The sequence below is a fragment of the Pelobates fuscus genome, chromosome 3 (genome assembly GCF_036172605.1).
Source record: "Pelobates fuscus isolate aPelFus1 chromosome 3, aPelFus1.pri, whole genome shotgun sequence".
NCBI classification, from domain to species: domain Eukaryota; kingdom Metazoa; phylum Chordata; class Amphibia; order Anura; family Pelobatidae; genus Pelobates; species Pelobates fuscus.
The window spans coordinates 192,604,051-192,748,229 of NC_086319.1; positions in this window are offsets into that span (position 1 = coordinate 192,604,051).

Below are 144,179 nucleotides of genomic sequence, written 5' to 3' on the forward strand. Positions count from 1 at the left end.
CAACTCAGTCGGAGTGACGAGAAGATATTGGGACATTTAGAGTAACAACAGATATCAACAAGTAGGTGTTTTGACGGCCATAATAAAGCCTGACCACCTGCCTACGTGTCATAGCCAGAGTGTCTTGAAGGGATCTCTGTGAAGGAAAGTGAGGATCAGAAGAACAACATCCTTGCAGCCCTCACAAACGGGAAGCTGAGGTGCCGTCGCACGGTCGAAGAAAAATTAGGAATTATGAAATGATGTGTTATATTGTGTGTTTAAGTATTTGTGTGATTTTTCAGGAGGGTAAGAGTACAGACATACCGAATTGCGATAGTTGCATTAAGACTACTAAAACAGGTAACCAAATATCCCAAACTCGTATTTGGCACTCACAATATGAATGTAAGGGATCTGTATCTAAATGTAGATATTTGGATATTGATTACAGTGTGTTCAAGCCAGTATCAGGAGAGTCTAAATGTTTTGATCCCCAATTCCAACCCCGTACAATTTGGTATAATAGGACTGTGATAAATACCATAAATTCTACGGGTGTTCTGCTATTTGATGCATGTAAGGCGATTTCTGGTAGTAGAAAACATTGGAATGTATGTGGTAATCTTAAATGGGAACAAACTTATGGGTTTAATGATAAATACTTATGTCCCAGTAAAAGATCTACTGATCCTGATTGCCCAAATAGATATTATAATTTTTGTCCCTATTGGTCTTGTGTAGGGTGGGCAACCTGGGGAAAAACAGTGGATCAAGATATGATTATCCAAAGGTTGCCTACCACACCATATTGTAAATCTATGGAATGTAATCCGGTCCATATGACCATCTCTAATCCCCCGCATTTTATTGACAAATTTGGAAATATATCTGGGTTCCAAATACATGGTACAGGAGTAGATCCAGGAACAATAATATATGTAGGTCTTGAAACTGAGACAGTAGCAACTCAAACTCATCAGGTTTTCCATTCCTTTTATGAGGAGATGAGTGTAGAGGATAAAATTCCCCATAATGTTAAGAACCTATTTATTGATTTGGCCCTTACGGGTAGTCTTAATGTAACTAATTGCTTTGTATGTGGAGGTACTAACATGGGAGACCAGTGGCCATGGGAGGCAAGGTAAATATGGTACCCTGGCTCTGAGACATATGAACAACGGATACCTTTTCAGTCTGATCATCAAGTAAGTACTAGAAGTAAATCGGAATGGCGGTTAAAAACCTCCACTATAGGTCATGTTTGTGTAGCCAGGAAAGGGACAATGTATAACACGTCTGTAGGTGAGCTAACTTGTTTGGGACAAAAGCCTATAATGATAATACTAAAGATACTACTTGGTGGTGAGCTTCAAATGTCTCGGAGCCTACTAATCCGTTTGCCAATTACACTCATTTAAAGGAGGTATGGTTTGACTTATCTGCTGCATCTAGTTGGAAAGCTCCAGCAAATCTATATTGGATATGTGATAAGAAAGCATATTCGGAGTTACCACAAGATTGGGAAGGGACATGTGTATTAGGTATGCTCAAACCATCCTTCTTCTTGTTGCCAATTGAGACAGGAGAGACCTTGGGAGTTAAGGTTTACGATGTAAATCATAAAAAGAAGAGAGCATCCTTGAATATAGGTAGTTGGGAAGATGATGAGTGGCCCCCTCAGCGCATTATTAATTATTATGGACCTGCTACTTGGGCAGAAGATAGCACTTATGGATATAGAACTCCGATATATATGCTCAACCGCATTATTAGACTACAGGCGGTGGTTGAGATTATTACTAATGAGACAGCTCAAGCACTTAATTTTCTAGCTAAGCAAAATACCAGGATGAGATCAGCCATCTATCAAAATAGATTAGCTTTAGATTATCTATTAGCAGTGGAAGGAGGTGTATGCGGAAAGTTTAACCTTAGCAACTGTTGTTTGCATATAGATAATGAAGGTCAGGCAGTGGCTGAACTTACTAGTCACATGGTTAAACTTGCGCATGTACCGACTCAGGTCTGGAATGGGTATAATCCTAATAGTTGGTTTGGAAGTTGGTATGAGCAGCTTGGAGGAATTAAGGCGTTAGTAGGAGGAGTAGTGTTTATCATATTCTTATCTCTTTTTCTGCCCTGTCGAATTCCATTAGTGGTGAGATCCTTACGTAGTATTATAGAGAGTACTATAGAAAGAAAGACAGCGGCTCATGTAATGGCTGTCTATAGATATGATCCCCTAGCTCAAAAAGAACATATTCAGGATGAGGAATGTTGAAGGAGTTTTTTCTAAGATGCTTGCAAGGTCTACTCTGGTTCAATGGCTACTTGAGAGGCATTGGTAACCTGTGATTGGTGATGCATCTGGAATAATTTGTATCAGAGGCATCAAAGGGGGGAATGTGGTGGAATTTCAGTGAATGTAAATTTAGTCCACTTGGCATATGTGTATGTTGTGTCAGTTAGTTAGCTAGCTACACGTAGCTAGGATACTGTCATCAATGTACTGAGCACGTGCAGGAATGCACTTTGTCTTGGAAGAGCCATGTGGTCTGACCAGATGTACAAGTCTATATTCTGCTCATTGATTGGTTAAAGGTGTATGTGGGTGTAGCTATTAATGGGAGGAGTTATAGTGCTATATAAGTAATGTACACAATGTGTTGGTCTCTCAGATATTTTTGGAACAGGAGTTCATCTGAGGCCCGATCGGTATGTTAATAAAGACTTCTTACTTCCTGAAGACCTGCATCCATTTTTCTGTGTTTGGCTTCTGTTAGTTTACTCGGTAACATAATCACTGTAAAAAGTGAAATAAACAGTAGTTCAAGCATACAGGTGACAGAAACAAAGATAGACACATGACCTAAATAAGCACTGGCAACATTCATAAAGTGAATAAAGATTTATCTTTTTAGATAATGTGCACAGAATTTACACTGATTTCATGCCAGATGTGCACATGCTACCTCATGCCAAAAGCCACCACAATATTGTCTGCCTAGAGGTTGGGTGTTTCAGTGATACTTTCTTTTATGAAGACACACAGCTTAATTTAGTGGTTCCTTTGTCTATAGCTTGTCCCTGCAGGCTTTTCAATGTAAAGTCAGTGCTTACATTTCTACCTAGTAACACCTCTAGGTGCAGTCACTCATTTTGCCACTCAAAGTGCTTCCTATTTCAGTGCTGCACAGTGTGCAGCACCTACATTCAGTACCTCCATTAATTCAATGCATCTTTATGAGGAGATGCTGATTGGCGCAGTGCTGCATTTTGCTGTGCATATTCCTATGGGAAAGCATCGAATTGGCTGAGATCATTGTGACGGACACCCCTGGAGTAGTCGGGGTATTTACCGCCTAGATGTCCTTTTCCCCAATCTGGAAGGGCGGTGTGGAGTACCAATACGACATCCTAGTAGTTTGCTATGATGAGCAAGTTCTTCAGAGCTCTGAAAAGAGCTAGTGATTAAAGCAGGTATAGCATTTTCCTACAACACAAGACGAGGCTGCAAGTTGATGGTAAGAAGGACTGAAGGTTTATTGAACAGCTTTGGTTTATATACAGTTTTTCCCCAGGTGGACCTTGTGGAGCACAGGACACAAAATTAACAAACCAATAAAAACAGAGACTTACATGCAGTCACTCCCATACAGTGTACACAAACCCTCCCCTCTGTTTAGGAGATAATTTAATTAATTACTGTATCAACTCAATTATTTCCAAACAAAAAATACATTACCCATTTTCTAAAAACCATCCCAAAAACATATGGAAACCTCACAAATATTACATCCCCTGATAGCCCTCATCTGGGTGAACAAAATATCCAAAATTCACCCAGATCAGAGCAGGGGTTCAGAAATGTTATGGAAGCCTCTTTTGACCAACCGAACGCATGTTTTCGTGCCCAAAATAGTTCCAAAGAATTGAGCTGTGCGGTTGGTCTATTCCCACAGTTAAAATAGAGGCTCATTAAAACAGAACAGTTTGTGCGCCAAGGTAGTGGTGAAGGGCGTTTGGTAGATTATTTCTACCGAACGACGCTCTGTTCGTGGGGATTAAGCCGAACACACTGGAAGGTGGAAGTCCCAGCGATGTTCGTGCCTTTGAGTGTCAGATTTTGGTTTCAAGCGTTCAACGGCAAAACACCGCTGGCCGTGTTCAGCTAAACAAAATGGCCGCCACCACGTGTTCGTGTATATGAACGCCAACCACCCAGCCGTTCGGCAATTAAGCTGCGGTTAACCAAAGCTTCTAGGAGATTAACAAGCAGCACACTCCACATGCAGGGTGGTCAGTCGTTCAGCATTTTGTTCGGCTACTTGAATAGCATTATCCTGTTTGTGATAGAGTCTTAATTCGCCGAACCAATCAATGAATAAACAAGGGCATTTGATACAGTTCCACACAGAAGATTAGTGTTCAAACTCAAGGAAATCGGTCTAGATGAAAATGCTTGTTCTTGGGTAGAACATTGGCTTAAAAACAGAGTACAAAGAGTTGTCGCTAATAGTAAATTTTCAAGCTGGACAGAGGTGGCAAGTGGTGTCCCTCAGGGGTCTGTTCTGGGACCCCTTCTATTTAACATGTTTATAAATGATCTTGAAGACAGCATTGAAAGTCATGTTTCAGTGTTTGCAGATGACACAAAACTTTGTAAAATAATACAATGTGAACAAGATATTACTTTTCTGCAGAGGGATTTAGATAGACTGGAGGACTAGGCACTCAAATGGCAGATGAAATTTAATGTTGAAAAATGCAAAGTTATGCACTTCAGCGTAAAGAATACACAAGCAACGTATACCCTTAATGGAAACGAATTAGGGATAACAACACACAAAAAGGACTTGGGAATTGTTATAGACAACAAACTATGCAACAATGTGCAATGTCAATCAGCAGTGGCCAAGGCCAGTAGGGTATTGTCATGCATGAAAAAGGGCATTCATTCTCGGGACGAGAATATAATTTTGCCTCTTTATAAATCACTGGTAAGACCACACATTGAATATGCTGTGCAATTTTGGGCACCTGTTCTAAAGAAGGATATTATGGCACTAGAAAAAGTGCAGAGGCGGGCTACAAAATTAATAAAAGGAATGGAACATATCAGCTATGAAGAAAGGTTAACAAATTTAAACCTATTTAGTTTAGAAAAACGTCACCTGAGAGGGGATATGATAACATTATACAAATATATTCAAGGCCAATACAAACCATTGTGTGGAAATCTATTCACAAACCGGACTTTACATAGGACACGAGGTCATGCGTTTAGACTAGAAGAAAGAAGATTTTGTCTAAGGCAAAGGAAAGGTTTTTTTACTGTAAGAACAATCAGGATGTGGAATTCTCTGCCTGAAGAAGTGGTTTTATCAGAGTCCATGCAGATGTTCAAAAAGCTACTAGATGCATACTTGCAAAAACAGAATATTCAAGGATATAATCTTTCAATGTAGGGTAATATCTGCTTGATCCAAGGATAAATCTGACTGCCATTCTGGGGTCAAGAAGGATTTTTTTTCCTAGCTTGTTGCAAAATTGGAAGTGCTTCACACTGGGTTTTTCTTTTGGCCTTCTTTTGGATCAACTATGTAACTATGTAAGGGAGAATACAAAATCCAGCAATTAAGGAGAAACCCGAAATCCAGAGACAGAGGGTTCTGTCACACGTGCCCCAAAACCAAATAAGTCACAGGGGTTATAGTTCCAAGGTAAAAGATGGTCAATTAGTTCTCTCCATAATCCAGGGGGAAGTGTCCTCGGTTACAACAAAACAAGAAAAGGGGCAGCAAGGGGAAACACCACAACCACTGAGAATACACAGCTCCTTAGAACACAGTTAAAAAATGTTGGTAAGAAAGAATGTTATGCTAGGTTCTCCGTATTACCAAAATAAAACATAGTCTACTTAAATGTTAATATGGATTCTGTCTCTGTGGCATTGTTTAATCACAAAAAAAATTTTTTGAATATGTTTTAAATGTCTTATTTTCTTACAGGTTTGCTAGAAATAACAATGAGGGCAACAGAGAAACTCTCAAAATAAATATTAATTTTTAGGGCTGGAATCTAAAAAGCTACAATTTCAGCAGGATTATTTTCATTCCATTACCCAGAAACTCTTACTTCCTTATGACATGAAAAGCAGCAGGAAGAAAGCTTAGAATCTTTGCAGATGCTACCAGTCTTACAGCGTAAATAGATCAATGCACAGTTTCACATGATGATTACAAATGAAGTCAACTATTGCCTTTCGACGGATTTCAGATTAGATAGTGTTTTGCTAACTAATAATTTCCTGCATGGTCTAAGAACTTGGATGTAAATGCTTTGGAGAAAATTACTAATGTAAAAATGAGGCTAGGAAGAAAAATGTGTGTAGTCCCATTGGGATTCCCAGAGCAATTACATTTTAAATCTCAGTGCTGCTGTGTACTCCATCTCCATTATAGCACTGGCATGTGCAAGACTACCCTCATGTGGTATAGTCCACAGTTTTTTTCATAGCAGTGCCAATATCAAGAACCCAATATACGCAGTTTAGGTCCAGTCTTCAGTCAAGTTAGAGCAAAATACAGACATAGTCCAAAAGAAGCATAGTGTGTATAAGCAGACTTTAATCAAATTAAAAGATGAGACTACATCAAGTTAATTTCAAGAGATATTAGTCTGTTACATACAATAGTGCAACTAGTGAGGTCAGTCTGGTATTATTGTTATATTATGCATTACACCCAGCCCTTGCCTTAAACCAAGCATTTGGAAGTAGATCTGCTTTGGAATCCATTAAAGTAGCGTTTGATATATTCATATCGAATATATGCATGGGTCCAATTGAATTCATGGTCCTTGAAAACTACCCTATGTGGTTTCCAAAGCTTCCCAAAGAATTAAAATGCTTCAGAGTTATCCCTTGCCAGGACCAGACTGGGAAGTAAAAGCAGCCATGGAAAAAAATTCTCTATTGTCCAATTATGCGTCACACTAGCCTAGTCACGTGTGCTGATATAGATGTGGAAAAGATAAGGTCAAATTGAATACCATTACTCAAATGTGAAAGAAAGCACGTATATTAAATAAACAAAAGAGTGGATTTATTTTAAGCAGATTGCATTTGCAAATAATCAGTGTTTCAGTCCAACTATTTTGACATATTAAGAAAAGTTTGGTAATAGGACTGAAATGGTGAATGTATGCTTTTGCACAACTCTAAAATATGAAGTTATTGTGTTTATTTTGATTTCCACTTTGAATATGTTATTGTGCTGGATTGTGCAACTAGAAACAGGACTGGGCCAATACATGCTCACTACATATATGTTTTTATATATATTACACAAGATCCAGCGCACTCACTTATCCACTAAATAGCGACTTTAATATTGGCTGTTAATGTAGGACCAAACGTGGGGACTGGCTCCCATTGTTCGCATACACTTTATCAGGAACGTCAGGAACTAGTTATGTATACCAGACCTTAGGATGGCCGGACTAACACTACACACACAAAGAATAGTCAATAGCGACGAGGTCAGGGGTACCAGAAATCAGGATAAACGATAATGCAATAGCCGAGGCCAAAAGGAACAAAGAAGTGGGAACAGTCAAATTGTCAGGGTGGCGGTCCGGTGCCCGGGACCCAGACACTATCCGGGTGGCGGTGCAGGACCGGGACCCAGTATGCCTGATGTTCAGAGTAGGAGTCACAGTGCGGAGGTGGATTAGCAGGGTCTGGTGCAGGGTAACCGCACGCCCCCTGGTGTTGAGCACCAGTGTTTGTGTAGCCACATACCAGAACCCTGAATCAGCTTAAGCGGATACCAGGAACTAGGAGCTTTGAAATTAAGTAGACCTCCCAGGAGCTGAATATGGAGGCTCTGCAGCAGGTTTGTATCCAGTACTAGAAACAAGGCAAGACTAGAGATAGGCACCAAACATGAAAACAAGACAGAACTAATAGAACCCAGAACCAAAGAAAGATAGTAAGCTAAACCCAGAACATATACACAAGACATGAGGTAAACATGAACATAACATGGGCATGACTGGACAGGACTGTACATGGACTGGGTATACAAACTAAAACAAGACAAGATAACAAAGGCAAAACAAGAGGAGAACTAACTAAGTACTACATATGAAAATCATGGGGATTTAGTCACACTATATGATCATACATTGCATAAGCCTGCCAACAACGCCAATGTACCCCTTATCTGGCAGGTCCTACACTGCCTAATGTATGCTAAAACAACCAAAGAAGACATATATAGCACTTACCTGCAAGAAAGGGCAGAAGCCTTGAGGAGCTGCCTGCAGGACACTGAAACAAAAAGGAATGATGGAAAACAAACGGGTGTGGCAACATAAAACAAACATTTAAATGAATCCAAGAGATTGGGAAATCCAGGGACGGACTATAGGAATGAACCCAGAAATCCCAGCATAAAGAAAACCAGACATAGAATAGAAAATCAAAAACCAAGAAAAAACAAACAAGAATTGTAACAAGAGTACTGGATAGCAGAAGCCATTGCCAGACATCTCCACAGAACAGAGCAGGACGTGACACAAATGAAGCCAAAGTCGGAATACAAGAATACCAATATGAGATACGCGCTCTTGGGTTTATCAAGAACCACAACAGGGCAATGAGTCTCTCCCTGGTTTCTCTTTAAATACCGTGATCAATTAGGTAGGTAACCATGCTCCCAAAATGTTCTAGTTCCAACACTTTGGCAGGCCGTGGCGTTCTTAGCTGCATGACATTGACGCTCATTAGCCGCGTCATAAAAGGTAACAGGGTTATTGCGGCTGGAGTGAGAATCGCTGGGGACAAGCTGAGAGTTGGTAGGAGTGCCCCCAATACCCTACAATGTGACGCCAGCCTGTGACGTGCCCCTGACTGATACTCAAGGTAACCTGACACACTTGTACCATTCGTTTATTACCATTCGTTTAGCTTCGTATAATTATCTCTGTGATATCTCTATATGCTTGTGCCCATACAGCCTGTTCATTGACTTACTCTGCTCATTTGTTTGATTTAAGCTGTACGTTCGTGTACTTTCTAATTCATATGTCGGTTGAATCACATGCTCATTTGTTTAATTCTTAGACTACTTAGACACTGACACTTTATCTTTCGTTTTCAGTTGTTCGTTTGGTCATTCTCGTAAATTCATGGTTCCCATGTTTGTTTAATTCACGAGGCTTGGTACAATTTAACTGTTCGGTTTAGCATTTGCTAAATGTCACTTAATTCTTGCAATCACGTCTGTTCAGTTTCCCGACACGTATTAAAGGATTTTATTCCTTAGACCACAAATTTTGCCCTCACTATTTCCATTTGCCCGTTTTTTAAATATTTGTTCACTTATTAGCAATATGCATTATTTTAAATCCAACGCATGGTTCAATTCACAGTTACATTTGTATAGTTTTACATGCGCCATTTAAATGTAGTCTATTAAAACTTTGTTTGCAGTTGTCTGGGATGCTGTTCAAGAGATACTATTACTAAGTAGTCACACACGGTTGTTAATAATTACGCCTGCGCGATAGGTTAAACAGTATTTCAGTATACTTATTTATATATGAAATATATATTTCCTCAACTCGGTACTCATTTTGTTCTCCTACCATACCATGTATTTTAGGTGCCTATATCAATTGTTAGCAATTTTGCTAGTGAAACCTAGGACAGAGGTGTTCTTCCAGCAATCATGTTACAAGTATTTTCATTTCCTTACGTTCATATGTTTCGTTAAACCGGAACATTAAGGCCTTGCATTGCCTTTTACGTTTACACATTGTGCTCAATTAAGGAGATTGGGTCATTGCATCAGACACACGTTAGGGCCTCAATACGGTACATTCTTGCAAAGATCTTCTGTTGTACTACCTGTTTTCCCACTTTGACAATTACTACTTTAGACAAACTAAGATACAGAGAGTTACTCCAACACCTATCAGGTAATTCTTAATTTCTCTAAAACTCTTTGTTAAAAATATATGCCTTCTTTACTCACACGTATCTCCATTTATTTATAGGAACACATTACCTCTCTGGTAATAGTGCACTCTCATCAGCTCTGTTTAAGCTATATTCCAGTTCTCACTTGTCATAGGTTAATTGCTTGATCTTTTTTTCAGATAGGTATAATTTCCAGCTTCATTCTCCTTCATCTCTATTTTTCAGCCTATTTAGGTAAGTATGGTTACATTTACACTGCTTCTTATAAGACCAGAAATTGTTGCAAGGGTTAGGATCTGGCCACTCTGGCATATCCATGGCGTCAAATGGAGGGCTAATTATTACTTCACCACCAGACTCATTTTCGGCTCAAGGAGCAGCCTGTAACTGTTCGACATCTTTGAAGAGACTCTATGCTGGCTGCTCCTGAATATGATCAAAAGCCCCATGGTCATACACTAATTGGACCATTTCTTACTGGTCGAGGCAGGTTCCCTCACACTTCGTAGCATCCTTAGCACCACAGCACTGCTTTCATCACTAGGTGTTCCATTTACCCTGACAAAACAATAGGCCCCACACAGTTGTTATTCCTTGGTATCTCACTAGACTTGGTGTCTATGCAGACACACATCCCATATGTGAAATGGATGTGCATTAGACAAGAACTGGACTAGTTCCTTCAAAAAGGTTCTGGTACACGGAGGGATCTCGTCTTGACTGGGATATTTCACAATGTGTATCATTCGACAGGGGAGATCCTTTATCTCCAGGTTACTCTGCCTTCTGCCCAGCATGCCTGACGATGGCACCATAGTCATAAATACCCCAGCCACAGCCAATTTATGCATGTGGAGGCACTTCCTGGGAGAGTGGAATGGCATCCTCATGTTCATTCCCCCACTGTCCGACCACTCTCCTGTAATTTGGACTGACACGGGGCTCGCTGCAATTTTTGGTAACCACTGGTTTATGGATGTTTGGCCTCTAGAAACACTTACCTTACTGGCCTTTAGGGAAACTTCAGCCATTTTGAGATCTACTCCATTGTAGCAGCTGCTCATTCTTGGGGTCACCCATGGACCGGTAAGGCAGTCAAGTGTTTCTCAGATAATTTGGCGGCTTGCGCGATTATCAATAAAGAGCGCTCTTCCTCCTTGACCGTTATGTGGATTGGTATGGAAATTTATGTGGCTGGCCACCACAGTAAAAATTTTCTTGGTGTGTGAACACATTCCGGGCATTCATAACACAGAAGCTGACACTTTGTTCCTGTGTAATTTTCAGGCATTCTACAAGGTGCAACCCTTTGCCAACGAGCTCCCATCCAGAATACTGAAATATCTGGAGCTAATCATGAACGAACGTAATTATTGACCCACGTATGGTCATTCTCACGCAACGCCAACACTAAGTCAGCCAACACTAAGACAGCATACGATAGGGCATTGATTGTCTTCCGCAGATTTGGTGTGGAGTTTCACATTTTGGATAATTATTCAAATAAGCACATAACACTATTAAATTACATCTTACAGGTATACAGCACCATGTCCTCACTACCTTTCCCAATTGTCCACCTTTTCTTGTTACTTACCCCATCAAAACCATTCTTAAAGGCATCAAGAAAATAGATTTGCCTCCCACTACCAATAGAATACCTATAAATGGACCCATATTCAGGAACATATCAGACCTATTGGACACAAACCCCTTTAACATCTAGACTAATGCTATCATCAAAGTATCCATTTGCATAGCCTTTTACGGCTTCCTTGGACCCCGAGAGTTCACTGTGGTCCATCAATCCGATATCAGCACATGTCTAAAGTTATCATACATGGTCAAACATGGCAACCATTACGTTATGTCTTTACATACAGCTAAGACTAACCACACTAACTATCCTACTACAATCCCTCTCTTTCCAACAGATAACCTCTGGTGTCCCGTTAAAATACTCAACTCATTTCAATCCACGCACAACAGTCTGTCAAGGCTTACCTTAGTTGGGAGTCTGTAATGCAGATATGTACTCCCCCTTACAATCAAACACAGGCCAAGGTGGTCAGGTAAGAACTCACCTGGCCTGTGAGTCTGTGCACGGGGCGGTGCTGGATAATGCCAAAGTCGCAGTACAGGTACGGATAAAGCACGAGAATCGACGTGGGTAAGCCAAAGGGTGCCAGAAATCAGGATTAACGAGAAGAAAGCTGAGGTCAGAGGATGCCAGAAGTCAGGATATATGTAGTAACAAGCCAAGGTCAGGAATCAACAGGAGCACACTGGAACACAAACAGCAATACGGAACCAGAGTCAATGAACTGACACTGCCCTCAGGGAGAGGCAGTGTCTTATACCTGGCTAATGAGGCCATCAGCTTCAGGTGTGCTTGAGAATGTTGGAGCAGCCACAGATTAACGTCCAGCCTGGATACAAGGCAAGGTAGACTTCTGGCTATTTCTTGAGCTGTATGGTGGCTCAGAGGCAAAATAGCAGCCCCAGGACTGCAAAATACCCTGGTTCAAATCCCCTGCTGGGCACGCTTGGGGCGACCTCGTCTGGCAGTCTGGATATCACGGCAAGAACCGTGATAGCTCTCCCTTGCTACTTCTTCATGGGCACCCACTTACCACTTCCAAGTTCATATTTCACGTTAGAACATTGCTGCTAAGATTGGGACATAACCCTGCCTCGTTTTCTGGTCACTCCTTCAGAATTGAGGCAGCCTCCAGTATGGACCATATCATGGTCCATATCATTAAAAGAATGGACAGATGGAAATCATCTGTCTACAGTACATATATCCTACAGCCTGAGAAAGAACTCAGGAAAGCTTTTAAATGTTTAGCATTATGAGTATGCAATAAAGTGTGTTATCCTGCAATATCTTTTTGCCCTCTTTATTACAGCCTACCCGTACGTTGTTTTCGGCACACCCGTACGTTGGTTTCGGCACACCACTACCAACTTTCCCTCTTTCCTCTATTTCCATATACGATTCTGACCACAAGTAAAAGGCCATAGGCCTGAATTTGTGGAAGGATTTTTCCCTATATAAACCCTAATCCCCTGCTTACCTATGCCGTTTCCTGTTTGAGTGACCACATACACCACTAATATCTTACTATTTGAGTGACCTGTTTGAGTGACCCCATACACCACTAATATCTTACTATTATTATTACATTACCTCGGGTGGGCCCTCTTTATTACAAACCTACCCCTACGTTGGTTCTGGCACACCACTACCAACTTTCCCACTTTCCTCTATTTCATATACAATTTAAGTTCTAACCACAAATATATATATTTGGGAGTGTAGCGGAGAGCTGATATATATATTTGGGAGTGTAGCGGAGAGCTGATATCCCACAGCTATTCTCCACTAAAGATCCCAGGGAGGCTCAGGAACAAGGCAATAGTAAATCCACAGGCAGAGTTTCCAGCAGGCAAAATAACACAGCAGTATCCCCACAGCAATCCCAATAACTGGACGACACACAGTTTCAGGAACAGAACTGCTGGCTGGCACATCCAGCCTGCCTTTTATTACAAATGTACACATACAGGCCACACCCAGGGGGAGGCATAAAACAACCAATAGTATCATGGGTGCAACCCACAGATTCCCTCCCCTTAGCCTGAGAGATAATCCACTTATTATACAGTTTCAAACATAACTTTTACACAATATCTATAACTTCTACAATATTCGTTCTACAAACATAAAACATGCATTTTCGTAATCAGCAGACTTCAATTAGTAATACTCTCAAAAATCGTCCCAATCCCTCCAGTAGATCAATAGTTAGTTGGAGGTCCCTTTATAACCGACCGCAAGCACATTTTCCTGCCCAAAACAGTTCCATAGATTTGAGCTGTGCGGTCGGTCAATTTCTGGCATAAAAACGGCTAAGTCCCGTTCGAAGTGTGGCCGGTACTTCGACGTTAGTCGAAGTGTCGAAGTGGAGTCGATGGTACGGGTCGGCGGTGTTCGAAGTTAAAATGGCCGCCGCCACGTGGTCCTTTGTTCGATGCCGTGCACTTCGACGACTTTGACAGCTTCGACGATTACTTTGGCACTTCGACGGTATCCGAAGTGCCCATTTAAAGTAGCAACACTGCCCTGAGGTAATCCATGGCCAGGAACAGTATTTGTCTATAGGGCCAAGGTAGGGTAGGTGAGGGCAATCAACAATACAGGAAGGGGCAGCCACAACAGGGAGTCTAGCCAACTCCTTAGTTTTGCACCCCTCCCTGTCACTGGAGCCCCATCCCAGGTCACAGGTGCCTCATCCCAGGGCCCTATTTAGCCTTGCACTGCAGAGAGCCCTAGATGGAATTGTTTCCGCAAATAAGTGGGTTAATCTCATAAAAGCAGACATTAGGCTGTTAGAGTAGGACCTGCCAAAGATGGGGTGCATTGATGTTGTGTCAGGCTTATGCAATGTATGATCATATAATGTAACTAAACCCCCATTATTTCTGCCTAGATTAGGTGTTTTTTTTTAAAAAAGAACTTATTAAATCTGTCAGCATCGAAGTTGCTTTTTAGTGGATAAGTGAGTGTGCTGGATCTTGTGTATTGTATAAATTGGCCCTCAGCAGCACCCCATTTATACATGTTCAGGTGAGTGCACCCCCCTGGTTTCATATATATAAATTAAACTGTTCAACATCTTTGCAGAAACTATATATATATATATATATGTGTGTGTGTTTGTGTGTTTGTGTGTGTGTGTGTGTGTGTGTGTGTGTCAGAATATCATCAATTACATCATGGGTTAAACTTGAAGATGCATGCTTCACCACACCGATCTATACTATCCCCTGGCATAAATCTGGCCAAACACTACTCCGAACACACAGCAATCTGACCATTACCCCAACACTCAGGCTATGGTCGCATTTACAAACCTCCAAGCGGTATCTCCATACCCCTCCCCAATGTATCCGGTCACACATAACCCTTTATTCCCCCCAGGGGCAGACGGAAAACTGTTTAGGCGATTTCGCGAACCATCATCATACCTAACACTAGAGATGGTCGCAAAAGGAGACGAGGTCACACCACTTAAGGAAATGATCCCTGAAAAGGAGATCACAGCGATCCATACCTTCTGCCACACCCAACTCACACACTTCCTGAAAAAAGGCCCCTTAGCACAGGGCAAAGTCAGAGACCAAACATCCTTCGAAAGTATATGCCAGAAACACATGATCCAAAAGAAACTAATTTCTAAGATGTACGAGTTCCTCCTTTCCACTCAACCCAAAGACAGGCCTACGTTTACCACAACCTGGGAAACTGAACTAAACACTTCCTTCACACCAGACACCTGGAAAAAAATCTTCACCATAATACATAGATCCACATGGAAGACTGAGGCGGAAGAGATTAATTATAAGCGCATAGCAAGATGGTACTACACCCCGGCTAGGCTCCACGCCATTTTCCCCCAAGCATCCACATGCTGCTGGAGATGCCACCAACCCAACAGCATGGCAACCCACATCTGGTGGACATGTCTAGAGGTAAAAAAATTCTGGACAAGCGTATCAGGCCTAATACAAACAATCATTGAAGAAACTATCGTACTCACCCCTAACACCTTTTTATTTCTCCTCCCGCCCCGCAACCTGACCAAAAAGAAGGTGCAACTACTAACACACCTAATCACAGCTGCCAACTAACTAATTCCGCTGTTCTGGAAAAAACCCAACACAACAACTATTAGGGACTGGATACAGAAAGTGGAAACCACGAGAAGTATGGAAGAAATTTGCTACTCCTTTTCTGATAAATACACCACATACACGGACACATGGGCCAGGTGGTGCGAGTACATGCAAAACACGGGAGCTCAAACAAGAGACAACCAGACCGCGCAGTGATAGGTCAAGACCATGGGGGTCACTGGGAACCACTAAACGGCGAATCCAATATACATGATACAATTGACAACACTGACGCTGACTCGAAAAGCTCCATGCGAATACCGCTTTTCGAATGTAGAAACACAACGTTGACAAAGATCAGTTAAACACTCTAGATACGATAGCAAAACGGGATAGCATTGCACATCCCACCCTGTCTGTCAATTGTAGACAATGCGAAAGCTAGTATGTACAAGAGATATTTCATGCACAAAGTCTGTAGTTGTTCTGGTGACTATACTGTCCCTTTAACCCCTTAAGGACACATGATAAGTGTGACATGTCATTATTCCCTTTTATTCCAGAAGTTTGGTCCTTAATGGGATAAAGGGACACTATAGCCACCAGAACAACTACATCTTATTGTATTTGTTCTGGTGAGTATAATTTATCCCTTTAGGCAGTAAACACTGTAGTTTCAGAGAAAATGCAATGTTTACATTATATTGTTAGTACCCAGTCATTTTTCATCCACAAGTAAGAAAGCAAACTGGCTTACAGTACATGGCACGTACTAGTGTGGATGGTGCGTAGCCTGTAGATACATGGCAAAGGAATCCAAAATATTAACCGACTCAACTGATAAAGAAGTTTGTACAATCAAACAGTTTTTTAACCCCTTCAGGACCGGCCTGTTTTTGCGATGTTTGTACGTTAAGGACCAGAGCAGTTTTAACACTTTTGTGGTGTTTGTGTTTAGCTGTAATTTTCCGCTCTCTCATTTACGGTTCCCATACAAGTTATATATTGTTTTTTTCACGACAAGATGGGCTTTCTTTACATACCAGTATTTATATTATGTCATATATTGTATTTAAAAAAAATAATGAAATATGGTGAAAAATAAAAAAAAAACATGTTTTTGGACTTTTACTTGAAAAATCTTTTACTTATCTACAAAAGCTAATGAAAAAAACTGCTAAATAGATTCAAAATTTTGTCCCGAGTTTAAAAACACCCAGTGTTTACATGCTTTATTGCTTTTTTTTGCAAGTTATAGGCCTATAAATACAAGTAGGAAATTGCTGTTTCAATATATATATATTTTAAATGTATCAATAGTGACATTGTTACACCGTTATCTGTCATAAATCCCCGAAACACACCTAACATGTACATATTTTTTAAAGTAGACAACCCAGGGTATTTAAAATGGGGTATGTCCAGTCTTTTTTAGTAGCCACCTAGTCACAAACACTGGCCAAAGTTAGCATTTATATTTGTTTTTGTGTGTTAAAAATGCAAAAACCGCTAACTTTGGCTGGTGTTTGTGACTAAGTGGCTACTAAAAAAGGCTGCACATACCCCATTTGCAATACCTTGGGTTGTCTTCTTTTGTAAATGGTATGCCATCATGGGGCTAATTCTCATTCCTTGGCTACCATACGCTGTCAAAGGCAACCTAACCAATCTGACAAATTTCAATAAAAAAAAAAAAGTAAAATCAAGCCTTATATTTGACCCTGTAACTTTCACAAACACTATAAAACCTCTACATGTGGGGTACTGTTATACTCAGGAGACTTCGCTGAACACAAATATTAGTGTATCAGAACAGTAAAATATATCACAGCAATAATATCCTCAGTGAAAGAGCTGTTTGTGTGTGAAAAATGCAAAAAACTTCACTTTCACTGACAATATCATCGCTGTGATATGTTTTACTGTTTTGAAACACTAATATTTGTGTTCAGCGAAGTCTCCCGAGTAAAACAGTACCCCCATGTACAGGATTTAGGGTGTCATAGAAAGTTACAGGGTTAAGCACAGTGCTAGCAAATTAAATTATCTGGACTTTTGGCCTGGGTTGGCAGGCAGGTCCCTCAAATTGCAATCATTAAAATTACTTAATTAGGTAAAAATATTACATAAATATGCACGTAGAATTTTAATATATATACATATTTATATATTTGACGTCTACGTGTATATTTATGAAATTATTAATGTAATTTTGTATGTGGACATATGTATATTTCGTATTATTTTTATTTATTTAGTTATACATAGATATATATATCATTACATTCTAAGTGTATTTTGATATAAATATATATATATCAATATCAAAATACTGTTAGAATAAAATTGAATATATATATATATAATTTTTTTTTAATTATTAAAAATTATTTTTATTTTTTGTTATTTATTTTTATTAACATATTATTTGTATTTTATAATAATATATATATACCATATATATAGCAATTATATATATTGTATATATTCGTGTGTAATTTAAATATAAGTGTATTTTTATATTAATATACGTATATATAAATATAAAAATACACTTAGTGTGACATTATATATATGATACATATACATATATTATATATATAGATATAATACATGTATATATATAATATATATATATACACATATTATAATTTTTTTTACACTGATTGTTTTTTTTTTTACTTTATTTTATGATTTTACACTTGCAGGGAGACTGCCTGTCAGCACAGACAGTCCCCCTGCAGGCAGATACACAGACCCCTATTGCGGTCATGTGATCGAGTGATCACATGGCCGTGGGGTCCTGATCTGCCGAGGGGGGACTGCCCGGGCAGACAGGCAGTCCCCCTGGACCGGGAGGAGCACTGATCGCCGCCGTGGGACCGACGGCGATCAGGTAAGTAGCCCAAAACCGTTATGACGGTTCAGGACCGTCAGCGGTCCAAACGCACGTTTTACCGCTGACGGTCCTGAACCGTCAGCGGTCCTGAAGGGGTTAACTGTAATACTACAGGGGTTGTGTATCTTTTGACATGTGAGTGCGGCCTCAAATATGTAGGCAAAACCATACGACCTCTGAAGAGAAGGATCATCATATAACGAGCGCATGTTTGCAGCGAATGAATCCCATGAATCCAATATTGGGCTATTGGAATGCAAAAGTTGGTGTGCCCAGGTCTGAATTTGACCGGATAGCAAAGCGATGGCAGTACGAACCTTCACAAAGTCATTAGGATAGGTATGTGGCTTCAGAGTGAAGAGTAATTTGCAGGCTGTAATGAATGAACGTAGTTCAGTCTTTTTTCCTGTAAATTTGTCAGGCATAGGAACGTTTGGTTTAAAAGACATAGGCGTCATATGGGCACCAGAAGGGGACAAGTCCGGCAGAGGTACAGACTGAGCTCTTCTTTGTTCACGCTGTAGCAGTACGGTATTGCTGGCTTGCAAATCCAAAACGGCTTGGGCTAGGGCCGACATTTGTTGGGTTAATGCGGTAATGGCCTCAGCTGTTCCTGCGGGTTCCATATTTAAACGGCTTGGTTTTTATGTCACACCCACCTGGGGATTCGTGGAGCTGATGGAACCCAATTGCAGCGGAACAGCATTCCCTTACTATCACAACCCTTAGGAGCACCTGGAAGTGGAGACAGGGTCCCAAAGGGTCTGTGGTGGCATGGAGGCCTTTAATGAATAGAAGAATTCCAGGAAGCAGTAGCAGGAAAAGTAAATGAAAATCGCAGTCAGGCAGCAGGCAGAAGAAGTTGATCAATCTGGAGTTAGGTCAGGAAGCAGACAGGAGCAATCATCCAGGGAATCAAGGATCAGGAACCAGGAACTTAAGCTGGAAATTAGGGCAATAGGCAGGTATGAAGCTATAAGCAAAATAACCCAGCACTGACCGGAAGGTGTGCTGAGTTTAAATAGGTGGCTGGAATCACACGACCTCCCACCTCCCACCAGTAGGTGGAGCACACAGGGGTTATATAAAGAGGTCAGGGACTCAGCACCATCTTGTTTTACACCATGGTCACTGACCTGTTCCTCCCCTATGGATCTGCAGCTCTCCTCCTTCTCCCTGTGCAGAACGCCGGATCCGCATGGCGGCTGCCATCTTGCCGCGACGGCGTGCTCACCACGGACCTCGGCGGTGAGAGGGATAGAAGAAGCCACCACAGACCCGGAAGGGGAGCCTTCAGGAGCGGTGAGAATAGCGATTCTGCCGCGAGGGCGGCGCAGGCGCCCAGGGGCAGGTGAGTACCCGGCCATGCCGTGACACAAATAAGAAATACTAGATAATCTTATGCAGATACATATATATATATATATATATATATATATATATACAATATTATATATATATAAAAATATTGAGATATAACAATAATAAAGAGTCCCAGCAGAAAAAGTATTTTTTGGGAGATAAGAATCTTTTGAAAGTAATGTTTTTTAGAGGTCAGTCTGTTATCCTCCTTAGAGTTAAAGTAGACAAAACTTTAGTGCAGATGAGGAATAATTTTTTTGGTATCTCATATGAAATAAAATAAAAAAGAAACCACCAACAGTGTAATCCAGTATATTCAATGTTTTAGGTAAAATGAAGATAAAATACACTCACAAGGAGAGAGCTTCTATTCAGCTCTTAGATAAGGTCCTGAGCAGTACAGTACAATCCCCACGCAAGGATAAATCTGGAGCTGTCCTCTTTTGATGTTCACAATGTAAACGGCATATGAAAGGAATAAAACGAGATATAGTGCTCACTGTTTCAAACAATAGTAAAAATATATAAAATCACAATTTCAAGAGCACCTTTTGCTCAATTATATCAGGTTGGGTGGTATGATCCCCACCAAGGATATATGAAGGTAGATGTGTAGGTTATATAAAAAATAAATAAATTGCAGGATAAAAAAAAATACATAAAAAAATAAACATAAAATTGTGTTATACTGTGATGCGATTTTTTTTTAACCCTTTAGGGTTAACTTTTAATTTTTTTTAACCCTCAGGGGTTTAATTTATTTCATTAATTAATTTAAATATTTTCTAATTATATATTTTGCTAGTTGGTGTGGGTGGGAGTTATGGGAAATTGAGGGATTTACTGTAAGTGGCGCTTACTGCTAGTTAGGGGTTAACAGTAAAAAAAAATTATAAAAATGTTAAATGTGTAAAAAAAGGTTTTAAGAAAGTTTTAAACATTTAATATGCAAAAAAAGTTTCAAAATGAGTTTTAAAAAGTTGAAAAAGTTGAAAAAAGTAGAAAAATACATTTAAAAAAACTCATTACCACTACACCTGGAACAAACTAGAGAAAAAAATGATCCCACGCTAAGGTTCAAAATATGCCTTTTGAATTACCCCGGGGTGTATTATTTAATAAATAGTATGTGGGGAAGTTTGGATAACCAACCAGCTAAACTACTCCAAAATGTAACATGGACACAGTGTAAGGCTTCAAAGTTAGAAAAAAACTGAATGGCTGCGTCTCAAACGTGCCCCTTCAACATCCACATATACCTGGCAAAGGTACATACGGAGGTATTGCTGTACTCAGACGACAGAGCTGAGCAACATATGAAGTATTATACAGTTTTAGCATGCATAAGGTTTGCAAAATATACTGTGCAAACTCACTTTGTGTGTCAAAAAGGCAGAAAAAATGCTTATTACAATTACACTTGGTACAAGCTAGCGGAAAAATTATCCCACGTCAAGGTTCAAAATATGCCTTTTGAAATACCCTGGGATGTCTTCTTTAATAAATGATATGCCTTTATGAGGTAGTTGGGTTATTTAGCCTGCTGAAAAACGGGACATGGTCACAGTGTAAAAATTCAAAGTTTGAAAAAAACTGTAATGACTGTGTCTCAAATGTGCCCCTTCAATGTAACTTATACCTGGCAGAGGTACATATGGGGGTATTGCTGTACTCAGACGACATGGCTGAGAAACATATGAAGTATTATACAGTTGTAGCACACATAAGGTTTGCAAAAAAATATTGTGCCGAAAAAAATACTTATTACCACTGCACTTGGTACAAGCTAGCGGAAAAATGATCCCACGCTAAGGTTCAAAATATGCCTTTTGAAATACCCTGGGATGTCTTCTTTAAGAAATGGTATGCTTTATGGCGTAGCTGGAATATGTAGCCTGCTCAAGTGCTCCAAAGTGGGACACAGACGCATCAAAACCCTCCATGAAAATTCACACTTAAAGGGAAACTCCAGTGCCAGGAAAACGATCCGTTTTCCTGGCACTGGAGGGTCCCTCTCCCTCCCACCCCCCAATCCCCAGTTGCTGAAGGGGTGAAAACCCCTTCAGTGACTTACCAGAGGCAGCGACATGTCCCACGTCGCTGCTTCCTCCTCCCCCGCCGCTCCTCCTTCTGCATACGTCGGCCGGTGGGCGAGACTGATCTCGCCTGCCGGCCGAGGAGACCTAATGCGCATGCGCATTAGCACACCCCATAGGAAAGCATTGAAAATGAATTTCAATGCTTCCCTATGGGGAATAGAGCGACGCTGGAGGTCCTCACACAGTGTGAGGACGTCCAGCGACGCTCTAGCACAGAAAACCTGTGCTAGAAACCAGGAAGTTCCCTCTAGTGGCTGTCTAATAGACAGCCACTAGGGGAGGACTTAACCCTGCAAGGTAATTATTGCAGTTTAAAAAAAACTGCAATAATTACACTTGCAGGGTTAAGGGTAGTGGGAGTTGGCACCCAGACCACTCCAATGAGCAGAAGTGGTCTGGGTGCCTGGAGTGTCCCTTTAAAAACGTAAACTTGTCACGTCTCTTTTATAACACGTCTCTTTTGTCTAGGTAATACATTGGGCATTTGAATAAAGTGAAAGAAAAGTTACTTTTTCATATATAAACTACGGTAACCCTAAAATGAAGACACCTAAGGTATAAATATGTGCACCTTTTAAATGTTAACACAGAGAGAGGAGAGATTTGGAGACAGACGCTCCATCTTGTAAGAGAGGCTGACATGATGACATGTTCAGGAGGTTATGTTAATCTATTAAGATATTGCAAGCATATAGTTTAATCTTATAAATAGTGATGTCGCGAACACGAAATTTTCGGTTCGCGAACGGCGAGCGGGAACTTCCGCAAACGTTCGCGAACCGGTGAACCGGGCGAACCGCCATTGACTTCAATGGGCAGGTGAATTTTAAAACCCACAGGGACTCTTTCTGGCCACACAAGTGATGGAAAAGTTGTTTCAAGGGGACCATAAAAATAATGAGGGGGGGGGATACTGTCCTCCCCCCCTGCCCCCACCCCTGCGCGGTGGGTGGGGGCCATAAAAATAATGAGGGGGGTCCTACTGTCCTCCCCCAGGCCCCCAACCCTGCGCGGTGGGTGGGGGCCATAAAAATAATGAGGGGGGGGAACCTACTGTCCTCCCTTACTGGTCCCACCCCTGAGCGGTGGGTGGGGGCCCTAAATAAAAATTCCCCCCCCCATCAAAGGTGACTTGTTTTTTTTTGTTGTTTTTTTTTATTGCGTCGGTTCTTATGGCTCTTTATTTGGCCTTTTTGGGGCTGAAAAAAGAAGATTTTAGAAAAAAGAAGACGTCAAATGGTAAGCTGAATTTTTTCTTTACAGGTTAGTTATTTTATTCCCCCTTCACAATTTTTTAGGGTGAGGGGGGTAGGTAGGCGGTGACTTTTTTGGGGGTGGGGGGGTGGGTGACTAGGGGCTTGGGGACCTCTAGTCACCTTTGATTGGGGGGGGGATTTTTATTTAGGGCCTTCACCCACCACTAAGGGTTAGGGGCTGGGGGGGACAGTAGGTCCCCCTCTCATTATTTTTATGGCCCCCACCCACCGCGCAGGGGTGGGGGCGGGGGGAGGACAGTAGGTCCTCCCCCAATTGTGATTTAAGGCCCCCACCCACCGTGCAGGGGTGGGGGCTGGGGGGTAGGACAGCAGGTCCCCCCTCATTATTTTTACGGCCCCCACCCACCGTGCAGGGGTGGGGGGAGGACAGTAGGTCCCCCCTCATTATTTTTATTGCCCCCACCCACTGCGCAGGGGTGGGGGCGGGGGAGGACAGTAGGTCCCCCCCCCGAGTGTGTATCAGGGTCCCTGAGGACAGGTGTCAATCCATATCTGCCAAGTGACCCTATGTAGGGGGAACAGTCCCTATTCTGCTCTGTGTCAGTGTGTATCAGGGATCCTTAGGATAGGTGTCAATCCATATCTGCCAAGTGACCCTATGTAGGGGGAACAGTCCCTATTCTGCTCTGTGTCAGTGTGTATCAGGGATCCTTAGGATAGGTGTCAATCCATATCTGCCAAGTGACCCTATGTAGGAGGAACAGTCCCTATTCTGCTTTGTGTCAGTGTGTATCAGGGATCCTTAAGATAGGTGTCAATCCATAACTGCCAAGTGACCCTATGTAGGGGGAACAGTCCCTATTCTGCTCTGTGTCAGTGTGTATCAGGGATCCTTAGGATAGGTGTCAATCCATATCTGCCAAGTGACCCTATGTAGGAGGAACAGTCCCTATTCTGCTCTGTGTCAGTGTGTATAAGGGATCCTTAAGATAGGTGTCAATCCATATCTGCCAAGTGACCCTATGTAGGGGGAACAGTCCCTATTCTGCTCTGTGTCAGTGTGTATCAGGGATCCTTAAGATAGGTGTCAATCCATATCTGCCAAGTGACCCTATGTAGGGGGAACAGTCCCTATTCTGCTCTGTGCCAGTGTGTATCTGGGATCCTTAGGATAGGTGTCAATCCATATCTGCCAAGTGACCCTATGTAGGAGGAACAGTCTGCAGTAATACAGAGTGTCTGGAGGGAGTATCTACAGTAACAAAGGGTGTCTGGAGGGAGTATCTGCAGTAACACGGTGCCTGGAGGGAGTATCTGCAGTAACACAGGGTGTCTGGAGGGAGTATCTGAGTAACACAGAGTGTCTGGAGGGAGTATCTGCAGTAACACAGAGTGTCTGGAGGGAGTATCTGCAGTAACACAGAGTGTCTGGAGGGAGTATGTGCAGTAACACAGAGTGTCTGGAGGGAGTATGTGCAGTAACACAGAGTGTCTGGAGGGAGTATGTGCAGTAACACAGAGTGTCTGGGGGGGAGTATCTGCAGTAATACAGAGTGGCTGTTGGGAGTATCTGCTTGTAACATTTATATGCACTAAAAAAAAAATAATAATAATACATTGAAAAAAAAAAAAAATGGTTTCAGCTTCCGAATGAATCTAAAATGGATGCTGTCCAGTAGGTGGGAGAGTCTGCTAGGGAGGGTGTGCTGCTGATTGGCTGGAATGTGTCTGCTGACTGTGAGGTACAGGGTCAAAGTTTACTCAATGATAAAGAATAGGGAGCGGACCGAACATCGCATGTGTTCGCCCGCGGTGGCAGACGTGAACATGCTATGTTCGCCAGGATCTATTCGCCAGCGAACCGTTCGGGACATCACTACTTATAAACTCTGCTATAAATTATTGTAATGGATTTTATATGTCTATATTTATATTGTTATTTAATATTTTAAAGACAAAACTTCCAAGACAATCCTTATTTTATATTGTATTCTCAATTATTTATATATTTTAAATAGAGGACCTCTTACTAACTATATCAAATTATGGCTCAGATATCTGTATTGTAAGCCCTACTAAGTTCTATGCTTTAAGACGTTATAGTGGTAAATAAGGGAACCAGCTATGGTTAAATAAGTATAAACGGCAATAGGTCAGTATATTTTAGAAAGCTGAAAATACTATACGGTTCATTTCATAGGTCATAATACAATCATGCACATTGTGTGGAACCTAAAACTATATTTATAAACAACATTTCATTTGATGTGCTAAATTACTTAGCAAAACATTGGCAAGCTCATGAGTTGCATCTAATTTTATCTTTTTCAGTTATGCTAAATATATTTCTCTTGTTTCTAAACTGTTACCTTTCAATTTTCTAAAGCAATGGGGGTGAGTGTTAATGATGAATAATGACAAAATTAGCATCACACGTTGACATTGTTCACAGACTTAAAACCACTTTGCAATGGTTAACAACCAAAGTATGGTACAGGTATTCCTATGAACATAATAGGCCTATAATTTGGCAGAAAAGTAAACACGTAAACGTTGCCAACTCTATTGGGAATTTGCGTGTGTCTCTATTTCCTAGACTCAAAAGATTAATTAAATTAAATGCATTTCCAGTTTCTAGAGCTACTGAAGAAGGTGTACATACAAAGTATACATTAATAGGTAGAGCTGTTTAGGAGCACCTAGTTTCTACTAGTGGGACTTTTATGATAATTTATTTTACTTATTTGAGAAACTCTTTATTTAGCAAAAAGCCCAATGCTAATGGAATGTAAATAAATGCTACAATTAAATTGTTAGTACTCATCTGCATATTAAAAATGTAGCTATAAAGTGTGAGACTTATACATAAAGATAAACTATAGACAAAAAGTAAATAAGAAACGTCCTAAGGGAGGCCTGCTTTTTTTTTTTTATAAGGGTCCATCCTTCTGGAACAGCCATCTGTTAACTTTGCTCAGTGTTTAGAAGCGTCTATTCTTGGTGCCTAATTCTGTATAAATTATTTATTATGTGATTATATATTGCATTTTCATGTTCTCAGTCGGCTGTGTGATGTAGGCTTCTATCTTCTTCTGAGCTTCTAAAACCAGATAGAAGCTCATATCATACACAGTCACCGAGGAAGCTTGGACACAAGCGAAACACGTTTTGGCAATTTGAAGGAACTATACCAACTGGGACTGAGTAATATAAATTTTATGTCAGGACAGGAGGCTTCATATTGCTTTACCTTCTTTACTGAAAACCTCCAGCAGCAAAGAAACAGTTAACAGAACTTTTCAAAACAACCAATCAGAACAAAACAGGCATCAGTATAAAACCACTGGGACAGACCCTCCCACTTCCTAAGATAACAAATGACACTGATTTTCAGACCACAAATAAAGATCAGGCCCTGCCAAATCTTCAAAATCCTCATATAGAGAAATTAATTTTTAGATCTGTGCCTGTTAGTATCGTTAATAAACATCTTAATAATTTAAAAATGAAAAACCAGTGTGGACCAGATCAAATCTCAGCAATGTTGCTGAAGCTCAGTGCATCAGCAATTGCTAAACCTGTCACTTCCTTTATCAATGAATCCATGTTGACAGGATACATACCCAAACTTTGGAAGACTGCAAAAGTAGTATCTATCCATAAACGTGGTGACAATTCTTTGTTATTTAACTATCGCCCGATATCATTGCTCCCAGTATTGTCAAAAATCTTGGAAAAATGCGTCCATATGCAACTATGTGAATATTATCAACAATTAAATTATCTGATATAGATATAGATAGAAAGAAATAGACAGATAGATAGAAATAGTTATAGATAGAAATAGATATAGATAGATAAAAATAAATAGATAGAAATGAACAGATGGAAATAGATAGATAGATAGATAGATAGATAGATAGATAGATAGATAGATAGATAGAAATATATATATAGATAGATAGAAATAGATAGATAGATAGATAGACATTGATAGATAGACATTGGTAGATAGACATAGATAGATAAATAGATAGATGGATAGATAGATAGATAGAAAGAAATAGATAGATAGATAGAGAGAGAGAGAGAGAGAGAGAAAGAAATAGATAGATAGATAGATAGATAGAAAGAAATAGATATACATAGATAGATAGATAGAAAGAAATAGATAGATATAGATAGAAGAATAGAAAGAAAGAAAGAAAGAAATAGATAGATATAGATAGAAATAAATAGACAGATAGAAATAGATATAGATAGATAGAAATAAATAGATATATAGAAAGAGATAGATAGATATAAATAGATATATAGAAAGAGATAGATAGATATAAATAAATAAATAGATAGATATAGATAGAAAGAAATAGAAGAAACAGCATTGTGCAAATCTTATGATGTTAAAATATATTTAGAAATTATTTATTTTTAATAAAATATAAAAGGGGGAGTATCTTTAAGAGAGTCCCAAGGTAGCAGGCGTTGTATACCTATAGAAATACCAACATGGCCGCCACCAGCTGACTTGGGGATTATATAAAAGATTTATAGAATAAAAAAATTAAACTAGACATAGCATCCAGGACTTATGGGGACAGGGAAGGAGAGAAACCCTGTCTCATCCCGAAACAAGGGTTTTAGAAGGGATGGGGATGCCATCAACTGAGTGCCCATAGTACACTCTCATGAGTGTACAAATATGGCATTGCAGCCTGCATCAAGTGATTGGCGTGGGCCGAGTCATCATGGCAACCCTAAATACAAACTGTCATAGAGAGCAGGGAAGAACAGGGGAGGGGAGGGAAGTTAGAATGTAACACTAATAAAGCGAAGAGAAGTGGAGGTAGCAGTTAGATTTGGATTATTAATAACCGGGGAATTGCTGTGAAAATGAAGCCCAAATCTAATGGGCTATACCAAATATGCACACTAACACACAAACATAAAGTGAGGAACACAAAATCAGCAATTAGTGAAATAAAAAAATATTTATTAAAATTGTAATACCCAGAAATTGTATGTCAATAAGTACTGCAGTTAAATACCAACAGATAGAGCTGGGATACAAATCTAAGTGGAATATGAACCACTGAGAGCAGTATTATTTAAATACTAAATTAGCTACGCTATCAAAGATATCAGGTGTGTAAGAACACTTTTTGCAAGTCCAGAACTCCTATTGTCCAAGAATTAGTATGTAAAAAACACGTATTTAAAAGTCCTGAATTACTTTATTAATGAGAAGCTATGTACAGCCATTATTATAATAGCGATCTATTATTGCAGCATCAAAAGATTACAATGAAGTAGCCTAAATTGTTGGCAGTTTTTTATCTGTAGGTAGCCAAAAATTTACTGACAGAAATAGCCGTAGTGTTGAGACACTAAACTCAACAATGTGAGAAAATGTGTGCGGCTAAGCCTGATAGTAATATCGAACTGGATTTTCAAACAAAATTATTTGCAATAAGATAGCCTAGATAGCTGATAGTATCTCAAATCTATAGCTACCTAAATCATTGCTGTTATAAACATCCATAGTATTTGTGTACCGGCTGTACAATATTCATTTTACACAATCTGATACTTTAAAATCGATAGGATACTTATGTAGCTAAAGCACCTGATCGTGCCAGATTGAAGTAGCAGCTGGGTTGCAACAAAGTTACAACTTCCCAAATAGGGTGGTTTGTTGCTAGCCCAGTGTTTGTAACCGTGTGAAATTCACCTTCGGTTTAATGTATACAATAATAACAGTTTGTAAATACAAAAAGATTCTAGCTGGTACACATTATTTACAAATTTGACCCTTCGCAGATCTCCTTATTTCAGTAATCAGTATATTGTTAGGGAACCTCTCAACCAAATATAATTGATAATGGTAGAGATATTATAGCCAGCTAAAAATAGCTGGATATGGAGAGAGGGAGGGAAAAGGAGATAATTGATCTGGAGTATATATCTAAACTCTCCCTACTGTGCCTTTGCGGGCACCCCTTAAACAAAAAAAGCTTTCCCTGGTTGAAATAAAGAAAGCAACCCTCCCCATTTAGAATTAAACAAAATGTAAAAATAAGTTCCAGGTGAATATAGAAATAGAGTAGTCTATACGAAAAATAGATAAGATAAGAAATGGATAGACTCGGCAGATCTGAGAGTCAAGCGAAATTAGACTAGCAGTATGGAAATGCTTGCTGCTACATCATCTAGGTAAGTTCATAATTGTTTTGATAAAGTACTAGGTATCCTAGTTGCCCTGACGCACGTTTCGCTTCCTAAGCTCATCAGAGGGGAACCGCAGATAAAATTTACCCGGTTTAAATAGGTGGTGGTAGAAGTTGATTGGTAGCTGTGAAATTTGAATTAGCCAATGGGCTGTTAGTTCAGCCCACCGCTGTGACGTAATCCAATATTCAAATTTCGATCGGGTTATTAACCCATTGTATCCCGATTTATTATTTTTCAATTTAATGTATGGGGAATTGTTGTTTAGAGCGACATTAGAAAGAGGGGAGTAATGTGATCATATTTAAATGATGTTATGTTAACAATTATTATGTCCCATGAAATTAAAAACCTAGTTGATTCAAAACAATAACCTTAGCGTTTGGTTAATAATACACATGTGGCGTGGTCTGTTCCACCACAGGGAAATAAGAGGAACCCAGGGGCTTGAAGTCCTGAAGGGAGTTGGGCTTTATATGTATATATATTTAAAAAAAAAAAAATAGTAAAAAGGAATAAACATTAGAAATATATGTAAGTGAAATATGGTGGAACACAAGAATAAAAGTGAGTATAGGTATATCAAAATAAAATAAAACATTATTATAACTATCTACGATGAATGACAGTTTGGGAAGTTCAAGTTGTTACTTATACAAAGAGCAAGCACCAGAAATCTCTTTCTTTTTATATAATGTCATATGTTTATTATAAAATGAAGAGACAGAAAAAAATTAAATACCTATAGAGCCTTGTGTTCTCTCTCTCTCTCTCTCTCTCTCTCTCTCTCTCTCTTTCTATATATATATATATAAAGAAAGAGAGAGAGAGAGAGAGGGGGGGCTTGCAGGGGTAGGGGTTAATAGTGGGTACGTAGTGAGGGTGTCTGACAGGGACTGGAAGGGGAAAGGTTAACTGTGGGCAGTGAGGTTAGCGGACAGGGACTGGCAGGGGATAGGTTAACAGTGGGTATTGAGGTTGGCTGACAGGAAATGGGTTAACAGTGAGTAGCGAGGTTGGCTGACAGGGGCAGGCAGGGGAGGGGTTAACAGTAGAGATGTCGTGAACATAAAATTTTCCGTTCGCGAACAGCGAAGGCGAATTTCTGCAAACGGGCAAACCGGGCGAACCGCCATAGACTTCAATAGGCAGGCAAATTTTTTTTTTTATAATTGAGATTTATTGAGTTTTATATAGGTCAAGATTAGTGTACAGAATAAAGAGAGGGGGAGGGGTTTATACGAGATAACATGCATACATAAGCATAGTCTTGCATCTTCCAATATTACATTTACAGTTCAGATACACTGTCAAAAAACATTTCGGTGTATGCCCGTTTTGTGTCTAGGCCTGCTATGACTTTACGTAAGGTCTTAACCCTAGTTAACTAGTCTGCCCATCGTTGAATAGGTCTATTGCTCCCACCCTTTACTGCTAGCCTTCTCCCGTATCTAATGCAGAACCCTGCACTTACGTACAGGTCAACTTTCCTATTGCCCTAACGTGGGCATAGATGTTTATTGAGGTGGGCTGCTAGGTCCCAAAAAAAACTTGAGGCCTGTAGACCTGCATTCCAGCCTTGCTTCCGTATCCATTCGCCTCTTTCTAGACCATATGAGCTACTGGGGGTAAGCCGTATTTATGTAAGCTAGTCATACTTATTTTATACATTCAAATATCCATGCCTGCATGTCAAGCCATGGTTCAATTACGTCTACATTGTATTACATCTCGTAGCGGAAAGGAAAACAAACAATATCCTCGAGGAGAGAAAAGGAATAAAAACTAAAAAGTAAAGAACATGGAAAAATGGCACAGTCACATACTAGCTTTTCCTAGTGAATACTCGGCAACCTAGTCTGTCGAAGGAGTTCTAAGCCCTGCAACTTTTACCTCTATAGCATAATTAAATTCCGCCATTAGTTGTTCCTATATCTCCTTTTTTTTTTTTTTTTGAGGCCCTTGCCCCTTTCCCTCGTTCACGGTGGGAATTTGACTTGCCAACTTTCCCATATCTGTGCAACTTTTTGTTCCTGTGTCGGGGAAGTTATAGATAGTCGCTCATATGTAAAACTAAGTCTTATTTTGTCAATCAGCATCTGTCTAGTCGGGCATATTCCCGTCTTCCAATTTAAGGTTAGTAAGGCTCTAGCTGCCATTGCTATCTGGGACAGCAGTGCCCTATTGTGAAAGGAAAGTTGTGCGGGGAATTCCAACCATAGGAAGGCCCTGTGTGTCAATGGTGTTTCAAGCCCTAATTCCTTAATCAATGTATGTACTGTTTCCCACATCGGTTTAATATGACTGCACTGCCACCATATGTGAAACATGGTGCCCTTGCCTACTCCGCACCTCCAACACGTTTCAGGTGCAGTTTTGAAGATGTGTCTAAGCCTATCTGGGGTAAGGTACCACCTGTAAATTAATTTTCTATGGGCCTCGAAATGAGAGTAGCAATTGGACATCCCCTTAAGAGCATTTAACCTCTTGATCCATTCGTCTAGCGGGGTTATTTCTCCTGTCTCCCTCTCCCATTGTAGGACAAACGAGGGATGATGTCTGTCATTGTTGGCAAAGTATGTTTTGTAGCATGCTGAGAGGAGTTTGGGTTTCAAGGGTCTGTTCCAACTAGTCGCAATTAAAAGATTTGCCCCTAAGTCTGTCTGAGTGTCCTCTTGTCTTTTAAAATCTACATGGTCTATAATGGCACTTTTAATTTGCAGATATAGGAATGTGAAATTAGGGGGTAAGCCATATAGCTTCTGCATTTCTGGGAATGGCACTATCGTACTCCCGGATAAGAATTGAGATGTCTTAGTGATTTTGTGGGTCTCCCAATGCTTCAAGGATAGCCAGGGAGAGACCGCAGCCAACGCCTCCAAAGGGCATAATCTGTGGAACTTGGAGGCACCATTTTGAGACCTTAGTAAATCATCCCATGCTGCCATCGAAGCAGTTGTCGTCTTGAACAGTGTTTGTTTGTTACACCTCAGCGATGGAGGGGTCCACATGCATGACAGCAATCTTTCTCCTGCTAGCTGCTGTCTTTCCATGTCAACCCACCCTATTGTTCCCCTTGGAGCATGTAAATTAATAGCTTGAGTTAGCAATGCTGCTTTGTGGTAAGCCCATACTTGTGGGACGCCCATCCCCCCCTTCTCGACTGGTTTCTGTATACATCTCCCCGCTATTCGGGCTCTTTTTTTTTGCCCAAATAAATTCTGTAAAAACTCGCTGCATTTTGTGGCAATAGCTTTTGGGGACTGGGATGGGAAGCATCCGAAACACATAGAGTAGCTTTGCTAATGACATCATCTTGATGACATTTATTCGCCCTGCCCAAGACAGCTTCACATCTCTCCAGGTATCTAGTTCTTGTTTTATCGAGTTAAATATTCTTGTGTAATTTTGGTTGAACAGTGTTTGGGCATTTTTAGTGATCCTAACCCCTAAATGTGTCACATAATCCTCCCTCCAATCTAATTTAAAACGCTGCTGGAGGCACTCCGTCCTCTGTGTGGGAACATTAATAGGGAGCGCTTGAGATTTACTGGTGTTGAGCTTGTAATATGAAATAGTTCCAGATTTCCAAAAGAGATCCAGCAGGGCTGGCAGTGAGCTTTCGGGTTCCATAAGTGTCAATATGACATCGTCGGCGAATAAGGAGAGTTTATGTTGGTGGTCGCCTATCACTACTCCATTAATGTTAGCATCCTCCCTTATGCGTTGAGCTAAAGGTTCGAGGCATAGGATGAAGATCAAGGGAGACAGAGGTCAGCCCTGTCGGGTGCCATTGGTTATGGCAGGCGAATTTTAAAACCCACAGGGACTCTTTCTGGCCACAATAGTGATGGAAAAGTAGTTTCAAGGGGACTAACACCTGGACTGTGGCATGCCGGAGGGGGGTCCATGGCAAAACCCCCATGGAAAATTACATAGTTGATGCAGAGTCTGGTTTTAATCCATAAATCCTAAGGGCATAAATCACCTAACATTACTAAATTGTTTGGAATAACGTGCGTTAAAACATCAGGTATGGTGTTGTATCGATCAGGTAGTGTAAGGCTTACGCCCGCTTCACAGTGGCAGACCAAACTCCCTGTTAACGCACCGCAAACAACCGCAAACAGTCCATTTGCACAACCGCAAATTCCCCATTTGTACAAGGTTGGATACCAAGCTAGCCATGTCCCGTTCCTTGTCCTCACTGATGTCATTGAAGGTCTCTTCTTCCACCCAGCCACGTACAACACCAAGGGTCCCCGAAAGGTGACAACAAGCCCCCTGGGACGCCTGCTGTGTTTAGTCTTCCACCTCCTCAAAGCCACCTTCCTCCTCTGACTCCTCTTCTTCAGACTCCTCTCTCTGCATTGCCTCTCTCTATTATAAGGTGTGTTAAGTAGTACTATTCCTATCAGTTAAATCCCTGTTACGTCCCCTATCAGGGGACGTGTATATGGCATCGATTTTAGGAACCGGGAGATGGAAAAAGATGCTTGGTCGGCCCTCCTACTTCAAATTTGGGGCACTGCATGTGCAATCTAATGTGCCACCAGATAGGAGTGGTGTGTTAAGTAGTACTATTCTTATCAGTTGAATCCCTGTTACGTCCCCTATCAGGGGACGAGTATATGGCATTGATTTTAGGAACCAGAAGATAGAAAAAGATGCTTGGTTGGTCCTCCTACTTCAAATTTGGGGCACTGCGCGTGTAATCTAATGTGCCACCAGATAGGAGTGGTGTGCTAAGTAGTACTATTCTTATCAGTTTAATCCCTGTTACATCCCCCTCATCACACCTTTTTTTCGTCGAATGTATCGCCCACTGTCAGTCCCTCATTCATCTTAATAAAGGTGAGGTAATCTAGACCTTTTTGACCTAGGCGAATTCTCCTCTCAGTGACAATACCTCCTGCTGCACTGGCCCTTTCTGACAGGACACTTGAAGTGGGGCAGGCCAGAAGTTCTATCGCAAATTGGGATAGCTCAAGCCACAGGTCAGGCCTGCACACCCAGTGTAACGGACAGTTTCGCTCAAAAGGATAAAACACAGTTTAGGCGATATCCCCCTTTTCCATAGACCAGCAGCTACAGCACTCACCAATCTCCCAAACTGCAAACTGTACGAATTCTGGAAACTCCCGAACTGGAAACACACGAACCCTGGAATCAGCCGAACAGGAAAAGTATACAATCCGCTTACACTCCTGGCAGTCAGCATACAATCCAATTCCCCCAAAAACTAGACGACACATCGGTTTGAGGGTCAAGCAGAATCTGAGGTCTGGAACACCCAGCCTGCTTTTTATTACAGTTGTGCACATACAGGACACACCCAGGGGGAGGCATAAAACAACCAATCAAGTAACAGTACAACCCACACATCCCCTCCCCTCAGATAAGCAATTAACATAATTATTGCATACAGTAAAAATACAGTTTCCACACATACTCTGTAACTTTAAAACCATACATCACATTCACATAAAAATACATATCCACAATCAATCCATTCAGGGGAACAACATATTGGCATGAATCAGACCAGGGGTTCAAAAGTTAGTAAAAGTATATTTTGTTCCCCCTGGCTGGCAGTATTTTAATCTGGCTCAAACAGGAAATGTAAAACATCCCCACAATGCATCCTGGCTTCCTCCCTTCTGCCCTGGAGATAATTGGAGAAGTAATCCAATTATCTCCCAGGTCAAAGACAAAACTCCATTACACATGTGGGGACCTAAATACAGGATTATGTGTTAAAATATATAAAGTTACTTTTTATACATTAAACACAGACATGTAACATATCCCCAGATAGATCAGGTCTGCGTGCACATTATTAGGTGAATGGCACGCAGACCACACAAATACAGTTTAATTGCCATGGAGCCAAAGTCTTTCCCATAGTCTTTCATTATATGAATAGGCTCCATGGCATAGCTATCTGGGGGTATCACTGCTCACACAGGGCAAGTACCAAATGGCCCCACTGTGTTTAAAGGGCCAGAATGAGTGACATGCACTCTGTTAGGGCCGAATACGTTTTGTAAAAGGGCCAAATCTCTCAGGGCCATAGTCCAAAGGCAAGAGGCGGGCAAGCAGCCCCCTCCAAGGACACGTGGCGAGGTCGGTTTCGCCACAATCATTTTGTCTCTTTATAATTCACTGGTAAGACCACATTTTGAATATGCTCTGCAATTTTGCAGGTTTGTTCTTCCCCCCAGCCACGTACAACACCACGGGTACCAGAAAGGTGACAACGTGCACCCTGGGATGCCTGTTGTGGTTGGTCTTCCTCCTCCTCCTCAATCCATATTCCTCCTCTGACTCCTCTTCTTCACAATCCTCTTCCAGTGTTGCCGCAGGTCCAGCAAGCGATGCTGATAAGGCTGTTTCTGGTGGTGATGGTGACCACAACTCTTCCTCTTCATGCTCATCTACGGCCTGATCCAGCACTCTTCGCAGGGCACGCTCCAGGAAGAAAACAAATGGTATGATGTCGCTGATGGTGCCTTCGGTGTGACTGACTAGGTTTGTCACCTCCTCAAAAGGATGCATGAGCCTACAGTCATTGCACATGAGCGTCCAGTAACGTGGCAAACAAATTCCCAGCTCCACAGAGGCTGTCCTAGCACCCCGGTCATACAAATACTCGTTAATGGCTTTTTCTTGTCGGAGCAGGCGGTCGAACATTCGGAGTGTTGAATTCCAACGTATCGGGCTGTCGCAAATCAAGCGCCTCACTGGCATGTTGTTTCGCCGCTGGATATCGGAAAGGTGCGCCATGGCTGTGTAGGAATGCCTGAAACGGCCACACACCTTCCTGGCCTGCTTAAGGACGTCCTGTAAGCCTGGGTACTTTTGCACAAAGCGTTGTGCGATCAGATTACACACATGTGCCATGCACGGCACATGTGTCAACTTGCTCAAATTCAATGCCGCCAACAAATTTCTTCCGTTGTCACAAACCACTTTGCCGATCTCCAGTTGGTGCGGAGTCAGCCACTGATCCACCTGTGCATTCAGGGCGGACAGGAGTGCTGGTCCGGTGTGAATCTCTGCTTTCAGGCAAGTCAAACCCAAGACGGCGTGACACTGCCGTATCCGGGATGTGGAATAGTACCTGGGGAGCTGGGGGGGTGCCGTTGATGTGGAGCAGAAGAGGACTCAGCTGAGAAGGTTATGGAAGAGGATGGAGTAGGAGGAGTAGAGGAGGTGGCAGCAGGCCTGCCTGCAAGTCGTGGCAGTGTCACCAACCCCTCTGCAAAACCACACATTCCATGCTTGGCAGCCGTCAGCAGGTTTACCCAATGCGCAGTGTAGGTGATATACCTGCCCTGACCATGCTTTGCAGACCAGGTATCAGTGGTCAGATGGACCCTTGCCCCAACACTGTGTGCCATACATGCCATTACTTCCTTTTGCACAATCGAGTACAGGTTGGGGATTGCCTTTTGTGCAAAGATATTTCGGCCGGGTACCTTCCACTGCGGTGTCCCAATAGCTACACATTTTTGAAACGCCTCAGGCTGTATGGTAAAAGCTGGTGGGCTAAAAGTTCAGACAAGCCAGCTGTCAGATGCCGGGAAAGAGGGTGACTTTGTGACATTGGCTTCTCATGCTCAAATATGTCCTTGACAGACACCTGACTGTGGGCAGATGAGCAGGAACTGCTCAAGGCGAGAGACGGAGTGGCGGAGAGGGGGCAAGGAGGACAGCAGTGGTTGACGTGGCTGAAGATGCTGGACCAGGAGGAGGATGGCGGCTTTGAGTTTGTGTGCTGCTTGTACTCATTTGTTGATCCCATAGGTATTTGTGATGTGCGATCATGTGCCTTCGCAAAGCAGTTGTACCTAGGTGGGTGTTGGACTTCCCACGACTCAGTTTCCTTTGGCACAGGTTTCAAATGGCATCGCTGTTGTCAGAGGCAGACACACAAAAAAAATGCCACACTGCTGAGCTCTGCAATGACGGCATTCTGGTGGTGGCAACAGCATGCGTTGATTGGGGTGCTGTCTGGCTGACCCCGGGTTCCGATGCATGCTGTCTGACTGTGCCACTAGCTCCTTGCGACGGCCTCCCCCTGCTTCCAACTTGTTTCCTCCTCCTCTCAGTCTCCCCATCTGAACTTTCCCCCTGTTCTTCTTCTCTTCTAGTGGGCACCCACGTGACATCCACGGACGCATCGTCATCATCAACCACTTCACTTGTATCTGACAACTCAGCAAAGGAAGCAGAAGTGGGTACAACATCATCATCATCACACCGTACGTCCATGCGTGTAATGCTGCCTGACTGAGACATATCCCTGTTATCTACATCCTCTGGCAATAATGGTTGCGCATCACTCATTTCTTCCAACTGATGTGTAAATAACTCCTCTGACAGATCAAGTGAAGCGGCTGTGGTGGTGGTGGCAGGCGGGCGAGTGGTAACTTGAGAGGTGCCCGAAGCTAAGCTGGAGGAGGATGGTGCGTCAAGGTTCCGAGCGGAAGCTGTAGAAGATTGGGTGTCCTGTGTTAGCCAGTCTACTATGTCCTCAGAACTTTTCGAGTTCAGGGTACGTGGCCTCTGAACACTGGGCATTATTCTAGGGCCAAAGGGAATCACAGCACAACGACCACGACGGCCCCTGCGGGGTGGCCTGCCTCTGCCTGTCATTTTTTTTTTCGATTAGTGGTACTATGCGTGCAAGCTACTGTGACAACAGATATGAGTGGCACTGTGCACTGGCAGAAGTTGGCAGAGTAGACGCTGTAGGCTTGACACACACGCTTGCAGACAACTATCTGCTATTCAATCTATTACAGTCAATTTTTTTTTTTTTTTTTAAATGTGCACTACTGTTACACCAGATATGAGTTGCACTGGTGTGACAATGTGCCCTGGCAGGCCCTGAATCACACACATGTGAAGGAAACTGACTGCTATTATTTCACAGTAAAATTTCTATTTTTTTTTAAATGTACACTACTGTTACACCAGATATGAGTTGCACTGGTATGACACTGTGCCCTGGCGGGCCCTGAAACGCACACGTGTGAAGGAAACTGACTGCTATTATATTACAGTCAAAAAAAAATTATTATTTTTTTTTTTAAATGACACCTATTGTGACAACAGATATGAGTGGTGACACTGGGAAAGTGGGCTCAGTATACGCTGTGAGCCTGACACACACGCTGGCAGGCAGGCAACTGCAATTAGATTACATAGGAAAAAAAAAAAAGCAGACTGATGTTCTAGCTCTAAAAAGGGTTTTTGGGGTGCTGTCCTTACAGCAGAGATCAGATGAGTCCTTCAGGACTGTAGTGGACACTGAATACACTGGCCTAGCTATCGATTTCCCTATTAAATCAGCAGCAGCTACACTGTCCCTCCTCTCACTAAGAATGCAGCTTCCGAATTCATCTAAAATGGATGCTGTCCAGGAGGTGGGAGGGTCTGGGAGGGAGGGTCTGCTGCTGATTGGCTGGAATGTGTCTGCTGACTGTGAGGTACAGGGTCAAAGTTTACTCAATGATGATGAAGAGGGGGCGGACCAAACATTGCATATGTTCGCCACCGTGGCGAACGCGAACAAGCTATGTTTGCCAGGAACTATTCGCCAGTGAACTATTCGGGACATCTCTAGTTAACAGTGAGGTTTGGCTGACAGGAACCGTCAAGGTAGAGGTTATCAGTGGGTTTTGAGCTTGGGTGACAGGGGCTGGCAGTGGAGGGGTTAGCAGTGCGTAGTGATGTTGGCTGACAGGAACTGACATGGGGGGGTTAACAGTGGGCAGTGAGACAGGAACTGGCAGTTGGAGGGGTTAACAGTGAGGTTGGCTGACAGGGACCAGCAAGGGAGGGTGGTTAGTGAGGTTGGGTGACAGTGACTGACACTGAAGTTGGTAACAGTAGATAGCGAGGTTGGCTGATAGGGACTGGCAGAGAAGGGGTTAGCACCAGGTAGAGAGGTTGGCTGACAGGGATGGGGTTAACAGTGGGTAGAGAGGTTGGCTGACTGGGTCTGGAGAAGAATGTATGCCTTGTATTACAAGGAGGGAGGGAGAAGAGCACATATGGGCACTAGCCTTGACTCACAGCACAGGCTGCAATCCAAAGTACACTCTGTGCTGTGAGCATTCCTTACACTAGATAAGACATGCCTCTATTTTCATTGGCGGCAAAAGGTATGTTTCTTTCAGAGACTGGGAAGCAGGCTGGATTACATCAGCAAAACATTTTACAGCACTGCAGGAAACTAAACAGAATTGAAAGAAAAAAAACTAACCACAGGTATTAAGGCGTATTAGCTTTAGTTTAGGCTTAACTTGTTTAGCTGCCTGAAGTGCCCCTTTAATGTTGTTACTTGCAAAGGGTGCACTGACACTGGAAGCAGCTCATATGTCAATCTGAGGAGTGGCCAGTAGAGGTATTCCTAGACCTTTTTACTGCAAAAGCCCTGAAGTGAATTATTATACTCACCAGAACAAATACAATAAGCTGTAGTTGTTCTGGTGACTATAGTGTCCCTTTAAGTACAGTGGAATATTTAGAATGGAACGATGATTATTTGTTTGTTACATGTGATCTTTCCTCTTTGCATCCCATTATCAAGTAGGGTTAAGGTCTTAAGGCAGTTATATGGCATCCTATAGGGTATTAAAATATACATATGTACAGGGGCGGACTGACCGGTCGGGCACTTCGGACATGGTCCGAGGGCCCGGCCGGGAGGGGGCCCGCCATCAGGGGGCCCGGCCACCCCTTTAAATGCTGCAGCCGCCTGAGCGCTCTCTTAAGAGTCTCAGGCAGCTGCAGCTTCTCACCTCCCCTCCCCGTAGCTATGCGGTCCACGGTGCCCGGCCGGACTGACAGGAAGGTGCACACTGAGCACCTTCCTATCACTCCGGCCGGGCACCGTGGACCGCACAGCAGCTCGGCCATGCTACGGGGAGGGGAGGTGAGAAGAAGGAGGGAGGTGAGAAGAAAGAGGGAGGGGGGGTGAGAAGAAAGAGGGTTGGGGGGGTGAGAAGAAAGAGGGTGGGGGGATGAGAAGAAAGAGGGAGGGGGGATGAGAAGAAAGAGGGAGGGGGGAATGAGACGAAAGAGGGAGGGGGGATGAGAAGAAAGAGGGAGGGGGGGTGAGAAGAAAGAGGGAGGGGGGATGAGAAGAAAGAGGTAGGGGGGATGAGAAGAAAGAGGGAGGGGGGATGAGAAGAAAGAGGTAGGGGGGATGAGAAGAAAGAGGGAGGGGGGATGAGAAGAAAGAGGGAGGGGGGATGAGAAGAAAGAGGGGGGATGAGAAGAAAGAGGGAGGGGGGATGAGAAGAAAGAGGGAGGGGGGTGAGAAGAAAGAGGGAGGGGGATGAGAAGAAAGAGGGAGGGGGTGAGAAGAAAGAGGGAGGGGGATGAGAAGAAAGAGGGAGGGGGGTGAGAAGAAAGAGGGAGGGGGGATGAGAAGAAAGAGGGAGGGGATGAGAAGAAAGAGGGAGGGGGATGAGAAGAAAGAGGGAGGGGTGATGAGAAGAAAGAGGGAGGGGTGATGAGAAGAAATAGAGAGGGGGGATGAGAAGAAAGAGGGATGAGAAGAAAGAGGGGTGAGAAGAAAGAGGGAGGGGATGAGAAGAAAGAGGGAGGGGGTGAGAAGAAAGAGGGAGGGAGGAGTGGGGTGAGAAGAAAGAGGGAGGGGGGGTGAGAAGAGGGGGGAGGGAAGAGTAATAAGAGAGGGGAGGGGGGTAAGAAGAGGGGGTAAGAAGAGGGGGAGGGGGGTAAGAAGAGGGGGGTGGGGGTAAGAAGAGAGGGTGGGGGTAAGAAGAGTAAGGGGGAGTAAGAAGAGGGAGAGGGGGGAGTAAGAAGAGGGGGGAGTAAGAAGAGGGGGGAGGGGGTAAGAAGAGGGGGAGGGGGAGTAAGAAGAGGGGGAGGGGGAGTAAGAAGAGGGGGAGGGGGTAAGAAGAGGGGGAGGGGGTAAGAAGAGGGGGGATGGGGTAAGAAGAGGGGGGATGGGGTAAGAAGAGGGGGGAGGGGGTAAGAAGAGGGGGGAGGGGGTAAGAAGAGGGGGGAGGGGGTAAGAAGAGGGGGGGAGTAAAAAGAGGAAGGGGGGAGTAAGAAGAGGGGGAGGGGGTAAGAAGAGGGGGAGGGGAGTAAGAAGAGGGGGGAGGGGGGAGTAAGAAGAGAGGGGAGGGGGTAAGAAGAGGGGGGAGGGGAGTAAGAAGAGGGGGGGAGTAAGAAGAGGGAGGAGTAAGAAGAGGTGGGAGTAAGAAGAAGGGGAGGGGGGAGTAAGAAGAGGGGGGGAGTAAGAAGAGGGGGAGAGTAAGAATGGGGGTAAGAAGAGAGTGAGGAGGGAGTAAGAAGAGGGGGGAGTAAGAAGAGGGGGAGAGTAAGAAGAGGGGGAGAGTAAGAAGAGGGGGGTAAGAAGAGAGTAAGGGGGGAGTAAGAGGAGGGCAATTGCCCCCTCCCCTGTCCGCAGGCACCGTGCGGGCAGCCTGCAGGGGAGGGAGGAAGAGAGGACCCGGGAGCTCAGTCTTCAGCTCCTCTGGGTCCTTCTTGCGCGAGCACAGATCGTTGCCGTGGTTACCACGGCAACGTTACGGCTCTTACGAGAGTAAACTCTAGCCCTGGAGCTACGGGCTAGAGTTCACTCTCAACACTGTGACCACCAGGGATTCCTGGTGGTCGCAGTGGTGAGAGTGAACTCTAGCCCCATAAACACACTGCCCCCACACGCCATACACATTCACACACTGCCCCCCATACACACACCATACACATTTACACACATTGCTTCACACACACACACACATACACTGCCCACCCATACACACACAGCCCCCCATACTAACATTGCCACACACATACACAGCCCCCTCATACACACATTGCCCCACACACCCTACACATTCACACACTACACCCCCTCACACACACTGAACCTTTCACACACACTGCACCCCTTACACATTGCACCACTGCTCCTATACCCTACTACAGCCTCATATTCCAGCAGACCCCAGGTAAGTTGTCAAACTGTTCTTAAATGGTTTGACTACTTACTCTGAAAGGGGGGCCCGGCCCTCCTGGCACCATAACGACTACACAGAGCAGTAGTGGTTATTGTGCATGGATTATTTCTTTAAATAATCTACAAGTGCCCCAGTAGCCAGCAAGCCAGCCAGCCCACAGGCCGGCCAGCCAGCCCATAGGCCGGCCAGCCAGCCCACAGGCCACCAGTTAGGCTTACAGCCAGCAAGCCCACAGCCTGCCAACTGCAGCCAGCAAGCCACAGCCTGCCAACCAGCAAGCCACAGCCTGCCAGCCACAGCCAGCAAGCCAACAGCCTGCCAGCCGCAGCCAGCAAGCCCACAGCCTGCCGGCAGTAGCCAGCAAGCCCACAGCCTGCCAGCAAGCCCACAGCCTGCCAGCCGCAGCCAGTAAGCCCACAGCCTTCCAGCAAGCCCACAGACTGCCAGCCAGCAACAGTAATTAAGGTAAGAGGAGCCAACTTGGCCTAGGTATCAGCGAGCTATGTTGTGTTGCTATATTGTGAATAGGAACCAGAGTGTTGGAGAGACCCCCCTCCAGGCCCCATTAGACTCCATTGTAGTCTCTAATGGGACCTGGAGGAAATTATTTCTAACACACCCTCTAAAGGACACTGAGATAGCCTCTGCTAGAATGCTCCCCCCCTCCGTGGCCCATTAGCCCTCAATTGTAATCTCTACTGGGGCCTGGAGGCGACTGTTTCCAGCAGGGACACTGAGATGGCCTCTGTTAGAAAGACCCCCTTCCAAGCCTATTAGATTCCATTGTAGTCTCTAATAGGGCCTGGAGGGGATTCTTTCTAACACACTCTCTAAAGGACACTGAGATAGCCTCTGCTAGAAAGACCCCCTTCCATGGCCCATTAGCCCTCAATTGTAGTCTCTACTGGGGCCTCGAAGGGATTATTGCACTTTTGTTCCTTGTGTCTAAAGATTGTGTAGGGTGTGGCTGGAGGCGGTGCATGGAGGCGGGACATGGGTGGCGCTGGCTGCGGAGTATGGGTGGGGCCTGTAAGGGGGCCCTTGATTTATTTTGCCCGGGGGCCCTGAGGGTTCTCAGTCCGCCCCTGCATATGTAGTGGATTAAGATTGGTTCCAGGATTTATTTATAAATTACCAGGACAATTTTGTGCCTAGTTATGCCAGTTTTTTATGTCCTCTCAGAACTCTAGCAGGTGTGGAGTGGACACGAGTGGGTTGCAATCCTCATCCTATAATAAAAGATTTGTAGATTGCTTTTTTTTAAATCTAGTGTGGCATATCCCCCTTTTAAATTCTCTTAATAACAACTATTTTAATGTTAAATTGACTTATAAGTACAGTAAGGTTTCCATAGACATTTTAGACTTGGAATTTCATGTACAGAACTGTAAGCTTAAATCTTGGACTTTTAAAAAAAATAAAAAATAAACTGTCAATGCTGGTCGCTATATTTTATCTTCTAATTGCCATTATTTGCCTTCTTTAAGGTTAGTTTAACCAAATACATATACATTATACAGAGGATAAGGATTTTGAAAATCAGGCAGCCTAATTAAATTTTAAATTAGACGATTGATGCATTTCTAGTATACAGAGACATATATAGGGTTAGAAGTGGAACAAGATCTATGCTGCTAAAACCCAAAAATATGGGAATAAAAAAATATGACGGCCAATATTTTTTTATATTTTTTATTTTAGTGTCTTGTAGAGAATTGTTCGAAAAGTATTTTTGATATGATTAACCAATTTTAAGATTTTTTTTTTCCCTGAAAAACCTAATATTGGTTTCAGGGATGCATCATATGGGACCGAATAAACTACCGAATTTAGCATTCACCGAACTGAATGCGGAATTCAGTAGACCGAATTTGGTGCATTAATGACGTCAGAGGTCAATTTAGGAAGGTCAAGTACCTTCCATGAATAGTTTTCAATATTTGCTGGCTCTTGTCTATATGTTTATCCTGTCTTCTGTACACTTTTGACCTTGGCTCATTTATCCTGACTTCTGTACTCGATTTAAACACAGAGTCTGTACTCCATTTAAATACTGACTCTGTTTGTTCAGTAACCCAGCCATTCTAAGGACTGGTATATGGATTATCTTTTGAGTGATTCTGTCTGTGTGTTCAGGTTCCATAGAATCCTGACAAAAAGACTACAGACACTGCAACCATTTCAATGACAAGAAGTAACAGTGCCTACAGTGTTATTTTATGCTGTCCTTGTAATTGACAGTATATTGAGAAAAAACAAAAGACCATTAAAGATATGACTGCAGAACATATCAGGAAAAATAATAGGAAATTTGACAAACATTCATTATCAGATAATTTGTTTAAGTATCATGGAGGAGACACTACATTTTTAAACTTTAAAGGCATCCAGATTGTGAAGACAAATTGGAGAAGAAGTGATTTAGCTGTTGAGTTATCCCTCTAGCAGATGTTTTGAATATATTGTTTGAAAACATAATACTCAGAGATTTAAATGTTAAGATGGAATTATGTCATTTTTTATGAATATATTTTAATGGTATATTTAAGTTCCTTATACAAGGACCATTCTCTCATTTAAATGTTTTTCTCTCAATTTTTTTTTTTTTAATTCTTTATTTTTGAGTGCAGAGTAGATTACAGGCATAAGCAGTGACTTGTACAGTACAATGTATCACATTAAACAATTGGCTTGGGTAGTCAAGAGATGCTGCACTTTTTTTTATAATAACAAGGTATTAACATGAGTGAGACGAGATGCGCCATGATAGTGATAGACGAGGTTTAAAACAGTCGAGCGTTATTCTAGGCTTGGGTATCTAACCTGTAAGCCTTGAAGCTGGGCCTAGGTGCGAGAAGCTGCTTACTAGGCAGAGGAATTAGCTCTTTGACGTTTAACTAGTCAGTAATATGTCTTTAACAATGTATGAGAAGTTTAGTGAGTATATGATACACAAGCTTAAACAAAACGGTTTTATAACAAAGATGACACACCAGCTTAGTTAAAAAGTTAGGCCTTCTTTCAATTTTTTTATAGTATTTAGTATATGTTTTATTTTTTGATATTATGATCAATCTTAATATTCACATCTCTTGCTTTCTTATCTGCTATTATTTTGGGTTGATATGTATATTTTCGCTGTAAATACAAAAATTCAATACATTTCTTTTTGTGGGTTATAAATGAATAAATTATATCTTTTTAACATATTGCTGATGATATCCCCTAACCCTTTGAACTCCTTGGATAACCAGTGAAGGAATAGAATTAGTGTATGTCTAGTGCTCAAAAACCCAAAGGACTCCCTGAGGTCTCTTAATACTATCTTGCTTCAGTTTGGGGAAGTGTCATACTATAAGTTGAATGTATCTAAGACTCAGGCCCTCCCCTTCCATTCGATTAAACTTGACACAGACAAATTAAGATCATATCCATTTTATTGGAGGAGGGAATACTTAGAATTAATCTATGCAAAAATGTGCCTATATTACATATTCACAACTTAAAGAGAGCATGGCCGGGCCTACAAAAAAAGATGGAGAGATGGGGTGGGATGGAGCTATCATGGTTAGGGAGAATCACCTCCATATAAATGTCAATCCGTCCAAAAATCTTATACTATTTTAGAACTATCCCTTTATCCATCCCAGTGTCCTTCTTCAATAAAGTACACTCTATAATGCTAAAATGTATTTGTAATAACAAACCTAGTAGAATTAGGCTTACATCCCTGCAGCACCATAAACTTCATGGAGGTATTGGAGTTCCAAATATCCGAAAGCATTATTTTGCCACTAACGCTGCAGTGGCTGTAAGCTTTAACAGCCAAATAAATAGGTGGATGGATAGAGATAGAGGAATCCAGCATTCTCCCATCCCAACTCAGGGAACGTCCCTGGTTTAGCCCTGCAAGAAGACCTAGAATCACTAAATTGTTCCTGACAACTAAAACTACACTTAAAGCCTGGGATATAGTGTTTAAGGACAATTGCCACTCAGTAAAATTGTATAGAGCTATGCCGATTGAATCTTTAAGATATTACAAGCCATCTTTGGACTTAGAATTACTAAACGGACACCACCTGTATAATATAGATAACTTTTTCCATGGAAACTCTATCTTGTCATATGAAAGGTTACAATTTAAGCATGAATTACCAAATGAATGTAAGGACGAATGTGGGTTGGTGATTGAGAAGCTGAAAGAATTGAACAACATACCAGACACTGATAAGAACTATAAATCATTAGTAATATCGCCATTAGAAAAACTGTGTTTACATGACCTGAACAGGAAGGGCACAATAGCATCTATATGTTATTTACTACACAATGACAAACCAACAGTTAAATTGAAGCACATGCTGTCTTGGGAGACGGAGCTGGGTACCCAATATGAGTTGGAGGAGTGGTTTAGTTTTTTTTCAGCATTAAAGGGATTATCTTTTTGTTCTAACCATCATGAAAACCATTTCAAAATACTGTATAGATGGTATCTAGCTCCGTCCAGGTTGCACAATATTAACAATATGTACAGTGATCGATGTTGGAGAGACTGCGGAGGTCTGGGCAATATGGCCCACATATGGTGGTATTGCCCAAGACTAACTAAATATATGAGAAAATGACACATGACTTGATCATTAAGGTAGACAGTAAAATAGATAGCTTCACATCCGAATTAGCTTAATTCAAAAAATTCCCTGAATCCTTCAACAGAATTATTAGAATAATAATAGGCCACATTCTGATAGCTGCTTCTACATGCTTGCCTAGATACTGGAAAACTAAACACACACCCTCAATTAAAGAAGTACTACAGCTGACACTAGAAAATAAATTGTGACGAGACCAATCTCGACACATTGCATTGGAAGAGCCTGGTTGCCCGCCTACTGCCTTTGGATTATGGACCGGCAGTTAAACAGTTAATTTTACTGTACAGAAAGGTTTATTCATGCCTTTCTGCACAGCCGTTCGGTAGATTGTATCTACCGAACAAACAGCCCTTTCTTAGCCTCCCCAGAGCCGCGGGGAGCCGGCAGGCACTGTTAATTGGCCACCCAGAAGCTGGCGTGTGCAGTCAATTGACCACCCAGTAGCTGCGGTTAACCGCAGCTTAATTGACTGTTACTGGGTGGCCGCGGTTACACTTAGGTAACGGTGTTATGGAGCTGCCCGGACGGCCAGCGGTGCTCAGCCCAGGATCAGTGCACTAAAAGCGAACACTTTTACGCGCAGGCACCGCTGAGCCTCCAGCCCCCTGGTTCTTATTCGTGCAGATTTAACCGAATACATGTTAATTCGGTAGTTTGTATATGTGAATGTTAACCCAGATAGCACAGCCATGGAGCCAATTCGTGTAATTAAAGACTTTGGCTCCATGGCAATTGAACTGTGTGAATAGTGTCTGAGTGCTATTCGATAGTTTTGTGCGCTCAGATCCCAGCTATCTGGGGATATGTGACATGTCTGTGTTTTATGTATAACATGTAACTTTGTGTATTTTATGGTGTTTTACTGTCTTTGTGTCCCCACGTGTATAATGGCGATTTGCCTCCGTCCTGGGAGATAATTGAATTACTTCTCAATTATCTCCAGGATAGAGGGAAGAGATCATGATGCATTGTGGGGATGTTTTACTGCTGTATGTCTGTAATTGGTACTTGTCTGTCCGTTGTTACAGTATTCCATCTGGTCACCTAGGGGAGTTTCCACCAGGTGGGAGACCTGCATAAATACAGGGGCAGGTAGCCCTCAATAAACAGACCACTGCTTGACCCTCAACACGGAGCCTTGTCTCATTCTTGGGGGGATTTACTGTATGCTGATAGAGACTGATTGCCGGGAGTGTAAGCCGCTTGGGAGCTTTTCCTGTTCGTCTGCTAGCAGCTATTCGTGAGGTTCCAGTTCGGGAGTTTGGAGTGCTACCTTATTCCCTTGTATGCAGTTCGGGAGTTTGGTGCATTCACTTGTATTCAATTCAGGAGTTTTGGTGATTCTACAGTAGCTGTGCCTGTCTTTGAAAAGGGGATTATCGCCTAAACTTATTTTAACCCCTTGTCTGCTGAAACGGTCCATTACAATTGGTGGCAAGCAGCAGGATCGTTCCTACAGCCAGAAGGACAGCTACAGAACACCATTTCTTTGGATTTACAAATTGAGGGCAACGCATGTCTGAGTACAGTGACCCTGACAGCACCAGGATGGAACCAGCAGTGGAGTATGATGAGGGTGACATGGATGACCGAGATGCAGTCCGCAAAGGCATTTGGTACCAGGCACTGGGTATTGTGGAATACCAGTGGGACGGGAGATTCCCCAAGGAAGACCAGCGGTTGCAGAAGCGAGTAGCCCTGCAGATGCCCTTCCTGGGAGAGCAGCCCCTGGAGGAAAAGGGTGAGGAAATTGGAACACCTAGTATGGCAGGAGATGTAGCTAGAAGATGCCTACCAGGCGCTCTGGTGGTATGGGGCACAATACCTGCCCTGGACAGCCAAGCATGACAAGCCAGAGGGAGAGGAGTTTGATGGTCCTGGCTTGTTATGGCAGTCGTTTTCTGAGCCCGAGTTTGGGAGCCCTACACAGTGATCGGTTCAGCCCGGTTCAGTGATCTCTGAGTGGAGGGAGAGCAGGTATGACTGGGACGACACTCAGGAGATAGAGCAAGACCTGGTCCACCTAGTGACCCGAGAGATGGAGCTGGAACAGGGCTACCAAAATCTGTTCCACTCCAGTGAGAAGGCTCAGCAAGGAAGCGGAGACCCAGATCCAGACCCATTCAGCTGGGCAGATATTGAGGAGATGTACTGGGAAGAACCCCAGGTGGCCGGTGGAGATGGGACCGAGATCTCTCCACCGGTCCTTCAGGGAATTGGGAGCCCAGTCTCCATTCCCCAGCGGCAGTTTGATATGCCGGGAATTGGGAGCACAGTCTCCATTCCCCAGCGGCAGGCTGAATTACAGGGGGCAGAGGTAGTTGATCCTGCCCCCCAGCAGCAGAGTGATATGCCGGGAAGGCAGTGTGAAGTGCAGGGAGAGGAGAGCAGCATCCTCCCTCGCCAGCGGCAGGCTGAGTTACAGGGGGCAGAGCTAGTTGTTCCTGCCCCCCAGCAGCAGAGTGAGATGCCGGGAAGGCAGTGTGAAGTGCAGGGAGAGGAGAGCAGCGTCCTCCCTCCCAAGCGGCAGGCTGAGTTACAGGGGGCAGAGGTAGTTGATCATGCCCCCAAGCAGCAGAGTGAGATGCCGGGAAGGCAGTGTGAAGTCCAGGGAGAGGAGAGCAGTGTCCTCCCTCCCCAGCGGCAGCGTGATTTTTTGGGAATTGGGAGCCCAGTCTCCATTCCCCAGCGGCAGTGTGATGTGCCGGGAATTGGGAGCCCAGTCTCCATTCCCCAGCGGCAGTGTTATTTGTTGGGAATTGGGAGCCCAGTCTCCAGTCCCCATCGGCAGAGTGTCCAGCAGGGAATAGAGAGCCCAGTCTCCTTTCCCCAGCAGCAGGACTCTGTGTTGGGAGGAGAGACAGTCGGTCTCCCTCCGCAAAGACTGGAAGTATGTCTGGGAGAGTAGCTTGTTACCACCTCTCCCCAGTGGCGGATCATTAATGGGCAGGGAATAGAGAGCCCAGTCTCCATTCCCCAGCGTCAGAGTGTTCTATCGGGAGAGGATCTTGTTATCCCCTCTCCCCAGCGGCAGATTATTAATGTACAGGGAATAGAGAGCTCAGTCTCCTTTCCCCAGCGGCAGAGTGTTCTATGGGGAGAGGAGCTGGTTACCCCCTTAATGTACCAGGGGGAGACTGTAGATATTTTATTTAGTTTTGTAAAATGCTTCCAAAATTAAACAGAATAACAAAATAAATAACAAAATAACAATAGCAACCAACTCAAACATAATACCAAATGAAACATAAATACCCAAAAATTAAACATAAATACTGAAATAAACTCTGGAAGGGGCACTATTAGGGGAGTAAACCCATACCAAAATTAAATAACTGGGAAATAACAGGGAGAGGGATTAACATAAAGGGGGGGGGACTAAATCATAAGGGGAGAAATTTAAAAGGCGGGGGGCTCCATTACATCATGGAGCACTGGGGAGGGGAGGAGAAAGGCTGAAATTTCTCTAAGGGGTTCTACATAACAAGGGGGTCTACATAACAAGGGGACAAGGGGGGGACAGGACCCAATTGACCTCAAGTCCACAGCCAGCTAAACATAACCACATACCAAAACATAATAATAATAATAGACATAATAATAAACCTAGTAAAACCCACCACCCACTTGGAGTCCATTTCTTTGTCCATCACCATAACCCACCACCCACATGGAGTCCATTTCTCAGTTCAAAACAGTTCAAAACCACACAACCCACCACCCACCTGAAAACAAGTCCATAACCCACCACCCAAAAGGAGTTCATTTTTCTGTTCAAACCACATAAACCCACCACCCACATGAAAATTCTTGTCCATAAACCCATCACCCATAACCCACCACCCACATGAAATCAAGTCCATAAACCCACCACCCGCAAGGAGTCAATTTCTCAGTTCAAAACACACAAAACCCACCACCCGCATGAAAATTCTTGTCCATAAACCCACCACCCACATGAAAACCATTTTGTTCAAACCCACCACCCTCAAGGAGTCCATCCCTCCGTCCATAAGACACCCTTAGTGTTTTACCCCCCACCCAAAAGCAGAATGTTCAATTGTCCATATTACAAAATCACACACAAAACCCACCCTATCCCAAACAGTACCAAAAAACGTGCAAAACCATTACCATAACCTAACTACCCTACACTACCCTACCTATACGCAGAGGAAGGTACTCATCTGCTAAAGTGTGGTAGCCTTCCATGAAAAGGAAAAACAGTTCAAAATCTAAGGGGGAAAGGTGCAAACAGATTTGGAATTCCCTTTACCAAGACAAGGGCGCCCATGGAGCGGTTCAAGGCGGGTGGACCTTGAGATTTCGCCACAAACGCTGCCAAATGGACGAATCCATAGAGGCCCTTTCGGTGGTATAGATCCCATGAACCGCCCTCAGAATGTCTGCTACCACCACCTGACAGGAAAGGTCTTTACGTTGAAGGGAAACCCGACACCGTGCCATCCAAGTGAAATACTTAACCACTGAACTGACTACATAAAGAGTGCCCAAATCAAAAGCCCTCCTCCGTGAGTTGGACGTCCCGTACGCCCACTCCGCGTAAGTCCAGCGGGATAAGCAGGGGATGCCCAAGGCGGCTGAGACCTCTTTGTAGACCTGTACGTTAAAGGGGCACTCGAGGAGGAAGTGGTCCATGGACTCCACCTCCCCGGAACATTCCACCCGCGATCCGTTATGTTCCTGTACTTCAAGTTCCCTCGAACGTAAAGTCTACCGTGGAAGGAGAGAAACGCCACGTCTCCGTATTTCTCCGGAAGGCGCCTGGAGTTGATGTTTTTCAACCCTGAGGCGAGAGTACTTGGCAGGCAGTCCTTCAAAGCAAGCTGAATGCCAAAGTGGGTGGCCAGGACCCTCCCGTCGAGAAGCTTCTTGGGAGTGTCCCGAACCTCCTCCACCGTGACGTTCCACCTGCGCAGAATTCCCACTCCCTCGATGACCGAAGTCGGAAGATAGCTAGAATGCCGAACTCTCATGCTCTTCACCCTCCCACCCTGAAACCAGTCTACCAGGAAAGGTGTGACCCACTCCCTGAATATACATACCCAGCCAGGCTGCTCATCCTTCAGGAGAGCCCCAAAGTTCCTTTTCAGGAAGTTGTTAGTTAAAAAGACGATGGGGTTGACCATGGCCAGACCCCCGTCTTTTCTGGCCAGGTAAGTGACCTCTCTTTTGATGAGGTTCAGCCTGTTCCCCCACAACATGCGGAAGAACAGCGCAAACATCCGAGCATGGAGGGACCTGGGCAAAAGGAAGATGTTACTGACGTAGCCGAATATGGTCAGAACATAGGTTTTGATCAAGTTCACCCGTTCTCTGAACGTCAGTTTCCACCTGTGGCTCTCCTCCACCTTGCTGGAAGCTATGGCAAGCCGTTCGGTCCAGTTCCTGAGAGCCAGATCCCCTGGTCCGAACACCACCACCAAGATCTTAATTTCAGGCTGGGCCCTCGGGAAACCGTCTGGAAGAGGGAACTGGTCCCCCTCCTTCCCGCACCAGAAAACTACGCTCTTGTCCCTGTTGACACGAGAGGCTGAAGCGGCAGAATACGCTAGGATTAAATCATCCACCTCCGTGGCCTCCCGAGTATCGGAGACCACTATGGAGATGTCATCAGCGTAGGCAACAACCCATAAAGGCCTCTCCGGAGCCCTGGCCACTCCCTGTAACGTGCTCGCCTCGATCCTTCGGATGAAGGGATCGACTGCAAACACGTACAAGAGTGGGCTGAGAGGACAGCCTTGCCGGACCCCGGATCGGATCCTAAACGTCCTGCCCCTCCACCCGTTCACAAGAGCGAAGCTTTCGGCCCCTCTGTACAAGGTGATTATCCAATTGATGAATTTTCCCGGCAAGCCATACTTCCGCAAGACTGACCACAGATAACGGTGATCTACCCGATCAAAAGCTTTGGACTGATCAAGTGCCAGAAGGTATATCCCCCATTTCTCCGGCCCTGTACTTCTCGAGGGCTTCCCTGACTTCGAAAACAGCATCAAAGACAGTTCTGCCCCCGATTGAACAGTACTGGGAGGTGGATAGGACACGCCTCGCTAGGCCCTGTACTCGTTTCATCAAAATCTTTGCCAGGACCTTCCTGTCGACATTTAACAGGGATATGGGGCGCCAGTTCCCCACATCCGCTGTGTCGAGCACGTTCGGCTTGGACAGCAAGATCAGGGCAGAAGTCCTCATCGAGGGTGGCAATAATCCTTGAGCCAAGCTCTCATTAAACACCTCGGTCAGATGAGGAGCCAAGAGGTCGCAGAACTGTTGGTAAAACTCAGCCGTCAGACCATCAGGACCTGGCGACTTACACTTGTTCTGCTGTTGGATACTCTCTTTGACCTCTTCTATGGTGATCTCGCTGACCAACTCGTCAAAAGAGAGGTCGCTATGCTCAGGGAGCGTGAGCTCGCTTAAGAAGTCATCCACCCTTCTCCCGTGGGAGGTTCCCGCCTCGCTACATTGGGGGCTGACCTTTCCGAGGAGCTCAATATAGTAGTCACGGACCACCTTCAGAATCCCGCGAGGAGACTCCTCGAGGGTCCCGTCGGTGCCCCGTAGACTAGGGATGGACTTGGTACCTTCCTTCCGCTTGCAGATAAGATAAGGATCGGGCGAGCGGTACGGCCCATGATCCCTCTCTTTTACAAGGGAGGCGTAGCTGTCATACTGATAACTCCTCATCAGGTCTTTAACCGCCGCAATGTCCTCAGGGTCACCTCCCTGCGAGATCAGGATGTCTAACCTCCCATGCAGGCCCAGATACATCTTGTACCTGGAGGACTGCATGTTTCGGGCGAGATTGCAAAACAGCCATTGAGTTCTGGCCTTCACCATCTCCCACCACTCAGACTTCGTTTGGCCTAAGTCGGCCAATGTCATCTGATCGTGAAAGAATTCCATGAAGGCTTGCTGAACTCTCTGTTCCACCAGGAGGTCTGAATTTAGCCGCCAGATCCCCCTACCCTTAGGTGGGGTACTATGGACGTTCAACTCGCAAGACAAAATGTGATGATCGGAGAACTCCACCGGTGTAAGCACGGGTGCCGCCACCAGGAAATTCTCCTTAAAGAAAAACCTATCTATCCTACTCTGACAGCTACCTCTGTGATAAGTGTACCCACCCGTGGGATTAGGAGTGTGATGAAGGTACACATCGACCAATCCAGCCTGACTAACCATCTTATTTAAAAAATAGGAGTCATACCCCAGCCTCTGAGTGGCGTCTCTCCTGTCTTGAGGCCTAGTTATGGTGTTAAAGTCACCGCCAAACAGGATTTGCTGGGATGTATAAAGGTAAGGCTCTATCTCAATAAACAGGCGCTTCCTCTCCCACTTAGATTGGGGGCCATAGATGTTAATTATCCTGAAAGGTTGCCTGCCCAGTGAGACATCTAAAACCACACACCTTCCTTTTTGCAACTCAATAACCCTGTTGATGCTAACATCAACGTCCTTAAATAGGATGGCGATTCCCCCATATCTCTCTGTGGCTAGAGAGAAGTAGGAGGGCCCCCATCTCCAGTCCCGCTTTGCAGCGTGCAGGGCCGCGAGGGTTTCCAGCCGGGTCTCCTGTACCAAGATGACATTGTACGGAGCCCGGCTGAGGTGGTCGTAAACCAAAAAGCGGGCCCTGCTGGACTTAATGCTGTTTACATTCACCGTAGCCACAGAGAGTACAGGAAAAGTCGCCATAAGGGCATTAAGTATAAGGAGACTTTCCCTTCCTTCTGCGATACCCCTCCTCCTCCGTGTCAGAACCGAGGAACCTCTTCACTGAGACTCCGGGATATAGTGGCCCGTCGTCTCTCAGAAGCACCTCCTGTCCCACCTCAACCTCTGTCACCACCTCGGGGAGGTTCGCCATCTCCTCCTCAAACTCACAGTCGGCCCAGCTGGAGGACAGTGCCTCGTACCTGTTAGATACGGGCACCGGGGCCTCCTGCAAGCCCGAAGAGGAGGATGACGCCCTTGCCACACCACCCTTATAAGTGGCGTCTCCCCCTTTCAGGGGTTTCGCCGCAGGGGGTATGGCGGTCTTCCGGGGTGAGGGCAGCGTCGAGGTCTTGGAGGGGGGGGGTTTCTTACCTTTCACCGTGCTCCACTCAAGGGACTGTGCATCTAAGGAACGTGCATCTGGGGACTTCTCAGTGGGGGTAACCTTCACCGTGGAGAGTTTAGGAGGGGGGGCCTAGGGGGAGGGGGCCTAGGGGGAGCCATAATGGCTGTGGAGGTAGTGCTTTCTCTACGTATACTTTTCGTGAGCGGACGTGAACTTGCTGCCTTCCCAGGGTCCTGAGATGGTGCAGAGACCGAGGGGAGGATGGGCTGTTGCTGGGGCAGGGAAACCCCTGTGCCAAAGATGGGCACCGTAGTTGAACTCGCTACCTGAACCCCTAACCCAGCAGAGTCCATCTCCACCGGCTCCTGACTCCAGATGGACTCGATATTGTGCTGGGCTTTGGGGCCCATCTCTGAACATAGATGACACCGGATCTCCCTGCAGCTGTCCCGGAGGTGCCCCACAGCGCCGCACATAGTGCATTTGAGGACCGTACAGGCATTGCTGTAATGCCTGTACGATCCACACTTGTGGCATACCCTGGGCTGACCAGGGTAAAAACAGGATACCCGGTCAGCCCCGATAAAAAAACTATTAGGCATATGCTGTGTGACACCTCGAATCTTTCGCAGCAACACTGAAACAGTCCATCCGCCTGTCCAAATCCCATCCTCATCTAAAATCTTAACTGGTGAGGATTTAACATCCCCAAACCTCTTAGTCCAAACAAGGATGTCTGCTATGGGGATGGATTCATTTCTCACCAGGAAGGTGACCTTCTTAAGACCCTGGCGAGAAATGGCCACAGCGGTGAATCCTGCCCACTTTGTACCTTGTGCAGACCTGGCCGCTTCCCACCCAGCCCAGAAGCGATCCAGGAGCTGCAACGTCATAAAGGAGACGTCGAACTCCCGGGTGCCCGAGGCATGGATGAGCGCGTACAGGTCCACGGGCGCAAATCCCATATCCTTTAGCCGGGTCACCAGCCACCGCCTGTCAGGCACCTGGGTCTCACCCCAACAGACGAGCAGTACTACGTTCCTCCTGTTCCCAAAGGAAACCTGAGGACGCGTAGCAAGCCCGTCCGCAGATAGGCGAGGTGGCCCAGATGCCCAAGCATTGGGCGCACCGGGACCCGCCGTCTGGGAATGATTCGGGAGGACTCCCCTCACTGAACCAGAGGCCACGGTCACACCAGAACCCTGGGTGACAACCTGGGAGTGCCTAAGGGGAAACCGTGTACCTGCTTGTGCGTCTAAACTATTTATAACCGCGGCACCCTTTGTTAGGGTGCCTGTGCCCGTGCTCGTGCCCGCCACCTGAACCAGGGGCAGGGGCAACATAACCTGAGGCGGGGGCAACATAACCAGGGGCAGGGGAAACAATACCAGGGGCAATAGTACTGGGGGCGGGGGCAACATAACCGGGGGCGGGGGCAACATAACCAGGGGCAGGGGCAACAACACCAGGGGCAGGGGCAACAACACCAGGGGCAGGGGCAACAACACCAGGGGCAGGGGCAACAACACCAGGGGCAGGGGCAACAACACCAGGGGCAGGGGCAACAACACCAGGGGCAGGGGCAACATCACCAGGGGCAGGGGCAACATCATTAATACAAACAGGCTGGCTGTGGACCTTTTTACTAAGGTCAATGGGTCCCATCATTACATTTACAGTTACATCCATACTCCCATCATCCTCAGCCATCCCCAAACCACCAGTGGAGTCAAACACAATGTTAGTCATACTTTTCTTACCTCCACTGGCGGTTTCCTCAGTATGGACTGCTGGCTGAGGATGATGGGAGTTTCCTGTAGTCCTGTCTTCCATAGTGCCAGCGGCACCCGCGGCACCGGTACCCGCGGCAACAGGGGCACCAGGGGGACTGGTTACACATGCAGACATAAGGGGAACACATAGGGAAGCAGGGGGAACAGACTGGAAGACAAACTTGGACACATCCAGGGAAACAGACTGGGAGACAAACAGGGGAGGAGACTTGCTGGCAGGGGAGAGCAGTGGAGCTTGCTCCAAGGGAGCAGAGGGAAAAGGAGGGCCACTACTCAGAAATGTTTGGTGCTGCACAGCCCCAGCAGCAACCTTCATGGAAGGTCCAACAGTGCCGCTATTCCCCCCACAGGGACGCCCCGCTTCAGGAGCAACCACCATGGAGGGTCCAGCGACACTGTCTTTCCCCCCAACAGGCCGCATAGCGCCGGGAACTGCGGCAGCACCTTTCATGGAGCAGCCATCTACACCCTGCTCCAGACTGTTCCATCCAGTGCCATCCTGCCCAGCAGCCGCCTGAGGACAGGAGGCAGAGGTACCAGCCACCCCAGGGGATGCAACCACACGGAGAGGAAGGTCAGAGGGAAGGCATGTAAGGGAGGGAGTGGGAAGGGAGTAAGGGAAGGGCCCCTCCATGGGATCACCGGTACACGCCATAGTACCGGCGGGGATGGTCTCCCTGTCACCATGGAGGGCGGTGGGGGGCCCAGATACTTCCACAGAGGCAGGTTGTGCAGGTTTCTGGGGCATACAGGTGTTACCACCTGTAGGGTTAGTATCCATGGCCCCAGGCTTCTGCAAGGCCTGAACATCATCATTGTACATATACTCAGTATTTGAGCACTCACCCTCCTCTGTGGAATCTCCAGACCCCCTGACAGAGGTCTCAGGCTGACGCCGGGCGATGTTTTTCTTATTCTTCTTTTTCTTCTTTTTGTCCTTTATGGAGCCCTCCCCAAGTTCGTTTCCAAACTTGAGGAGAGACTCCTTAATCAGCCCTCGACCTCTGTCCTGCACTTTCAGCTGCCACTCTTCACCTTTCTCTCCGTCCCACTCCTCTTCACTGTCCTTCTCTCTGGCCCTCCTCTCCGTCTCAGCAGCGCCCCCTGGAGTAGCAAGGGCAGAGGTACATGGCTCCCCAGGTGAGTGATGGGAGTTGGAATCCAAGTCCTTGCTGGACTCCTCACCTGGGGACATGTCCCTCCTGCCCTCTATAGCCCTCTGCCTCCTGGACCTCGCAGCGTCCTTGGCTCTCTGTTGCAGGATGGCCTGGATGTCTGCTATTTTCTTTTCAGTCTGGAGCAGGGTGTAGGATAGATGCTGCTCCACTAATTTTTTCTCAGCTATAGCGGCCCTCAAAGGACCTCTTTTGTAATTAGAGGTCCTGTTTGATATTTCCCTCTGCTCCCTTAGCTCTGCCTGGACCCCAGCTAGGCCCGAGTCTGCCTCGGCATGCTGGGCCTTCAGGGACACAAGCAGACCCGGAGCCTGTCAGAAGGTAGCCCCGAAAAGACCCTAGCCTCAACCCCCTCACCCTTTGCAGCCTCAGCATAGGTGAGGGAGGCCTGAGGGGCCTTGCTGGTACTAGCCACCTCAGGGGGGGGGTCTCAGGGACTACATCCTCCTCGGTACCCTCTCCCACCTCCAGGGACGGGGGGGGCTGCTCTAGGAAGTGGAGGCCACTGCTGGCAAGTTCACGGCACTCAGCCAGCAGCCCAGAGAGCAGCTGGATATCGGCCCTGGTGTGGGCCGTGGCTCAAGCTTCCTGGACATCCCCCCCGCCAGTTCCTCCAACAGGGAGACCTGGTTCCAGACTTGCCGGGAGAGGGCCTGGTGTTCAGTCCAGGACAGGCCCCTGGTATCTGCCTTACCTTCCCCAAAGGCCAGCTCAGCCTGCAGCTCGTCCAGCCTGACCTTCCATCCCCAGGTTACGTTGCCTTTGAGAGCGTATGGTAGCCCAGGAATGAGAATTACCCCCATGATGGCATACCATTTGCAAAAGAAGACAACCCAAGGTATTGCAAATGGGGTATGTCCAGCCTTTTTTAGTAGCCACTTAGTCACAAACACTGGCCAAAATTAGCGTTCAATTTAGTTTTTTACTTTTTTCACACACAAACAAATATGAACGCTAACTTTGGCCAGTGTTTGTGACTAGGTGACTACTAAAAAAGACTGGACATACCCCATATTGAATACCCTGGGTTGTCTACTTTAAAAAAATATGTACATGTGGGGTGTTATTCAGAGATTTATGACAGATAATAGTGTTACAATGTAACTATTGATAAATCTGAAAAAAATTACGTTTTAAAAACTACTTGTACCTATAGCCCTATAACTTTCAAAAAAAAGCAAAAAGGCTTGTAAACACTGGGTATTTTAAAACTCAGGACAAAATGTTGAATCTATTTAGCAGTTTTTTTTATTCGCTTTTGTAGATGAGTAAAAGATTTTTCAAGTAAAAGTAAAAAAACATGTATTTTTTTCAATTTTTCATCATATTTTTTCTTTTTTTTTTTAAATTAAATTACATGAGATTACATAAATAATGGTATGTAAAGAAAGCATTTTTTTACAGCTAAACATAAACACCACAAAAGTGTAAAAAGAGGCCTGGTCGCAAATGTACAACATCGCAAAAACAGTCCAGTCCTTAAGGGGTTAAAGGATATCATCACTTGCATTATACCATGTAAGATCACATTGTAAATTAATATATAATTAGTATTTGCTGTGTAGCAGATTCACAAATATCATCCCTTTTATCTTACTACAGTGCTAAAGATTTTTGAGAAACATTCTATCACATATGGTAAAAATATCCAATTTAATACCTTGCATTGTTTGCTGCAAATTGTGTGTGGTATTCTGATTGCTTTGACTTCAGAGATAGTCTTCCTTCTTTTGTTTCCATCAACTCTCTTAGCAAAAAATAAATCCATGGTGAGTCCAAATACTGATTGGTGAAAATAGAGATGACACACTATTGCAAATCTATTGTTTGACATAATAGACAAGATTCAACATGATAACACGATATATAAATTTATGTCTGCGCTAAGCTTCAGAAACAGTATTAAACAAAATCTATGACAGTTGGGAGTTTTAATTCACTCCTAGATTATATTGACTTATTTTTGTACTGTATAAGGAAATTAACATATATTACTTACTGTTATTATACAAGATTGCATTTCATTCACATAGAACTCATTCAACAGGTTTTTGACCTGGCATTACGACACTAGGTTGCTAATATCCATATTAGGTTACAGATTGTAGGGGAAGAAATGCCCTAACTACTCTTGTATTCCCTTTTGTTTGGCTGACCATACTCACCAGTTCGTTTACCGAACTAACTATGTGTGGATCCCCGGATTCCTTTTGTATTTTGGTCACCTTGTGCCCATTATTGGTGCAGAGTATGTAGAATGTTTTGTTTGTCTGTGCCTCTCCCCCTTTTTTTTTATCCTATTGATTCCCCAGCATGGCGTTTTCCCATGGACACTGCCAGACCAGTTTAAATTAGCTGCCCTGTCCCTCCTCAATCTCCCATCAGCTCTTGCTATTGTCTGACCCCACCCTTCCTTGTACTATAGTACTCTTTGCACCCTATTGTTTGTAAATTAGGCTGTTGGGGGCTTAAAATATGTGTGCTGTGTCTATTAAAGTTAGTTGTTGTTTTAACCTTCACGAAGTGTCATCTGGTGTTTTGTCCAGGGTGGAAAAGGGTCTGAAGGGTCCCTCGTAGCTACAAGGAAGCAGACTTGGCGGAGGTACGCAGTCGGAGTACTGGAGCTCCGTTACATTTGGTGGCAAGTGGCGGGATACAAACCTTGCAGAGAAGAGGACAGATAGACAGCAATAAAAAAGGCAATGCTGATAGCAGAGCTAACAGAGGGAGATCGGTCACGCAGCAATAGTCCTACAACTAATTTAATAGGTAAGTGAAAAACTGACTAGCTTTCTATGGAGATCATCACAATGACTCTTGCACAAGTAGATGCCTAAATGTCGGCCTGGAAAAATTGCCAGCTCCCACACAGACAATGGAGGTAAAGACAAAAATTCCCCATGAAGTTTTTAGAAACGAAGGAAGATATAAATGGGTTCCAGCAAGACTTTGAGCGGAAGTGCCACTTGTCTCAAGTACCACCAGCAGATTGGGTGCGCATCTTGGCTGGTAAACTGTCGGGCAGAGCAGCTGAGGCATTCAGAGCCGTCCCAGATGAAGAAAGTACAGACTATGTTAGGGTGAAGGAGGTAATCTTGGCAAGATATGCCATTACACCCGAAGCCTACAGGAGACGCTTTCGGGAGATGAAGAAACAAGATAAAGATTCCCACACCAAATTGGCATGCCCAATCTACATAGACTATAGAATATAGACAGAACGTAAACCGGTCCAAAGAATGGCTGGGTTAATACTTTGAAAGACAGAGAATGGGCAAAGAAAAAGCCGAGGTGAAGGAAGCCAGAAATACACAAGATCAATAAGGGAAGCCAAGTCAGGGAAACCAGAGATAAGAGTAGTCAGGAATAGCCAAAGTCAAAATACTGGGAAGATCAAATAACAAGGACAAGGAAAATTCACTCTTAGGAACCAGGAACTGTAACCATGACAGGGCAATGGGCTGGGGAACTTCAGGGGTTTAAATACCCAAGGGCCATGACACTATCCGAAGCAGCCCGCCAAGCTGATGAATACCAGAACGCTCACAGGCAGCAATGACCTAGTCTCAGGCCAATGCCCAGACCCCTGAGCACCAACCCACAAGCACCCCAATACCCAGCACGCAGCGGGATACAATGCTATTGATGCAAACAGTTTTAACACTACCAGAGAGACTGTACCCAGTGGCGAAACCAAGCATTTTGGATTTGACCTGGGCCACCTTCCCCAACACGGGCAGCAGCTCATTACTATCACGTTCTCAGGCAGCCATGACCTAGCCTCAGACCAGTGCTCAAGCCCCTGATTACCAACCCTGGACCACAACTACCACAGAGGGGAGGGAACACCTCCAACTTGCAGGCACCCGGATACCCATTCTTCAGTGGCGTACAGTGCTACCTGTGCAAGCAGTTTGGGAACTATCAATGAGACTGTAACGAGGGACGAAACCAAGCTTCTTGGATTTGACTAGGGCTACCTGCTCCAGTGCGGGCAGCGCTTCACTACTATCCCGCGGAGGCCCCCTCATTCTTAACCAGGTCCGAATCCAACGAGGAGCAATGGGGTACCCTCCACAAAGCCAACCCAGTGCAAGCTGCTACAGATAACGGACAGCACTATCACCAGTCTGTCCAGCTGAATGGAAAGCCAGCCCATGGTCTCCTAGACACAAGAGCCACCCTAACCTTGGTAAAGCATTACTTAGTCCCCAGTGCTGACCGAACCGGAGCTTCAGTAGCCATGAGGGTAGCAGGGGATGCAGTACTACCCACTGTGATGGTTCACTTGGATTGGGGTGCTGGATTAAGTCTGATCGATGTGGTGTTGATGCAGGAGCTCCCCACCGACGTCTTGCTGGGGAACGACCTTGGCCAGTTGACTCCAGCATTCCTGCCATCTCAGATCACCAACGAAAACCTAACCAGCCCCCACCAGGTCCCAGGCTCACACCACAGAGAACCACTTGCACTCTGAGGTCCAGACGCTTGAAAGTTTGGACGGGGAGCGGTATTGAGCCAGGTCGGAGATGATGGCGGAGAACACCCCGTAGCTTATCTGAGCAGGAAACTTCTACCAAGGGAGTTGAGCTACGATGCCATAGGAAAAATAAAATGCCTGGTTGTGGTCTGAACCCTAATGAAATTCCAGCCCTATTTGTACAGATAGCAGTTCACTCTACTCACGGGTTATCTTGACAGACTGAACTAGAAAAGTGGTTCGAGAGTACTCCCTGGACATTCCCAAGCCAATCTATTAAGGATCGGACTGTGTATGCCAGTTTGTGGTTAAGAGAAAGAATTTTGGCAGAATGAATGCCCTAATTACACTTTTATTCCCTTTTGTTCGGCTGTCCATACACCCCCCGTTCGTTTACTGAAACAACTATGTGTGGGTCCCCAGATTCCTTTTGTGTTTTGGTCACCCTGTGTCCATTATTATTGCGGGCTATGTTGAATGTATAGCTTGTCTATGCCTCTCCCCTCCCCCTTTTTCCTATCCTGTTGTTTCCCCAGCATTGGGCGTTGTTCTAGGGACACTGCCAGACCAGTTTAAACTAGCTGTCCTGTTCCTCCTTAATCTCCCATCAGCCCTTGTAATTGTATGATCCCACCCTTCCTTGTACTATAGTATTCTTTGCATCCTATCGTATGCAAAAAGGTTGTTGGGGGCTTAAAATATGTGTGCTATGTCTATTAAAGTTAGTTGTTGTTTTAATCTTCACCAATGTGTGTATTGCACTTTTTTATTGTGTGACCTTTCAAACCCTATAATTTTCCTATATGTATCTCCTTTACTTGTTATATAGAAAAGTAATATAAAAAGTTTAAAAAATCCTATGACAACTTATATACTCTGAAAAATAATGACGATATTATCACAACCTATGAATTTCGAATTTTGCTTATCTACTGAAGTTTATATTCTTGGAAAAAAAGAACATTTCCTCTTTGCAGAAAATGTTTGTATTCTTTTGACAACTGAGCAAAGAGAAGAGAAAGAAAACTGAAGGTAATTACACCTTTCTTGGGATTTAATTTTATATAATTACTTTTAGAATAGAATACCTCATTTCAAACTGTTTGCCTGGCTTCATCATTTCAATACTCTATACCCAGCACCACCACTACTACTGCTTATTACATATAGTTTTAAATACCTTAATTAAAGTTAAATTATTCATTGTGTTGGGTAAAGTGTATTTTGACTTGCCAAGCTTCTGCCACACTGGTGAAGTGTTGGTTTCCCTGGTAAAGTAGCTATAATCAGAGCTGTCAGTTTTTGTCATCACACTGGAGATATCCGATATATGAGAGCCATTTTTATATTCCTTATAATATTTACTCTACCTCTAAAATTATTAAACATATTAAGCATGTCATGTCCCTCTCTGTTGAACCCTGCAACTAAAAAAGGCAATTCAGTGTTAATTTTGGTGGCAAATTTCAATTTAGTTTTAGTCATTGTGACAGACCGCCTAGCACCGGGTACCTCAGTCAATCGCTGCTTCCTAGCACTTGCGAGCACCATAAGCACTGCAGTGGAACACCATAACCACCGTAAACCCCACGAACCGCCGCAGCTTGGTTGGGGTCTCGCTGTCCTTCATCCACCCTGGACTCAAGACCAGGATCCAGCTTCCAGTGGGTAGGCCTCTCCTAGTTCAGAGAGCGTAGCAGGAACAGCTCTTATAAGTAGAGTTGAGCGGACACCTGGACATAGGCGTGCGCAGCCTATTGCATTAGGGTGTGCACCCTAAAGCACAAACACACGGAGGATGTGTATATATGTAATATATATTTATATATATATATATATATATATACATACACACATATACACACACACATACACTGCTGTGTATGTGTGTGCTGGTCGCGTGCTGTGTGAGGGTGGTGTGAGGGTGCTGGTAGTGTGCTATGTGGGTGAGGGTGTTTGTGTGTGTGTTTGTTAGGGTCCTGTTACTGTGCTGTGTGAGGGTGCTGTTTGTGTGATGTGTGCGTGTGATGGTGCCGTTTGTGTGATGTGTGTGGGTGTCGTGTATTTGTGAGGGTGCTGTTTGTGTGTGTTTGTGAGGGTGCTGTTAGTGTGCTGTGTGTGAGGGTGTTGTGTGTTTGTGAGGATGCGGTTAGTGTACTGTGTGTGTGAGCGTGCGGGCTGTATGTTTGGAGGGATTGTGGAGGTGGGGGCAGATTAGTAAATATCCCCCCTCCCTACCTTATATATGGAGGGGGGATCCTTGCTGCCATGTGCCATCCCTGGTGGTCCAGTGGAGAGTGAACTCTAGCCTGCGGGGCTAGAGTTAACTCTCGCGAGATCTGAGTGTTGCCGTGGCAATGCTCAGATCTCGTGAGAGGAACCTGGCGGAGCTGCTGTCTAGAGCTCCCCGGGTCCTCTACTGCCTCCCTCCATGTTGCTGTGGGCTGGTGAGGTAGATCTTTGATCTCCCCGCCAGCCCATGGAGGCTTAGAGCAGATCCGGCACTCAGATAGCGCCGACTCTGCGTGAGCCGACAGGGGAGATCCGGAGATCTCCGGTGAAGTCCTGGGGAATAAAGTGTGGGAACTCTTTTCCCACCTCCCATAAAAAATAATATACACGTGTGTGTGTGTATATATATATATATATATATATATATATATATATGCATGCGTGCACACACAGACTGACACATACACAGACACACATATATACGCGTGCACACACACACATTCACAGACACCCACACACCTACAGACACACACCCACACACATTCAGACACACACACACATTTACAGACACACATACATACATTCACAGACTCACTCACAGACACACACACACACACACACACATACATACATTCAAAGACACAATCACTCAGAGACACAGACACACACACACATTCACAGACACACTCACTCACAGACACACACACACATACATACATACATTCACAGACACAATCACTCACAGACACATACATACAAATTATTATTTTTTAATAAAAAAATGTCCACCCAGCCTCCCTACCTGGAGTGCTGGCGTGGACTTGTCCCTGGGGTCCAGTGGGTCGGTCAAGCGCCGGTCTCCACTCAGCCGCGGCGAGGGAGCTGTGTGCTCTCTGCTTCCTCTCACCGCGCGGGCTGTCTGCTGTAGCTGGGAACCGGAATATGACGTCATATTCCGGCTCCCAGCATCAGCAAACAGCGCGCGGCGAGAGGAAGCAGAGAGCACACAGCTCCCTCGCCGCGGCTGAGTGGAGACCGGCGCTTGACCGGGGGGTGGGGGTCCTTCACCACCTGCCCCCCCCCCCCAATGACAGGGGGAACATAGGGTGAGGAAGGGGGAGCTGAGTGCTTGCAGGAACAGCGTTCCTGCTCAAATAAAAGTGCAGGAACGCTGTTCCTGCAGGACTCAATACATAGGCGTGCCACGGGGATTAGGGTGTGCCCAGGCACACCCGGCACACCCCGTGCGCACGCCTATGCACCTGGATGTTCGGGTTCGGACAAACTTTGAAAAAAAAAAGTCTGGGTTCGTGATCGAACTTGACCCCGAACCCGAACCCCATTGAAGTCAATGGGGACCCGAACGTTTGGCCACAAAAATGCCTCTAAAACAGTCCTGGAAAGGGCTAGAGGGCAAAAGGAAGTAAAATGTGGGTAAGAGTAGGACAAGTGCCCTGCAAACAAATGTGGGTAGGGAAATCACTTAAAATAACATAAAAATTAAAAATACAGCTGAGCCATAAAATAGCACTAGATGGAATCTTTGATTTTAGCTTTGGAAGAACATAAATCAAAATCTAAAGCAAGGCTGTCAGGAGGATCAAATATTAGGACTGAAGGTGGTCCCAAGCCTAAGTAAGCCCAGGAGCACCGTAGAAAGATTCTACGAGTCTATCCTCAATGGACAAAAGTAATAAAAACACCTTTATTATAGGGTATAAATTCCCCAGAAGAATAAATGAAACTTATAAACAATACTAACACTTCTAATAAAATATAAATTATAAAAGGGGGAGATAGTAGTATATATATATATCTGAGATAGGAGTGAGCAGTTAAATAGTACACAGTTCAATCCTTAAATATAACCATATAACCTAGGGTTCCTTTAAGAGTCCGTATAGTCTATATAAGAGGTAGATAATACCTTCTGATTATAGAGGAAACCGAGGACCCTATATGGAATGAGGATAGATAGTATCTCTTATAAATTAAGCTGTTACTTAGTATGATGTAGGATTAGAAATTGATACAATTGGACATTGAAGCCATAGATAAAGTATCAATTATAGTATCCAGGAACACCCAAGTCCTATGTAGTATATTGCTGCTTCCTAATAGATAGTAAAGACTTGCTTAACAAAGTATCTAGGACGTACTGTCTATGGAAGACTGATTGCTCCAAAATGTTATAGCATGTAGTATATTGCTGCTTCCTAATAGATAGTAAAGGCTTGCTTAACAAAAAATATCTAGGACGTACTGTCTATAAAAGACAGATTGCTCCAAAATGCTGTAGCATAGCCTTGAAAAAAAGTATCAATTATAGTATCCACGAGCACTCATGCTGCTAACAATGGTGAAGACTTGCTAAACAGAGATATCTCAACCGTACTAACTGTTGAAAACAGATTGCTCCAAAATGATATTACATCAATCTCCTTCTAATCCCATCTATCTCCCCCCACCCAGTGAACACACAATAGGTGCTGGTGATCAAATTAAAAGCATAACCTAACGCACGTTTCGGCGCTATGCAAGCGCCTTTTTCAAAGGTGAATATGACACTGCCACGGACTCGGTTTTATATCCTACTACTTTTGTCAGATATTCAATCACAGGGCGCATCCTATTAGCCTCCCGCGCGCCGAAAATGGATGGGCGGTCTATGTATCATAGCTCCGCCCCACCGCATCATCTTGGGGGCGTGTGTTAATGCGAGCGCTTATGTCAATGATGGCTCGTATGTATGATTGTGCCCAGATATATCTCGTAATGGCATGAGGATATCTACAGTTGCAAATAGCTTTATCTTATACAGTACATATAGAAAGATGTCCAGAGAACGGTTTATTTATTAAAGATACAGTATGTTACAAAAATTATAGAAAACAACCATATGCTTATCTATTGTCACCAGTTATTTAGTGTTATATATGTCAAAGCATAAAAATGGTTATTTCCATTTAAAGAGATATACAATTACTTCATATAAGGGGGATATATATAGAGCAAACATTGAACAATCTAATACTCAGCAGTTGCTTTACATTATTCTGTTCCACTCATATTTTACCATGAAATCATTTCATATATTATTATCAAAGAGATAGTTAGAAAGACATCTCTGATTCTCCACTCTGTATAATCTTAATAAAATGTACGTAATGAAAGCGTACAATTTATGTAAATCCCCATTTCTACCTGTTAGGCTCACATACATGTGTAGTATATAGTAAAGGTAGGAAATAGAGTCAATGTCCTAGAATAGTGTCACAATATGTGTTAACTTATGTAAGTATTATACCCATATTACATCACCGGTGTTAAATCAAAAGATGGTCACAAATAGACAAACTCTTATATATATACATAATTACAATTATGGATTTCCTTCGGTCAGTCAACCAATGAAGGGAGTAAACCCTTCATTTAGTCCTTTCGGTGATAAGGTGTCCAATTTGTGGATCCAGTAGCATTCCCTTCTTTTGAGTGCCTGGTCCAAATCACCTCTTCTTCTACCCATCTGGATCTTCTCAATACCCGCAAATTTAATACATTGGGGTGTATCCATGTGTTGAGACCTAATGTGTCTAGCGACTGGGGTGTCCCTGTTTGACGTCACTGAATGGATGTGTTCCATTATTCGTTTCTTAAATGGACGTATAGTTTTTCCAATATATTTTATGCCACATTTACATGTTAATAGATAGACCATACCAGACGTATTGCAGTTAAAAAACATGCTTTTCGGGGATTGTACTAGTGTCAGCAGAATCTGTGATTGTCTTAGACCCTTTGGCGATAAAAACGCATGCTACACATCTCCCACATTGATATGTACCCAGCACCGTGATCCAATTCTTAAGTGTGTTCTTAGATGTAGATAGATGGCTGGGTACTAACATATCTTTTATGTTTTTCCCTCTTCTGGCCGTGACAGACACTCTAGAAGAAATGGTGTCTTTTAGGTGTGGGTCTTGTGTCAATAGTGGCCAGAATCGGCTTAAGATTCTTTTTGCTTCCTCCCAGCCTGCATCATAGTTGGCTATACACCTGATTTATTTCTCCATATCAGGTTTATCGTTTTGCAAAAGGGTTTCACGGTCACTGTCAAGTGCCCTTTGGTAAGCTTGCTTCAGGCATCTAATTGGGTACCCTCTTTCTCTAAAGCTTTGTCTTAATTCCACGGCTTTTGTCTTGAAATCCTCAATTGATGACCTCATCATCCTCCACATCATCTTCCACCCACTCCTCAACCCTGCCCTCCTTGCCGGTCTGCACACTGCAGAAAGCCACAGCAGTTGGCACTAGTGTTGTCGCGAACCCGAAATTTTCGGTTCGCGAACGGCGAACGCGAACTTCCGCAAATGTTCGCGAACCGCGCGAACCGCCATTGACTTCAATGGGCAGGCGAATTTTAAAACCAACAGGGACTCTTTCTGGCCACAAAAGTGATGGAAAAGTTGTTTCAAGGGGACTAACACCTGGACTGTGGCATGCCGGAGGGGGATCCATGGTAAAACTCCCATGGAAAATTACACAGTTGATGCAGAGTCTGCTTTTAATCCATAAAGGGCAGAAATCACCTAACATTGACACCTGTCCTCAAAGCCCCTGATACACACTGACACAGAGCAGAATAGAGACTGTTCCCCGTCCTCAGAGACCATGATACACACTGACACAGAGCAGAATAGAGACTGTTACCCCTACATAGGGTCACTTGGCAGATATGGCGGGGTCGTGGGAGGGGAAGGATGACTTTCACCTCTTCCCCTGTTAGATTCCCGTTGTGCTGTGACATCACCCTTATACGCTGTGTAAAGCATACTATTTAATTTGATCAGCATGGCCACTTGAGTTTTTATAGTTTTCACGCTGCTTGTAGTTTATATATGGTTCACAAAAATCAAACAAACGATAAAGTAAACATGTAAGGATTCAGAATATTCTTTCAAACCCTTACACATTGTGTGTACGTATTTTTTGTCTTAAGTTTGTGGCTTTAAAGAGGTTCACGTTGTTTCTATGATGTGCATAACATGTTCTTGTAAATGTTTGTTAAATTTTTCCTGGAATTGTAATTTTTCAATAAGAATAAAGATAGTCAAATCCCTGATACACACTGACACAGAGCAGAATAGGGACTGTTCCCCCTACATAGGGTCACTTTGCAGATATGGATTGACACCTGTCCTCAGAGACCATGATACACACTGACACAGAGACGAATAGAGACTGTTCCCCCTACATAGGGTCACTTGGCAGATATGGATTGACACCTGTCCTCAGAGATCATGATACACACTGACACAGAGCAGAAAAGAGACTGTTCCCCCTACATAGGGTCCCTTGGCAGGTATGGATTGACACCTATCCTAAGGATCCCTGATACACACTGACACAGAGCAGAATAGGGACTGTTCCCCCTACATAGGGTCACTTGGCAGACATGGATTGACACCTGTCCTCAGAGCCCCTGATACACACTGACACAGAGCAGAATAGGGACTGTTCCCCCTACATAGGGTCACTTGGCAGATATGGATTGACACCTGTCCTCAAAACCCCTGATACACACTGACACAGAGCAGAATAGGGACTGTTCCCCCTACATAGGGTCACTTGGCAGATAGGGATTGACACCTGTCCTCAAAACCCCTGATACACACTGACACAGAGCAGAATAGGGACTGTTCCTCCTACATAGGGTCACTTGGCAGATATGGATTGACACCTGTCCTCAGAGACCATGATACACACTGACACAGAGCAGAATAGGGACTGTTCCCCCTACATAGGGTCACTTTGCAGATATGGATTGACACCTGTCCTCAAAACCCCTGATACACACTGACACAGAGCAGAATAGAGACTGTTCCCTGTCCACAGAGACCATGATACACACTGACACAGAGCAGAATAGAGACTGTTCCCCCTACATAGGGTCACTTGGCAGGTATGGATTGACACCTGTCCTCAAAGCCCCTGATACACACTGACACAGAGCAGAATAGAGACTGTTCCTCCTACATAGGGTCACTTGGCAGATATGGATTGACACCTGTCCTCAGAGATCATGATACACACTGACACAGAGCAGAAAAGAGACTGTTCCCCCTACATAGGGTCACTTGGCAGGTATGGATTGAAACCTGTCCTAAGGATCCCTGATACACAATGACACAGAGCAGAATAGGGACTGTTCCCCCTACATAGGGTCACTTGGCAGACATGGATTGACACCTGTCCTCAAAACCCCTGATACACACTGACACAGAGCAGAATAGGGACTGTTCCTCCTACATAGGGTCACTTGGCAGATATGGATTGACACCTGTCCTCAAAACCCCTGATACACACTGACACAGAGCAGAATAGGGACTGTTCCCCCTACATAGGGTCACTTGGCAGATATGGATTGACACCTGTCCTCAAAACCCCTGATACACACTGACACAGAGCAGAATAGGGACTGTTCCTCCTACATAGGGTCACTTGGCAGATATGGATTGACACCTGTCCTCAAAACCCCTGATACACACTGACACAGAGCAGAATAGGGACTGTTCCTCCTACATAGGGTCACTTGGCAGATATGGATTGACACCTGTCCTCAAAACCCCTGATACACACTGACACAGAGCAGAATAGAGACTGTTCCCTGTCCACAGAGACCATGATACACACTGACACAGAGCAGAATAGAGACTGTTCCCCCTACATAGGGTCACTTGGCAGGTATGGATTGACACCTGTCCTCAAAGCCCCTGATACACACTGACACAGAGCAGAATAGAGACTGTTCCCTGTCCACAGAGACCATGATACACACTGACACAGAGCACAATAGAGACTGTTCCCCGTCCACAGAGATCATGATACACACTGACACAGAGCAGAATAGAGACTGTCCCCCCTACATAGGGTCACTTGGCAGGTATGGATTGACACCTGTCCTCAAAGCCCCTGATACACACTGACACAGAGCAGAATAGAGACTGTTCCCTGTCCACAGAGACCATGATACACACTGACACAGAGCAGAATAGAGACTGTTCACCGTCCACAGAGACCATTATACACACTGACACAGAGCAGAATAGAGACTGTTCCCCGTATACAGAGACCATGATACACACTGACACAGAGCAGAATAGGGACTGTTCCCCCTACATAGGGTCACTTGGCAGGTATGGATTGACACCTGTCTTCAATGCCCCATGATACACACTGACACAGAGCAGAATAGAGACTGTTCCCCGTCCACAGAGACCATGATACACACTGACACAGAGCAGAATAGAGACTGTTCCCCGTCCACAGAGACCATGATACACACTGACACAGAGCAGAATAGGGACTGTTCCCCCTACATAGGGTCACTTGGCAGGTATGGATTGACACCTGTCCTCAAAGCCCATGATACACACTGGGGGGAGCTACTGTCCTCCCCAACCCCTGCGCGGTGGGTGGGGGCCATAAATCACAATGGGGGGACCTACTGTCCTCCCCCCCTCGGCCCCCACCCCTGCGCGGTGGGTGGGGGCCATAAATCACAATGGGGGGGCCTACTTTCCTCCCCCCCCGGCCCCCATCCCTGCGCGGTGGGTGGGGGGCATAAATCACAATGGGACGGACCTACTGATAGGAGTGGAGTATTGTTCATATCAGTTTAATACCTTCCGCGTCTCCTATCAGTGGACATGTATTTGACAGCCATTTTAGGAACCGCACACCTGGGACCCGAGCAAGGTCACCTCGTTCAAGCTGCTCTGGTTCCTTGATGAGCCAGCTGCCCGTGAGTTAACATGTCCCGTGGAGAAGCACTCTGTCCTGTAAAGCCTCACCACAAAAAAAATAAATAAATAACAGCACTCGAAGTGGTGAGTTTAGTAAATGTTCATATCAGTTTAATACCTTCCGCGTCTCCTATCAGCGGACATGTATATGGCAGCCATTTTAGGAACCGCACACCTGGGACCCGAGCAAGGTCACCTCTTTCAACAGGCGACATGATTTGGCCCTGTAAAACTATCCTGGATATTGTCTACAATTTCTATGGATATGGCATTGATTTATGTAACAGGGAGATGGAAGAAGATGCTTGGTCGGTCCTCTTACTTGAAATTTGGGGCACTGCGCGGGCAAGCTAATGTGCCACCAGATAGGAGTGGTGAGTTTAGTATTGTTCATATCAGTTTAATACCTTCCGCGTCTCCTATCAGTGGACGTGTAAATGGCAGATTTTTAATTGTTGAATCACCTCCCCTTTTTAGGCCAAGGTGGGAAGATGCTTAGACCACTGGTATATTGGTGCCATCTTGGAGGATTTTTTTTGGGTTTGGTTTTTGAAACCACAGTGCTGCACCAGTGGGCCTAAAAATTAGGCATGTACACATGCCTGAAAAATTTGGTATTGTTGCAGCCGCTGCTGTAGCAGCGGCCAGAAAAATTGATGTTTGTTTCATAGGCAGAAAGTGCCCTAAAACATGGCGGCTTGAACCCTAGTTGGTGGCGGATAAGTCACGCAAGTCAAAAGTCATTCAGAGCTAAAATACAGCAGCGTGTTTTTTTAGCCCAAGGCAGCTCATCTCATCAGGCCTTTTTTAATCGAATGTATCGCCCAGTGTCAGTCCCTTCGGGATCCATCCCTCATTCATCTTAATAAAGGTGAGGTAATCTAGACTTTTTTGACCTAGGCGACTTCTCTTCTCAGTGACAATACCTCCTGCTGCACTGAAGGTCCTTTCTGACAGGACACTTGAAGCGGGGCAGGCCAGAAGTTCTATCGCAAATTGGGATAGCTCAGGCCACAGGTCAAGCCTGCACACCCAGTAGTCAAGGGGTTCATCGCTCCTCAGAGTGTCGATATCTGCAGTTAAGGCGAGGTAGTCTGCTACCTGTCGGTCGAGTCGCTCTCTGAGGGTGGATCCCGAAGGGCTGTGGCGATGCATAGGACTTAAAAAGGTCCGCATGTCCTCCATCAACAACACGTCTTTAAAGCGTCCTGTCCTTGAAGGCGTGGTCGTGGGAGGAGGAGGAGGATGACTTCCACCTCTCCCCCTGTTATATTCCCGTTGTGCTGTGACATCACCCTTATACGCTGTGTAAAGCATACTTTTTAATTTATTTTGCAAATGCTGCATCCTTTCCGACTTGTTATAATTCGGTAACATTTCCGCCACTTTCTGCTCATACCGGGGGTCTAGTAGCGTGGACACCCAGTACAGGTCGTTCTCCTTCAGCCTTTTGATACGAGGGTCCCTCAACAGGCAGGACAGCATGAAAGACCCCATTTGCACAAGGTTGGATGCCGAGCTACTCATTTCCCGTTCCTCCTCCTCACTGATGTCATTGAAGGTATGTTCTTCCCCCCAGCCACGTACAACACCACGGGTACTAGATAGGTGACAACGAGCACCCTGGGATGCCTGTTGTGTTTGGTCTTGCTCCTCCTCCTCCTCCTCCTCCTCAAAGCTACAATCCTCCTCTGACTCCTCTTCCTCACAATCCTCTTCTAGCGTTGCCGCAGGTCCAGCAAGCGATGCTGATAAGGCTGTTTCTGGTGGTGATGGTGACCACAACTCTTCCTCTTCCTCTTCACGCTCATCTACGGCCTGATCCAGCACTCTTCGCAGGGCACGCTCCAGGAAGAAAACAAATGGTATGATGTCGCTAATGGTGCCTTCGTTGCTACTGACTAGGTTTGTCACCTCCTCAAAAGGACGCATGAGCCTACAGGCATTGCGCAAGAGCGTCCAGTAACGTGGCAAAAAAATTCCCAGCTCCCCAGAGGCTGTCCTAGCACCCCGGTCATACAAATATTCATTAACAGCTTTTTCTTGTTGGAGCAGGCGGTCGAACATTAGGAGTGTTGAATTCCAACGTGTAGGGCTGTCGCAAATCAAGCGCCTCACTGGCATCTTGTTTCGCCACTGGATATGGGCAAAGTGAGCCATGGCCGTGTAGGAACGCCTGAAATGGCCACACACCTTCCTGGCCTGCTTCAGGACGTCCTGTAAGCCTGTGTACTTATGCACAAAGCGTTGTACGATCAGATTACACACATGTGCCATGCACGGCACATGTGTCAACTTGCCCAACTTCAATGCCGCTATCAAATTTTTTCCGTTGTCACACACCCCTTTGCCGATATCCAGTTGCTGCGGAGTCAGCCGCTTTTCCACCTGTGCGTTCAGGGCGGACAGGAGTGCTTGTCCGGTGTGACTCTCTGCTTTCAAGCAAGTCAAACCCAAGACGGCGTGACACTGCCGTATCCGGGATGTGGAATAGTACCTGGGGAGCTGGGGGGGTGCCGTTGATGTGGAGCAAGACGCAGCAGCACAAGAGGACTCAGCCGAGGAGGTTATGGAAGAGGATGGAGTAGAAGGAGTAGAGGAGGTGGCAGCAGGACTGCCTGCAATTCGTGGCGGTGTCACCAACTCCTCTGCAATGCCACGCATTCCTTGCTTGTCAGCCGTCAGCAGGTTTACCCAATGCGCAGTGTAGGTGATATACCTGTCCTGACCATGCTTTGCAGACCAGGTATCAGTGGTCAGATGGACCCTTGCCCCAACACTGTGTGCCAGACATGCCATGACTTCCTTTTGCACAATCGAGTACAAGTTGGGGATTGCCTTTTGTGAAAAGAAATTCCGTCCGGTTACCTTCCACTGCGGTGTCCCAATAGCTACAAATTTTTGGAACGCCTCAGACTCAACCAGATTGTATGGTAAAAGCTGGCGGGCTAATAGTTCGGACAAGCCAGCTGTCAGACGCTGGGCAAGGGGGTGACTTGGTGACATTGGCTTCTTATGCTCAAACATGTCCTTGACAGACACATGACTGTGGGCAGATGAGCGGGAACTGCTCAAGGCGGGAGACGGAGTGGCGGATGGTTGAGAGGGGGCAAGTGGTGACGTGGCTGAAGATGCTAGACCAGGAGGAGGATGGCGGCTTAGAGTAGGCGTGCTGCTTGTACTCATGTGTTGATCCCATAGGCGTTTGTGATGTGAGATCATGTGCCTACGCAAAGCAGTTGTACCTAGGTGGGTGTTGGACCTCCCACGACTCAGTTTCCTTTGGCACAGGTTGCAAATGGCATCGCTGTTGTCAGAGGCAGACACACAAAAAAAATGCCACACTGCTCAGCTCTGCAATGACGGCATTCTGGTGGTGGACACAGCATGCGTTGATTGGCGTGCTGTCGGGCTGACCCCGGGTGCCAATGCATGCTGTCTGACTTTGCCACTAGCTCCTTGCGACGACCCCCCCCCCTGCTTCCAACTCGTCTCCTCCTCCTCTCTGTCTCCCCATCTGAACTTTCGCCCTGTTCTTCTTCTTGCCGAGCGGGCACCCACGTGACATCCATGGACGCATCGTCATCATCAACCGCTTCGCTTGTATCTGACAACTCAGAAAAGATAGCAGCAGCGGGTACAACATCATCATCATCACACCGTACCTCCATGTGTTTAATGCTGCCTGACTGAGACATATCCCTGTTATCTACATCCTCTAGCAATAATGGTTGCGCATCACTCATTTCTTCAAACGGGTGTGTGAATAACTCCTCTGACATACCAAGTAAAGCGGCTGTGGTGCTAGTTTTTGTGATGGAGGCAGGTGGGTGAGTGGTATCTTGAGAGGTGCCTGAAGCTAAGCTGGAGGAGGATGGTGCGTCAAGGTTCCGAGCGGAGGCTGTACAAGATTGGGTGTCCTGTTTTAGCCAGTCAACTATGTCCTCAGAACTTTTCAAGTTCAGGGTACGTGGCTTCTGAAAACTGGACATTATTCTAGGGCAAAAGGGAATCACAGCACCACGACCACGATGGCCCCTGCGGGGTGGCCTGCCTCTGCCTGTCATTTTTTTGGGGATTAGTGGTACTATGCGTGCAAGCTACTGTGAGACCAGATATGATTGGCAATGTGAACTGTAACAGTTCTGCAGAGCACACACTGTAGGCCTGACACACCCGCTTGAAGACAAGTAACTTCTATTCAATCTATAACAGTGAAAAACAATTTTGGTTTTAAAAGCACGCTATAGAGACACCAGATATGATTGGCAATGTGCACTGGAACAGTTCTGGAGAGCACACGCTGAAGGAAGGACTGACAGAGCCGCTTGAAGGACACTGACTGGCTGCTATTAACTTACACTAGAAGCCTTTTTTCTTTGTAAAAGCACGCTATAGAGACACCAGATATGATTGGCAATGTGCACTTGAACAGTTCTGCAGAGCACACACTGTAGGCCTGACAGAGCCGCTTGAAGGACACTGACTGGCTGCTATTAGCTTAAACTGGAAACCTTTTTTCTTTGTAAAAGCACGCTATAGAGACACCAGATATGATTGGCAATGTGCACTTGAACAGTTCTGCAGAGCACACACTGTAGGCCTGACACACCCGCTTGAAGACAAGTAACTGCTATTCAATCTATAACAGTGAAAAACAAATTTTGGTTTTAAAAGCACGCTATAGAGACACCAGATATGATTGGCAATGTGCACTGGAACAGTTCTGCAGAGCACACACTGTAGGCCTGACACACCCGCTTGAAGACAAGTAACTGCTATTCAATCTATAACAGTGAAAAACAAATTTTGGTTTTAAAAGCACGCTATAGAGACACCAGATATGATTGGCAATGTGCACTGGAACAGTTCTGGAGAGCACACACTGTAAGCCTGACACACCCGCTTGAAGACAAGTAACTGCTATTCAATCTATAACAGTGAAAAACAAATTTTGGTTTTAAAAGCATGCTATAGAGACACCAGATATGATTGGCAATGTGCACTGGAACAGTTCTGCAGAGCACACACTGTAGGCCTGACACACCCGCTTGAAGACAAGTAACTGCTATTCAATCTATAACAGTGAAAAACAAATTTTGGTTTTAAAAGCACGCTATAGAGACACCAGATATGATTGGCAATGTGCACTGGAACAGTTCTGGAGAGCACACGCTGAAGGAAGGACTGACAGAGCCGCTTGAAGGACACTGACTGGCTGCTATTAGCTTACACTAGAAACCTTTTATCTTTGTAAAAGCACGCTATAGAGACACCAGATATGATTGGCAACTGTCAAAGCACGCTGGCAGTGTTGTGCAGGGCACACTCTGAAGGAAGGCCTGACAGAGCCGCTTGAAGGACACTGACTGGCTGCTATTAGCTTACACTGGAAACCTTTTTTCTTTGTAAAAACACGCTAAAGAGACACCAGATATGATTGGCAACTGTCAAAGCACGCTGGCAGTGTTGTGCAGGGCACACGCTGAAGGAAGGCCTGACAGAGCCGCTTGAAGGACACTGACTGGCTGCTATTAGCTTACACTGGAAACCTTTTTTCTTTGTAAAAGCACGCTAAAGAGACACCAGATATGATTGGCAACTGTCAAAGCACGCTGGCAGTGTTGTGCAGGGCACACGCTGAAGGAAGGCCTGACAGAGCCGCATGAAGGACACTTACTGGCTGCTATTAGCTTACACTGGAAACCTTTTTTCTTTGTAAAAGCACGCTAAAGAGACACCAGATATGATTGGCAACTGTCAAAGCACGCTGGCACAGGTCTGCAGAGCACACGCTGAAGTAGGCCTGACACCCAGACGCTTGCAGACAACTAACTGCTCTTCTATTACAGTGAAAAAAAAATATTTATTTTAAATCTAAAGCTTAAGCTATTGTAAAAACAGATATGAGTGGTGGCACTGGGCAAGAGGGCACAGTATCCACTGTGAACCTCACACAGAAGCTGGCAGGCAGGCAACTGCTCTTCTATTACAGTGGAAACAAAATTTTGGTTTTAAAAGCACGCTATAGAGACACCAGATATGAGTGGCAACTGTCAAAGTACACTGGCAGGGTTGTGCAGGGCACACGCTGAAGGAAGGCCTGACAGAGCCGCTTGAAGGACACTGACTGGCTGCAATTAGCTTACACTGGAAACCTTTTTTCTTTGTAAAAGCACGCTAAAGAGACACCAGATATGATTGGCAACTGTCAAAGCACGCTGGCAGTGTTGTGCAGGGCACACGCTGAAGGAAGGCCTGACAGAGCCGCTTGAAGGACACTGACTGGCTGCTATTAGCTTACACTGGAAACCTTTTTTCTTTGTAAAAGCACGCTATAGAGACACCAGATATGATTGACAACTGTCAAAGCACGCTGGCACAGGTCTGCAGAGCACACGCTGAAGTAGGCCTGACACCCAGACGCTTGCAGACAACTAACTGCTCTTCTATTACAGTGAAAAAAAAATATTTATTTTAAATCTAAAGCTTAAGCTATTGTAAAAACAGATATGAGTGGTGGCACTGGGCAAGTGGGCACAGTATCCAATGTGAACCTCACACAGAAGCTGGCAGGCAGGCAACTGCTCTTCTATTACAGTGAAAAAAAAATATTTCTTTTAAATCTAAAGCTTAACCTATTGTAAAAACAGATATGAGTGGGGGCACTGACTGTGCAAATGGGCAAGGCATCCAACCTGACACAGAAGCTGGCAGGCAGGCAACTGCTCTTCTATTACAGTGAAAAAAAAATATTTCTTTTAAATCTAAAGCTTAACCTATTGTAAAAACAGATATGAGTGGTGGCACTGACTGTGCAAATGGGCAAGGCATCCAACCTGACACAGAAGCTGGCAGGCAGGCAACTGCTCTTCTATTACAGTGAAAAAAAATTATTTCTTTTAAATCTAAAGCTTAACCTATTGTAAAAATAGATATGAGTGGTGGCACTGACTGTGCAAATGGGCAAGGCATCCAACCTGACACAGAAGCTGGCAGGCAGGCAACTGCTCTTCTATTACAGTGAAAAAAAATTATTTCTTTTAAATCTAAAGCTTAACCTATTGTGACCCCAGATATGAGTGGTGGCACTGGGCAAGTGGGCACAGTATCCAATGTGAACCTCACACAGAAGCTGGCAGGCAGGCACCTGCAATTACATTACACAGGAAAAAAAAAAGCAGCCTGATGTTCTAGCCCTAAAAAGGGCTTTTTGGGGTGCTGTCCTTGCAGCAGAGATCAGATGAGTCCTTCAGGATTGTAGTGGACACTGAATACCCTAGCCTAGCTATCAATTTCCCTATCTAATCATCAGCAGCTAAACTTTCCCTCCTCTCACTAAGCATGCAGCTTCAGAATGAATCGAAAATGGATGCTGGGAGGAAGGTTGGAGGGTGTGGAAGGGAGGGAGTGCTGCTGATTGGCTGGAATGTGTCTGCTGACCGAGAGGCACAGGGTCAAAGTTTGCCCAATGATGACGAATAGGGGGTGGATCGAACTGCGCATGTGTCCGCCCGCCGCGGCGAACGCGAACACGCTAAGTTCGCCGGGAACTGTTCGCCGGCGGACAGTTCGGTACATCACTAGTTGGCACCTGTGTTTTTCCAGCATGTAAAGTCTGCAAAGGACATATGGAAATTTTTTATAATTGTATCCATGCAACAGTTTTCCCTATAAATTGACCTCTCAGTTTGACTTGTGAGGGTATTGCCCCAGAATTACAATATTGTTTATTTACCTCTTAGCTATTGATAACTGGTTTAAATATAGAAGCTTGTTATCTGGTAGTTTCTAGTGTAGAAAATATCAATCTGGTTTCTATCACTTAGATCTGTTTAACAAGTATTGTAGGTGTGAAACAATATTACAAGTGAACAATGTAGTAAATTCTAATCAAAGTTCCCTTTGCAAAAAAAAATTCTTGCCCATCTTCTGTGGCTTATTGCATTCTTAAGATGTAGACTTATTGTATCACACTAGCCATGCACAGGTAGATTGTCTGGCAAGTTGTTTTGATTTTTGTTTTCTTTGTAGTTGTGTCTTCACACAATATAGAAATGTATATTAAAGCTTCTGTATATGAAGCGATCACAATAACACATTTTTCACTTTTTTAAAAAGAAATCAGGCTAAACAAAAATTGGTAATTTACAATATGACATCTGAAGAGCACATGAAAGGATGCTGTATGCTTTTTCTTAAAAAAAAAAAAAGAACACACTACATGAAGGTCCTGTTCACTAGAGTGTGTAGTCATGAATGTAACCAGTAAAACGTTTTAAAAGTTTTTACAGCCACTGGTTGGCCCATACACAATTTAAAACTTGTTTAATTTTGTTATAGCATGACTTGTAGTCTTGTTTTCAACTTGTCTATAATACATATTTTTGTATTTCATTGATTATTCAATTTTAATGGTCTAAGATAGATAACATGTCAACAGGCAAACGTAACCTGAATGATTTGTCTCAGTCTTGCCTTCTATACTACCTGCATGATAGGCAACATTTATTTGTCTTTAGACTTTCTTGAGAAGCGGTAACTAGCCAGTGTTGCACACATACACCAAATATGAAGTGCACACCCCAAATGTACTATTTAGCACCCAAAAAATGTGAATTTGTAAAACTGCGATGTAACTACAGTATTTGACGCTTCTGTTTGACTCTCAGATATGAAGAGCAGGCCCCAAAATGTACTATTTAGCAGATTAGCACCCAGAAAATAAGAATGTTTCAAACTGCGCTGTAAGCACAATATTTGACGCTTCTATTTGACTCGCAGATATGAAGAGCATGCCCAAAATTTACTATTTAGCAGATTAGCACCCAGAAAATAAGAATGTTTACAACTGCGCTGTAAGCGCACTATTAGACGCTTCTATTTGACTCTCAGATGTGAAGAGCAGGCCCCAAAATGTACTAGTTAGCAGATTAGCACCCAGAAAATAAGAATGTTTACAACTGCGCTGTAAGCGCACTATTAGAGGTTTCTATTTGACTCTCAGATATGAAGAGCAGGCCCAAAATTTACTATTTAGCAGATTAGCAGCAAAACAATTAGAATGTTTACAACTGCACTGTAAGCGCACTATTTGATGCTTCGATTTGACTCTCAGATATGAAGAGCAGGCCCCAAAATGTACTATTTAGCAAATTTAGCACCCAGAAAATAATCATTTTTACAAATGCGCTGTAAGCGCACTATTAGACGCTTCTATTTGACTCTCAGGTATGAAGAGCAGGCCCCAAAATGTACTATTTAGGAGTTTAGCAGCAAAACAATTAGAATGTTTACAACTGCGCTGCAAGCGCACTATTTGACACTTCTATTTGACTCTCAGATATGAAGAGCAGGCCTCAAAATGTACTATTTAGCAGATTAGCAGCAAAACAATTAGAATTTTTGCAACTGTGCTGTAAGTGCACTATTAGACGCTTCTATTTGACTCTCTGATATGAAGAGCAGGCCCCAAAATGTACTATTTAGCAGATTAGCAGCAAACAATTGAAGATTATGCTAGCGCTAGTGTACTTATAATCTTAATTTTAATAATGACAGGAGGCGAGTATTTTGCATTACTCTCTTTACTAAACTCCACAGCAGTAAAGAAAGTGAAAACATTTAAACCAATCAAAATGCAAAACAGTGAGCATATAGTCCCTGTGAACAGGCTCCTCCCCCTCTTTCGGAGCGACATCGGAACAGGGAAGAAGGTTGATGATAAAGTCTGTAATGAACATCAGTAGTAATCTTTAACGGGAGTGATGAACTTCTTGGCTTGAGTAGAAAAACAGGTACCAACAGGTGAAGTGTCCAATAGGGTCTTTGGTCTTTGAAATATGAGCCGTAATCCTATGGATATGTGGTAGATGTTCCCAATCTTTGCGAAGTTAAACTGAAAGGAGAATATGAGAAGGTTAGGCACCGGTCTTAAAACTGTTTGTAGTCATGACAGTGATCCATCGGATAATATTGCATTAATAATAATAATTGCGAGTTCAGTGTGGAATCTACTAGTAGTTTAATAGGCTGATGATAATAATGGATATGTTAAGCCCACACATTAATATTGAGAAACAATTAGACAACAGGAAAGGAAAGATGTAGACAAGAAATATAACTAGAGTAGTTCCCCTCCTCCGGGTGGGAAGGGTGGGAAAATACTCGCCTCCTGTCATTATTAAAATTAAGATTATAAGTACACTAGCGCTAGCATAATCTTCAATTTTATCACATGACAGGAGGCTTCCTATTTTGCATTTTTAACGCTGTAGGATAAGAGACATAGCCGCACCGGAGTTCGGTCGGAAATAGAAGGTGCGGAATGTAGATTCTCTAGACCAGTCTGCGGAGCGTAGGATATCCGATAGGGAAGCGCCCGCCATAAAGGCTGAGGATGCTGCTGTTCCGCGCACGGAGTGGGCTCCAAACGTAGTGTCAACGCCGGCTAGCGATAGTAGCCAGCGAACCCATCTTGCTAGAGTGGTGGTAGTGATGGGGACATGTGGTCTAACGTATGACACTAGGAGTTGACCTGATGGTGAGGATCGGAGTGGTAGGGTAGCTTCCACGTATTGTTGTAGAGTGGAGACGACACAGAGTTGTGGATCTGTGGGGAAGAAAGGATAAAACACAGATGTGGAGTCCGTCTTAGTGCGACGAGATATCCGGAATGTAACTCCTTCAGGGGAGATTGAGAAAGCGTCTATGTCCAGAGCTCGAATGTCTGAGACCCTGCGGAAGGAGACCAGGCAAAGCAAGACTGTGAGTTTTGCTGATAGCTGACGGAGGGAGAGTCTGTCGTTAGTTGGCCAATCTCTCAGGAATCGGAGGATAATGTCGACGTCCCAGAATTGAGAATATTTCGGCCCTGGGGGGCGTTGTAATCGAATGCCTCTCATGAGTCGACATACGAGTGGGTCCTTTCCCACCGGGATCCCTTGAATGGGGACATGGGCCGCTGAAATAGCTGAACGGATTACGTTTAGTGATCTGTAGGATCGGCCCAATGAGAATAGGTGAGATAGGAAGTTCAAAATGGTTGAAATAGTGGCCGTAAATGGATCGAAGTTTCGTTCCAGACACCAAGTGGACCAGGAATTCCAGGCGGATAGGTAGCATCTTCTGGTTCCAGGGGCCCATGAGTCCCATAGTAGTTCCTTAGCAGCCTGCGATAGTTCGCCGACTTGCCAGGAGCCCCTGAAAGCGTCCAAGCCACCAGATGGAGACGATTGTCTAAGATGAGAGGATGCGGATTGCCTTTGGGATCTGTGAGAATGTACTGATGATGAGGTAGTAGGAGAGGATCATTGCATGATAGAGCTAGGAGATCTGGGAACCATGGTTGTCCCCTCCATAGTGGAGTGATGAGTACCAGCGAGGTTTGCTGGTTCTTCAGGTAGTGTATGGTCCTCGCTATCATGGCGAAGGGAGGGAAGGCGTAGGCTCCCGTGATTGGCCATGGTTGTAGAAATGCGTCCACTGCTGCACACTCCGGGTCTGGGAGCCAGCTGAAGTATAATTTCATTTGTCTGTTGTTGCGGGACGCAAATAGATCTAGGTGGAGTGGACCTAGGCGATCCGCGATGTGGTTGAAGATTTGTGGATCCAATTTCCAGTCGCTGGTGTCCCGCCAGTGGCGTGAGAACCAATCCGCTGTGAGGTTCGTCTCTCCTGGGAGGTATTCCGCCGTGAGGGAGATGTTGCGAGGTAGGCAGAAGTTAAAGATGTCTTTCGTTATTTCTGATAGGAGCCGGGAGCGGGCTCCGCCTAGGCGGTTGATGTAGCGGACTGCGGAGATGTTGTCCATCCGGAGGAGGATGCAGCAGTCCGACTTGTCCTTCGCTAGGCTTCGGATGGCGAAGGACCCCGCCAGAAGTTCTAGGCAGTTTATATGTAAGTTGAGGTCCTGGGATGTCCAGGCACCTCCTGTCGATATATTTCCGCTCGTTGCGCCCCATCCCCAGAGGCTGGCGTCTGATTCTAGTATCATGTCGGGAGCCTTTCCGAAGATGGCTCGGCCGTTCCACGCCTCCATGCTGTCCAACCACCATCTGAGTTCGTCTCTGACTTCCTCTGTCATCGGGACCAGCTGGTCGTAGGAGGGGTTTTCCCTGAGGAAGGAAGCTTTGAGACGTTGCATCGCCCGGTAGTGAAGTGGACCCGGGAATATAGCTTGAATGGAAGCAGAGAGAAGTCCCACTATGCGTGCGAGGGCGCGGAGTGGAATGGTGTGGCAGCGGATGGCTCTGCGTAATTCCTTGCGGATGGCTGAGATCTTTGCTGTTGGCAGCCGTAGGGTGCTGGAGATGGAATCTATCTCGAATCCCAGAAATTGTACCGTCTGTGACGGGGAGATAGCCGACTTCTGAAAGTTCACTATGAAGCCCAGAGATGACAGGAGATCCGTGGTATACCGTGTGTGACGTATCAGTCTGAGTCTGTCTGAGCAGAACAGTAGGAGGTCGTCTAGGTATATGATGCAGCGAATTCCTTGCGCTCGAATATGTGCGACCACGGGCTTCATCAGTTTGGTGAAACACCAAGGGGCCGAGCTGAGGCCGAAGGGGAGGCACGTGAATTGCCAGGGAAGGCCTGGCCAGTGGAAACGAAGGTATTGTCTGCAGGATTGGTGGACGGGAACTGATAGGTAAGCGTCCTTGAGGTCTAATCTCGTGAACCAATCCTTGTCTTGTAGCAGGTCTCGTAGAAGATGTATGCCTTCCATCTTGAAGTGGTTGTAAGAAACAAATTCGTTGAGTAGTCGTAGGTTTATGACGGGCCGAAGGTCTCCCGTTTTCTTCTTTACCAAGAAGATGTTGCTGAAAAAGCCTAGAGGGTCGGAGGCGGGTTCGATCGCGCCTTTCGAGTATAGGGTTTGAAGTTCGTCGTCGATGAGAGAGGTGTCTATCCTTGAGTTGTGGATGGGACGTGGTAGTTCCGTCTGTCGTGGTTCGTCTACGAAGTCTATGACGTAGCCTTGTACCGTCTGAAGGACCCATGCGTCCGTGGAGATGGAGGTCCATTCCTGAAAGAAAAGGGATATACGACCTGCTGTATGCATGGGGAGAGGAGAATGAGTGAAATGGTTGCTTACCTGAGGAAAAACGAGCTCTGCCTCGGGTGCGTGGTCCTCGACCCCTGTCTGCGTCTCGAGTGTAGGAGTATGGGCGATATCCCGCCTCTGGGTAAAAAGGTTGGGGTCTCGTAGAGCGGGGGCCTGAAGGCCAAAATCGGCTGGCAGCACGGCCCCTTTGGCGGCCAGCCCGTCCAAAAACACCCCTGGTAGGGTTTTGTCTGAAGACTCTACGCATAGAAGTCTGAGCCTTGTTTAAGGATGCGTAGACGTTTACATGTCTGCTTAGCTCTTTTAGGAAAGCTTCTCCAAAGAGCTTGCCCTGTGCCATAGGACCTAGTTCCTTGGTGCCCAACTCCAGCAATTTCCCGTCAATGCGGAGAAGTGCTGCTTTGCGTCGCTCAGAAGATAAGGCGACATTGGCATTACCCACAAAACAGAAGCACCTTTGTGCCCATTCCCGCACATCATGCGCCCATTCTCGTACCATAGTAGCGTCAAATTGATCGGCTTTGGTTAGGGCGTCGTCAGCTAAAAACATAATTCTGGACAATGGTCCCACAGCATCCAGGAGTTTATCCTGTACCCCTCTGAACCCTTTCTCCACACCTTTGCGTGGGTCGCGGCCACCTCGCGACATAAAGGTGGTCATCACCTGGTCAAATTCTGGAGTGTCCGCAACGTGATCAGGTAAAAACGGTCGTGGGCATTCCGACCTTAAGCGGTTGCGGACTGTCTTGTCCATGGACTTCCGTAACCAGAGGTGCATGAACCTCGCTAAGTGGTCGGGCGGTGTCCAGTCGCTTGAGCGTGGGTGTCGTATTTTTTGTGGGTCAAACAGTTTTTGCCCTAACGGGTCTAATATAGTGTCTTCATCTTCTTGCGGGGTCTCCGCAGTGTCTGGTTCATGGGGTTCTCCCGTGAACGTGTGTTGTGGGAAAAAGGATTGGGATCCTGAATCTGCATCCCAAGCGTCTTCGTTGGAATCTGAGTCATCCGCTTGCCATTCATCTATGATGGCCATGGGTTTAGCTTGCGATTCTTCTTCATCTGAAGAATACTCATGTTGCGGGTTCGGGGTGGTGGCTATAGTGGGTTTAGCGCGTTTGGCGGGAATTTTGCCTTTAATAGGGTTTTGGAGACCCTTTTCGCCTTTCCAGTGGCGTTTGCCCGTGAAAGTTTCTGGGCTTTTGCGTGATTCTGGTTCGTCAGAATCTGAGTCATTGCGGGTTGTGTGGGTTTTTGATGGTTTCCTCTTGTCGGGACCAGAGGCCATCATTTTGGAGAGAACTTTCTCCATGGAGGCGGATACGGCCTCGTTTACCATATTTTGGAGCTCTGTTGTCTGAGAGGTCTCCATAATGCCTGAATATGTTTGGCACAGGGCGTATAATAGAGGTCAGTATGTTGTATAGTGACAGAAATAAGCTGTTGTTGATATCTTTATGCGAGCCCCAGCAGGGTGTAATAATTTGTTTTCGTTGTACAGAGTACAAAATACCCCAGCAGGGTTCAATAAAAGGTAATGGTTTGAGAAAACCAAATAACCCCAGCAGGGTTGTAAATATATATAATACCCCAGCAGGGTATGTAGTGGTATGAAAGGGAAGGTATACCCTCCGGGTTCTGTCCAAAGGCAGAGTATAATGCCAGAATTATAGTAGTAATAGATAGTGCCAGTAAGGCAGGATGCAAACCACTGGTTGGGATTTTTTGTTCTGGGCCTCACCCAGGTTGTAGAGGTGGCCACAAAGCGACCTCTGTAGCAGCACAATTTAAGGGCAGCACCCCAAGTATGCACAGGTATAAATACCTAAGTGCTTAAACAGCTTTACAACGGTTTTTAAACAGCTAAAAAAGCTTAACTGACCTCAGCGGCAGTATCGTACAAAAAATCCGTGAAGGGAGCTCCTGTGTGACCCTCGCGGCACTCGCGGCACTCACAAAATGGCGTCCGTAATCTCGCGAGATGCGTGATTAAAGATGGCCGCCGTGAGTGTAGCCGCGGCTGGAGCCGAGCCGCGGGAACTGAGTGAGAAAGGCCGATAGCCGGTAAAGTTCTGGGGCCGCCCGAGGGCGGAATGGAAATAACGGAAAAGGGGGAAAGAACCGGGAGCGAAGTTGCTGGAAAGCAACCAGTCCCAGTAAGGAGCATAAGAATTAAGATAGTTAGAAAAGAAGAATACAGATAATAGAAATAGGTAATAATAATATAATAATATATAAAAATATATAAAAGAATATATAGCGATAACAATGAAACATATAAATATTATGAGGTAATAGGGAAGAGCCAAAAACTCTGACCTGTCTGCGATGGAGCAGTAAAGAAAGAGGGGGAGGAGCCTGTTCACAGGGACTATATGCTCACTGTTTTGCATTTTGATTGGTTTAAATGTTTTCACTTTCTTTACTGCTGTGGAGTTTAGTAAATAGAGTAATGCAAAATAGGAAGCCTCCTGTCATGTGATAAAATTAGAATTTTTACAAATGCGCTGTAAGCGCACTATTAGACACTTCTATTTGACTCTCAGATATGAAGAGCAGGCCTCAAAATTTACTATTTAGCAGATTAGCAGCAAAACAATTAGAATGTTTACAACTGTGCTGTAAGCGCACTATTAGACGCTTCTATTTGACTCTCAGATATGAAGAGCAGGCCTCAAAATGTACTATTTAGCAGATTAGCAGCAAAACAATTAGAATGTTTACAACTGTGCTGTAAGCGCACTATTAGACGCTTCTATTTGACTCTCTTATATGAAGAGCAGGCCCCAAAATGTACTATTTAGCAGATTAGCAGCAAAACAATTAGAATTTTTACAAATGCGCTGTAAGCGCACTATTAGACACTTCTATTTGACTCTCAGATATGAAGAGCATGCCCAAAATGTACTATTTAGCAGATTAGCACCCAGAAAATAAGAATGTTTCAAACTGCATTGTAAGCGCACTATTTGACGCTTCTATTTGACTCTCAGATATGAAGTGTACCCCACTAATGTACTTTTTAGCACCCAAAAAAATTTAAGTTTTAAAACTGTAATGTGACAGCAGTATTTGACGCTTCTATTTGACTCTCAGATATGAAGTGCATCCCACTAATGTACTAGTTTGCAGAATTCCTTCCTAAGCTGTCCCTCACAGCGGCAGAATCCTCTCCCTGGGTCACATGCTGCACTGGCCAATCACAGCCATGCCATAAGTAGGCATGGCTCTGATGGCTTCTAAGGGCACATGAGTCAAACGCTTGTTGACTGGCTGCCCTGCAGCCTTTGAAAACGCGCCATTAAATCGCCGAACACTGAACTCCAACCCGAACATATAGTGATATGCACGTGTTCAGTTCCGGGGTCCAAAAAACGTAATGTTCGGTACAAACCCAAACTTTACAGTCTGGGTTCGCTCAACTCTACTTATAAGAGCTAGTGATTATACTCAGGGGAGTATAGTAATATAGCAATCCCCCAGAGTGAATACAGTTCTCAAATCCCCCAAACATGAGCCAAGACTTCATGAAGGGGTAAACAAATCTCTCTTTAATTGGAGCCACACTTGGCTTAGATGACAATCCCCATGCAAGGGGTACGCCCACATGGTCCTGATGGTAGACTTATTTACAACATCACAGACCAATAACGATAAAGTTATAGGCACGGCACTCCCACACACAGCACACAATCCCTCCCCTCTGCCTGGGAGATAATTGAGTCAGATACTGTATTAACTCAATTATCTCCAGGCAGAAAGACACATATTTCTATAAAACCCCAAAAGAACCCCAAAAACACATAAAATCCCCATAAATGTTACATCCCCTGATAGCCTTGATCTGGGTGACCAACATATCCAAAAATCACCCAGATGAGTTCAGGGGGTTCAGGAATTCTATGGAAGTAATTTAATAGACTGACTGCAGGCATGGTCCCATGCCCAAAACAGTTCCAGAGAATCAGGGTTTGCGGTCGGTCTAGTTCATCCAGACGAATGATTTCACTGAATAGTGCCCTTCTAAGTTGTATAGAACCGAACGCAGGCAAAGATGGAAGTCCAGCGGTGTTCGGGAGTTTCTGTGTCCGATTTTAGTTCCATGAGATTCATGCCCAAATGCCGCTGCCTGCGTTCATGCAAACAAGATGGCTGCCACATCGTGGTTGTCCATAGGAATTGTGGCCATGCAGACGAACAATTAGAACACAGCGTTGAGAACCATTTCAAGTTGTTAATAGGTGTTAACAAGCTCCAGGGTGAGCTCTGGTTCGTGCGGTTGTTCGGGAGTTCGAAGTGCCGCTTTGAACCGCTTCAGGAGTTCGAAGTGTAGCCATACATAGTAAAATAAAGGCACAAACAGTGGTTTCAACCTCTAGGTGCCTCCATCACAAGTCGCTGTATGTCTATTTTGTCCATTCCACAGCCACTCTGTGCAGTGTAAATTTTGGCAGCAAATTTCAATTTAGTTTTAGTCATGGTCTTTTGACTAAAATACTATTTAAGTTTTAGTAGTATTTCAGTCAACTGGATTACTTGAGTTTTAGTTTAGTTTTAGTCGACTAAATCTAAAAAATGTTAGTTTAATAAAATCTGACTAAAATTGTTAGTCCACAAAATTAACACTGGTATCACTGCAGGGTGAACATGCCTATAGAGGCTGTCATCCTGACAGCCACTAGAGACGCTTCTGCCCAAAGAGCCAATTTAATATTAGTTATTGAATCAGATGGTTTTGTTTTGACATGCATGCGCACTAGCTTCCCAATGTTTCCCATTGGATTGGCTGAGATCATCTACACTCAATTAAGGAGAAAAGTGAGGTGAGGTAATTAATGAATTAATTACACTCACCTACCTAACCTGTCATATACCCCTGACCTGACTACCAACCACCAATTAATTTATTCCATCCAACTCTCCTGCCAGAAAACCCCACTTTGTGTGTGTTTACGTATCTGATGATGTGTATTGGTATGTTTATATATGTATCTAAATGTGTGTGTCTTAGGATGAATGATAATGAATGTGAATGTTTGTAGATGATGATGTGTGTGTTTGTGTGTGTATGTGTTTATGTATGTATGTAAAATGTGAGGTGAATTTGTATGTGAAGTATGTATGTATAAGTATATACACTACTGTGCAAACATTGTTAAAAATAATGTAAAGTAAAAAAAAAAAAAATAGAAATGTCAATAGATAATCTTTAGACATTAAAATGCAAAACATCCACCATACTGTTCTGTTCCCTGCAGGCACTTATTATTGAACCACTCTGCAGCCTTTTCGGCAAACACATTGCCTTCTGCTACATCAAAATATTTCACATTTTGACTCATCAGTTCAGAGCACCCTCTGCCATTTTTCTGCATCCCAGCCTCTTGGCCTTGTTTCCACTTTGGAGGTATGGCTTTTTGGCTGCAAGTCTTCCATTTAGAACACTTCTGACCAGATTTCTCCGAACAGTTGATAGGTTTAAATCTGTTCCACTGGTTTCTGCAAATTCTGAGATGATGGCTAGGCATCTTCTGGTTGCAGAGGGCTTTCATCTGTCTTTTCCATTTCTTTGACAATTCACTGCAGCTACAGCCTATAAAGCTGCCATATCTTTGTGCTTCCCATGAGGAGTTTGTACAGCACATGTGAAAGGCCTTGTGTGTGCCACACCAGTGTAATGTATTAATTATTGTAAGCTATTAAGTACTAAAAGATCAAAGGCAATGATGACTATTCTCTTTGAAAAACCTCAACCTCCACTGCTTGTGATAAATATCATGTGATTTGCACATTAAAAACTAGAACATTTAACAGGTCCAGCTTAGTTTCCCTGTCATACATGTATAAGTGGTAATATAAACTACTCCAGTGTTACAGACAATCCTTTACAACCAGTGTGAATGGTAATAATACAGGGCCCACAATTCAGCCTTCTGGGCTCTATAATATATTATTATAAACCCCTACCAAGATGAAATAATCACTCTCATGGGCTTTATAGTGTAATAATATTGTTTCTCCACGGGACCGAGAAATGCAGAGTCTCATGGGCCCCGTGATAACATATTATTGTTTTTTGGGCACAGTAATAACCTACTAATGCTCCATCAAGATCCAGGACACACTCTTTTGAGTCCTGTAGTATAATATTATTGTAAACCCTCAGGGCTCAGGAGATGCCCAGTCTCCTGGGCCCTGTATTGTGAAATACTGTCCCCTCACTGGCTTGACTCTCTCAAGACCAAAGTCCCCCCCTAAATATGTACCCCCATACTAATAACTGTAAGTTAAACTAAAATATATCTAAATATTCTTTTAAATAAACCTTGTATGGAAAGTAAAGTATTATAATTACTAATTGATGTCTTTTTTTTCTGCTCCAAAAAAGATTTACCGTATATACTCGAGTATAAGCCGACCCGAATATAAGCCGAGGCCTCTAATTTTACCCCAAAAAACTGGGAAAACTTATTGACTCGAGTATAAGACTAGGGTGGGAAATGCAGCAGCTACTGGTAAATTTCTAAATAAAATTAGATCCTAAAAAAAATATATTAATTGAATATTTATTTCCAGTGTGTGTATATAATGAATGCAGTGTGTGTGTATGAATGCAGTGTGTGCGTATGAGTGCAGCGTGTGTGTATGAATGCAGTGTGTGTATGAATGCAGTGTGTGTGTATGAGTGCAGTGTGTGTGTATGAGTGCAGTGTGTGTATGAGTGCAGTGTGTGTGTGTATGAATGCAGTGTGTGTATGAGTGCAGTGTGTGTATGAGTGCAGTGTGTGTGTGTGTATGAATGCAGTGTGTGTATGAGTGCAGCGTGTGTATGAATGCAGTGTGTGTGTATGCGTGCAGTGTGTGTGTATGAGTGCAGTGTGTGTGTATGAGTGCAGTGTGTGTGTGTATGAGTGCAGTGTGTGTATGAATGCAGTGTGTGTGTATGAGTGCAGTGTGTGTATGAGTGCAGTGTGTATGATTGCAGTGTGTGTATGTGTATGAGTGCAGTGTGTGTATGTGTGTGTGTGTGGGTGGGTGGGTGTGTTGCAGAGCCTTGGTGGTGGGTGGGTAATTTTATAATTTTTTTTTATTATCCCAAAAAACTGGGAAAACTTATTGACTCGAGTATAAGACTAGGGTGGGAAATGCAGCAGCTACTGGTAAATTTCTAAATAAAATTAGATCCTAAAAAAAATATATTAATTGAATATTTATTTCCAGTGTGTGTATATAATGAATGCAGTGTGTGTGTATGAATGCAGTGTGTGCGTATGAGTGCAGCGTGTGTGTATGAATGCAGTGTGTGTATGAATGCAGTGTGTGTGTATGAGTGCAGTGTGTGTATGAGTGCAGTGTGTGTGTATGAGTGCAGTGTGTGTGTATGAGTGCAGTGTGTGTGTGTGTATGAGTGCAGTGTGTGTATGAGTGCAGTGTGTGTATGAGTGCAGTGTGTGTATGAATGCAGTGTGTGTATGAGTGCAGCGTGTGTATGAGTGCAGCATGTCTATGAATGCAGTGTGTGTGTATGCGTGCAGTGTGTGTGTATGCGTGCAGTGTGTGTGTATGAGTGCAGTGTGTGTGTGTATGAATGCAGTGTGTGTATGAGTGCAGTGTGTATGATTGCAGTGTGTGTATGTGTATGAGTGCAGTGTGTGTATGTGTGTGTGTGTGTGTGGGTGGGTGGGTGTGTTGCAGAGCCTTGGTGGTGGGTGGGTAATTTTTTTTTTTTTTATTATTATTAAAAAAAAATTATATTATTATTTCTTATTATTATTTTTAATTTAATTTAATTATTATTATTTTATTATTATTATTATTATTATTATTATTATATATTTTTTTCGTCCCCCCCTCCCTGCTTGATATATGGCAGGTAGGGGGGCTCTCCTTCCCTGGTGGTCCAGTGGCATTGGCAGTTCAGTGGGGGGGGGAAGGGGGGCTGTCAGAGCTGTAACTTACCTCTACTGTAGCTCCTGTCAGCTCTCTCCTCCTCCGCGCCGTCCGGTCAGCTCTTCTGTCAGCTCCCACTGTAAGTCTCGAGAGAGCCGCGGCTCTCACGAGATTTACACTAGGAGCTGACCGAGGTGCTGAACGGACGGCGCGGAGGAGGAGGGAGCTGACAGGAGCTGCAGGAGAGGTAAGTAAGCGCTCTGACAGCCCCCACAGCCCCTGTCTGTATTATGGCAATGCAAATTGCCATAATACAGACTATTGACTCGAGTATAAGCCGAGTTGGGGTTTTTCAGCACAAAAAAATGTGCTGAAAAACTCGGCTTATACTCGAGTATATACAGTAGTTAAAAATATTATAAACAAAAAAAAAAAAAACTTTATATTAAAGAAAAAGAAAAAGAAAAGAAGTTACCGGAATCAGCAAGCACTTCCAAAACTTGGTGTCAACTGAAGATTCAAGGTGGAAATCATTGCTTTGAATATTCAAAAAGAGCACAGTTAAAGCTTTCAGTGACACCAATGAGGTGATGGACAGGTTTAGGGACACTGATAAAGTCTCTCAACAGTTTACAGTATTCATTTTGGTCAAAATCTCTTTGATCATGAGTTTTGATTTGCTAATTGCACAATAAACTAGAATATGAGAAACAGTTATCCAAACAGAGCAAGACCGATCTAAAAAGTTTTAGGTTTTTTTTGTTGTTTTTTTTTAAGTACATCAATGCCCCAACAATGTTGGTCTATTAAAATAGGTAGATAGTTAATGAGGCTCAGGAAAAGGCAGAAACAGAAATAGTTTTCCTGTTGGTATAGTGCAATAAATAATCAATGGTTATGTAAATGTAATCACTGTTACAAAAAACCTGGCAAACATATGACAAACATGGCAAAGAGAGCATGGCAAACATATGATAATTACATATGTAATTATTATGTGAGACAGTGGTGGGACAACAGAGGCCACTTACAGGGGAGGGCTGGCAGCCTTAGGCCTGGGGGGCAAAACCAGTCAAGTGGCCCATTGCGCCACCAAATCAGTTCACCATCCATGCCCACCTTTTCCTGGTTTTATAACGGATATTGATGTTATGCTAATCAGTAGCTCTTTGCCATACCCGCTCCTTCACGGCTCTGACTTTCAATGTTGTCAGAGCAAAGGCTGAGAATCTCTGAGACTGTGCTCTGACTCACTAACTGAGCGCCGGAACCACGAGGGAGAGGATATGATCTGACTGCACCTACTGCTGGTGCGCACCAGTGGACCACCAGCGAATCATTTAAATTAAATATGCTGGTGTACCCAACTTGTGAACTGTGTTGGCCACCGGGTGCCTCTGTTGTCATGGCACCCTGCGTGACCGCACAGCTTGCCCACCCCAACGGCTGGCCCTGCTGACACACACTGACGTTACTACTTAGACATCCCTCAATATTAATACAGACATCAGAGTAAACACCAATAAACTGTGGAAACAGAGCTGATCCCCCCAAATTTATAAAGGTTTGCTTAGAGGATTTATTGTAAGATTAAATCATGCCTCCTCCTCTCTCTCCCCCATGCGCTGCTCTGTAGGCTGGGAGGAAGTGAAGAGTAATCACAGTCTCCCAGCACAACGCCACCTGTGGCTGCATGGGGAACAGCTGTTTAATGTAATGCTTGCAGGACGGCCAGCTGCCGCAGAACCTCTTTGTTTCCGTCTCTGCAAAGGGCTCCAGGCACTGCTTGTTGTGAGTGTGAGCCACTGTAAATTAAGGGCAGAGGGCAGAGGGCTCTTGCACTGTGGTCAAGACGGGTCTGGGCAGGAGGAGAGTGCACTGCAATCAGTGAACTCCCCTCCTGTGGGTCACCAGTAGACTGGTGCACCTGCCCAGGATCAGAGCTGGTGCAAGGATTTTTGCGGCCCTAGACAAAATGTAAATTTGCCGCCCCCCCCCCATGTTACATCACAATTCCCCACCCATATGATCTGCCATATGAACTAACGCCAGTGCTGCACACAGTGTGTGTTTACATTAAAAAGCCTGCAGGGACCAGCTATAGACACCAGAACCACTTCATTAAGCTATAGTGTCCCTTTAATGTGAGGTAAATTATAGATTAGTTGCGCTTACTCCTTAATCCCTATGTATATTTAGACAAATAGAGGTCATTTAGTTGCTCCAATGGCCATTGGAGGGAATGCCCGCCTGCCAACGTCAAGGCAGACCCCCCTAAGCGGGTCCTAACACTGACCCTTCAGCCTGCTTTCTTGAGCTTCTGGCAAAGATATCTCTAATGAGACAGAAAGGGGTATTTTTTATATACACCCCTATACTTATTAACCCTTAATAGGGAACACATGGGATGGGCAGCAGCATTGTAACCAGGCTGTGTGATACAAAGTAAATACAAATACAAAAAGAGAAGTCCTGCGCTATTCCCTATTAAGGGTTAATAAGTATAGGGGTGTATATAAAAAATACCCCTTTCTGTCTCATTAGAGATATCTTTGCCAGAAGCTCAAGGAAGCAGGCTGAAGGGTCAGTGTTAGGACCCGCTTAGGGGGGTCTGCCTTGACGTTGGCAGGCGGGCATTCCCTCCAATGGCCATTGGAGCAACTAAATGACCTCCATTTGTCTAAATATACATAGGGATTAAGGAGAAAGCGCAAGTAACATTTTCCTTTCTTTGGTTTTTACTATATATTGGGGCTGATGTGTATTGTAGTCGTTGCTGCTGGCCCAGTAGTAATGGGACTAAGCGCAGGACTTCTCTTTTTGTATTTGTATTTACTTTGTATCACACAGCCTGGTTACAATGCTGCTGCCCATCCCATGTGTTCCCTATTAAGGGTTAATAAGTATAGGGGTGTATATAAAAAATACCCCTTTCTGTCTCATTAGAGATATCTTTGCCAGAAGCTCAAGGAAGCAGGCTGAAGGGTCAGTGTTAGGACCCGCTTAGGGGGGGTCTGCCTTGACGTTGGCAGGCGGGCATTCCCTCCAATGGCCATTGGAGCAACTAAATGACCTCCATTTGTCTAAATATACATAGGGATTAAGGAGAAAGCGCAAGTAACATTTTCCTTTCTTTGGTTTTTACTATATATTGGGGCTGATGTGTATTGTAGTCGTTGCTGCTGGCCCAGTAGTAATGGGACTAAGCGCAGGACTTCTCTTTTTGTATTTGTATTTACTTTGTATCACACAGCCTGGTTACAATGCTGCTGCCCATCCCATGTGTTCCCTATTAAGGGTTAATAAGTATAGGGGTGTATATAAAAAATACCCCTTTCTGTCTCATTAGAGATATCTTTGCCAGAAGCTCAAGGAAGCAGGCTGAAGGGTCAGTGTTAGGACCCGCTTAGGGGGGGTCTGCCTTGACGTTGGCAGGCGGGCATTCCCTCCAATGGCCATTGGAGCAACTAAATGACCTCCATTTGTCTAAATATACATAGGGATTAAGGAGAAAGCGCAAGTAACATTTTCTTTTCTTTGGTTTTTACTATATATTGGGGCTGATGTGTATTGTAGTCGTTGCTGCTGGTCCAGTAGTAATGGGACTAAGCGCAGGACTTCTCTTTTTGTATTTGAAATTATAGATTAGTGTCACTAATAATATACTAGATTGCCTACTTACAATTAGATGAGGATGATGATGGGCTGCAGTTTGGCTCCACTGGTCTGATGTAGAACAGGATCTCTGGAGGCTGTTTGCAACTGTGGTCACAAAATTCAATGTTCTGGGAGAATTGGAAGCAGCTCCATTTTTGGGGGGCCTCTTACACAGCTCAAGGTCTGGGCCCCAGGGCCTGACGGTGGGTATGCCCATAAGGCCCACTCATAAGTCCACTTATATGTTCCACCCACCCATGAGTTCGCTCACAGGGAGTGGAGTGTGTAGGGGATGTGTTATGAGTTATTGTAGAGGATCTAATATGTGTGCTTATGGTATGTAGTGTATAGGGATACCAGTTTGTGCAGGTGATGTAGTGTGTTTGTGTGTAGTGGAAGCAGTGTGTATTTGTGTATAAGGGATGTATTATGTGTTTCTGGTTGTGTGTAAGGGATGCATTGTGTCAATCTGTGTTTGTATGCATAAGGGAGGGATGCAAGGTGTGTGTCTGTATGTGTGTGCATTGAGTGTAAGAGATGCATTGTGTTTCTGTGTGTATGTAAGAAAAGCAGTGTGTGTGTGTTTACATTGTCTATTTCTGTATATGTGTGCAAATGATGCATTGTCTTTGTGTGTAAGGGTTGCATTGTGTGTGTGTGTAATGGATGCATTGTGTGTTTCTCTGTGTGTAAGGGAAGCATGTTGTGTTTCTGTGTATGTATAGGGATGCATTGTGTGTTTCTGTGTATGTATAGGGATGCATTGTGTGTGTGTGTGCGCATAGTGTGAAAGAGCTCCCTGTCTTGCCCCCTGTCCTATAGAGCTGTCCCTTCTGTCCCTTAGAGCTTCTTAACCCTCCTACTTCTTCTTACTCCCCCTTCTTCTTCTTACCCCCTCTTCTTCTTCTTCTTACACCCCCCTTCTTCTTACCCCCTTCTTCTTACCCCCCTTCTTCTTACCCCCTTTTTCTTCTTACTCCCCCTTCTTCTTCTTACTCCCCCTTCTTCTTCTTACTCCCCCCTCTTCTTCTTACTTCCCCCTCTCCTTCTTACTCCCCCTTCTTCTTCTTACTCCCCACTCTTCTTACTCCCCACTCTTTTTCTTACTCCCCCTTCTTCTTATCTCCCCTCCTTCTTACTCCCCCCTTCTTCTTCTTACTCCCCCCTATTTTTCTTACTCCCCCCTTCTTCTTCTTAACCCCTTATTTTTCTTATCTCCCCTCCTTCGTATCCCCCTCTCCCTCTTCTTACTCCCCCTCCCCTTCTTATCTCCCCTCCTTCTTACTCCCCTTCCCCCTCTTCTTCTTAATCCCCCTCTTCTTCTTACTTCCCCTTCTTCTTCTTACCCCCCTCTTTTTCTTATCTCCCCTCCTTCTTACTCCCCCCTCTTCTTACTCACCCCTTCTTTTTCTTATCTCCCCTCCTTCTTACTCCCCCTCCCCCTCTTCTTACTCCACCTCCCCCTCTTCTTCCCCCCTTTTTCTTATCTCCCCTCCTTCTTACTCCCCCCTCTTCTTACTCCCCCCTCCCCCTCTTCTTATTCCCCCTCTCCCTCTTCTTACTCCCCCTCCCTCTCTTCTTCTTACTCCCCCCTCCCAACTTACTGCCCCCTCCCCTCTTCTTACTCCCCCTCCCCTCTTCTTACTCCCCCATATTCTTACTTCCCCTCCCCTCTTCTTACTCCTCCCTTCTTCTTACTCCCCCTCCCTTCTTCTTACTTCCCACCTCCTCTTACTCCCCCTCCCCTCTTCTTACTCCCCCCTCACTCTCCCCGTCCCCTCTAACTCCCCCTCCCCTCTTACTCTCCCCCTCTCCTCTTCTTACTCCCCCCTCACTCTCCCCCTCCCCTCTAACTCCCCCTCCCCTCTTACTCTCCCCCTCCCCTCTTCTTACTCCCCCTCCCCTCTTCTTATTCCCCCTCCCCTCTTCTTACTCCCCACCTCCTCTTACTCCCCCTCCCCTCTTCTTACTCCCCCCTCACTCTCCCCCTCCCCTCTAACTCCCCCCTCCCCTCTAACTCCCCCCTCCCCTCTAACTCCCCCCTCCCCTCTTACTCTCCCCCTCCCCTCTTCTTACTCCCCCTCCCCTCTTCTTATTCCCCACCCCCTCTTACTCCCCCCTCCCCTCTTCTTACTCCCCCCTTCTTCTTACTCCCCCTCCCCTCTTCTTACTCCCCACCCTCTCTTCTTACTCCCCATCCCCTCTTCTTACTCCCCCTCCCTCTCCTTACTACCCCCTCCCCTCTTACTCCCCCCCTTCTTACTCTCCCCCTCCCCTCTTCTTACTCCCCCCTCTTCTTATTCCCCCTCTCCCCTCGTCTTATTCCCCCCTCCCCTCTTCTTACTCCCCACCTCCCCTCTTACTCCCCCTCCTCCCCTCTTACTCCCCCCTCCCCTCTTCTTACTCCCCCTCCCCTCTTCTTACTCTCCACCTCCTCTTACTCCACCCTCCCTCTCCACCTCCCCTCTAACCCCCCTCCCCTCTTACTCTCCACCTCCCCTCTAACCCCCCTCCCCTCTTACTCCCCCCCTCCCCTCTTCTTACCCCCCCCCCTCCCTCTCCCCCTCTTCTTACTCCCCCCTCCCCTCCTCTTACTCCCCCCTCCCCTCTTACTCTCCCCCCTCCCCTCGTCTTACTCCCCCCTCTTCTTATCCCCCTCCCCTCTTCTTATCCCCCCTCCCCTCTTCTTATCCCCCCTCCCCTCTTCTTATCCCCCCTCCCCTCTTCTTATTCCCCCCTCCCCTCTTCTTACCCCCTCCCCTCTTCTTACTCCCCCCTCCCCTCTTCTTACTGCCCCCCTCCCTTCTTCTTACCCCCTCCCCTGTAGCGTGGCCGAGCTTCTCTCTGGTCCACGGTGCCCGGCCGGAGTGATAGGAAGGTGCACGCTCAGTGTGCACTTCCTGTCAGTCCGGCCAGTTACAGGAAACAGAAACTCCGCGCGGAACAGGAGTTTCTGTTTCCTGTAACCGGCCGGACTGACAGGAAGGTGCACACTCAGTGTGCACCTTCTTATCACTCCGGCCGGGCACCGCGGACCCGAGAGGAGCTCGGCCACGCTACAGGGGAGGGGAGGGAGGGAAAAGCTGCTGCAGCCGCCTGAGTGCTCTTTACAGAGCGCTCGGCGGCTGCAGCATTTAAAGGGCCGGCCCGCCGTGGCCGGTCCTAAAAGAATTTCGGGCAGCCTGGGGGGCAATTGCCTCCCTACCTCCCGGCCCAGCCCGCCCCTGGCCACTTAGGTAGCAAGTGTGACCAGGATCTGTATTTTCTGCCTGTCACAGGAGGCTCAAGGGCTGGCTGGCCACCTTAGGGTAACCTACTTGGCAGGCGGCAATGGACGGCATATGCCTACCTGGACGGCATATGCCAACTCTGCCAAAATGTACATTATGAGAAGGGATGAAGGAAATTGGAGTAAAAATGTAACTTTGCCTCCATGTAAATCAAGGAAAACCTTGGTTTAGTGTTACTTAGTAATAGACTTGGTTTTTATGACAAAGTTACTAATACTAAGTAAAAATTGCTGTGTTTTAGTAAATAAGGGAGATTAAATTCTCCCTCTTGCTCCTGCTCTTCATGCCACTAGTTGAGGCATGTCTGCTAAACAGTGAGCAGCCAGTGGCCTCTTTTTGAGAAGAAAAAAGAAGACATTGATTGGAGGTGTGGACTTATTTGCATTGGTCCTTTGGAGGTGTGGACTTATTTGCATTGGTCCTTTGTTATAATATTAAAAATCCCCCCAAATTAAGTTCACAAAGACCCTTGTCACCTTCCACACAAAAAAATGAACCAGTAGACAAATTACTTGTAAAATAAAATGAAAAATTCTTACCATTAGATACTTTTCTTCTATTTTCTTTTCTTCATCCCCCAAAAAGGCCAAGTAAATATCTATAAAGTTGTTTTAAAGAAAATAGAAACGGACCCGCATTAAAAAAAAAAAAAAAAAAAAAACATGGCAAAGAAAATACCAGATTAAAAAAAATCTTCAAGATGGCAACCAAGCAGTATGCTTTGACTCACCTATCATACTCAAGAATTACCTGTCAGAGCACTCTGATTAGCTTACTTATTCAACCAATTAGAGTGCCATGACTCACATTGCACAGTGTGGGAAAGACTTTATAAGGCTATTCCCAGTCCTGTAAGCTCAGTTTTGCAGAGTCTTTGTGGGGTGAATATGGAATATTTTCTCACCTAGATTTTGTTTTTTTCTGACATGTTTTTTCTTTTGCGATTGGGTCTTTTTATTATTTTAATAGTTGCAACGCGATCTTGTGCATTTTTATTTGTCCTTTTTTTTGTAGCATAAAGAAAATAAGATGGAAGAAAAAAATATTTATTGTTACCCCCTAACTATTATTAAGGTGAGGGCTGTGGATATGGTATTTTTATGGAGGGGACTAGTGGCTTAGGGTTTCCTAGTCACTGAGGTGGTAATATTTGTTATTAACCCCCACCACTGCCAATAGGTGTGGGCTGAGGTGGACAATAGGTCCACTGCCCCTTATTATTTAGGGCCCCCACCCACCGCCAATGGGTGAGGTCCCCATTGGGTGGAGGCTGTGTGGTCACTATGTCCCTCTGTTCATTTTATACAATAGTTCACACCTGTATGGGTGGGGGCTGTAGGGGAAGACTAGGTCCTCCATTTATTTTAATAGCCCCCCACTCATGGGGCATAGTTGGAGTCGTGGGGAGACACAATGTCCCACCATTCATTTTTTTCATGGCTCACACCTGTGGCCGTTGGTGGGGACTGGAGGTTTCCCGTCAGTTTATTTTGATAGTCCTAACTCTCTGCGCATGGGTTTGATAGTCCTAACTCTCTGCCTGTAAAGGTGAAACGCATTATGGACATTTAATATTGTGTATTTTAACTTATTAAAGGTTTATTGGTCACCAATTTGTGCACTTTTCCTGGTAATTTTAAGTTTTATACTTCAAGTAATCCCAAGATTGGGATAATACCACCAACACTGTGTTCATAGAGCAGTCAGCCTGCTCTATCCTTGTAAGTATAACTTTATTTCATTTTATTAAAGATTACTCTATTTTATTGAGAGCACTATCTGTTGACATTTTTTATTCCTTCCTGAGTATATGGATGTGGTGTACATCTGCATTCCTTCAAAATGCAAGTGTTCCATCGTTATCTTATACTTTTATCTGATTGAATTATACAGTCTGCACTATCACCTGCTCCCGTTTCCTGTCTTTTATATCATCTTGGTGTGAATGTGGTTGACAGTTGCCATTTATCCTTTAAAGCAGGGATTATACCGCTGTATGCCTATACTGCTAGAGCTGGCTATGGCTCTTCCAAATGTGAGTGTCGTTACCTTTTCCTTATATAAAAGACTGTACTCAACAAGCTACACTATCACTTATCCCTGTCTTTTGTCTTCCATATTATCTATGGTGAAGTTGAATTGAGGTCAGTACATCCTATCAAGCACTGACTTTTCATCTTTGGATTATAAGAGTTTTCTTTGTGAGACTTTTGCAACAGGACTATTTCTGCCAAAAAAAAAAAGTTGCACTATTAGTGTTTACCTGTGGCGCAGCCCTTCCCATTTCTTTTGTTCTTTTCTTTTTGTTCTCTCCAAAGGGTTTTGAGGGATTCCCTTTGCTGGGGCAGCTGCCTACCTAATATTTCTATGTTAATTAGCATTGACCTTCTGTTTTGTACTCTACATAAAGATGGCCTAGGCTATAAGAAGATTGCCAAGACGCTGAAATGAGCTGCAGCATGGTGGGCAAGACCACACAACGGTTTCACAGGACAGTTTCCACTCAGAACAGGCCTCACCATGCTCGACCAAAGAAGCTGAGTGCACATGCTCAGCTTCATATCCAGAGGTTGTGTTTGGGAAATAGACGTATGAGTGCCAGCATTGCTGCAGAAGTTAAAGGGGTGGGGGGAGTCATCCTCTCAGCGCTCAGACCATACGCCGCACACTGCATTAAATTGGCCTGCATGGCTGTCATCCCAAAAGGAAGCCACTTCTAAAGATGATACACAAGAAAGCCCGCAAACAGAAGACAAGCAGACTAAAGACATGGATTACTGGAACCGATGAGACCAAAATAAACTTATTTGGTTCAGAAGGTGTGGCGGCAACCAGGTGAGGAATACAAAGACAAGTGTGTCTTGCCTACAATCAAGCATGGTGGTGGGAGTGTCATGGTCTGGGCCTGCATGAGTGCTACCCGCACTGGGGAGCTACAGTTCATTGAGGGAACCATGAATGCCAACATGTACTCTGACAAACTGAAGCAGAGCTTGATCCTCTCCCTTCAGAGGCTGGGCCGCAGGGCAGTATTTCAACATGATAGCGACCCCAAACACACCTCCAAGACATAGAAACATAGAAAGATAGAATGTGACGACCACTGCCTTGCTAAACAAGCTGAAGGTAAAGATGATGGACTGGCCAAGAATGTCTCCAGACCTAAACCCTATTAAGCATCTGTGGGGAATCCTCAAATGGAAGGTGGGGGAGCGCAAGGTCTCTAACATCCACCAGCCCGTGATGGAGCGGTGGAAAATTACTCCAGTGGCAACCTGTGAAGCTCTGGTGAACTCCACTCCCATGTGGGTTAAGGCAGTACAGGAAAATAATGGTGGGCACACAAAAATATTGACATTTTGGGCCCAATTTGGACATTTCCACTTAGGGGTGTACTCACTTTTATTGCCAACGGTTTAAACAATAATGGCTGGGGTTTGAGTTATTTTGAGAGGACAGAACATTTATTATACAGGCTGTACACTTACTACTTACATTGTAGCAGAGTGTCATTTCTTCAGTGTTGTCGCATGAAAAGATATAATAAAATATTTACAAAAATGTGAGTGGTGTACTCACATTTGTGAGATACTGCATATATATTTTGATTTTAAAAAAGTATATATATATATTTTTTTTTTTTCAATTCGTACAAAAAAACTAGTAGCCTCTAAATTAAACAAATCATAAATATTTGACATATTTCTTTGAAATAAATTTTTTTCCAATATTTTACAATATATGTTTCATGTAATGGTACTGTAGTCATTTAATTGAGTTTTTGCTCTATTTCTTCTTTTCTTTTGTTCTGGTACTTTGAGCTGTCTTTCTTGGCCATATCTTAAGGAAGTGTAACCATGAATGAGAAACAGATAAAGATGTTATCTGTCTTCAATCCCAGAGGTTGAATCTTTTATCCAACTAATTATTTCTTCTAAAGACCCCGCCAAGAGAACAGTACTTCAAGTCACACAGTTCTTATGAAACGAGAGGGATGACAACGATAACATCGGATCCATCTCACAGCTTTAGATAAAATGGTTGGTCCTAAGGGATAAAATAGTTGGCTCATGTTCCATTTAGTGCCCCAGAGGATGAGTTAGAGGACATTTAGAATGGTATCTTTAAAACTGGATTGCTCTGGGGAATGAGCACAAGTATATTGTCTTAAGAAATTGTGTAAAGATTATACTGTACATAAATGCAATTTGAAGCTTCCAGAGAGGGTAGCAAAGGCATACATATCTATTTCCAAAACAAATGTGTAAGCATGGCTCAAAAGGTGAGCTCAGCAGGATTAAACATTACTAGGATAACAAAACAAAAATACCATGGATGCATTCTTTGCTCACAGTGCTAAATTCCATTCCTTTTGGGGCTTTAGTATATTGAGGTAGATGTTTCCTTTAGTCCTTGTGTTCTTATATTCCGAATATCGGTCTTTTATGGTCCCTGTACATTAGATATCTAGTGGACTCTGTACACTTTCTACATTTCTACTGCACCTTCTGTCTGTGTCTGTAGCAAGTCTTTAGAAGTGCTCATCTGAATTCCCTTTTTATCTTATATGCACATTTATTTCATTAGAATTGCTCTGTGAGTCTATTTTTGTTTCTTTTACACTGAAATCAATTGCTCATCTTCAGACAGTATATATGTCATACATGTTGAGCAACTCATAGGGGTGAGGGAGTGAGGGAGTAGTTTCAAACATAACAAGGACATATTTGCAAGGAGTAAAACATCATGCATATTACAACAAAATTACAGTGTGTACACCTGGGCCCTTGCCAGAGAGCTCAGGTTTATTTATTTATTCATTTTTAAAATGTAAGGACATATATTGGTGGGCTGGTGGATGATTGGCCTATACAATTTATCTGGTGTATCAATGCTCTATGTCCATTAACTCCATATGCCTCTGTACGTGGATGACAGCTTGCGGAGGCCAATGGTAGATATAAAATAAATATAGAAATTATAATACTGAAAATAATCTAAGGGCCAATAAGCTTGATCTGTAGCCTATCCACAATCTAGTGGTTTATGTAAAAGGGAAGGGCTGAAAGATGAGAGACAGAGGGCCATAATCTGGTTTTAAGCCTCTAGACCTAGAGAGCAGGGTCTATCCAGCTGACTAAGATGGAGAGGCGGAAGGGGGGTCATTTTCAGGTCTGGTGACCAGGATGACCATAAAGGGGTGCGTTAAGCTGCATGGCATGCTTGCATAAAGTGAAGTAATATATATATACAATCAAAAGGAAAATCGAACCATCAGAAAATCTGAAAAAGTTCTGAAAATGTTTTTGTAACAAAAAAGTAATACGCCTCAGGTCATGGCTGCATTGTAGGTATCTGAGTAGGCCCTCTGAGCTATGAATGGGGTGATGGACTTTCTGTGGCATCACTGGGGGGGGGGCAGAGGGGGCCATGGCCCCCCTACATCATGCAGTGTCCCCCCTTGTGCCTCCCCAATTGAAATTGAAAGTCAGGAGCACTGCATGTCCCTACACAAGCTGCAGCAGCACTGTCACTGTGGAACTGTGTTCCACCCATTTCCCACATCCAGGCAGTTGCTTGTAAGTGTGAGTCAGTGTGTGTGGTTCAGTCTGTGTGTGTGTGGGTGTGCGTATGGGTCAGCTTGTGTATGTGTATAGGTTAGTCTGTGTGTGAGTGTGTGTGTGTGTGTATGGGTCAGTCTGTGTGTGGGGGTGGGGGTTCAGCCTATGTGTCTGGGGGTCAATTTGTGTGTAGGGGTCAGACTGTGTGGGGTGGATCAGTCTGTGTGTGGGGGTCAGTCTGTGTGTGTGTGGGGATCAGTCTGTGTGTGGGGGTTCCATCTGTGTGGGGGGTCAGTTTGTGTGTATGGGTCAGTCTGTGTGTGTATGGGTGTGTGAGGGGGTCATGCTGTGTGTGTGGGGATCAGTCTGTATGTGGTGGTGGGGGTTCAGTCTGTATGTGTGGGGGTCAGTCTGTGTGGGATGGTCAGTCTGGGTGTGTATGGGTCAGTCTGTGTGTGTATTGGTCAGTCTGTGTGTGGGGGTCAGTCTTTGTGTGTATGGGTATGGGAGTCTGTGTGTGTATTGGTCAGTCTGTGTGTATGGGGATAAGTCTGTGTGGGGTGGGTCAGTCTTTGTGGGGTGGGTCAATCTGTGTGTGTGTTTATGGGTCAGTCTGTGTGTGTGTGTGTGGGGGGGGGGGGAGTGGGGGGTTCAGTCTGTAGGGTGGGGGTACGTTTGTGTGTATGGGTCATTCTGTGTGTATGGGTCATTCTGTGTGGGGTGGGTCAGTCTGTGTGTGTGTATGGGTCAGTCTGTGTGTGGGGGTCAGTCAGTGTGTAGGGGGTCAGTCTGTGTGTGTGCACATGGGTCAGTCTGTGTGTGGGGGTGTCAGTCTGTATGTGTGAGGGGTCAGTATTTGTGTGGGGGGGTCAGTCTTTGTGTGGGGGCAGTCTGTGTGTGTGTGTGTGTGTGTATGGGTCAGTCTGTGTGTGTGGGGGGGTCAGTCTGTGTATTTCTGGGTCTGTCTGTGTGGGGGAGCAGTCTGTGTGTGTGTGTGTGTGTGTGTATGGGTCACTCTGTGTGCGGGGGCAGTGTGTGTGTGTATGGGTCTGTATGTGTATGGGTGAGTTTGTGGGTTTGTATGGGTCAGTCTGGGTTTGAATGGGTCAGTCTGGGTTTGTATGGGTCAGTCTCTGTAAGTGCTTGAGCTCCAAGAGAGATACCTTTTATCTCGTGACCTACCCTGTACCACGGATCTAAATGTGCCACCCCTTCCCAGCAAGGTAAGATCAGGAAAAGGGGAATATTTTAATGTTCTTTTATATCAGATTAAAAAAATGGATAGGCAGTCTTCTCAACCACCACAGATCTGATTGTGCTACCCTCTCTCTGCAAGGAAAGATGAGGGAAAGAAGAATATTTTTTTTTTCTGTAAACAATTATTGAAGTAAAAATTGTAAAGCTTTTCCCTATCCCACTATCTACACCCCCTGAACACAGTACACCCTCACAGACAGTGAACCCACCACGCACAGTACACTCCCACCAACACAGAGTACACCTTTGCATGCACACACAGTGCACCCATCACACACATCACACACTTCATCTCTTCACCCACATACTTTCACCACATACCTTCACCCACACACACACATACATACAAGATCCACCCCATTGCACATCATATCTCAAATATAATTTTATATATATATATATATATATATATATATATATAAAAAAAAAATAGAAAAATAGTTGGTTGCACTCTCGGATTTCCATAAAATATAACTTTTGTTCCAATGGCTAAAACAGATCAACGTTTCAGTCCATCTTGTGGACTTTCATCAGGATCACACATACATGTTAAAAACATATCATATATATAAGAGATGCAATTAATGAAATGTAACTCACCCCAGGTGCTGTGTATGAAAACCGGCATCTTGCCAGGTGCTTTGTATGAAAGCCGGCGTCCTGCCGGATCGTTTGCGCATGTGCGTGATTTGCTCCACCCATTTCCGCATGTGTGTGATTAGCTCCGCCCATTTCTGTGACGTCATCGTGTGAAGCTAGTGTCGTTGCCATGGCGATGCGGGTAACTAGGAAAAGGTCGCCATGGCAACGTATAGCTACACCAAGTGATCACAAACGCGTGCATCAAGCTGTAATACAAAGCAGCTCATGTAGGAAGGGGACATAACGTCCCAGAGGTGATTGGTGGATGAAAAAAATATAAATAAAATAAAATAAATGTAGCAATTAATAGTAGTGACCTGTAATATTACAAAATACTAATGTCCATAGTACATAAAGCAAACACAAGAATGCTATTACTATGGATGGATAATAGTGAAGTGCCAATATTTAAAGTGCTAGGGAGTAAAGTGGCAATCTAAAGTGCCAATATATTAAAAAGTGCAAACATGCAAAAAAGTGCTAAGTGCCAAATATTAAAGTGATAAGTTGTACATAAGAATAAAGTGCCAAAGAGAACCACATTATCCATAATGGCATCTAGTTCTAAAATACATACATAAACATTGCTAAGTTATGGGTACTGGGTTAAATCTGTCACATCACTATAACTACTATACATGAGCTATTGATTATAAGTGCTCATATAGCGGTTGCTATACACCAATATTTTATAGCAACTACCCTTTGAGAGAACTACTCATACTACAATGTTGAATAACATAGAAATAAAGAACAATACTATAACTACTAACATTAAAAATAAATTATATGCAAGTGAGGGCTGAAGCAAATATACAATATCACACAAAAGAGTGTAGCGACAGGGATTCATTTAACCCTCTAGGGGACACAGTGTCTAATTCGTGTATCCAAAATGCTTCTTCATTGAGAAGGATCCTCCCCCGGTCACCACCTCTTCTTGGTGGCGGGATGTGATCAATGGCTACAAACTTTAATGTGGCCAAAGTATGCTTTAGATCCAAGAAGTGTTTGGCTACTGGTTTGTCCGAGTGGCCATCCCTATATGCCAGTCGTATTCTGGACCTGTGTCCCCTGATACGTTCACAGATAGCCGTTTCTGTCTTCCCTATATAGCAAAGGCCACATGGGCAACTTAATTTATAGATTACATGTGTAGTTTTACAAGTAATTGTAAATCTAATGGGGTAGACTTTATTATTATGGGGATGGTTAAACTTTTTTGCTGGAGTCATATGGCTACATGTAACACATCCCAAACATCTAACCGATCATCCTATCTGTTCCTTTGATGTTTTCTGGTAACTACGTACAGGGTCAGTGTAGACCAGAAAGTCTTTCAGACTCATGTTCCTCTTAAAGCAAACCAATGGAGCTTTTTTAAATTCCTGTGGGAGAGTCTCGTCACTAGATAGTATCTTTCAATTCTTCTTAATTGAAGATGCTACTTGAGGGGATGCATGATGTGCACTCAGTGCTTCTTGGAGCACTTTCTCCAGGGTATGTTGATCATACCCCTTTGTAGGAATTTAGCTTGCATCTCTATTATTTGGGTTTCCTTGGTTTGAGCATCCACATTATTTCTTATGACTCTTAGAAATTGATCCTTGGGTAATGAATCCTTGAGTGCCTTGAAGAAAAATATCTACTGGAAAAGTATAGTACCAACATAACAGCCTATTATATATTCGTCGATGATGTGCTTATAATATGGAACAACTCGACTGAAGAAGCACACACAATGGTCCAGCACCTCAATGAACTTCAAACGCCTGTTAGATTCACAGCAGATATAAACACGGAAAAAATACACTATTTGGATCTATAAATCAGCGTGGGACCTTCAAGCCTCCAGTATTCTTTATACACTAAGCCCACAGATAGAAACACGATCCTCCATTATCAAAGTGCACATCCCAAGGCACTCAAGGATTCATTACCCAAGGCTCAATTTCTAAGAGTCATTAGAAATAATTAGGATGCTCAAACCAAGGAAACCCAAATAATAGAGATGAAAGCTAAATTCCTACAAAGGGGGAATGATCAACATACCCTGGAGAAAGCGCTCCAAGAAGCACTGAGTGCACGCGCCTCGGAAAAAAGGAAAAAGTCTTCAGAAATTGTGTTTTCAATGGTATACCATCATGCATCCCCTCAAGTAGCATCTTCAATTAAGAAGAATTGGAAGATACTATCTAGTGACGAGACTCTCCCACAGGAATTTAAAGAAGCTCCATTGGTTTGCTTTAAGAGGAACATGAGTCTGAAAGACTTTCTGGTCTACACTGACCCTGTACGTAGTTACCAGAAAACATCAAAGGAACAGATAGGATGATCGGTTAGATGTTTTGGATGTGTTACATGTAGCCATATGACTCCAGCAAAAAAGTTTAACCATCCCCATAATAATAAAGTCTACCCCATTAGATTAACAATTACTTGTAAAACTACACATGTAATTTTTTTCATCCACCAATCACCTCTGGGACGTTATGTCCCCTTCCTACATGAGCTGCTTTGTATTACAGCTTGATCCACGCGTTTGTGATCACTTGGTGTAGCTATACGTTGCCATGGCGACCTTTTTCCTAGTAATCACGCACATGCAGAAATGGGCGGAGCAAATCACGCACATGCGCAAACGATCCGGCAGGACGCCGGCTTTCATACACAGCACCTGGCAAGATGCCGGTTTTCATACACAGCACCTGGGGTGAGTTACATTTCATTAATTGCATCACTTAGTCGTAAACGTAGAGGTATTTTAAAGCAAAGAAGAAGCTTGGTATTTGCTTTAAAATACCTCTACGTTTACGACTTGAACCTATCTTTCCCAGGCTCTAAGCCATGTGAGTTTGCTACATTTACAGCTCTTTTTTCAATAATATTAAGTTCATACATACTGCACTATTGTTTCTATTTATTTCCTCCTCTCCAGATTTTCTCATAAATCTGTATCCCTTATTATAAGGGTAAGTTAAGTTATTTTAAACTAGGGCTCCACTGGGTCTTGTTTGTTGTGACTTTCTGTCCCACTTATAATACTCCACTCTTTTTTTTTTTTTTTTTAAATTCTTTATTTTTGTAGTGCAGATAGGAGAAACAACACGCCTGGGGTACCCCGACGGCATTCCCCATGCTTTATCAAAAAACATTTATAACAATCAGGGTTATGTTAGAGCTTGCACATTTTTTATATTTAGCATTCAGTTGAACAAGGTAATTCACAAACTAACTTTTGCGGAGCATGAGCGCAACTTAGATAGGTTGCTTAGAATAGGCAAAACATTGCTAGTAATAGGGTTACGTAGGTAATAATCAAGATTAAGTAACATGCTGGACCGGCCATTATGTGTGTTGTGACTGTTTGGTTACATGCTAGGTATTGCGCAGTTGTCCTAGTTTAAGTGTTAATATATTATCGGTAGGTCGTAAGCTAATATCAGGTATGGATTTGTCCACACTGCTTAGGGTTAACCACCGGGAGGCAGCTAGTCACTGGGTTTGCCGGGAAATGCATACATTGAGGTAAGACATTTTTTTTTTTTTTTTTTTAGATTGAGTCCCTGCAATTTTGCAGTGATTACAGTAAGGTCAGAAAGGATAAGGAGGTAAATGATAAGAAAATCACAGTGCTAAACTAAGGAAAGTTCAGTGCTCTGCTGGGCTGTCGTTGTAGCAGGTTAGCAGCTGCTTTGTTACTCCTGTAGCTGCGCTGGGTCGGCTGCCGTCCTGGTCACCAGCGTCAGGTCCCCCATTTTCCCGCTGGGTGATGGAGCGTTTTGGTACTTGCCGGTCAGGGGTGCGTTTGTGTCATCAGCCTTGGGTGCAGAATAATGCTTGTATGCTGCGATCGCTGCTCCTCTCAGGGTAGGCTGAGTGAGTGTCTTGGTAAAGTCCCCTTAGTTCTGCCAGTGTCACAGGGAGTTGTAGCTTCTGATACTGTATGTGGGAGCTTGATCTCCGGCTTGCATTAATCGCGGCGGCCATCTTGGAATTTGCCACGCGGTTCTTGTGTGATCGTGTCGCCGCCAAGGTGATAGAAGCGGTCACTGCCTCTCCGTTGGGGTCCGGGATAACCCCCCCGGCCCACAGGGGGGGGAAACGGGGCCCTCAGTAGGCGTGCGAGAGGTCCCACCGGACTAAGCGCGGGAGAGCGGCCGCCTCTCCCGCCAGAGCCTCACGACAGGCCTCCATCCCAGTCGCCCAGCAGTCCGCTTCGCCGGCAGGACTGGGGTTGATACCGACCTCCAGGGTATCTGCCTGTGTCCCCTTTGCCTTCATGTGGCTGTTGAGCCGTTTTCAGGGGGAAAAAGGTAGGTTTTGCCCGGTTATTTTATTATTCTTAGCGGAGCCGAGGTGCCCCACGTCCAGCCGGCTCGGCGGTCAGGCCCCGCCCCCCCTCCACTCTTTTTTACCTATTGGAGGAAGCCTTTAATGTTCATGCCTGACTTGGGCTTGTCTGGCCTCTGTTATTTGGTCTTATAACCCATATTAGGTAAGTGCAGTCATACCCCGATTTTCGGGCTTCAAAATGGCTTAAAAACGCTGTAACATAGCCATTAAGTATGGAGCCAATCGAGCAAGCTTCTGACCTGCTTGTCTGCTTGGCTCTGCCCCCATGTGAAGCACTTTTAACATTAAAAAAATCCACTTCATGAAATGTATGTGATTTTCTCTGTGGCTACCTTATGTTTTCCTTTGGAGAGCTGGATATTTTGGTCTGCTTTAGACTTGGAGATCCAAAACTGTAATTCATCTGAATTTGAAATGATCAGGGGATTGGCTGAATTCCCTAGCTCAGAATCATTACCCTAACAAGCCACACAAATGGCAAACATGTTTGTTTTGTTTTATGATTCTGAATTCCATATGTGGTGCAAAAAAAAGTATGATTGATACAAAAAAAAAAGGGGACAATCACTAAACGTTGATATTACTCACAGATCAAGTAAGCAGTGAGCAATAGAAGGAAAAGGATGAGCAGCAAAATATATATTTCCACATTTAATAAATATATATTATATATATTATATATATCACCCTTTTGATTATTTTCCAAATCCAGTTTTCGGTAATACAATTCTGCTGAACCAAAAGGCCGTGTTGCCAAAATTCAACCTTTCCAAAAATAAATCTATTGTTTTTTTTTAAATTCTTTATTTTTGCAGTGCAGGTATATAACACAAGCAGGCGAGAGGTGCCCCAAAGGCAGTCCTCCAGCTTTTCCCACGCTTAACATGCGGGGCACAAGATTAACATACACAGTTTTTTGTTTTAATCATGCTCAAGCACTCGGCTGTAAAAGTAGACTGAAAAAATAGTTAAGATAGGTCGATAGTATGCGATTCGAGTGGAGCTGAGTGAGTCAGAAGCTTAATTATAGCGAGTTACGGTAACAAGAGGTGTATTTACAAGATATGTATAGACATGGCTATCATAGGTTAGTGACATATTAAATTACTTATTTGTAGGAGTTGAGTTTATGAATAACTAAAGCCCTCCTAGCCTTTAATTGTGATGGACTGACCTTGGGAGCAAGATTTTGAGGCTATTCTAGGAGAGGCTAGGCATATATTCTCTTAGTCCCGAGTGGCATTCCTCCCGTGACCCCTGGCATGAACAGGCTTGTATGCTAAGTTAAATTGCTTGTTGCAGGTACTCTGCGCTAATAGGACATTAGGCATAGTGGTTAGTTAGCGACAGTGGGGCTAGCTTTGCACGTAGTGTGTAGCTGCATTTATGACGCAGATATAGAGCGAAAGAAAGGTAAGTAAAACAATAAATGCAACATATAAAAAATCAAGGTACATTTTGCTCTCTTGCCGTGAATAGAGTCCTCTGCTGTCTGTAGTTAGACATGTCCACAGTGTCAGCAATGTCAGCAAGCGTCCCAGCGGAACCTTGGAGCAGGTGTTGGGCTCCGGTAGCCAGATTAGGGTAATCACCTAACAATTCCATATCTCGGCGCCTGCAGTCCGGTCGCAGGGATCCGCCCGGTGGTGTGGTGTCTGATGTCTCCGTCGGCTGGACTGTGCTGAGTGGTGGTCCTCCGTCTGGGTTCCCCTTTGTGGTTCGTGTGGTAAACGGTCAGATGCTGCGGTTATCCGATGGTGTCGGCTTGGTCTCAGTTGCTTGGTGTGGGTCACTTCAGAGTTCTAGGATACATCTATTTTTGAGAAAAATGGTTTGTCCAACCTAATTTGCTTGCCTTGCACATGTCTAGAAGGTTGTACAGATAAAAAAGTCCATTTCCAAATGTCCTGCCATGTTAAAGTGAAACACACACCCAGGAATTTTTGTTTTGGTTTAAACTTGCAAAGGCTTTAGAGCAGATGCAAAAAGTTGTCATAACCTTGATACCAGTAAAGTCTGCATAAAGACACACTTCCCAAGACCTCATTAACTTTAGGAAGTGTGTCTGGTCTCTTATTCTACTCATGGCACATATTTTTCTTTCTTCTGTACTACTCAATAATTAATTTACCCATAGTATTTTCCTGTGTAAGTTCTCACTTAGATCTTGCTTCTTAGGGTAGTTATGAGGGTGATATATTATTCTGAAAGGCTACATAGCAATAATGACCATACATGACTGTCCTTTTTCAGATTTTCCTTTTCAGCACATAGCTTTGCCATAGTGTCTAATACAAAATAAACATGTTCATGTGTTTTATGGTTTTCTGGAAACCTCAATTAATATGGTTTTCTTAAAATATGCAACTTAATATTTGAAAGGAACACTGCAAGCATCTGAAGCACTTCAGCTGGCACTTTTAAAAATGAATTTAGGATAATTTGGGATCACCCCCTGGCCCTGGGCACCCATAGGTACTATAGAGCCCCAGGCTTTAAAAGGACTCCACTCTGGAGACTTCGATTATAAGGACTTTATCGCCAAGGAGATTTATGGAAAAAACAAAGAGCCTGTTCATGCCCAGAGGGTGTTTTTGAAAGGGGGGTACTGTCACAGTTCTCACCACGAAATCCAGACAAGGTCAACCCAGAAGTGCCCAACAAGGGATTTGAACATGGGTACTTTGCAGTCCTGGGTCTGCTGTTTTGCCTCTGAGTCACCATACAGCTCTAGGATAAGCCTGAAGTTGAATCCTTCCTTGTATCTAGCACTGGGGGCTGGATATTTTCTGTGGATGCTCCAATATTCACAGCACACCTGAAGCTGATGGCCTCATTAGCCAAGTATAAGACACTGCCTCTCCCAGAGGGCAGTGTCAGTTCAGTGACTCTGGTTCCTGTATTGATGTGTGTGTTCTCTAGTTGGCTCCTGACCTTGGCTTGTTACTCTGTGTATCCTGGCTTCTGGCATCCTCTGACCTTGGCTTTCTACCATTTATCCTGACCTCTGGCACCAGGCCCGGACTGGCCATCGGGCACACCGGGCAAATGCTCGGTGGGCCGCGGTGGCCAGGGGCCGAGGCCGCGAGGGGAAGTCCCAGGATCTCCCCTGCCGGTCTATGCAGGGCCGGTACTATCTGAGCGCCGGCCCCGCTGTATTCCATGAAGGGCCAGTGAGGGAGATCTTTCTCCCTCACCGGCCCACATAAATAGAGCTGCGGCTGGGGAGGGAGAGGACCCGGCGGAGCTCTATCTTGCAGCTCCGCCGGGTTCCTCTCGCAAGATCCGCCCCGGGCTAGAGTTCACTCACCCACTGGACCACCAGGGAAGGCGTGCGACTGCGAGTATCTCTACCCCCACCTCCCAAGTACCAGCGTGCAGGTCCCCCCCTGCCAGACTAAAGGTAAGATGGGAGGGGGGGATATAATGAATGCTTAGATTTTTTTATTTGTTTATTTACCCCAACACACAATCCCTAACATTTACACACAGCACTCTCACACACATCACCCTCAGCACTCACACACATCATCCACAGCACTCTCACACATATCACCCTCAGCATTCACACACATCAACCACAGCACTATCACACACATCACCCTCAGCACTCACACACATCATCCACAGCACTATCACACACATCACACACATCACAAAACACATCATACACAGCACTCTCACACCACTGCACTCTCACACATCATCCACAGCACTATCACACTCGGCACTCTCTCACACACAGCACCCTCACACACATCACCCTCAGCACTCACACACATCATCCACAGCACTATCACACTCAGCACTATCGCACACATCACCCTTAGCACTCACACACACATCACCCTCAGCACTCACACACATCATCCACAGCACTATCACACTCCGCACTCTCTCACACACATCACCCTCAGCACTCTCACACACATCATCCACAGCACTATAACACTCAGCACATCACAAAACACATCATACACAGCACGCTCACACACATCACACACAGCACTCTCACACATCATCCACAGCACTATCACACTCGGCACTCTCTCACACACAGCACCCTCACACACATCATCCACAGCACTATCACACTCAGCACTCTCACACACATCACCCTCAGCACTCACACAAAACACCTCATACACAGCATTCTCACACACATCATATACAGCACCCTCACACCCCACCCTCACACACACAGCATCCATCATACACACATACTGCACCCCTCACATACACACAGAACCTCCCCAACACACTGCACCACACACATACACAATACTTCCAAACATATGTATATATACAGGGGCGTATTAGCCGCGAGGCAAACAAGGCATTTGCCTTGGGCGGCATTTTCCAGGGGGCGGCAAAAAAAGCCGCCCCCAAACGCCCAGGGCAAATGCCTTGTTAGCCTTGCGGCTAACTGACATGCCGTCTGGGCAGTCTGCTCGGCAGTGCTGGCGGGCGGGCGGATGGCGAGGGAGCACTTCCTCTGAGCTGTCTGCTCAGCTCCCTCGCGCGCCGCACAGTGAGGCTGGGAGCCGGAATATGACGTCATATTCCGGCTCCGGCTCCCAGCCTCACTGTGCGGCGCGCGAGGGAGCTGAGCAGACAGCTCAGAGGAAGTGCTCCCTCGCCGGCCGGCCGCCCGCCAGCACTGCCCAGCAGCCACTGGACCACCAGGGAGAAATAGGACCCCCCCCCAGCATTCCCAAAGGTAAGGAGGCTGGGGGGGGGGGTAAATTTAAAATAAAAATAAAAATGTGTTAAATATGTGAGTGAGTGAGTATGTGTGTATGTCTGTTAGTGTGTGTGTGTGTGTGAATGTCTGTGTGTGTGTGTGAATGTGTGAATGTCTGTTAGTGTGTGTGTCTGCCTGTTAGTGTGTCTGTGTATGTCTGTTAGTGTGTGTGTGAATGTCTGTTAGTGTGTCTGTCTGTGTATGTCAGTGTGTGTGTCTGTTAGTGTGTGTGTGTATGTCTGTTAGTGTGTGTGTATGTCTGTTAGTGTGTCTGTGTATGTCTGTTAGTGTGTCTGTGTATGTCTGTTAGTGTGTGTGTGTGTGTGTGTGAATGTCTGTTAGTGTGTGTGTGTGTGAATGTCTGTTAGTGTGTGTGTGTGTATGTCTGTTAGTGTGTCTGTCTGTGTATGTCAGTGTGTGTGTCTGTCAGTGTGTGTGTCTGTTAGTGTTTGTGTATATGTCTGTTAGTGTGTGTGTATGTCTGTTAGTGTGTGTGTATGTCTGTTAGTGTGTCTGTTTATGTCTGTTAGTGTGTGTGAATGTCTGTTAGTGTGTGTGAATGTCTGTTAGTGTGTGTGTGTATGTCTGTTAGTGTGTGTGTGTATGTCTGTTAGTGTGTGTGTGTGAATGTCTGTTAGTGTGTGTGTGTGTGAATGTCTGTTAGTGTGTATGTGTATGTCTGTTAGTGTGTATGTCTGTTAGTGTGTATGTCTGTTAGTGTGTGTGTCTGTTAGTGTGTGTGTGAATGTCTGTTAGTGTGTCTGTGTATGTCTGTTGTGTGTGTGTGTGTGTGAATGTCTGTTAGTGTGTCTGTGTATGTCTGTTAGTGTGTGTGTGAATGTCTGTTAGTGTGTGTGTGTGTGTGTGTGTATGTATGTCTGTTAGTGTGTATGTCTGTTAGTGCGTGTGTGTATCTGCTAGTGAGTGTGTGTCTGTTAGTGAGTGTGAGTGTGTCTGTAAGTGTGTGTGTGTTTCTGTTAGCGCGTGTGTGGCTCTGTTAGCTAGTGTATGCGTATCTGTAAGTGAATGTGTGTGTGTGTGTATTTAGAAGGCGGGGCGGGGGAAGGGTGGTGGTGGTGCGGGCGGGGGGAAGGGTTGGATGGGGCTGGCGCGGGCGGGAGGGGGGCGCCTGAGTTTTGTCCTGCCTAGGGCAGCACAAAACCAGGATACACCACTGTATATATATATAATATATGTGTGTGTGTGTGTATATATCACACACACACACACACTCACTACATTCCTGACATACACACACACTAGATTCCTTGTAAGCAAACACATACTTCACCCCTAAACACACACTCTCTACAAACACTACATCACCTATACACTATAGTCTGTATGCACACACTTGCTACATCCCCTATACACACATTCTCTACAGCCCCTAGCCACATATGCATTACATTACACCACAAACACAACACGATTAAAACCGACCTTATTACACAATACCACACCACAATCATCTCACTCTATACACACACACAATCCCACAAGCAGGCTCCAAACACATGCACAGTACTCTTTCCTTGCATTTTTGTCTCCTGGTATCCATGTATAGAGACACCAGAGACAAGTTGCAAGGAAACACAGTGCAAGCATGTTATTAAATTTGCTTGCGCTGTGCAGAACAAATACAGGGCTTTTTTCTCATGCTAGAGCTCTTTAATGGAGCTCTGCGCATGGTCTGCCCTGGCCTGCACTTTGAGAGGGGGCATGTTTGTCGTGATGATAAAAAAATTTGATAAAAAAATGCCCGGGCCGAATTTTTATCCCAGTCCGGCACTGTCTGGCACCCTATGACCTTTGGCTTACCCACGACGATTCTCCTGCTTATGTCCGTATCTGTACTGTGACTTGGAGCATTATCCAGCACAGCCCCCGTGCACAGACTCACAGGCCAGATGAGTTCTTACCTGACCACCTTGGCCTGTGTTTAATTGTAAGGGTGAGCACATATCTGCACTACAGACTCCCAACTAAGGTAAGCCGTGACAGAAGGGGCAGCAAGGAGCTGGAAGGGACAGCAAGGAGCACAAAAGGTAAAGGAGGAGAAGGAGCACAAAGGAACATAAAGGAGCAGAAAAGGGCAGGAAGGGCCAGCAAGGAGCAGGAAGGGGCAGCAAGGAGCAGGAAGGGGCAGCAAGGAGCATGAGGGGGCAGCAAGGAGCATGAGGGGGCAGCAAGGAGCATGAGGGGGCCGCAAGGAGCATGAGGGGGCCGCAAGGAGCAGGAAGGGGCCGCAAGGAGCAGGAATGTAAAGCAGCACAAAGGTAAAATAGAAGGAGCAGGAAGGGTCGACAAGGAGCTGGAAAGGGCAGCAAGGAGCAGAAAGGGACAGAATGAGCACAAAGGTAAAGTAGGAGAAGGAACAGAAATTAGCAGGAAGGGTCTGAAAGGAGCAGGAAGGATCTGCAAAGAGCAGAAAGGGACAGAAGGAGCACAAAGGTAAAGGAGCAGAAATAATCAGAAAGAGCACAAAGGTAAAGTGGGCGAAGGAGCAGAAAGGGTCTGCAAGGAGCAGAAGGGCGCAAAATAAGCAGAAATTAGCAGAAAGGTAAAGGAGCCAAGGAGGAGATAAGACAGTGTCAGAAGAAAAAGACTGTGTCAAATGAAGGAGAAAAAAAGGAGATTGGAGCAGGAAAGACAAGTGAAGTTAACCCTCCACTTTATTCTGGACACCACATCATAAGGCTTTGGTACCTGGGCCTGGCAGGGAAACTTTGGACCTTCTCATCTCCCCAGATAAAAAAAATATCAGTGTTAATGTGTTCACTTTTTTTTTTAAATTTATTTTATTTTTATTTCGTTTTTTGTTTTCATGTCTTCAGCAAGTTACAAAACGTGCATAATAGCTTAAGACAGAGTAAAACCATTTAACATAAAAAAAAGAAAAGAACAAAAAGAGCAAAGGGAAGAACACATATTCACATACATATTTTTAACATAACGAACATGTGCATTTAAGAGCATTTGGGTCACAAGGAAAACGCATAATGTTGTCGACTCTATACGATCTTGTCGTCTCATTAATATGTCAGATACACATTAACTTTCATCTTTGGATACTTTCATGAGTTTCTAGTAGGGAGTGTTTATGTTTAGCTTTCATGAAGTTGGTTATTGGTTATTGAATACTGTATGCACCGTGTGTATTTTCTAAGCGCTAAATGGCCCTTTTTATTGTATTGTATATGGTTTTGTGCAGTTTTTCGAATTGTGTTTCTTCTCGAGGTGTCCAGTGTAGTAGGTTCTCCCCTCTCAGGAAGTGTTTAAGTTGGTGGTATTGGAAAGTTTGTGTTATCGTTTGGTGTCTGTTAGTTCCTCAAGAGTTTTCAGTCCCTTAGATGTTATTATGTCTCCTAGTGATATGTATGCATCTCTCGTCAGGGTAGTTTTGGTATGTTGTAATATGCCACTCTTGTCTATCGGACATGTCGGATTGTGGGAGATTGGATATTTCGGTGAGATAGTGGGTGGGAACTCTGATCTGTGGTTTATGGATTACCAGATCTTGAGCGTTGCCGTGATGGTGGGTAGGTCAAGAGGTATCTTACCTCTAGGTGTGGGTATCGTCCAAGGTATGGCTGTTAGGGGGGTAATAAGTTGTGCTTGTTCCAAGTCTACCCACACCTTTTTGTTCTCAGTCCGAGATCATTCCATGATTCTCCCCAGGTGTGTCGCCCTATGATAATGTAGTATGTTTGGGCATCCCAGGCCTCCCCTCTCTTTGGGTCTCGTCAATATGTGGTATGCTATTCTGGGTCTTTTCTTGGCCCAGATGAAGGTTGTGAGCATGGATTGTACTTTTTGGAAAAAGATCGCTGGGATATGTATATGGAGTGCGTTTAGTAGGTAGAGGAAGCGTGGTAATACATTCATTGTGTGATGTTAATTCGGCCCATCCATCTAAAATGAGGTTTATTCCAAGTTTCTAAGTCTTTACCTATCGAGGCAGGTAGGCCTGGGAAGTTGGCTGTGTATAATGTCTTGGTTGTATTCGTTATGTGAACCCCAAGGTATTTAATGCAGTATTTTGCCCATTGAAACGGGTACTTTTTCTGCAATTTTTTAACTTAGTTTTCGGGTACATTTATATTTAAAATTTCGCATTTTTCTATGTTAATTTTAAAATTGGTTAGGTCGCTATATTGTTTCATGACCTCCATCAGTTTGGGTAAGCTGGTTGCTGGGTGTTCTATGGTAAATAGTAGGTCATCAGCAAAGGTTGAGATCTTGTATTCCCCGTTTTGTACTTTTATGCCCTGTATGTCCGTTCTCTTACGAACCTCCTGTAACAGGGGTTCCAGTGTCAAGATGAACAGCAAGGATGATAGGGGGCATCCCTGATGGGTGCCATTACTGATCTGGAAAGACATAGATGTTTGTCCATTAACTTTTAACCTAGCAGTCGGGGTTGAGTAGATCGCCTTGATCCACTGGAGCTATCTAGCTCCAAATCCCAGTGCCTCTAAAGTGTGGATAAGAAATGACCAATCCACCCTATCAAACGCTTTTTCAGCGTCTATTGCTAGTAGGATGGTTGGGATTTGGGTTTGAGATGCCAAATGGATCAAGTTGATGATTTTTGAAGTATTGTCTTTGACATATCGCGCTGGGACAAAGCCTGCTTGATCAGGGTGTATCAGATCCTGTAGGAAGGGTTTGAGTCTTGTTGCCAATATTTTAGTAAAGATCTTAAAGTTGACATTTATGACGGAGATTTGCCTATAGCTCGAGCACCTTTCCAGGTCTTTTCCTGGTTTGGGGATAAGGGTTATATTTGCTTCTAGTGCTTGCGTGGGGATCAGTCTTCTGTCCGGGATAGAATTCATTGCCTCTAAGAAGTGTTCAGTTAGCTCTTTCTGAAACGTTTTATAGTAGGAGGCGGAGAATCCGTCTGGGCCTGGACTTTTATTATGTGGTGTCTGGTTAATGACCGTTTGGATTTCATCTAAAGTGAACGGTTCCTCTAATGATCTGGTCACCGCCATTGGGAGAATTGTGTCAAATTTGTTTTCTAGATATTGTTGTATTTTGACAGTGTCCGGTGTTTTCTCGTGTAAGTTGTAATGGGATGTGTAATATTCCCTGAAGGTCTCTGCTATGTCTTCAGTCGTCAGTGCTGTTGTGTTATCTGTGCGTTTGATTTTCGGGATGTAGGTTAATGATTGCCCCACATCTGTTCCGCTGGGTGTAATATGTTTGTTTTGTCCATAGTATGGCTTTTTTCATTTTGTCTTGTAAGAGTGAGTGCAGCTCTTTTCGTAGAGCAATGAGGGAGTGGTATGTCTGGTCGGAGAGATCAATTTTATGGGATTCTTCTGTTTGTTTTATTTCGTCTAATAGTTCCGTCATTCGTTTTTTTTTCTTTTTTAGTATGTGCTCCCCATTTTATTAATTCCCCTCTGAGTACAGCTTTATAGGCTTCCCATTGGGTGTATGGTGATGCGTCGGGGGTCTTGTTTTCCCTGAAGAATTGACTGATTGTGGTGGTTAGGGAGTGTTTAATTTTTTCTGAATGCAGTAGGTTCGGATTAAGTTTCCATTGTCCTTTGGGACGTGGTAGTGAGGGGATGGATATTGTAAGAAAAATTGGAGAATGGTCCGACCATGTTATGTTACCTATAGATGTGTCAGTGATCAGCTCTAGGTCCCTGTGTGTGGTTAGGAAGAAGCCTATGCGCGAGTAGGTTTTATTTGGAATAGAGTAGTGGGTGTAGTCCTTTGTTGATGGGTGGTACACCCTCCAACAGTCCGTTAGTTGGTTAGTGTGTAATATGTGTTGCATTTGATGTCTCGCCGTGGCCATGTGTGTGTAGTTGTTTGATGTGCTATCTTTAGTGGCGTCCAGAGAGATATTAAAGTCTCCCCCAATTATGAGGGTGCCGTTTGTGTGTTGGTTCACTTTTGTCATTATTTTCCGAAAAGCTCCGCATCGATGCTTGTTTCGGGAGATATATTGCCACTAGTGTGATCGGTGACGTCCCTACTAGACCTTGTAATATTATAAAGCGACCTGAGTCATCTGTCAGGTGTTTTGAGTATGTAAAGGGGACCCCTCCTCCTATCAGTATCACTACTCCCCTTGACTTACTTCTGGAGTAGTTGTTGTAGTATATATGGGGAAAATAGGTGTGTTTAAGTAGAGGGGCATCTGCGCCCCTCAAGTGTGTTTCCTGAAGGAAATCGACATCCATCTTCATTTTAGCCAATTCTGTAAGTACCATCCGTCTCTTCTCAGGTGTGTTAAGGCCCCTGACATTTTGAGAGCTAATTCTGACTGTACCCATACCTACGTCACGTGTGAGTCCCCTTGGGGCTCGAGTCCCGGAGCTTTGGTGTTTATTCTCGGGTGAATCTACAATACAGCTACAGCTATTGTTTTTTGGGTGCGTTCCCTAGGTGTTTGGTCCCTGTATTCCCTGTGGTCACTTATTAATAGTAGTTCAATTGCACAAAAATAAACAGTAATAATCCAACAATTAATACAATAAACAAGAATTCTAATGTCTCCTGGGGTTTCTTCCCCTGGGAGAAAACAATACTGTAATTTGTGTTATAGGAGCCGAGGACACAAAAGTTGAGGTTCTCTTATGTGGTGGCTTCTGTGTCTTTCGACTTCTATATAGGAGTCGGTACTAAACCCTCGTTGTGTCTAGTCGAATTTACTAGAGCAAGGGTAGTGTTTATGTGATGAGGTTTTTCGTTTGTTTGCTATTGTTGTCCGCTCTGGGCCTTTTCGGTCCCAATGTGTGTAGGGTTGTGTTCTACTGGTTATAGCATAGAGGAGTAGGAACTCTACTCCGTGATGAGCTTCTGCGCTGCTTTAGCTCAAGTCGTATCGGGGCAGGTAAATTTTCCTAAGTCAGATATGTAAGTGGTCCTCCCCCACAGCGGATGTAAAACTTATGTAGTATTGAAGCCTGGTATGTGTCGGGCTTTTTTTGGTATGTCGCGTGAGAGCACGTTCCTGGGGCCAATGCGTCAATGTGTTTGTATGTGGTTAAGCGTATGAATCATATTTTTTTTTTTTTTATGGCTACGGATAAGTTATAGTGTATTCTGTGTACATTCTGTGATAACAAATAATGATCTACGCATATTTACCACCTCGGTCCTCACATTAGTGTTAGTCCGTGGAAATTTCAGTTCATCTCTGGGTGTGAAAGGGACAAATTGTTATTTATAGATAGTCTCTTTGGGCTCTCATGTGTTCACCGGATCCTTCTTGGTGTTACTGGCCGCCTCCTGGGATTCATGAAGGGCGATGTCGGGTGAGACTTCCATGGTTGTTTCCTTTGGTTGTCTTGTCCCAGTCCCTTTGTGCGTTGTGTTGGGGCCTGGCATGTTTCTTGCACTGTTAAGTCGTACCAGTCCATTACTTCCACATTTGGCAAGCTTAGTCGTTTGGTAAAGTCTGCTACTTCGGCTGCTGTAGTTAGTGAAGCTTGTATCCCTTGTTGCGATGCATTTAAAGAAAATTGAAAGCCCCATCTGTATTTTATTCCTGCTTGTTGGAGAGCTTGCGTGACCGGTCTCAGTGCTCTCCTGCCCCTCAGCGTCATCCATGACAAGTCTGGAAGAAGTTGCAGTTTAGCGTTGTTATACACAATCTCTGCGGCCTCCCTTGTGCACCTCATAATGGCCTCTTTCTCAGAGTAGTACATATAATGTCTCTTGGGGCATCTTGTCCCAAGCCTTTGGGTTTGAGCGCTCTGTGTGCTCTATCCAATAGGATATGTGTATCCTCCGGCCTTTGCAGAATTCTATTAAAGAGAGATTGTAAAATATTTTGGAGGTCTTCTGTTGGGCCCTGTGTCTCTGGCAGCCCCCGAATTCTAATATTATTTCTGCGGCCCCTGTTGTCTAAATCTTCTATATTTTTCATATTATAGAGGGTCTTGGTGTCGGTGATTTCTTGTCTCTGTTCCAGTGTGAGTAATCTGTCTAAGATTTTGTCTCTGTCCTCCTCTAAGTCCCCCACTCTGTTGCTAACCTGTTTAACTTCTGTTGCCAGCGTTGTGAACTGCTCTTGCACTGAGGATTCCAACCGTGCCAGCATCGCTGCGATATCATCCTTGGAAATTAGGTTAAGGAGCATGTATTTTATGTCTGCCATGCTGGGGTCTGAGGAGTGTTCCGATCGTGCAGGGCTGCTATACGTGTTAAAGATGGAGTTGCTTGGCTGTCGTCTGTATCTGGGCTGAGCGCTTTCACTTTTTCTTTGAAGTATTTATCCAGGCAGGGCCGGTGCTAGGATTTTTAGTTACACAGGCTGTATGCATTTTGGCGCAAGATGCATTTTTGCGCCCCTCACCCTCCTTTAAAAAAATAAATAAAAAATGCATCTTCACCTGTGTGTATTTCCTCCCAAGCCACAGGCATCATTTTTCAGTCACACAGTTACACTGTCATACAAACACAGAAATAATCATACAGGGACATACAGACACAGACACATACAGTCAGAGACATACAGGCAAAGACATACATGCATACAGAGACATGAAGGTATATAAAGACATGCATACATACAGAGGCATACCATCATGCAGACACATACAGGCATACATACACATACATACGTACAAACAGAGACATACAGGCATACGTACACATACAAACATACCTACATACAGAGGCAAACCGTCATACAGACACATACATACAGAAACATGCATACAAAGACATACAGAGACACACATACATACAGAGACATAAAGGCACAGAGATACATACATGCATAGACATACAGGCACATACATACAGAGGCATACAGAAACATACAGTCATACATACATACAGGCATACAAAGACATGCATGCATACAGAGACATACCGCCATACAGACACATGCATATATACAGGCATACAGAGACATACAGGCATACAGAAACATACATACAAAGACATACAGGCATACATACGTACATACAGAGACATACAGGCATACATAAACATACATACAAGACATACAGACACATACATACATACATACATACAGAGGCAAACCGTCATACAGAAACATGCATGCAAAGACATACAGAGACACACACACATACATACATCCATACATACAGAGACATAAAGGCACAGAGTTACACACATGCATACAGAGGCATACAGACAGAGGCATACAGACAGACAGAGACATACAGACAGACAGAGACATACAGACAGACAGAGACATACAGACAGACAGAGACATACAGACAGACCGAGACAGACCGAGACAGACCGAGACAGACAGACAGACAGACAGAGACATACAGAGACAGACAGACAGAGACATACAGAGACAGACAGACAGACAGAGACATACAGAGACAGACAGACAGACAGAGACATACAGAGACAGACAGACAGACAGAGACATACAGACATACATACATACTTGCATAATTACATACTTACATCAGTTCAATCTTGTTCCTGGGGTGCATGGAGTCAAGCTCTGTGGAGTCCTGTCCTGCAGCCCAGCCTCATCACTGAGCGCCAGCCACGCTGTGCGGTACACAGGGAGCAGGGATATGATGTCATTCATATCCCCCCCCCTCCACACAGCCTGCGGCAGTCGGCAGACACCAGGGTAGGAGGTGGGCGGGCAGAGGCTGGGCTCCGCGGGCGGGAATCTCTGCGCTCGGCCACACTACAAATTGTAACCGGCTGGAGGGGAGCACAGTGCGCTTCCCTCCTTCCGGTCAGCCTGACATTGCGCCCCCAGGGCTGGTGTGCCCTAAGGCGGCCGCCTGGGCTGCCTTATGGTAGCGCCGGCCCTGTATCCAGGTCCCTGGCTCTTTTGATCGCGCCCGGATCCGGGGTGTTTTGGAGGGTGGTAGGCTTCTTTTTATTGCCCATTTGCGTTAAGGATAGTTTATTTTACCAGCTTGTTAAATTCCGCTGTGCGGGAGCTCCGTTCAGATGCATCCGCTCACATCAGGAGTTAGGGCACGCCCCCCTAATGTGTTCACTTTTATTTACTGAGTGTCAGGACTACCACTGGGTAGGGGTGTCACTGATCGGCTAGAGCAGTCAGCTAGCACTCTAAGCCAATCAGTAGCTCCCCATTCATAAAAAAGTAAAACATGTTTATGAACTGGGAACTAGCGATTGGCTTAGAGTGTCAACTGACCACTCTAGCCAATCTGCAGCACCCATGCCTGACTCTGTTACAGAAGCCGAATACCACTGAGCGACCTGGAGATCTGGAGCTGGAGGAAACCTTTGGGGTTAAACCATTTGAGAGCGGTTTAACACCTTAAAGTAAAGAGAGCACCCAGGGTCTTCCTGGCATCATAGCATTTTCATTTAGATGAAATTGTTATGGTGACCATAATGTTCCTTTAATTTGCTTAAAGGAACACTATAGTGTGATCCCGGTCCTCACCCTGGTCGTGACTCTGCAATTAAGGCCGAGAAGCTTGACCGCTGCCTCCAAAATGGAAGCGGAAGTCCTCCTACCTCCTCTCAATTACACCAAAAACGGCTCCCACCTCCCGATCCTGCCACACAGGAAAGCAGCAAACACCGAGCCAACCCTTGCAGTCACTCAAGCCAGCATGTAGAGGCACGGCGACCCGAACAAGCGGGAGACCACGGCTGCACCGGAGAGGCGGAACTCCAAACAGCAATCATCCCAGCGTGACACCTCTGCTGGAGGACCGACCATGCACTCACTCACCACTCAGCCTGCAATAGGACCACCAGGAAAGTGGCGGATTCCCACGGATAAAACCCAGTTCTCACACATGGCGGACACCAGCCTGCGGACGAGCACACCACACCAAGGCTGCAACTCGAAAGTACCCAGCGAACTATGCAGGAATCTATGCAGACAAAACCCGTTCTGATACCTGCTCTGAAGGACCCTTGCCTCCTACTACTCGAACACAGCAGAGCAGGTATCGGATAAAAGCGGGACTACCAATGTCTGAATGGTCTTGGTACCACCAGGAGGCCGATCCCCTCCCACTGAGGCAGCTCTGGGAACTCCGATCAATCAGGGTGACAGTTGCTCCACATTGTCTAGCCTCACTAGTCTTTCTAATATGACCAACCCCGACCTAGCATTAGCATAGCAACCCTGTGTACACGAAATATACATAGCACTCAAGAGCACACACTCACTTAGGTAGTGCTCCCATGCTAGCAGCGCACAAACCAACATATTACAACCACAACGCAGCATGCCCCACGATGTTGTATGTAAGCAACCCAGCGAGAACCTGCATACCTGCAAAGGTGACAGTTATAATCGTCTTCCCTTTCACGTACAGCAAGGTAACACACCTCACTGTAACATTAAGCGAGAACAATCCTAGCATGTACACACTCAGCCTAGCTTGTATAACCATACTTTGAATGTCTTATAGTTTGTTATCTTCATGAAGAAAAAAAAAAGAAAAATGTGCTGTTTAACCTGTCTCAAGTTGATAGAGAACCTCTATTGGTAGAGATACTTTGTAAGATCTGAGAGCGGTTTAGAGCGAGAACCTCCCAACCGGTTTATGTAGTGGACAGCCAAGATGTTGTCCATGCAGAGAAGTATCGAGCAGTGACACTTTCCCTTGGTGAAGCTGCGAATGGCGAACAATCCTGCAATAAGTTCCAGACAGTTGGTGTGAAGTGCTCTCTTCTCCGGAGTCCAGAGTCCTCCTGTTGCTACGCCATCGCAAGTAGCACCCCATCCCATACAACTGGCATCCGATTCCGGGACGAAATCCAAATATCACCTTGCCATTCCAGGCCTCCATGTGTCGAAGCCACTAATGAATTCCCAGATGGGCCTTGTCATATGAGGGCGATGACCTGAGATAGCGAGCCTTCAGGCGTTGGAGGGCCCGATAGTGCAGGGGTCCCGGAAAGATGGCTTGAATGGAGGATGACAGCAGGCCTATCGTCCAGGCCAGATCCCTTAGTGTGACCCGCGGGTTGAGAAGCAGGCATCTGATATCCTTACTTATGGAGGCCACCTTGGACATTGGAAGGTGGAGCACCGCCTGAACTGAATCCACCACGAAACCTAGAAACTGGACCGACTGAGAGGGAGTCGGTTCAGAATTTTCCACGTTGATGATGAATCCAAGGTCCTGGAGCAGACGGATCGTGAATAAATTCTGCCAATGCAGGACGGCGGGATCCTGAGCCATCAACAGAATATTGTGCAGATAGATGATCAATCTGATTCCTCTGGCTCTCAGAGTCGCCATGACTAGCTTCAACAACTTGGTGAAACACCAAGGGGCTGAGCTGAGGCCTAAAGGGAAGGCACATTAATTGCCAGATGTGTTCCTGCCAGGAGAATTGAGGACAACACCTGTCCTTCACGGTGGAGATTAGCATCAACCGAAGTTCCGCTTTTGTAGGGCGTTATCTGCCAAGAGGAATATCTGCGTCAGCGGGCCACTGACATCCAGGAGCTTGTCCTGTGCAGAACATAGACCTTGTTCTAGGCCCTTGCGAGGATCATTTCCGGATTTATTCATGAAGGTGGCATACACTGGGTCGAAGTCGGGAGTAAGGGCCAATTTATCTGGCAACGTAGTCCGGGGGCATTCTGCCCTAAATTTCGCTCTGACCTCCCTAACCAAGGGGCAGCAGAGCCAGTAACGCAGGAATTCTGCAATGCCGTCCGGAGGGGCACATTCTAAGGGAAGGGTATTTAATGAGCCATGGATCAAAGGGGGGGATAGCCGGAAGGTTCTAGGATCTCTCCGGGGTCATCAGAGTAGTCTGGTGGGGAATTGTGATGATCAGTCAGGGGAGAGTCTAACACTGTCTCCCTCACGTAGCATGACTGGCTGACGAAAAATCTCTCACCAGGAGATGCGACACCAGAGCTTTCAGCCCGGTACTCTTCCAGGATGTCATAACCCTCCTCCATCGGGTGGTCACCTGAACAAATTTTTGCAGGCATGGTCACCTGGCAAATTTTGCAGGCATCTTTCCTTTGTTGGTGTGAATGCCATGGCCCATCCAAGGCCTCTTGAGTGCAGAGCCCATGTCCACAGAGTGGAGGGAATCACCCAAGTCAGAGCCCTGAGTGCCTGAGGTGCCGCTACAGGTTCCGGGGGGGCCAGTGGAGTGCCACCATAGAAGGCAGCAAGAGTTTTGGGCAATGAGTGTACTATGGCGGAACAGAGCCGGGCCTGGAGACCTGGGACACAGAAATCTGATCATCAGCCATGACTGTGTCACTGCATAGAAGTAAGAAACTGTCAGTGTGGTGCCTGAGGGTCCAGCTGGGGGTCACCCAGGGGGTCACCCAACAAGCACAAGCATACCATGCAATAAGCTAGTCGGAGTGAATATCCAAAGTGTGGAAGTGTATTAACATGCACATAGTTGGTTTAGAAACAAACTATATATACAATCCTAGTGTTAACTACCAAAGCCTTCTCTAATATAGATTTATTTCTGCCTCAAAATTAAACTCTATGTTGTCATATATATAAAACTCACTTGCTTCATAATTTAGATGCTGGGTACAGGTAAGCTAGAAATCTCTTCCACGCAGGCTGTTTGTGGATCCAAGAATTGCAATCCCAGGCCCAGCAAAGCTGCTTTGAGTATGTTACTTTGCAAGGCATCTGACAATGCAGACACAAGTTGCAAGAAAACACTCACTGCACAACCGCAGAACATCATGAGAGTTTAAAAAACTCAAGTGGTTATTTGCAGAACAGCCGTGTTAATGAAACGGAGATTGTCAGAACATAAGTTTCAAACCTTAAAATAAAATGATCCATAGCAGAATATGATGCAGTATAGGCATCACTGCAGCAAGATGCATGATCCTTAAAGAAATGGAAAATCATAAAATTCTTAAGCCCTTAACAGCTGTGAAAAATTACAGAAGATAGACCACATTTAGACAATAAAAAAGGAAGTGGTGTCTATGAAGAGCATATTGCAAATATACTCAAAGTTACATTTGCCACTCCAGATGCCTTAGCACTTCAGTTTGGAGAAGTCTGCCCAGCCATTCTGTTAAAGTGCAGAAATGGGTACTCCTGAGCATGGCAATTAGATCATAAATGTACATTTGCATGGTAGAGTAAGCCTTCATGTGGAACAGGCGTTGTCAAAACCTCCCTAAGTGCTCTGCTTCCAAGTTATGGTTAATATTGATAGTTTAGGTTGTTGTACTAAGAGTTGAGTTGAACTAAAAAAGATCTTGAATCTAATTGGACTTGAATTGTGTGGACTCTTAACAAGAAAGAGTGCACTTTTTAATAGGTTACTTCTTTATGCCTTCTGTGGAATTACTTGAATCTACATCTAAGTTACCATAGTTATTTTTATAGACGAGAACAATAAAAGAAATGCAATTGATTCAGCTTCATAATGTATTTATTTGAATCAATTGCACAAATGGGCAAATTGTTTTTAACTGATTAGAACTAATAAAATATATTTTAATCTTTGCTGATCCACCCAACTCTGCAGATACATTTCAGATGGTCTGGTTTGTTGGGGCGTAGATTAAAAGTCAACTGAACGCAATTCTTCACAAGTCTAGTAATAATTCCAATAGATTACTGGCACATGTAATATTTTAATCAACTCTGAAAATAAATACAGACCCTGTATATTTTAATTAGTCAATTTTGTTTTTAACCTTTGAATTTATATTTCCGTGTTACGGTTACCTCCAAGCTAGCTGAAGGCTGGACTGCTTGGATGTCCTGGTTCCCGATTGTGGAGAGAGGGAAGCGCCATTCCATTCAGCATAACATAAGAATCGGCTAATATAAAGCAATCCCACTAGCTATAGTACAGCTAGGATACCCTTGTTCCCATAAAACAAGTCGAGGCTGCGATTTGAGGGTCAAAACAAACGGGGTTTTTGATGGCACACAGACATCGCTATTTATGCAAAACCCCAGGTCCAGTGACAGCCCCCTATGGACCTGATGGGATACAGGGACAATACAAACAGTTGACCAATGGCATTATAGCGAATCGTTTGAAATGGTCACCGCCCAGCTTGGAGATAATGACTCTAACGTTTATGGCAATTTAATTATCTCCAAGCGCCCAAAATCCCACGTGTTATGGTAACAGGTAAAACAGTATAAAAATACATAATTGTAACATTTTAATAGACACATTTTATATTCTACCATTCGTTGGATAGCTCAGATCTTAGCGCATCAGATATGCAAACAGCGCTCAGATCTCACGAACGGTATAGCCAGTCTTTTCCATACAAAGACTTTTGTGCCTTTTTGTCCCAAACACGAGATGGCGGCTATGTTTTCTGGTGGGTGAATAGAGAGCGGGACCTGGCCCTAAAACCCCTGGAGCGAATAACGGATAATCAGTTGCGCGAATACCGCTCCGGGGCTGGTTGTCCCAGTCCTTCATGAGCCGAACAGGGACCGCCATGAAGGGGGGTAATTAGCTTGCGGTTAACCGCAGACCCAACATTCTAATTGGGGCCACACGCCTGAGTGTAGGTGATCCTCGTTCGGGAGACTTTCGGGAGTTTCAGTTCGGTGAATTATTATCCGAACGAGGCCACCCTGAGGCAGTCAATTAGGCTTGTGGTTAACCGCAGACCGCAGCTTTCCGGTGGTCAATTGGAAGCACACTCCGTTTGTAAGGTGGTCAGCCATTCGGTTGTTTCAGAGGTGAAAGAGGTTAAGTGGCAGCACGCGCCAAAGGGCCGGGTGGTCGTTGTTCGTATGCACGAATCCATAGTCCTGACTGTTCGAGTAATGTGTTTATACAGTAATACTACCGAAACAGAGTATACGGTACAATAAAACAGGGTAATCCAGTAGAGCGGTCGTAACATAATATTTATTGAATAAAAAGAGTTACATGTGTATTTGTAGATATGATTTTTTCCATAAAGCTTATCCACTCTCAAATGGGTATTCTAAACATGTGTCCAGTAGTAATAATTATTGCTTGAACAATTTTTTTTTTGTATTTCCAAGGTAATGTTGTTGTCTATAAACTATTCAAAACTGTATATTATTTGTAGCCTTTGCCATCTAGCAGGAGTTTGCAATATCTCTTAACCCAATAATGCTGTTACGGCCATCTGCATTATAATGGGCTTTAAAACCATTGAGGTGGCATAGAACACTATAATGGCTTTCAGCCCTAAAGCTGTCAGTAACTTGCCTTGCCCAGTGCTCCCCTTCTCTGGGACATTTATGGCTTACCTTAGGGTAGTTACCCCCTACCCTAAGGGTGTTAAGTCTCTTTTCCTTAGAAAGCCCTCAGGATACATCCCTGTGCAAATGTGACCCCCTTAAGCACAAATCCTTTTTTTGTAGCCTGGAGCTTGTGCCTAGCATTCCCTAAATTTTCTACAAGCAAAGTTATTTTAGTTTTTATTCTTATTTGTGCTTCATGATCATTGTAAGTATTTAAAGCTAGATTAATTTAAAGACATTACCCCCTTTGTGCCCACAGGAGTGGGCCCGAAAACAGCTGCATTACCTACCTGATAATTCTGTAGATGAACATGTTCCCTTTCTCTTTATCTCTTTACATGTTGCAGTTAGAGTTCTCAATGTTCCCTATAATGTTGCAACAGCCCCTTGGCTCCGTATGCTGCCAATTAGTTTCCCATGTTCAGTTATCTTCTCCCCCTCCCCCTTACTCAGGAGTGTGCAAGGCAACCCTTTTTTTTTGTCTTTACATAGGCCTTTTTCCGCACACTCAGCAAGTGACCCAGGCCTTCCCATCCAGCTATGGCACAAAGCCAACATAGAGTCAAGCTACAGAACAATGCATATCAGCTAACTACATGCCCAAAGGTGCCCAATGTCTACTGTAAATGCAGCATCGTGCTACTAAGCCTATGGGCACTAACCGCTGCGTATTTACACCCCCCAGGCCCAGCTTGATACCTCCCCTGCACCGAGCGAGAGTGGGCTAAACAGCTCCTGTAAAAAAAATTAAATTTGGTTGTTCTCCTATTTGTATTAAATGTTGCTCTTATGTGTAACATATTCTTCCTCACCTTGCGTTATCTGCACTCAGCGGCCATGTGTCAGTGTACGTGACTCCTGCAACACATTGGTGGACGCCGGCCGCTGCGGATCCATGCCAAATTATAGCCCCACATCCGCCCACAGTGATGACGACGTCGGTGTGCATGTGACGTCACGCGGGAGAGCCGGGTGTTCGTTCTGGAGTCAAAAGCCAATTTTGGCCAATCAGATTTGTAAAAGGCTTATTTAAACGCATTTTTACTTCTCCTTATTGCCCTGTCATGGTTTCCCTTAGTGGTTGTCCCAGAGTGTGTTCCTGAGCGTTTATTTCTGGTTATTGACTTTGGCTTCGTTTGACTTCCCTGCATTCTGGTATCCCTGAATCTTGGCTTTCCCACATCGTTGTGTCTCATTCTGTGTTCCCGACCTTGGCAAGTATTCTGACTATACTCTGGTACATTAAGTCCGGCCATTCTAAGACCCGGTAAGATGTTACTTTTTAGTCCTAGGTGTGATACAGTTCTATGTGCTGGGTCAACTAGTAATCCTGACATTGTGTTAGGCCTGTGTTATAATGCAAAATGCATGTGACAATGTTATCATGATGCAGTACCCACAAAATAAGGAATAAAAAAAAAAAAAAAAAAAAAAGTGGAAAGCCCTATATTTAAACCTGTAACTTTATAGAACCTAGGACATGGAGGGTACTCTTGTACTCATGAGACATTGCTGAACACAGTTATGTGTATTATATTTCGGTAAAAGCCTACAGTATTATCACATTCACAGTTAAAATGTCACACAGAACTTGAAAAATAACACAATTTCTAAATTGTTTACATTTATTTTAGATTTTATTCAAAATAAATTGTAGATTATGCTAGCTTTAGTGTACCTATAATCTTAATTTTATTAATGACAGGAGGCGAGTATTTGCTTAAGTCTCTCTTTACTAGAACTCCACAGCAGCACAGAAAAAACAACCAATCAGAAAAAAGTTAGGTACTATAAAACTCCCCTCCCCATGCATCATTTCCTCTTTCAAGCTGCGAAAAAACAGAATAAAAGGCAGAGAACATCATGGGGAAGAAACGAAGTCCTAGATACGATGAATATAACGATGTCCACCATCCGAGAGTAACCATCAAACTAGATAGTGTTGATGGACTGTAAACTGAAACGAGAGAAAAACAGAATCGAACAGGTTGATTATCCAATTAAATGTACTCAGAATAAACATGTAGGTACCCAATGTAGCAACCAAAATTAACCTTAATATGTAGATATCCCAACCCTACTTATGAAAAGAAACACAGACATAATGAACAAGCGACCGGTATCAGAGACAACAAACAGAGTTGCATACGTACCTGATAATCTAAACTATAACATTAAACAAGGGAGGGACAAGAATGGGTGGGAAATACTCGCCTCCTGTCATTAATAAAATTAAGATTATAGGTACACTAAAGCTAGCATAATCTACAATTTTACAACATGACAGGAGGCTTCGTATTTGCTGTTTCAACGCTTAATTCACCAATCCAACGCTGTTTGTGTCGCTGGTATCTATTGCAGGAAATATCAGAGTAATCCTAATTGAACAATCCGAGTTCGATAATTGACAGTAGACGGATAAAAGAAAATGCCAGCCAACGAAGCATCTCAATTACGGAAAAAAGTACCATCCGCTGGTAAATCCATTGTATGTGGTTGCGACTTGTTTCCTAGCAGCCGGTCCATGAGCTGGCAAACTGACCTATCAGCCACCTTCCTGTAGTTTTAATATCAAAGGTCAAGTTCGGACCTGGGGACGCGAGAAGAAACTGTCACCCTGTCACAACTCATGATCCGTATGGCCGGTCCTCCGATCGTGCCAGGGATATTCGGCGATGCAGTCTTGCAGGTAGATCTCCAATTTCAAGGAATGCGCCCAAGTCCACTACCAAAATCGCATTAGAAACCGAGGAGGATCTTTCGTTCCTTCCTGTCCTACCCGGTGATATGTCTCATCCGAGAATAATTTCATAATGCAGGCAAAAGCGTGGCCAAACTAGCCGTATTCTAAGTGATTCTAAGATTCCAAATGGACTGAGTAAACCTTGGACGCAGAAGAGAAAGACTCCAAAGGACGTCCATTCAGGGTTCCGAACTGAACTTGTGTGGAAGGACGGTGGTCGACTATACTGGGAATAGCGAATCCTGGAAACCTTCAAAGGAAGGGAAAAGCCAACCGGAACGCAGATTTCCATCCAGCAATGCCCTCATCAAAGAGTGAAAGATGTCTGTAGGAGTCGGGGTACACCAGGTACCTCCGTAAAGTCTCATAGATCCCCTCGACGGTAGTTGAAAAAAGGGGGTAGCGCGAATCCAAAAACAGACGGCTCCCGTGAGGGATGAATAAAGTATAGACAAAGGGTCCTCCATCTCCGAACCATGTTCACCAGGTATGCGCTCCGATTTTATCCCGAGATCGTAAAGACCGGAGAAGTCAAGACAAACGAGGATTCCTGATTTACCATATGACCCATACGTACGGTTTTACCTTCAGACCGGGCAATAGTCCCTCCTTAATGTTGTTACCCGAGCAAGGCGGTGCCTGTTTGCTCCATGAAGGTCTCCGTATCTCCCGACATCTTGACATGGGGGAAACTTTCTGCTCAGTTTGCTAGTAATGGTCTGGATATCTAAAACAGAAACCAAACTCTGTATTATATGGTGCCGAATATGCCAAAAACCTGCACTCTCAAAACACCGGAGGACCATCCGTTAGTGTACCATCTCCAGGAGTGTGTGTAAATAAATGGGAGACTCCCCCCGTTATACCTCTGAGTATTTCTCGCGTGTTTTACAGCAGCCCGGATCCAGTAGATCCATCACGGGAGATAGAATAGAGGGATCTAGTCCAAACATGTAATACTTGCATGACCAGGCAGTCCTCTAGGACAAAGCCAGTAGCGTGGATGGCAGCTCTAATTGAATTCCGGAGGGACGCCCCTCTATGTAGTCATCAATGTCTTGCACAGGCACAAGCCTGTGTGATGAACAAATGGCCGGTACTGTAGAGCCTTGAGTGCATGAAAGAGCCGCGCTCTCTACTACTGTGATCGCATACCATGAGAGCGTCCGGGTGCTAGCCTGAGCGGGCCGCACCCGTTAATAACCAACAGCAGAGTCTACATCCGAGACCGGTTCTCTCTATGAGAATGGGTCCACCCAACTTGTACTTTGTATCCAGCCCAGTATCTGGTTGATGACGAGTGAGGGGCTGCGCCCTCTAATAACAAATCAGTATCCGGTTCCGTATGAGAGGATTCGCCCACTGTTCCTGAAAATAAATATACTCGGATCGAGGTGATGGAGGGCCGCACCCTCCTGTGGTGCAAACTAGAGTCCCTAGAGATTCAGGGCGACCAAAACCGTAGGGCGCACCAATTACAAATGTCAGCATAAGGCTGAGGGCAATCTGGGAAACAAGGAATGGAAAACTATCAACCGACTATCCGGATCCCGTGCGCGCGCGCGGGGTCCTGGTAGGCTGTTGGTAGTCCGAGGAAAGCTGGAGACGTTCTCCGCAATCCACGAGTGCCCGGGAGGTCGGAGGAGACCAAGTCAGGCCTCACGACGACCCGAGCGAATAGGAAAAGGAAGTCATGAAAAAAACAAAACAAAACAAAAAAGCAAGAATAAAAGTAGATCCCACTGGACAGGGCCAGGAGCTAACCTAACGCAGGAAAAAACTACCGAACCTATAAGGACTCCGGGAGGCATATACAGAGTAGATGGTAAAGACAAGGGAAAAACACAGCTTTCTCCTGAAGGAGTCTGAATACCGGTCCCTGCCGGTGCGAAGTTCTCCTTGGAGATGTGCAGTCGCCGGTTTGGAGTAAACCGTGGATGTGTCCGGGGTCTTCATAAGAAACTTTGCCCTTCAGGCATGAGGTTTAGGGCCTTCACCCTTCCCGCCATATTCAGATGGCCGTATACTGGTGTCCTCTCGAACACTATGGCAATGGTGTTTGCCCGGACACCTGCCTATCTCCATGTCACTGGTGTGCACTGGGCTTTCCTCAGTGATATTACCCCAGGCCTGCGGCCAAAAGGGGTTCGGTACCAATAGCGTAGGCCCGTCCTTAGGGCATAGTCTCAGCAGGTCAAACGAATGGACACAGAAAGGTTAGCCAAGCAAATAGTCACAGGCATAGCCGGCCATCCAAGTAGGCACCGACATAGCAGGCTATCCAATGGGGCACAGACATAGCAGGCCATTTTATTGGGCACAGGTATTGCAGGCCAATCTTATGGGCCAGACCTAGCAGGCCAATCTTATGGGCACAGACATAGCAGGCCAATCTTATGGGCACAGACATAGCAGGCCAATCTTATGGGCACAGACATAGCAGGCCAATCTTATGGGCACAGACATAGCAGGCCAATCTTATGGGCACAGACACAGCAGGCCAATCTTATGGGCACAGACACAGCAGGCCAATCGTATGGGCACAGACACAGCAGGCCAATCTTATGGGCACAGACACAGCAGGCCAATCTTATGGGCACAGACACAGCAGGCCAATCTTATGGGCACAGACATAGCAGGCCGTTCTTATGGGCACAGACATAGCAGGCCAATCAATGGGGCACAGACATAGCAGGGCATACCCCGGTGTTGTATTCCGACAATAGCAGGGGGTCAATCTGTGTAGAGCCCCCTATATGTGTAATGAAAACCAGGGAAACTAGGGTGAAATAACTCCAATATGCAAACCCCCCTAGGCAGAGGTAATGTGTCTACAGATATACAGGAAACTGTTAGACCTTAATGCTTGTGGCCAAAAATAAGGATATCCTGTTGCAGGAAAACTCAGAAGTACAGGGTGTATTGCCTACAGGCTGTTCTCCAGCCCTTGAAGAAATATAGAAGTAAAAATATATAATATATATGCTTGATCACATAATTGCTATATGTCTCTATATGGATATGCACCCTGAGCAGGGTGGGAGGTGGTCCTCCCAGACTGCCAGCGAATTAGGTTGGGGTCTGAATACACCCTGACTATAGATGGGGGAGGAGAAAGCCCCTCCACAGACCTCCGCCAAGAACGGTACTGGCGGGGAAGGAGCTGCGCGTGGGCACACCCCCCCCCCCCTCCCGCACATACGCGGTCCGCAGGCGGAGGCGGCCGCAGTGAAGCCTCTATGTGGAGGAAACGATCCGACCACCGGGTACTCGCGCTCACTCGCGAGTACCCCTGCGACCGCGTAGAACACACAGGACCCACGTGGTCCGCGGCGGAGACGGCTGTTGCGAAGCAGCCACGTGGGAAAGAAGATCCGGCCGCCGGGTGGTCGTGCTCACTCGCGAGCATACCGGCAGCTGGAAAAAACACACTGGGCTGGCGGAGATGAACTCCGCGGTCCCCGATCTTGGGGGACAGAGGAGGCAAATGCTTTGGAGGTAGAAGCAGCGATGAGCCGAAGTACAGACACCGAAGAAAAATCCCACAAGGCCTATAACCTACTGCATTTACAGGAAAAAAATCCCATAAGCACAAAACACACTGCATTATAAAAAATAAAATGCCACAAGGCCTATAACCTACTGCATTTACAGGAAAAAATCCCATAAGCACAAAACACACTGCATTATAAAAAATAAAATGCCACAAGCCCTATAACCTACTGCATTTACAGGAAAAAATCCCATAAGCACAAAACACACTGCATTATAAAAAATAAAATGCCACAAGGCCTATAACATACTGCATTTACAGGAAAAAATCCCATAAGCACAAAACACACTGCATTATAAAAAATAAAATGCCACAAGGCCTATAACCTACTGCATTTACAGGAAAAAATCCCATAAGCACAAAACACACTGCATTATAAAAAATAAAATGCCACAAGGCCTATAACCTACTGCATTTACAGGAAAAAATCCCATAAGCACAAAACACACTGCATTATAAAAAATAAAATGCCACAAGGCCTATAACCTACTGCATTTACAGGAAAAAATCCCATAAGCACAAAACACACTGCATTATAAAAAATAAAATGCCACAAGGCCTATAACCTACTGCATTTACAGGAAAAAATCCCATAAGCACAAAACACACTGCATTATAAAAAATAAAATGTCACAAGGCCTATAACATACTGCATTTACAGGAAAAAATCCCATAAGCACAAAACACACTGCATTATAAAAAATAAAATGCCACAAGGATAAAACACTGTATATAAAAATAAAATGCCATAAGGATAAAAACCTACTGTATATAAAAATAAAATGCCATAAGGATAAAACATACTGCATTATAAAAATAAAATGCCATAAGGATAAAACCTACTGTATATAAAAATTAAATGCCAGAAGGATAAAACATACTGCATTATAAAATAAAATGCCATAAGGATAAAACATACTGCATTATAAACATAGAATGCCATAAGGATAAAAATATTGCATTTACATGAATACAATCCCACATGGATAGAACATACTGCATAATAAGAATAGAATCCCACATGGATAGAACATACTGCATATAAGAATAAAATCCCCTAAGGATTACAACAATACTGCATTTATAAGGCTAAAAGACTGAATATAAGCAATAAAAACCCAAAGCCACCCACTATAAGCAGGAGGCAGTGGTACTCTGACCTGTACTGTCTGCAGAGCAGCAAAGAAAGAGGAAATGATGCATGGGGAGGGGAGTTTTATAGTACCTAACTTTTTTCTGATTGGTTGTTTTTTCTGTGCTGCTGTGGAGTTCTAGTAAAGAGAGACTTAAGCAAATACGAAGCCTCCTGTCATGTTATAAAATTATGAGTCAGATATGAATATTTGTATTGAAATGAAACCCTGTTTCTTCTGAACAAAATAATACATAATCAGCATGGATGCACATAATACGAAGGAGCTAAATTATGGTTGAACAGACTCATAGTGCAAATTTAAAATTTTGTTTTGATTAGAATTGTACAATTGCCTCCATCCTAAAGGTAGAGACAAAACAAACTATCAAGGCACTTTTTAAATACCATAAAATATTAATGCTTTGTCTTAATTAAAGTTTAATAGGTTTTATTTTTGTAAGATTAGCATTAGATATAAAGGACATATTTTCTGAAATTATTTGTTATATACTCTCTAGAGAATAGAATAATGGAGAGCCAATATGTTAAATGAAGCCTTCATCACTAAACTATTTCAATTAAATATAATTATTGAATTAATGGTTCCTTTTTTTTAATGACTGTCAATGTCATCACATGTTGTGAAAACCCTTGAGAATAATGGTGTTACTGAATCCTAAGTGTTTCCAGCCATTTCTTTTCCCCTTTTTTCACATTATAGTAGAATTATCTCATAAAGCATACGTAAAAAAAATAATATAACAATTATTGTTACTGCGCTTGGAGCTGCATGTAAAACACGTCTAAAGCCAATGTCTCCATGAAGAGTGCTGAATGCATCGGATTCGAAACATGATTATGCCCTTAATCCCTTTGGGACAGAGATTCAAATGTCTCCATGAAAACTGTCTCCATGTAGAACAGAGAGTGCAACAAACATCTATGTAGTTATTAACCAAGCAGTAAAATCAATCTTTCATCAGCAAGCATACTTGGAGCTATCTAAAATGTTAGCATATCAACTAAATGCAGAATGTATTTCGTTTTGTTTCTGTAACTAGTGAACATTTTGCCAGTGTTGGAATTTTTCTTTCCTTTTAATTGATCTACCAACCATTTTCCATGCTTGTTATCACTTATCTGATATGACAATCACAAACTCACTTCATTCACTATCAGCTTGTGAAACAGATATAGTGAATAATGAAAATTATATATTGTAAAACTAAGAAAAAATGTAATGCACCCATGTAATGTAGTGATTTTAAAACATGTATTAGTTAAAGGGACACTGTAGTCACCAAAACATAGCTTAATGAAGCATTTTTTTTTTTTTGCATATATCATGCCTCTGAAGTTTTACTGCTTCAAACTCTGCCATTTACAGCCTTAGCCACACATCCCCTTTCAGTGACTCACACAGTCTGCATGAAAAAAATTGTTTAATTTTCAATCAGATGTAACTTACATTAAACGTTTTAATCATTTGCTCTGTAAATTTAGCTTTAATTACATAATTGAGGCTCCTGTAGAGTCTAGCAAGCTATTACAGAGCAGGTCATAAGAAATTATAAACTAAACAGAATTTGCAGTTAGGGAAGTGTAAACATTAGATGACTCTTTACAGGAAATGTTTAGGAAGGCCATATAAGTCACATACAGAGAGCTGTGCCTACGGCTGCATAAACAAAGTGATTTAACTCCTAAATGGCAGAGAATTAAGCAGTGAGACTGCAGGGGTGTGATCTATACATCAACACTGCTTTATTAAGCTATAGCTGTTTTGGTAAATAATAACAGTATCCCAGTGAGACACACAGGTAATAATAGATACTCGGATACCTTAGTGAGTTTCCCTTTATCCTCACAGCAAGCCTAAATATACATACAGTATACAGTGGAGTATCTTCTTATTTGGATAGCTGACAATAATATTCCTAGAGATAAAACAAAATAGGACACATAATAGTGCAATAAAGCCTGTATACAATTATAAAGTGCAAATGGTAGATGAGATTTCACTCACAAGTAGGGAGCCTATGGATAAGGCTCAGACTTCCAGCTCTGTGGGATATAAAGGTTCCCATTTCCTTCTTTATACTGCCAGGAGGTTTCAAGTAATAGGATGTCCTCTCAAAGGTGAGTATAAATACAAAGTGCTTTATTCTAAAGTGCACAAGAAAATATGAAACAAAATAAATAAAATCAAGACAGTCTGAAGGTTAGTCCTTTGTGTGATCCTTAATGGTGCAAAACGTGTTTCGCCTCGTTCAGAGACTTCCTCCGTTGCTGATGTGTTGCTGTTCACAGATATCCTTTTAAATAGTCCATAATTGGTGCTTTCTTGCTGCCGTTGGTCCGTGCATTTGTGTGGAATTTCCGCTTCCAGGTTTAGCGTTCCATCGGTGGAACGCATGCGTCATTTCCTTTTTCTTTGTATTGGAATGCATCCGTGCGTTTCACTGCGTTCATATGGTATATCAGTCTCTTATACAGCATACAACAGTTAATAATGGGTTCAATGTGGATGATTAAAAAGCAATTAATACAGGAAAATATCTGGTACATAAAACAATATTTATATCTCATGGTGCTGCTGATATAAAAGAAAAAAATGGAAATAAATAAATATAAGAATAAATAATGGGTGGAATAAATGCAAAGTGACATAATGTCTTGATTTCTAACCAAATTTGATATCACAATGGCCTGTATTAAATAATCTGTATCTAGTCTACAGTTGCGGCGGACTCTTAAAAATTGGCTTTTTGGGGCGTTGTTAAGCCAAGGCTTGTGGTTTTTTTCAATGTAACTATTAGCGTCTACCGGTTTAAAATAGTTTTTGGTTACTATCATAGATTCTTGAATACTTATATCTAAATCTAAAAAATGAATTCCGAATTCACTATAGTGGCTTGTAAGGTTTATCCCGTAATCGTTGGTATTTAAGTATACAATAAAATCCTGAAGGGCCTCTGTAGTTCCGGTCCATACAAAAAAATATGTCTCAATAAACCGGCAGTAGGACACCAAGTTCGCAACCCATTGATGTCCTGTTAATAAAAATGCTTCTTCCCAAAATTCCATAAAAAGGTTGGCATAACTGGGAGCGAACTTGGTGCACATTGCCGTGCCGCAGATTTGTAGATAAAAGGTATTCTCGAACCAATAATAGTTGTGGGTTAAAATAAGTAAAATTCCTTCTAAAGTATAATTTATTTGTTCTATTTTAAAATCAGATTTTTCTAAAAAATATTTAACTGCTGCCATTCCTTTATCGTGAGGGATAATACTGTACAGAGTACAATATAAAGAAGGAAGTGGGAACCTTTATATCCCACAAAGCAGCCGCCAGCCGCCAGACCTCCCCCAGCAGCCGCCAGTAGACCTCCCCCAGCGGCCGCCAGC